This window comes from Tetrao urogallus, assembly GCF_951394365.1.
Source record: "Tetrao urogallus genome assembly, chromosome: 1".
Taxonomy (NCBI): domain Eukaryota; kingdom Metazoa; phylum Chordata; class Aves; order Galliformes; family Phasianidae; genus Tetrao; species Tetrao urogallus.
In genome coordinates, this window is record NC_136813.1 from 137,034,509 (window position 1) to 137,151,863 (window position 117,355).

The following is a 117,355-nucleotide window of genomic DNA, read 5'->3' on the forward strand; positions in this document are numbered from 1 at the left end:
CAAGAGTACTTAAAAATTATTTAAAGAATGAGACAGGTGAAGATTATAGAAGCATATTATTCAGCAGTTAAAATCAGTGTTGCCAGACTGGTTCAGATGAATTAGTTCAGCAGGGTCTGACCCTGAATATGACCAATTTAAAATGTTTCAGATGAAAACATGATTATCTCCTGTTAAGATTTGAATTGATAGGTCCAAATTAAGCAAGTAAGAAGGCAAAGCATCAATAGGGTTTACTGAAGGAGGTCTCAGAAAAGGAGTTTACTTGGGTACTGCAAAATTGTCTCTTCCAAGTACTGGGAAAAAATTCAATTTTTACTTCAATACAATGAAGTCAGCAGTATCTGCAATGAGAGGTGATCCATTTAGCTGGCAGTGGGCACAAGCTCAGGCAGCTTGGCCTTCTGTTTATGCACAGTGCAAACTGCAACCCAATTAAAAGCAACTCTGTGCTTGACAGTTTGATGCCCCTTTTGCAGAAGCCTCGAGTATTCAGTTTCACTCAGAAGTGGCAAACCGTGGGTGCTCTGAAACCAAAATACCACTTACAGAACATTCTAAGCTATGACCTTGCCCACTTATGTGGGTCTGCTATTTCATAGCGAAACGGTCATCCCAGCTTTCTCCTGACACTCCTGTGAGGGTGCTGAGACGCTGGCACAGGTTGCCCAGTGATGACGTGAATGCCCCCTCCGACCTCTGAGACAACATAGCTGTCCTGCTTAGATTAATGCTATTTCAAGGAGCACCATTTAAAATAATGTAGGCTAATGGAGGCATTCAAGGCCAGGCTGGATGAGGCTCTGAGCAACCTGGTCTAGAGGGAGGTGTCCCTGCCTATAGCAGGGAGGTGGAACTACATGATCTTAAAGGTCCTTTCCAACCCAAACCATTCCATGATTCTGTGACTCTTTGCTGACCTCATGTGGCTGAAATACACAGCCATCTCCCTTGTGATGTTGTCAGCGACACCAATTAGTAGTGTTTGCTATTTAGGTGAAGCCTTGCTTCAAAAAAACATCCAAAAGCCATTGTGGGATACTGGAATGATGTAGAGGACTTAACAGGATCGTTGTGAAGGGAAAGAAGCTCTAAAGGTTCACTGATCCATGCCGAGAAGGGAATTCTTGCAAAATGGTCTAAAACGGCATTCTTCTCTCATTTCTACCAAAGGTAAATTAGTAAAAAGGCACTTGCATAGATGAATAGGACATAAAGCAAAAAGTACATCCGTACGCCAACACTCACTATCAGCTTGTAGAGTCAGGCATACATTTCACTCTCGCTATGGTGAAATACCTTCTTAAAATGGCCCAGGGGGGGAAAGAGGGAGGGCAAACCAAAGCCCACTGTTGTCCACCAAATTCTTTCCATTTCTTTCTTTGAGCTTTGAGTTAGGCCTAAGAGCAGATAGCAAATAGGACACTAAAGAAAGAAAGTCTGAAGAGAATGAAGAACAAGAAAGGAGCAGGTGTGGCAGCTGCTACAATAAAATACAAATCCAATATTTTACAAAATAGAATACTTGCAGGAAATAACTACTGTACATAGTAAAAAATTACTTGTAAGGCTAAGTTAGTTAGTTTTTCCCTTATTTATCACAAGGGGAAAAAAAATAGAGCTACAAAATTGTTTTGTTGTTTCTTTTTTTAAATCGACTTATGTTAAACTGTAAAATAGCTATGCTAGTCTGCTGAACTAAGATTTTTCACATTAAATTCATCCTCAATGAAGTCTGAGTGCCATTCTGTAGCAATAAGAGCAATCCCAAATCATGCTCAAATCATGAGCTAGAATTGGCTGTGCCAATCCAAGGACAAATTCCAAGAAGCACAACTCAGGCAAAGGCGTGAGAAAGGCAATAGAAGGACAAGTCTTAGGCGACAGAAGAAGGAAACACGGCAAAGTAAAAAGTGGACTGGACTAGGATCAGATTTGAATGTGGTTCTTTAGTTCATCCACTACACTTTGGGGCAGTCACTTCACCTCCCTGTGTGCCTGCCTCATTCCTTTTTTGCCTTGTCTGCTGCCTACATACCAACTCCTCAGGTCAGGGACTGCCTTGCTGTATGTTAGTACAGCATCTAACCGCCTCCAGGCCTGAATTGTATGCATTCTATTTGGCTAAACAGTTGATCTAAGATCTCATCTCTGGAAAAGAACACATGAAGAAGAGGAGGCCTATGACTATTTTAAGGCAATTCAAGCTTAGAGGGAAGGAATGGGATGCTCCGTGATATTTGTATGTCCAATTTCAGAGCTTGCCAAGATGACTTGCAGGGTTAGGGGAGGTTAATCCAATATAAGTCCTTGAACAAAATCTTGCAAAGCTAATAAATACTATTTACAACAGTAACAGGAAAATGGAAAAAAAAAAAAAAAAAAAAAAAAGGAGAACACAACAAGACTTGGTCTACACAAGAAATTCCATCAATGCAACTAGAAGCCAATAAATAAAATCCATACGGTCCTCTCAGGAGGCACTTCTGGTTTAAGACTTAACATTGATTTAGTTTATTGGGAAGGAATTGATCTGAACTAAACAGATTAGCCTTCAGCAGACTAAGGAACATCCACCCAAAACACTGCCTGAAGTTAACAAAACCTGCTTTCTAAACAGAATCAGTTAAATTACTCCATTTGTCCCAGACATTGTGACAAGACAGTGATGGATCTTCACTTGAATTCCATAAGGGTAGAAGAAGTAGGGATGCCTACCATGTTTGCTTCCAGTGCAAACAGAAACCTGTTACACTAAATGACATAGGGGCTGGTGAGGAGAAGAGACAAAGATGTAGGGGAGGATGATTCAGCACCGTCACTGTCCATACCTCTCCTGCCTGTGCTGTTAACAAAATAGTATTGGGGCCCATTCTTGTGCTTTCAAAGGCAGATGAAACATATGCTTCTCACTCCTCCCAAAAAGGATCAAGTTCTACAGACCAGTGAGCATAGAACCGTGACTAAAGTTGAGCAGCATCACACTGCCTCTCCTATTTCTCTTAATTACCTTCTCCCAAGAAACCCATCAACCACTTGCTCCCATCAGTTTTGCATATTCCACTCTTCTACCCAATGACGTTATGCACAGATGATGATGTATACATGCAAGCACTGGCACACATACACAGATCGATCATCAGCACACTGCTGGTATCATCTGCAATCATAATTCAACCCTGCCCTTGTATTACCAGACAGGAAAGAAATAAAAGCAAATATAGGGATTGTGTGAAGTAAGGAAGGGAGTCACAAGACAAGAGATTCCATCTACAGTCACAGTCTCACCAGTCAATGCAGAATTTGGTCAACTCCCTCTTTTGTGCTTTGGTTCACTAAGGATGACAAGTCAGGGGGACTTTGGTTGAAAATATCTGGGAAAGAGGGAAGTCAAGAAAAAAGGCCTTTTTATTTTTAAGAGGTGGCATTGACTCTTCTATCTATTTCAATTATCTTCAGTGTTTCATTTCCTTCAATTTCAGAGTTGACTCTGTAGGGAAAAAAAAAAGCAACAACAAAGGTTAACACTAACAGTCATATTTAAAAGTGCACATCCTGCTCAAATTGGCTAATGCAAAAAAAGGCACTCAGCATTTTAACAGGCACTTGTCAGTTGGATATGATAACACACTGAATTAGTCATCTCTTTGGCCCTGGTATAACTCTGATACAAGTGTTCAGAAGGCATTCTTAGGATGACATCACTCAACTTAGACCTCTGAAAAGCACTCCTCTAAACACAATCCAACTGTTTGGTGTGTTTGCTATTGCTTGTTAGCAGAGACCAAGACCTGAGGACAAGTAAAGGTACAGTGGAAGAAAAACCATACTCATATATTTAACCAGTGAATCTTTCTTTGCAGAGGACCCAAATATAAATTCATGATAAAAAAAAAATTATGAAAGAATTTCATGTTAAGTAGTTCAGATAACCTGACAAGTTTTTTTTTTTCCTAAGTCAAATCCTGCTAACTTTCCACAGCATGCATTAGTAAGATTGCTGCTGTGGGAAGTTTAAGCTCTTCACACCCTAACTTCTTACAAAGCCCCATGAGTCACAGCCTCACACTTCCACCCGAATGGCAAAAGCTTACTCCTTTAGGGGACGTGCACGTAAGTGCTTAAAGAAGTGGAGGAGGCAAAACTAACAGGCTTATAGGGGCTACCACTGAGTTCAGTAGCTTTGTTACTAGAGTATTATACATACACATTTTCACTTCTCCAAAAGAGGGTGACAGTATCTTTGCCTATAAGCTCCTCAGACAGAGGCCAAACTGTTACTTCAAGTTGCACTGTGCCCAGAACAGCACCTCGCCTCCATGACAGAGACTTCAAACACCTGTCTCACTCACAAGCAGTCCACCACGCACTCACCTGTGCTGCTGTAAGCCCAGCAGCACTGATTTCTCTAGCCGTGTCTCGTTGGCTATTGTGAACTCCATGATATCATCCCGCTGCATCACTGGCACAGCTTCCAGAGCTAGCGCCGCATACTTGCTGCTGTCTGCATGCCTGTCGTTTCGATCTGCAGATGAGATCGGGCTTGACGACTCCTCCAGTTGGTGAGGCTCTTCATAAATTAGCAGACTCCGTGACCTCACTGGATGCAAATACAGAAGGCAAAACCGAGATGAGCAACAGGTTGGGCAAAGAGTGCAGCCCTGATCATCTCAGGAAATCATCAGAGCAGAACTAGAGCTGCAAAGGTCTTTTCATCACGATTAATTGGTGGTTTGATAGCTGTGGGAAGACACTGCAGCAATGGTTTGGTAGGGATCAAAGAAGTTCTGAACTCTTCAAAGAACAAGAGCAAAATGAAGTAATCACTTTAATAATATAGGTTTAATGCTACCACTTCTTAACTGCTATGTACTACTAAGCTTCCCATTCAGTCCTTAGACACTCAGATAACACTGGCAGAAGAAATAACAGCTGATAGTTGCACTTACTGACAGTAGCAAGGATGTAGCAAGGAGCAGAAATCAAGCTCTCCTGCTACCTTTTACCTTTAAAGACTAGTTCTTTAGTTCCCCAAACAGAAACAGAAAGGCTTCAAACTGAAGTACAAAGCAAACTGGGGGGGGAAGGCTTTTCTGATCTTTATTAAGTTCACTGCCATCAGCATAACTTGCCAAGATATCATCTGAAAACCACAAGTATATCAGGGTACAGCCACCTAAGTAGCAGAAGAGCAAGAGGTGCTTGGGAATGGGCTTTGGGGATGTGGGTGAAAATCAAGTGCTGAAGAGCAACTAAACAAGAAACAAGACATTGGTGGTGTTCACTTACCAATGGAGTCTGTGTAGGACTCTGGTGAGGAATGCTGCCTGGGCAACACCATCTTTGTAGCCGAAGGATATGGTCCATAGCTTTGAGAAAAGCTGCCAAAAACAACTGCAAAGCACAGCACCACCATCTGGCACAAGGAAAAAGAGAAAGACGTTAGGTAATCATGGAGGTTGGAAAAGACCACTAGGATCATCTTGTCCAACCATCAGCCGATCCCCACCATGCCTGCTAAACCAGGTCCCTCAGTGCCACATCTGCATCAAAACAAAAAAGTGACACAAAGCAGATCTGATACGTTATCAAAACAAGTGACTTGAGGCTATTTTTGTCACTACCTACCACACCTCTTAGCAAAGGCACAGATACAAGAACAAATTCTGTGCTTTAATGCTGGAGTTTGTTTTCAGTGTCTGACATCATTTTGGCCTCTTGCCTTATTTCTTCCCAAAGCTGAAAAGCAGACACAACTGGCATGTGTGTTTTACAGATACTGTTGGGAATTTCCAAGGTTACTTCTGCTGCTGGCCCCAGTCTTGCTTGAAAGTGACAGAGAGGCTGGCAGCCGATGAGAACAGCAAAGGCCCTGAATATAATTTCCATCAATTTATAGCACTAGCATAAAGGGAACTTGTTGGCTGGGTGTAAGGAAAGAAGAGCTTCATTCTAACCCTCTTCTTATCCTGATAGACATTACTGAAATAGAGCAGACTTAAATTTACAGCCTTAGTCATATTTTTATTCAGATTTAAAAGTTTATTTTTACTGGTATCTAAAATCTGAAAATCAAACGGCACCCTCATTTTCATTTTACAGCACTAGACACCATTTCTAACATTAAAAAAAAATGTAGGAAATAATAAAACAGGTCACCCAGATGAGCAGAACTGCTTCCTTTAGCACTGCAGCAGCCCAGCAAAAACACGGGCACGGTCTCCAACAGAATTTAATGCCTTCCCTTCACCAGTCAGAAGTCCCACCTCCCTCAGAATGAACTGTTAAACTATCAAGAGAAATTCCCCAACCTGAGAATTTGTAAGTGAGGGGCTTAGCAGAACAGGAGCTGTGCTTTTGAACAGTGGAAAGAGAACCTCACTCCTCTACAATCCCCAGCTTTAGAGAGTACTCACCATAAGACAGGTCCCTGTCTGTGTGCTAGCTGCCTTACACGAACGGGACACCTTCCCAGCAACCATGGCCTGGAGTCTCTGCAGCTGCTGCAGAAGTGTTCTGGAAAGAAAAGACAACAGATGTGAGCATCAGATGTCCTGATCTACTTGTTTTTGCTTCAAATTCTACACCCGGCAATAATACTTTTAGCAGTTACAATAAGATACAGATGACTAAAGTCCTCCCCTTGAAATTAGAAGTAAGGAATGAGTTTAATTTTTACAAAATTCTTGCATGGATTAGCAATGGATCTTTCAAAAAGATCTTTTGCTTTTCCCTCAGCTGACATCCCCGAACAATGACTTCTTTACCTTATTCAGAAAGTTCTTACAAATAAAAAAACTATTTTCAGACTTTCTCTAGGAAATTCTAGTACATGTGTGAGCAACAGGGATTGCTCTACGTGCAAGTGAGTGACTGCTTATACAGCCTCATTCTGTATCATGAATTGAGCAGGAGTTTCACAGTTACTTGAAATGGTGCAAAAGCAATTTCTAATTGCTGTTACTGGTGGTAGAAGTATACTGCTACACCCTTTTTCTGAAAACTCGCTGTACAGTGAATTGGACCTTTTTTAAAGAAAGGGATTTAAAGCACAGACTTGATTTCCCATAAATGCATTTGCTAAATAAAGTACTTCACTGCTATTTGCTAAATCCTCCAGGAGTTTACAAAACCACAGTGGCTTGAAGCAGCTACTCTGACCGTGCCTTTTAGAGGTAACAACCACACTAGTAATTCTCTTCTGGTTTGAGTCAACTGTTATGGACCAGTTGGAGGGTATTCTTCTGCCTCAATTGCTGATTTTCTTTTGCTATAGCATCATCAATGGCTACAGTCAGGATATTATCATTTAATTGGGAAATGATCTCAAAGAATAATCGGCATTGGGTTTTCACAAGTTTCCGTTTTACTTTCGTTTGAACTTTCTATAACAGAGAAGGAATAACCCAAACACCTGTCCTCGATACAGTCAAATATCATGCACTGTTACATCAAGACGTTGACTTTGCTGTTTCCATTTCTACTTTTTGCTTCTTATGTAAGCCTCACTATTTCTGAGGGTAACCCCCATAAAACTCCAGGCAACAATTTTGGAGACCATGACGTCAAATACTAGAACAAGAGGCAAGGTTAGGATGTCAGAGAAAATAGAAGGAATATTTTAAGATCAAACTTGCTAAAAGCTAATTGTAGGACAGACCCAGAGGTGCCTTTATGGCTCAATATACACTTGTCTTCCTATTATTATAGACCTTTTTTAATCATCAATGATCATTGCTAATTAGAGTTTAATGTATTCAAGGACTTCAGGATTGCATTTTGAAATGAGCACAAGGCATGCTCACAGCACAGATTTATCTGGGCCAGCAGATCCTTTCCAGCTTATTAAGGAAGGATGTATTGCATGCTCTTGAGAACCCAGTTTATTCTGCAGATCAGTATTAAAAAAAAAGAAATTGATGTGTCTAATTAAGTCCTTCATTCACTGCTATAGACCACAGACAAATTAAGAGATGAAAACAACATCCATCATGTCAATGAGACCATTCTAACACCCTTCTCTTTGCTAACATCTCTTGGAAGTCTCTCCCTCCTACCCACTTCACTGCTCAGAGATCACACAGATTTACATACAGAGGATATCTCATTTTATGGCACAGTACACACTGCATACAGTATTCCCACCATATGCCACGTTATATAGCAATGCTAGCTATGTATTGTCATTTCCGTGCTGTTATGGAAGACTAAATCCCCCCCAAACCATTACAGGCTTGATCAGTGCTGAGCCAGCAGTGTGCCCAGGAGGCCAAGAAGGCCAATGGCATCCTGGTTTCCATCAGAAATGGTGTTGCCAGCAGAACAGGGCAGTGATTGTCCCCCTGTACTCAGCTCTGGTGAGGCCACACTTTGAGTACTGTGCCCAGTTTTGGGCCCCTCACTGCAAGAAAGACATTGAGGCCCTCGAGCAGGTTCAAAGAAGGGCAGCAAGGCTGGTGAGGGGTCTGGAGCACAGGACTTATGAGGAGCAGCTGAAGGAGCTGGTAATGTTCAGCCTGGAGAAGAGGAGGCTCAGGGGAGACCTCATTGCTCTCTGTAACTACCTGAAGGGAGGTTGCAGTGAGCTGGGGCTCATTGTCTTCTCTCATGTAACCAGGGATAGAACTAGAGGGAATGGCTTCAAGCTGCACCAGGGGAGATTCAGGCTGGACATTAGGAAATACTGCTTCTCTGAAAGAGTGGTCAGGCACTGGAATGAGCTGCCCAGGGAGGTGGTGGAGTTACCGACCCTGGAAGTGTTCAAGGAACGTTGGGATGTTGTATTGAGGGACATGGTTTAGTGAGAACTATTGTGATAGGTGGATGGTTGGACTGGATGACCTTGTAGGTCTTTTCCAACGTTGGTGTTTCTGTGATTCTGTGATCATTGGGTTTGACAGAGAAGAGCTGTGTGGCATGAGAAGGAAGGAGCTCCCTCCTCGGCTTGGGGGCTGCAAACTTGAAAAGTTGATCACTCTTGCCACTTTTTGTGGAGTCATAAGGAAGAAAACAGCTAATGGATGGTGAGAATATCAATAGAGAGAACATGTAATTTTGCTCATCTCTGCTATTTTGAGTCCCATTAAAAAGTCCTGTTGGGAAGAGTGGACCCAGAGCACTGATTCCAAAAGGTTCATTTTGAAAAACATAATTTTGCAGGTATTCATAGAAGATACATCTCTCACCTTTCTGACCAACTACATTCACATAAAATGTTTTTCTCTGCCAAGTTGCTTGAACAGAGCTTCTGTGATCTTTTCAGCAGACACAGGCTCAGTGGTTGGAGATGACAGGCTACAGGGGCATTTTTCAAACTAGTAGCAAAAGCTGATGTGAGAGCAAGAAGCAAGTTTATTTGCTCAGATATTTATTATATTTTTTTACACTGCCATCATCAAAATGAGAGCATTCTTTTTCTATATGAAGAGGAAATTCTGGAAGATTGGATTCCAAGGTGAAGAGTTCTTTCCCACACACAAGCTGCTCTCATTGCTACTGGATGACTGCAGGAATGATCTGGACTAAGAAGAGAAGGATAAGGAACAGTTCTCTGGAGTAGTTCTCTGCTCTGAAGAACAGTGTCAGTAGAAAGACCAAGATGCTCTTATTGAAACACACTGCCAGTGGCTAAATCCTAGCAAGAGAAAATGCAATCCCAAAGCAGCATGCATAAGGGGCTTTGTACCTACAGGGATTATTTTCACTATGTCTGACACATTTCCCAGTGATATTCAATTAGAGGGTCACTTCCCCAGGAGGTGTGAACGTTCTTTCACGCTTTTCCCTGCCAAGAGAAGCACCTCATAGGAAAGCTGTAAAATAACTGAAGACTCCTGCTTTCTTTTCCAGCACTCCCGGCAAATCCACTCTGCCCATGATGTCTTATTTTCATGTGTGCATTCACAAAATCCTCTCTAAAAGGACACTTTTCACTACCAGAATAAGGAACAAGTCAATGCTTCCCCTTTGCTTCCAGTGATGTTTTCAGTCAGCAGAGAAAATTTGTCACCACAGAACCTAGTCACCTGGAAGGCCTCCTCAATACAGTATTCCTCAAAGCAGTATTTTGAGGAAAAAAACTTAACTTTGATTTTAAAAGGAGAAAAAATGTTCTCTTTCAGCTTTACACATAATTACTCCTCTGCCTGTCCTATAAAGGTAAGGTTCTCATCACAAAATCACAGTACTCCAAAGCAAAACAAATAAATCCACTAATTTTCTCACTTGCATTATAAACATGAAAACCCACTATTTTTTTCATCAGACACTTCAGCATAAAAATATTGTCCTGATGCTTGAAAAACAAGAAGTTGCTCCAGAGCTGCCAACCTTGGTCAGCTGTTATGAAGGTGGTATGAAGTGCAAGATGTCTCATCGTAACTTAAATCCAGATCCTTCTCTTCTTGAAGAAGATTTGTCAAATAGGCTTATCAGCTTCATATGAAGGAACAGCCATGTGAACCAGTGAAGTCTGGCAGTTTTGGTGCTGATAAACCCTTGTGGATCAGACTGATACAATATTCAGTTTGACTGGGAGTTACAACAATGGCTTAAGCAGGAGCAGAAACGCTGCAAAAACATGCCAATTGTATTTATAAAGCCACTGCCTTTGAGATACTTGTCAGAGTGGATATCTGCACAACTTACTAGTCATTACTTCACCAGAGCAACTCTAGCAGCTACCTGCATGCATTATTCATGCGTTTCAACAATATTTACACTCTCAATCACATGCTAATTCCTATTTTTACCTATTTCTTCCTACCAAAAGAAAAGTGGCCATCGATATATTTATAAATACAGATTTAATAGAAGTGAAAAACAAAGGTACTTCTCATACATCACACACACAATACCTGGTGTTTCAATACTGTCTTTAGCCCAAATAGTCATTGCTCCCAGCTGGACAACACTGGTGTCATAGAGCAGAATCAAAACCTAGACTAATGGCAGTTTCTATGAAGTCCCAGTGTCACCAGATGAATGGATCAAGCCTTCTTGGCAAGGGAGACAAGTCAGTTCAAGTCTTGATGCCAGCTTTTTTTCACACCCTTCTAAGACAGCAGTGCCCCAAAGCCAATGAGATCCTGACTCACTTGTGGCTACAAGACATAACAAACACACATGTAATAATGTGTTCCTGTAGTTTTGAGAAAACTCCTTAGGAAGGAACTTGGATGGGTTTCTTGTAAGAGACTGAGTCACTTAAATTAGGAGAAGAAACATATGCTAGTGTTCTAATCCTGAAGAAGCCAAAAATGTTGCAGACACCCACTCACATTAATGAGAATTAAAAACTCCCCTGCATCTTGATCCCCAGACTCCTGCCTTCCTTTTAAGATATATGAAAGGCAAAGAAGATACTTTTGGATGCAATTTTTTTGGACCACATTTGCACCTTTTACATCAAATCTTTTCAGATCCAGAATTTCAGGCTAAGGCAGTCTCTCAGGGAAGGTTCTTCTAAAATTTTTCATGTTACTCTTTTAGCAGAAGAAATTGCAGTGCTCCCATGGTTTGGAGCCAGACTTCAAAATGTAAGTAGGGTTTCCCTGAAGTCCTAGGTATGTATCTGTGCAAAGTTTGTTCTATATATAGAATAACAACATGCTCTGAAATACTGGTTACAGATACAGAAGGAAAACTCTGGTGTTTAATAGTTGCATATTTAGGGCATTGCCTGTCAGTTCCTCTCAGCTCCAGCCAGACTATAAGAACACAACACTGACTGTACATACATGTGCATAAACTTTTAAGTGAGCAGCTACAGCCCAATTTTCCAACAACATTAAAAAAAAAACAAACAACAGTACAACAACTTTGGCTTCATACACTGGATGTATGAGCATTTCCATATGTAATCAGTGTTATTTTCCTGTTATCTTTCTCAAGTCTTCCAATTTTCTGCAAATAAAAAGCAGCTATAATGCTTGTAGATCTACTTTTAAATGAAGCCTTAAAAGAACTCTTCATTTTTTTTACTGCTCAAAGCTGCAGCTGAAGTCAACTGGGTCCATGCTTTGGGCATATTAAATAAGTTATATGTGTGCATGACTGTGTGCTAGGAACTTAGAAAAACAAGGTCCTAAGTGTTTAAATTTGAGCATCCAAGAATAAACTGACACAGCACAATGTGACCTTCACTTCTTCACGAGCTTTGATCCCTGCCTAAGTACGAGATGGAAGCACCAGTCACAGGATGCTGAAACATTTGCATAGCTTCTGAATGACACATCAATGCTCTGTACCAATGAGGAAACCAGTCATTTTGAATTCACTGTAGAAAGCAACTGACGCACATCAAAAAAGGGTCTGGAACCACTCTCTGAACAAGTTAACACAGCCACAAACTAAACCAGAGAAAGTGGCTCTTTGGGGTGAGATCTCCAAAGCAAAACAAACCAATCCAAACGAAAACAAAACAAAACACCACAATTTGGTGTTACATAATTCAGGTTTGATGAAAGCAGGAACTTCAACAAGTTTTTCAGTACTCAAATTTGCAGCCTTAGCAGTTTTTAGGTACAGTTTGTATCTAAATACCCAAACCAGCATCACCATGAGATACAAGAATTTTTGTGCACAGAGTCAGGAACAACTGCTTCTCTGCAGGACACTGCAGATTACTATCGGTGCTCTTGCATAGGAAAGTAAACGATATAACTCATTGCATACGTTCTGAGTATGAGGGATAATATCACACAGACAGCTAAATAATTTTAAAGCAGTTAGCATTAGGCTATGAAGATAATAAAATAACAAAGAAGATGCTAAAGGCCCTGCCTAAAAATCTGAGAAATATTAACAGAGCAGTTCTCATGACTGTATCTTCACCTGCTCAAGAGATGTAAAAAGTTGACCAAATTTAGCCAAACTGAGGAGAAAATTTAAGGCTTGAGAACAGGTTTTCCCTGAGTGGTCATTCACAGCTGCACTCTTCCTTATAGCAGTTGTTTTCAGTACCTCCTGGAACAGATTCTGAGAGAGACAACTCTACTCAACACCTACAGAACAACTAGCTCTTTTACATAAAACCCTGCAGGAAGATACAGGAGGGACAGAAATGGATTGGCTCCCTTCAAACAAGCAGCAGATGTCTGTATGCATGAGCAGTGTGTGGGAGACACTCTCTAGCAAATTACAGTGCTAGAGGGTCTTGCTCCATGAAATTAGAGATTGGATCCAGAGATTAGAAACAACACATGCCACTCAATTAGCAATACATTGGTTGCCAGATAACCTTTAGGGCCATTTTTCATGACTGTTGGTCTTACCTATAAAATCCAGCTTTCTCCCACACTTCACTGCTACCATCATGTTCAGTAGCTGTATGCGACCATCATTCCAAATGCCTTTAAGCAAAAGGTATTAACAGTGGGCTCATCTAGTACCTACTCATTGGAATTTGCGTTCATTAGAGAACACACTGAGCACAAGCCATGACTAACACTCCACTCTTGGCTAATATCCAATTCAAAGCTCAGCTATAGATAATTTTCTGCTATACATCTTTTGAAAAAGTTACCACTGAGACACCTCTTTCTTCAGAAATGAAGAAATGAGAAACTGATTATCCTTACAAAGGAAGTTGTATTTCCTAAAGTGAAAGATATTAATGGTGTGTCAGATGATCAGAACAGCGTTCAACAATTGCAGTAATATCTAACAGTCCAGAATAAACTAACACTGACTCAGAGCAACTAAGCAACTAAGGTCTCAAAGTGTCATGTTCCAGGTCAAGGCCTTCTGTCAAAGCAGACTTTCACTGACAAAGGACAATTTGGAGAGTTGCACTTTTTTGTTTGTTATCAGTAACCATGTTTCCTTGTATAAAAGAAGAACACAAAGAAGGGTAATAAAAGGGAAACACACCACAGGCTAGGAAGACAGTTTAAGAGCTGACATCAAAGCCCCTATGTCTTACATCTCACTGCACACTCACAATAACCATTCTCCATCATCTTTCTTTGATATTAACCAGATCAGATACAGCTATTCTTCACATTTCAACTGATGTCTTAATTTCTGGATTTAACTTTTTTACTGTCATGCTCATCTAATTTTTATTTTTTTTCTATTCCCTTCATACTGTACCTGTTAGTACTTTCCAGGACTTCAACCTTCTTACGTAGCTCGCTGTTTTCATTTGAACAGTTCTCAACTCTGGAGACAACACAAGGAAAGATTAATAAATGTCTGTTTTTTACATTCAAAAACTTGTAAAACAACCCAAATCTACTTTCACAGTGAGCTCTATGATTTTTCCTACACCTAATGAAAAAGCTACGCCAACTAAATTCAGTCATAATATTCAATCCTGCTTCATGGTGTTGCAGGCACTGCAATAGATACTACTAGCTATAGAACATCTGTCTATGCTGGTCAACTATACCCCACTAGGTCCAGTTTATTCAGGATGGTCTGTAACGACTTTTTACTCCTTGAAATAGCAATAAGGAAGACCCTGCTATGACTTTCTCTGTGCATCAGACCACAAGACAGATACTTTAAACGTTACTGAATATGCTCTGATTATGTTGTTAGCAATTACTTTGTGCAAGAGTGTTCTATGTGTGCATTTCACTGTTAGGTACCACACTAAGTAATTCAACAAATGCCATGCTTCTGAAATCACATCCTTGACTTTCATGCTTACAGAGGCTAATAAGCCAGAAGATTTATTTCCAAGAGAACACTCGTTTCTTCGCTGTTCCAGGAAACCCACCTAAACTAAAGGATATTATCATATGACCTGACACAAGAAGTTAAAATAAAAATATGGAACTCCTATAAGACACGTATGACCACCTTGAGTAGCTATGTAAGGAAAAAGGGAAAGGGAAATGCTTTCCAATCTGCACAGACATGCTAGAATTTCACACGAGTCTGACTCTGAGAAACCAAGGCTCATCCATAAAGACTTTTGAACAAAAGGAAATTACCTTGAGGGTATCACAAAAAATCATGCAGGGCTTTAGCAGATCCATCTGGTGAAGTGCATAAGAAAAATACCAAACACTTCTTTCTTACAAGAAAGATTAAACTGGGATATAAATCACTAACCTCAGTTAGTGATTTATAGTGATTTAAGGATTGGCCTTTTCCTGCTAAAGGAAGGCAATTGGTCACATGTTCTTTCTCCGAGCCCTGCTTATTCTCCCAGGAAGTCTTGGCTCACTTACTTCCTATTTCTGTCTACATCTGTACCAGAAGATAGACTATATTCACCCTAACCCTACTTTTCCATGGGCAATGCCTATCCACTAGACTAGCACATTTGCCCGAGTGGAAGGCTAATAGTAGATAGGTCTTGTCTTCCTTGAGGTTTAAGGTCTTTGCCAGCACATTAGCCTTGCGTTGGTGGCAGGCATAGCCATCAACATGCACCACTTTGTACGCAGCATCTCAGCAAAAGTACAAGCAGACTAAAGAAGGGCCTTTTCTCAGTCACAACCACGAGATGGCAGCTGGAACTTTTGCACAAAACAGTCCCAGCATCAACAGTCCCAGCATGGATCCCGTCCCATTTCAGCAAACAGTGCTATTGGCCCATTTGAAACAGGAAGGGGGCTGGCTTACTTTTTTTCCAGGCTGTCCATGTATTCTTTCTTTTTTCTTCTACTTTCCTGGGCAGAGATCTAAGGAAAAGGGAAGCAAAACACCAAATATTTGAAAAGGAAAAAAAAAAAAAAAAAAAAAGCAGCAAAGATGAATTAATAAACTAGTAAAAAGGCCTGACATTATTAGATTCAAGCTTCAGTGCTGTTCTCATTCCTATTCTTGGCAAGCAAGGCACTGTCTTGGTCCATTTCCACATCCTGAAGCAAGACAGATCCTCTCAGTAGTACAAAAAGATCACTCGCTGCTCTTAGAAAATTAACCTTAAAAAGCAAATCAGATTCATCTGCAGAGAATATCCTAGCACAAATAATACTAAAAGACGATGCCAGGAGAAAGTCTTGCTTCTGGTCAAAGAAAAACCCATACATACGTTGGAAAGCAGTTTTGCAGAAAAAGACTCAGGGATTCTGATAGACAATAGTGAAACATGTCAGCAATACGCCCCCATAAAAAAGAACGTCAACCAGAGCTGAGCTATGTTACAAGAGTGTAGCCAGCAGATTATGAGAAGTATCTCTTCCCATCTACTCCGCACCTGCAAGACCACAGTTGAGAACTACATGAAGTTTGGGACCTTGAAATAAATACTTCAGACATACTGGAGCAAGTCCAGAGGATAGCCTCTGCTACAATAACTATGCTGGAGCACATGGTGTATCAACAGAGGCAAAGAAATCTGGGTTTGTTCAGATTTAAAAAGACAAAGGTAAGGAGGGAATCCTATTGCTGTAGCAAAGATTAAGTCAACCTTCTCAGAGGTATACAGCAAAATGACAAGAACATTAAATACAAGTTGCAACAAAGGAAATTCCAATTAAACATTAGGATTGTATTTTATTTTTTATCCAGAAAAGCAGCCTCATATGGATCAGGTTGCCTAGAGAAGCTGGGGACCCATCACTCGAACAACAAAACATGACTGGACAAGCCATTTAGTAACTCGATCTAAGCTTACTCTGCATTCAGAGCAGGGAGTTCAACCAAAAGGCCTCTAGCAATTTCCCCCAGTACGAATGTCTCTAATAACGTCCGTGACAAAATGTGCAAGGAAACTTTACAATTTTTTGGGGGGGGAAAAAAAAAAAAAAATTAGACCACATTTCAATTCAGTGTGGGCAACTTTACATCTCTGTCAGCAAAACCAGTAACAGAATGCATCAGCCTTCAAAGCTGTGCTAATATTCTCCAGAATGAGCGAGTTGGCTAAGTCTGAAAAAATGCTTCCCTCCACTAACTCTTTGCCATTTGGGGAGAAAGAGAAGGCTTGCAGGGCTTTTCACAGCCTTGTTGTCAACTATTCATTTAAAAGTCAAGGTCTGATTCTGTGATCAGAAGACTAGGGCAAGGAAATACAAAGTCAGACTTTAAAACATGAAACTATGGAAAAGAACACCTTCAACACTATGGAAAGAACACGCAAGTCTTTGCCTATCCATAAGGGAAAGGATCAAACAGTTTTTAAAATGGAGGCAGGCAACAGCAACTTGATACCCTGTTTGCTAAATACCCCATTGTTTAAGTGTTCAGGTAAATACCTAGACAGAGGCACTGTCACAGTGTGATGGATGTGTTTAGGAACAGAGAAAAATACTTAGTTAAAAGACATCTTACAGCATTCAGCAGTACTAGGGGTCATTGCTACTGAAACACTGCAACATTTTTAAATGAAGGCTGAGTAGGAATTACCCAGCAAAGATGCTTAGTGAACATTATTTACCTTGTTTTTTATTTTTCTGCGGATTTTCTTCAGCACCTTCTCCTCTGCTTTTGTCAGGGGCAGTTTGGTAGGGATTGGGTACCCCTCTGCTATCAGTGTCCTCTTCTCCTCCTCTGTCAGGATGAGTGGGCCAGTCCCCTGCAATTTCTGCAAGTCACAGAATGAAGAAATGTAACACAGTGCACACAGCCCCAGAGAAAAGGTGTTAGGGAACAGAGTCTCTGCACACTAACTCAGCAGTCTCTTGCAACTGGAAGGAATGGAGGGTAAAGACCGTTTACATATCTTCCATTTAGAGACTGAGATGCTTTCAGCCCAGCTCTGAACATACTGAGGCCACCAGTAAAGCTTCTCGTCTCAAGCAGGGAAAGAGACAAATGAGAAGCAGTGCTGAAAACCCCTCCCTAAAAATCACCACTTGATTTCCAAGACATAGCAACAAGAGGACAGATGTAGATGTATTAGGGACAAATTAACCCAGTAGGGCTGGGTCCTAATGTAAAACACAATCCAGACTGGAAGAAACCTCATAAATGTGCTCAACCCTGCCTCAGTTAGGCACACGTCATTCCCTGTGGGAACAGGATAGACAAATGAACAAGAATTACTGGATATGCAGTTTTGATCAGAGCTGGGTTCATTCAAAGAACAACTGAAATTAGCAAATGTATGGCAAAAACAGTAATTTAAAAGCAAAAAAAAGCAAAACAAACAAAAACACACACACAAAAAAACCAGAAAAAAACAACTGACATGTTAAAAAAAAATACAGCTCAACTTACATGTGGTGCAGTCAGGAGAGGGGAATTGGAGAGTGCTGAAGCTGTGCGTGATGCCACTTTAGCTGCGGCGTGCAGCTGAATTGGGCTTGAAGGAGGGAGAGATCTAGCTGGGCTCTGCCCTCCCTCAGAGTCACTGCCGTGACTGCTGGGAGGGGTTGGAGGCAAATGCAGGGGATCAACTGCTGCATGGCAAGAGAGAAATACAACAACGTAAGGGTTGGAGTGCTAACATAAGCCTTCACCAGAGCCATTGATTCAGTCACCACCCAGTTTCCAGGACTTGGACCCTTTGCTAAATGATGGATCAAGCAAATGTGGCAATTTGGAAGACCTTCAGAGCATGCAGGCCTCTAAAGGAGGAATGAAACACAGCAGCTATCTTTAGGTCCAACTGACAAAACAAGGCTATGCTCATCTGCTCCAGTCATTTCTGCCTACACTTCCACACCTCCAAAAGCCTTGAGATTTAAGTATTAGCCTCCAGCATCAATACCCTGCTTCGGAAACCACATTAACAGAAAGGGCTCTGAGCTGGCATGCCTTCTCTCCAAAAACAACAGTCTTTCCCAGCCTTGCTATGGATTTAACACATTGCCAGTACTTTTCAAGAGAAGATAATGTTCATATAACATGTTAAGGAAAGAGAAATTCTATCCCCTAAGGGTCTGCTCTGACACAACTGGTTGGTAATGACAACCTCCTGACAGTGAAGGCTTTATTGGACCAGGAGCAGCAAAAGAAGCAACCCCAGGAATCTCTCTCAACATTTTGCTATCCACAGCCATCAGCAAACTTGCACTGCTCTGGCAGTCAAGAGAACCTGTGCTACAACTGGCAAGCTGACCAAATGGGACAGGATCAAGAGAAAGAGCACAATGTCTCAGCTACTCAGATTACATGAGCAACTAACTATGGCTGTTTTGGACCGTTTTTTGTGGGGCGTTTTGTTTTGTTTTGTTTTAAGTAAATTTATAGCAATTACAGTTGGAAGATAGAGGACTGGATTCTTCTAGGTTTTACAAATTTGAGTTGAAAAAATCAACTGGTGGAGGATGAAGGGAGAAAAAGTAACAGAAGTCATTATACACGAGCTCTTGTGTGATAGCATCTTAACTCTAGCAGTTGCTTTCTCCTGTAAGACAGTAAGTTCCTTAAGCTCACAAATCAAGCAATTTCATCTGCATTTTAGGTTAAGATATAAACTCCCTTTGTCCTAACTGCTAAGCCAGTTGCATCCCTTCCTAGAGCAGTTCTATTTATCTACATAAATGAATTCACTAACAGAATATCAAGCGTTCCTAACTGAGATGCAGTTATCTTCTTAAATTTCAGTATTTGGCTCTTTCAAACTTTTCTTAGGTCAATAGATTATGTGCCATAAAGCTGTGTTTTACACTAAGTGAAGGGATCATCACTCTTCCTACTGCTTAATTTATATAGTACAAAGGGACCCTGGTGATTCTCAGACCTGAACTGAAACGAATGTTCAAATGTTCAAATGCTTCTAACTTAATTTAATATAAACTCACATGCTTTCTTTTGCAGCTCAAGGCAAAGAGATTTAAATTAGTGAAGTTTTCTCTTGTACTTCTTTTCTATGCCTTGTTAAGTCCCATCTTAGGCTAGAAGAGAAATCTTCTTTTCTAAGATCTCTTCTAACCTAAATAATCTTGTTACGTTAAGGATTCAAGCTCCTTCCAGCAACTGCATAATTGTTAATACGTCACAGACAAAATAGGGATAATTTTTTTTGTGATGAGCAAAACAAAAACCAATTTAAAAAAAATCCACATAAATAGGTCAGAAAGATTGGCTTTTTAGCAGTCTGATTCAAATCCCTGGAAGGCATCAGCTTCAGCATAAGGATTAACATGGCAAACAAGGAAGCCAAATATTTAATCAGGGTAAAGTATACTCATCGTGCATTCTGGTCATTTCCCTTGCATACTAGATAGACAATTAACAGACCTTCCTTAGAAGAGAGATTCAGAAACTGATCCACTTCATGAGGCTCCAATTTAATCTCTGGAAGAGCTTTCTGGCTCAGTGGTTTCATCTAGAAAAGAGAAATTAAGAGCATGAAAACCCAAAGCACACATCTTCAGATCTTAATTGAAGGATACAAGGATGAATACTCCATAAATGGAGATATTTCCCTCTCCTACTCTGCTGCAGGCAAAGCTTTAACTGCTTCACACAGTTCTGCTTAGCCAGGCTACCGAAAACGCTGCCCAGCCAGGCTACAGAAAATGTTGCCCTGACTATTCCTGCTGTGGTGTTTTTTATTACTGTATTTAGTTAAATAAAAGATTATGCCTCAGAGATGACATCTCAGACTGAAAGCTAGCAAGCAACCCACTCAAATTACTTCTCATAGCAACAGAGCTGCCACTAGGATCTGTTGGACTACACAGCCAGTTTGAGCAGTCAGCAATGCTCCTGGCAGCAGGCAGAACCCATTTGAAACTACTGTCATCTAGGAGTGAGATGCTGAGCACTGTGTTATTGACCCCAAGTTCATTTCACCATACAGAGGAACTGTAATAGAGATGGCTGTGGCTGAATTATATTTAGAGGACATCTGACTTGCTTGTTGACAAGGCTGGCTCACCAGGCTGCCAAACTGCTGTCCAGTCTGCCTGAATTCTACAATCCTAGGTTTAAGGAAGTCAGTCTGGCACCTCAACATGCTCAATGTGGCCAAAATCTCTCCCAGAAAAACAATGTAATTAATTTGTGCAATAGTAGTGAGCCACCAGTTAGTTCCTCCACTGAAGGGGAACCATCAGCTGCTGCCATTCAAACTCCTGAATTCAATCACAATCAAACTAAGCCCTCATGAATGCCCCCTGGCTGCTCCAGGTATGGGAGAAGGGCATCATAAATTGTCCTTACTCGGCAAGTTGGTATGGAAGCAGCAGCACCTCAAAGTGTCAGAGCTTGACAGACCTGGCAAAAAGTGATTTAGCAGGCAAAAAGGAAAACTCTTCACTCACGGGGTCTCATTCTGATTAGGGGAAGACACAGCAGTGCTAAGGCAAGTCATTATGGAACTCCTAGCTTGTTACAGACTCCACAGTACAAATGAGTCACCTCAGCTGTGCCCAGTTCACTTGAGACTGTTTAAATAATTTTTAAAAGCATCAGCTCCAGGCGTTTGCGTTGTCTGTCATAAAAGAAAACTGCATCCAGCCAGTAAGACATAAAGATGCATATATGAGTTTTGAAACACAAACTCTACAGCAGTAGTGGGATACCAGCAAGCATTAGAAAATGTTAAAGCAGAGACCTTGATGAGAAACCTGAATGACGCCTTTGGCACAGAGGAGGCAGTGTTCTAGGAGAATCTATATCTAATTGCACAAAGAGAAGAAGAGAAAGTCTGCAAGTACCAGGACATCAGTATGCAGCTCAGCTTGTTCGCCATCCAGCGACATGGCAGTGACAGTGAGACTGACAGAGGGAGCAAGGCCTGACGTCTCGCACAACGCTGGCTCAGTCTTTATTGCTGCTGGAGTCAGTTCTGAACCCAGACACCAGTCCTCATTTTCCAGGTCACCTGCCAGGGAAGGAAATTGGATACCACATGTTTAGGTCAGGGACAGAGAGACTACAAATGAAAATAATGTCATCCCTCCTCCAGAGAAGGGAAACAAACACAGAAGACATTTCAGTCCATCAACACCACTCTGCCCTTCCTATTCACCTCTCAGTCAATGCAGACAACTGTGCTGTTTTGGGGCTGTAACCTAATCCTAGCCCCAGGATACACAGAGGAGCAGTGCAGAAAGACACAGAGCACTAATCACTGCATACTGCCAAAAGCTGCTAGCACCTAGCAAAACAAGATTAAACAAGTGTTGGGTAGAGCAGCCAGGGAGCCATGTCCTACACACCTAACTTAAGTTGACTCCATTTTATTCATTCTTGTAGAAGTACTGCTTAGCCAGCCTTCTGCTCCTTCTGCTGCCCGCAGTCATCACATACCTGGAGAGGTGATATTACACTTCTAAGAACAAAGGATTTTTCACTCTTTCAAATTCAAGACTTTTTCCCTAAGGATTCATTTAGTAAGTATAAAAGGGGACAATGGCTTTGATGATTTCACAGGAGAACAGTACCATGGTGATCACGCTAATTTCCTCCCCAGAGCGTTTTGGAGACACAGCACAGAATGCAGATTTAGACTGGCAGCAATGAAATGTGCATCACATGTTGGCAGAACTGGCTGCAGAGACCAACTTCTTAAAAAGAAAGCTTACTACCATCTTTCACTGAACAAAGCCAAAGGGTTTGCCTTGAATTGTCAAGAACTGGAAGGAGGTTGGTATGGTAAGTTGCTTGCTTCCCACCTGTATTCCTGGAAGCCACTTTGAAGAGAGATGTAGATATATTTTTGGCAAAATTGCAATTCTACCTTCAAAAAATCCCATTCCTAGAGCTAAAGTTCCGTACAAGGTCTTCTTTCCTCTTGGAGAAGACTACTCCTCACTGCTGCACCATAGTACAGTCTGCTGCCATAACTTGCCAGCAGCTGCAAGGGTCATAATCCATAAATCAAGCAGTTGGATTGCAAGGACAAACATACATAAAGGAAAAGGGTGTTGATCTCTCTTTCAAAGCCCTCCCTGCTTTTATATTCAGCATTTGTTGCATATATGGAATTAAAGCAGCAAGCAAGCACGTACACATAGAGAAGTACAGTTAGGACATGGCAACACAGTTTTGAACTATCTGGACACAGCATCAACTGCTAGGAGTTTTTCAGGGCACTGTGGCTATGCCACCAACAGTCTGTGAGGCTGATATAAGGCCTCTACACATTGAGCTGGTGGGATGTCACCAGCTGCAGGCAGGTAACAAAAATAAGAGCAGTCTGAGAGCCTCTGTGTTTGTCTCAGCTACTATTAAGACCACACAGGCATCTGGCACACAGGCGCTTGGTGGGGGCTGAGCGACTGCAAGAAGGGAGAAGAATGCACGTGGCCAGTGCTAGTCATTACTTTGTGGTGGACCTCACCTCCACCATTGGCAAGGAAAGAGGTAATTTGAGAAAAGACACACCAAGGAATTAAAACTGAAAATATGTATCCTGTAATCAGATGCTCTAGAGCAGCAAGCCAAACTCTGCCAAGAAAGTGAATGGTAAGGCAAGGGCTAAACACTGTACTTAAATTGCTTGAAGTGCTTAGTCCCAAAGCTTTCCAGGAAACACAGAACAATGAAAATGGAAGTATTTATGAAAAGAAAAACAAACTAACAAAACAACAACAACAAACAAAAAAACAGGTAGCATTAGCGTTGTCTAAATATTAACTTGGGAGAGGGGACACTGCTCTTTTTGCACTCTGTCTGCATGTCTCATAAACACAAGAATGTCATTCCATAGAATCACAGAATCAGAAGAGTTGCAAAAGACCTCTAAGATCACCTAGTCCAACCATCCACCTACCTCCAGTATTTCCAGACTAAACCATGTCTCTTAGTACAACATCTAAACGTTTCTTGAACACCTCCAGGGATAGTGACTTCACCACCTCTCTCCAATTCTGGAAAAAAAATTGTTCCTAATATCCAACCCGAACTTCCTCAAGAACAGCTGTTCCCCCTTGTCCTATCACTAGTTACATGGGAGAAGATGTTGACCCCCACCTTGCCACAACCTCCTTTTAGGTTGTAGGGAGTGATGAGGTCTTCACTGAGCCTCCTCTTTTTCAGACTGAACAAACTCAGTTAACCCAGCTGCTTAGTACAAAAGTTGTGCTCCAGACCCCTCACAGCTTTATTGCTCTTCTCTGGACACCTTGTAGCGAGGGGCCCAAAACTGAACACAGTACTCCAGGTGCATCCTGAACAGAGCTGAGTACAAAGGGATGATCATTTTGCTGCTCTTGCTGGCAACACTATTTCTGATACAAGCCAGGATACCATCAGCCCTCTTGGCCACCTGGGCACAGTGCTGGCCCACATTCAGCTAAGCATCAACCAACACCCCCAGGTACATTTCTTCCAGCCACTCTGCCCCAAGCCTATACCATTGCCTGAGGTAGTGTCCAAAGTGTGGGACCTGGCAATTGGTCACATTAACTTCATCCCATTGTCCTCAGCCCAGCTATCCAGCCTGTGCAGATCCCTCTGTAGGGCCTTCCTACCCTCAGGCAGATCCACATTTGCACCCAACTTGATGTCATCTGCAAAATTACTGAGGGTGCACTCAATCCCCTTGTCCAGGTCATCAACAAAGATACTAAATAGGACAGGCCCCAGTACCAACCCCTGGGGAACACCACTCCCGATGGATTGCCAGCTGTATTTAAATGTTTAAATGTTTTCACCTCCACCCTGCGCCCAGCCTTTCTGCCAGTTCTTTATCTAGCAAAGAGTGTACCTGTTCAAGCCACAGGCTGTCAGCTTTTCTAGGAGAACACCGTGGGAGATGGTGTCAAAGCCTTTGCTGAAGTCTAGGTAGACTGTGTTGACAGCCTTTCCCTAATCCATCCAGAGGGTCACTTGATCATAGAAGATCAGGCTGTTTAAACAGGACCTGCCTTTCATGAACCCATGCTGGCTGGGCCTGATCCCTGTTTGTCCTACACATGCCATGTGATCTCACTCAAGATGATCTGTTCCATAACCTCCTCTGGCACCAAGATCAAGCCAATGGGCCTGTAGTTCCCCAGATCCTCCTTACACACTTTTTTGTAGATGGAAGTCATACTGGAAAACCTCCAGTCCTCTGGAGGACCAGGAACACTGATAGAAAGCAGAAAAGCGGCTTGGCTGTCTCCTCTGCCAGCTCTCTGAGCACCCTCACAGGTGGAGTAGTAGGTCTCTAACTATTTCCATCTGAATTGTAGGGGGTTTGTTCTGCTCCCCATACCAAACTTCCTGGTCAGGGGGTAGACTACCCCAAGGATAACTGATCTGACTTTTAAAGTCAGATGTAAAGAAGCCACTGAGAACCTCAGCCTTTCCCTTATCCTTAGTGCCATTCTGTTGACAGCAATCACTGGTCAGTGGGTGAGTGGACCCCACCCTATTTGCTCTGTGTGGACCATTCAGATAGAACACCAGAGTGGTAGCTTTGCCTGGAAATCCATTATCCCTTGGTAAATGCAACTTTCAAACGTTTCTTTGGATAACTTCTTCCAAAGCCTCCCAATTGGGTGCTATGCACTTGCTGTCTCTCTCACCTCTGGTTCAAGCTGCACTGTGGCAGTGCTAGCAGTTGCAAGTTACTTTAGACTCCCTGTGGGAGAGAACGTTATGTATAAATGAGAGTTATCAGTGAACCATCTAATTAGCCCTGCACTTTGAGATTTGTGTTACCATACAAGTGGAAGAGTAGCCTGGCCATGGGTGCCCAGGGAAACAGGGCACAGCCTCTAAGACTTTGCTTTGTGATCTTTATCATTTCTAATCCCTGGATTCATCACAAGGATGCTGGCCATCAGCCCATCACTCTCCTCCGCTGGGACCTAAGCATGCTGCCTGACCTGACACCCCGCCATCACCGCTTAGCTCCGCACCAACTGCTCCAAGTTATTCCAGGCACTAAAGCTATTCTGACCAACTCACAGGTTTTCAGAGATAGCAACATGGTGCATTTAACACTGAGATAACTTTGAAGAACTGCATTTATCTGGTCTTTGACATTGCCTTTTAAGCATGGTGACAGCTGTCATTCCAGATGATCAGCTCTCTGAAAAGAAGGGATGGAGCAATGCACTGGTCAAATTCCACCCTCACATCCCCCTCTTCCTGATTTTCCCAAGCCCTTATTACACATTCATTATCACAGTTGGCATTGTGTAACGAGGCACTTTCTTTTGATGCATTCTTAATCCACCGCTAATCTCTCCTCAGATCTTCAAGGACATTTTCCTCTCTCCTTTCTCCACTTCCTGAGCACATTTGGTTGACATTACCTGAAAATCATTATTAGTTTATTCCTATAACAACTCCTAAAAGCTTCATCTGCTCTGCCAAGCCCTGATCTAGCAGAACAAGGGAGAAGTCCTTGCCAAAACTCTTTGAGAAAACTGCAAAAAACAAGATAAATTTAGGCACAAGGGAAAAACTGAACAGACTACGAAACACTGGTAATAAAGGCAAGGTACACCTTTTGAGACATCATTATTTCTGGTGGAGGTGCCTGAAGAACCATGGCAAAGGTTTCATGGAAGGACGAGAACAAGCACAGAGTTGCACGTGAAATCTCCAAATGAAAGGGCAATGGAGGATGGCTCAAGAGATGTACCAGCGGAGAAAGGAGGTCTTCTCAAAACCTGGTGAGTCATGCTGTGGAAACAGTAGGTGACTGGGGTCTAGAAATTGAAGGTAAATACTCATCGTTATATCCAACATGATCCAGGAGGCACAAGTGAACTAGTAAGACAGAGACCAAAACAATAGACTGAGAAAATGCCCTTCTAGATGGATATCAATAAAGCAACAGTGTACTACCAAGTTGAGACAAAATATGTTGCATGTCATTCAGCGATAAGAAAAGAAAGCCTGAGCAAGAGATCTAGCTAGTTGAATGGCTAGGAAAAGCTACATCCTAAAGATTGTCGCTTTGGTCGTTAAAGATCTCTTCCCATCCTGAAAATCCTGACAAAAAAGTTCACTGCTGAGCAAATGATGCTGGCTGCTAGGATCTGCCTGCCAGCCAATACTTCCTACGAATCTCAGAGCTCTGTCATGCAATGACTCTAGATGAGAACCATTTCAGCAAGTCCATGGATACCAAGCATTTGGCACATTAAATCTGTCACTTAAGCAGTCCATAGTTTACGAAATCCCAGATCCTATGTGCAGTGCTCAAGCACTGCTTAATTGCATGCACAGTCTGTAAACTGAACATCGCAGTTTGCAAAGCACCCTGGTATTAAGAAACATCTATGAAGGTTTATTTCAGTGTATCATTGTAATGACATAAATCTAAAAATAGCAATGTCATGATGTGATCCAAAGCTCTCTCTTTAGAACCTGTGTCTTACCCAACACACAGAATGCACAGCACTCCCTCAACTGAGAAGCTCTACCATGTTTTGTTATTCTCATTGCTTCCTGATGCACAGTATCATCTCTCCTTTACCAAACGCAATTCAAATTCAGTTCCCACAGAGCTGTTTAATTCCCTCCTAGGGCACAATCAAAATACTTCACCAACCTGAATTAATTTCCACGGTGGTCCTGAAAATTCAAGTGAGCCACGCAGAGATTAAGGCCACAAAGTACCTAGTAATTTAAAATGACCAACTGGAGACACTGGCAATTGGATTTTTCAGGTGATTTAGCATTGCTATTATATTTCACTTAATCAAAACATAGTATGCACTGAGTTCAGGTACAGCTATGAGCATCTAGTACTTCTGCAACTTAATCTTCAGTTTCAAACCAAACATCCAAAAAATCCAACTCATCACAGCAAACAAGTGTTTGTGGCACTTGAAACTATGATCTCCCATGTCCAAGAAGAAAAATTATATTTCTTTAGAAAGCTTTTAAGTGCTGCTTTTGTCATTAGCCTGTCTCACTTTTCCTGTAGACTCATTTAGCATTTTCCACATACTTTTAAAGCAAACAAAATCCAAAATCAAAACAAGGTAGGAAGCTTACAACATGCCAAAGCAAGTTCAATCAGTGACACAAAAAACTTTAAGCATGACCCTTGCTTTCCCAGCTGTACTCATCATGTATCTTGCTTGGTTCCAGGTACAAGACTGGCAACACGTAAGACAATGTGTATGCAATAAAGCAGGAAAGGATGCTCAAAATAAGATGTATTTCTCTGTGCTGTAAGTACAAGCACTGCACGTGGTGTATATTTACACAGACTGCCCATGTAGCAAACAAATCTCTTCTCTCCTTCAGCTTTATCTCAAAACCCCTAACACTGTCCCTGGTTCAAACATCTGCTGTTAAAATGGACAGTGACAGTCAGATCCACCACACATACTACAAGCAGACTCCCTTTTACCTTTCCTTTCTCCACATCACTACACCACAAAGCGAAAAGGCCGTTCAACGAAAACTTAAGGCCTTGAAAATTCATTATGAACAGTGAGTCACAGAAGTGCTTGGGTTTTGATGTACAATACACCCAAGTTTTTAATTTCTCTATGTGCTGCCTACCACGTATTATGATGTTAGTCTGAAATAAAAATGGAGATCAGAGCTCCTCTAAGCATCACAGCTGATGCAATAGTCGGTACATACTATTTAGGCATAGATGAAAAACACATACAACCAAAAAAGGCTGTGTTTGTGCAGCAACCAAAACACCACCTCTACAGATTCCTAACTTTGTACTTTCAGCTGCCAATGTTTTCTATGAAGGATCCTGTAACTGGAGGGGGAAGGAAAACAAAATAAAGCAACCCACATACTTTGCTATGCTTATGGGTTCCATTTCTATAAAAATCAATCAAAACTCTCCCACAGAGCTCTCAGGTAGCCGCCCATTGCTGAAGGAAGAAGCCAGGTTTCTCCCTTCTCTTAAAACAGCTACTTGGATGCTGTGGTAACTTAGAGGACAGAACTACTTTTGCCCTCAGGTTTGTCTAAAAGGCTATTAAGAACTTGTCAAAATATGGCAAGATTAATATGTATTACTTATACGCACATTAAAAAATACATATATATTGTTAATATATTTTATATATATGTGTGTGTGTGTGTGCAATATATACATATGCAAATATATATATTTTTAGTCCTAGTCTCCTAACAACACCATGTGCCACTTTCTGGGATAATTCATATTTCTCTGTTGAGCTGCAATGTCTTACTTCTTCCTTTTACCACAGAATACTATTAGAAAGCAGGGTAGTAAAAAGGAAGAATAAGGTCAGAAGTATTTACTTCATTTGTACAGTTTACTTCACAGAGAAAGAGTTTCTAGCTGGTTTTGCTTTCCCCCAATTTTTTTTTTCTTTTTTTACTTTATTTACTTCTATCCAACATTATACTTCACTTTATAAAGATGAATTTTTCAACTTCACCCAATATACCAACTCCTCTCCTGAGAAAAAGTAAATCAACTCCAGTATTGACTAAATTTCACCTTCTGTGATGGATGTGTGGAGAAAGAGAGCTAATGAAATAACTAAGAAGATCTCCCTTGCTTCCTACTTTCAATTCAGCACTGTTCATTGAAGAGTTTAACAGAGCCACGTTTTGCAAGCACAGCCAAGTTGAATCAGTGATTTGCTCTGTATTTTTTGGTAAATGAAATTAGAGATGCGCTACACATTCCAACCCGCCCTCACCCAAGTGACAAGAATGCAAGTGCTCAGCAAAAAAAAAAGTGATTTTGACCTCTTTTTCCTGCGGTATAAAGGAAGGTGGCATCACTAGGCAGTCACATGAAGTACATACCATCAAACCTTATCTTCAACATGCACATACAAAAAAAGCATGCCACCGTAACTACCATGCCACATTGTAATCATGCAGAAAACAGATGGATATGCTGAATGTCATTTGAAACAAGCCTGCAGATAAGACAAGTGGAAGTACTTGAGGGTTATCCTTACACATATAAGCAGGATGAAGAGGCTGTCTATGTGTCCTCCAAGTTCACTGTCCAAGCAATAGATAAAATAGCTAGAATGTATTAATGAATAATGAGCATGGCCTAAGCCACTCCGAACAAGGGTTGGAGCCATGCTTGCAGCACAGGTCTGTGTGTGCCTTTTGGTCAACGTCCGGCTCTTGTCTAGACCCACCTCAGAGAAGGCTGACTGCTCCCTTGTCCTTCTCACTTCTTGGCTCACATAGCCCCTCAGTAGACACAATACCCCTTCATAGCACATGAAACACTTGGGCCCCACAGTGAGGAAAGAGACCACTGCCACCCCCACCTCTAGTAATGATAATGACACCAGATCCCTTGAAGCAGCCTCCACAGACACAACACTGTTTGACCAGCAAACACTGGGATCCTTTTTAAAGCACCAGGAAGGCAAAAAATAAATAAAAGGGGAAAGATGAGGAGCAGTGATACGCATCCATCCCAACACATGGCAGAAGCAGCAAAAGAAGCAATAGCTAAACCGTTTCCTCCCTGCTCTTATTTATTATTCTTATGGGGAGAACAATGTTATTCTTATAGCATCACCCTTAACAAATGTGGGAATGAGATGCTGAAAGAGGGACGGCAAGCACTCCAATGCCAGTCACGAAATTGCTGTTTTACAAAAAAGCTTTCACTGCTCTGCAGATATGCTTGTGCCTTATAAGAAACTATTCTGGGAATCAAATCCCACCATAAAAGAAGAGGAATTTAGGCCTCCAATGCTATCTAAGCTCTCCTCTCTCTTTTCCAAGCAAAGAACCCTTTGCTTTAAGATCAGCTTTTACCACATCAGTCTGTGCCTCTTGCCACTATGTCAGTTGATCATCCATCCCCCTGTACTCAGCACTGATGAGGCCACACATAGAGAGGCCTCCAGTTTTGGGCCTCTTGCTACAGAAAAGACATCAAGGTGCTGGAGCATGTCAAGAGAAGGGCAACAAAGCTGTCTGAAGCACAAGTCTTATGGAGGGAGGCTGAGAGAATTGGAGTTGTTCAGTCTGGAGAAGAGGAGGCTCAGGGGAGACCTTATTGCTCTCTACAGTGACCTGAAAGGAGGTTGTGGTGAGGTGGGGGTCAGCCTCTTCTTCCACATAACAGTGACAGGGTGAGAGGGAACGGCCTCAGTATGCACCAGAGGAGGTTCAGGTTGGATATTAGGAAACATTTCTGCTCAGCAAGAGCGGTGCTGCAGTGGCACAGGCTGCCCAGGGAGGTGGTGCAGTCACCGTCCTGGAGGTGTTCCAGAACTTTGTGGATGTGGCACTGAGGGATGTGATCAGTGGGCATGGTGGGGATGGGATGGTGGTGGTTGGACTGGGTGATCTAGTGATCTTTCCAACCTTTTTTTTTTCCTTCTCCTTTAGAAGATTCTGCTGTCTTTTTTGAAAAATTATTCATAAAAGTACTATGTTCAGTTAACAGTAATATCTCAGCTTTCCAAATTTTTATCCCCACGTGGATGCTCTGAAGGCATATCCATCCACATGAAGGCAGCAATCAGGCTTTGAGGCACATGAAAAGGACTTAATGGTCCCAGAAAAACCACTAAGCGAACATGAACTCCCAGTGCAACTGTATAGCTACAAGAGAATGAGATCACTGGTTCCAGAAACAGCAGGACTGGAAGTGGGAGGAGTATTCCCCTAATATTCGTAATTTGTGAAACTGGCTCCTGTGGTTACTTTGTGGAGAGTTTTAAAAAGGAATTGCACACATTCCTTTGTTTAGAAAGGAAATGCAAGAATAGTTCAATGTCCAGAAGATAACCGAATAGGACAGCACAGAAGTGCTGTTCATTTAAACTCTATCCAAGCAGAACTCAAGAGAGAACTTAATCACAGCCCACAAACACCTGGGGAAAGAGGTTTCTGAGAACAGATGGTTCTCTGCTCCAGCAGGGAAAAGGCCATAAAGAGACCTGACGTGTGGAACTGGAAGCTAAAGAAGGTCTGACTGCAAGCACAGTTGTATGTTAAAACAGTAAGTGTAAGTGATCACCAAAATGCCCACCTCTAAATCAGAACTGACATTTTTCAGATGCACTGATGCAGAAGTTTTAGGCTTGACTCAGAGAGAGCTATAGAGATTTTGGACCTCAGACACATTAAAGGTCAGAAACCTTTTCATACTTCAAAACTGCAGGTGCTGATAAAGACTGACTGCTACCCCTCCTCGTAAAAATGCTCAAATTCAAGTTACCACTGCCAAATGGCTTCCTCCCCATAAATAAACAAAAATTAAAAAATAAAAAACACAAAAAATTGCATTTGTATGTACTTGCAAGCATTATCAGCATGGCATTCACAGCACCTTTTCAAAACACAAGATTTTTTTTTTTTCAACATAGTCAGAGCAGAGAAGTTCAATGAGATGCAAACAATGGAAACTGATTTGGTAGTGGAAGAAAAATAGACAGAAATAGGACAGTACATGTGAATATCACCTGTAATTATGTATTATATTCTATAAATAAAACCTATGATACATATAATAAATACGACGAGTTATACATATATACACATACATATTTTACATGTGTATGCATATAAAATGTATGAAGACAAACTTGAGCCTTGAGCCCACAGGTGCCTCTATGCAAAATGATAGCATGTGACTTGGATTACTGCATGCAGACTCTGTACATAAAGAAGCATTTCCCTGTACAAAGCACTGTGTAGGATAAGGACTGGATTTGTCATTGTGGAGCTATCTGCACTGGAGAAGTGGAAACAATTTTGTGGGTTCCCTCCCCTTTCCTAAAACATGCAGGGAAATGGAGATGAAGCTTAAAAGGAAACTTAGGCTTCAAAAGTGCATTGAAGGGAAATATAACCTCAGCAATAATAATTTAAAAAGCCCAGTAACAATACACGTTATATTCTGGGGCGAGCCTGAGTTTTGGTGCAAGCAAACATAAAAGAGAAACATTCCATTTCTGCAGCAATCACTGTCAAACTTTTAGCCAAGGCAAGCTGCTTCAAATCCAAGAGCAACTTCAAAGCATTCCTGGGAAGGAAAGCATGAACAGGAGGGCAGGTGAAGACCAAGACAAGCCTCAGAAACAGAGCCCTCAGGGGACTGGGAAAGGAGGGCACCCAGCCATCTGACCACAATTTCAAGAGAAAAACCATCCAAATGAGTAGTTGGCTGCCCAACCTCTCACCCGTGAGGCTCACCAAGTGAAAAACAAACATAAAACCCAAACACGTGCCAACCTTGAGACACTGTCCACTTGCTGCAGTTGATCCCAAAGGATGAAAAGCCCCATGCAGCTGCTGCAGCCCCTGCTTGTAGGTTTTTACCTACAGACCTCACACATCCAAAACAAGGGGCAGCTGCTGTTTCAAGAAGTTTGTGCCTACAGCACACAAGGCAAGGGCTGAGAGAGAGGGGATGAACCCCACACTTGTACCACAAGTCACGCAGGAGGCTAACCAGTGTTTCTGCTGAAACTCCTGGCTTCCCTTGCTGCTTGCTGACTTCAGCCTTCCCTTCCAAAGGGATGCAGAGACAGGAAGAGTGGAGGAACATGTACCAACTGTAATAGAAAGCAAAGATTTTCTTTCCTAACCATTTATGGCTGTCAAGCAAACCTGCGTCCTAAAATCCCTAACAGGACCAAGAAGTCTCCCTTATCAGCCAGCCTTATCTTCTTCCTCCCCTCCCAGCTTCCTGATATCTTCCCAAGAAGTTTTTTCCACTTCACAACAACCCGCCATACTTCTTTGCAGCTACACTGCAGTTGTCTCTTAAAATCCATAGTTTACAAACAGAAAGCAGAAACCTTCTCTGACAGGAGTGGCAGAACCAGTACAGCTCCTCAGTACCTGCGATGCAGCCTCCTTTCTCATGGCAAGACATGGATCCCTTCCCAGGCCAGGATCCTTATTCTCCAGCTCCAGCAAACACAAGTGTACAGGTAGCCAGCTGCAAGCAAGCAGCCCAAACCTATAAACCTCTCTGAAATATCTCTAGTCTTAAAATTTTATGCAAAATTGAATATAATAGATTCTTGGGAAGGAAAAAAATATATATACCAGATATCTTGCACACATCTGCTTTAAAGTGGTTACACTTGTCAGTGCATTCATAAACAGAAGATGTAGGGACTGATGCTTTCAGAGAGTGCACATTACTAACAACCTGCAAGTGTTCAGAAAAGGTCTTCCACATAAATCTACAGAAATAATAAATTGGAATAAATAACTTAGGAAAAACTGGCGTTGGGATCCTGATCTTATGGATATTCACATTCACTTTCACATTTACTTTGTAGTCAACAGGACTTCTCAAAAGAGTTGAACCCAGATCTGACACACTTGCTTGGCTTTACACTTCCAGCACTGTTGTTGTTGCTGCTTTTAAACTCTTCAGGCAAGATTTCCCATCAGGACGCTGCTCCAGCTACCCCAAAGTGCTGCTCCCTTGGCTGGGCTGTGAATGTACCACTGCTATCTGCAGTGCACCCATTGCCATGGAAACAAACTTCGTATTTTTAAAGACAGGCAGGCAAGGACACCAGATCCATGCGGAACAAAGCCAATCCAACCACCCATCACCCTCTGTGGGGACATCTTACTTCTATCCTACCTGAAGGCTGGACCAGTATGGGGCTCCACAGTTACTTGCAGCTCTCAGGTGGCACCCAAGGGCTGAGCAACAGATTGGCCTCACATAATTAAAATGCACTGAGTTGGAACAGACACACTGTAAGCCAGCTGGCATCTAAATATACGCAAGCACACTGCACTTAAGAAGTTACCTTTGTGGAAAGGAGCTAGCAGCTCCAGGTCATGTTAACAGAACGCCTACTGGAATGAATCCCAGTAAGGACCATAACTGATTCCTTTTTCAAGTACGTATTATCTAGTCAGACAGGCTAAGTAGCCTAGCTCTAGAACACCTCCTCCTTCCTCTTGCCATTCTCTTCTCTCCTCTTTGTCTGTCCATAAACTCCACTGACAAGAAGGGTTAGCACTGTTGCATGCTTTGGGGAACAGGACACCAATGCTCACTGCTAGGACAATCACAAAAGGTCTAAAAAGAGACTTGTAAGAAGAAATATCACATTGTTGACTTCAACTGCAGCAAGAGTTCAGCAGCCTGCCCAGTAGGGTAGTTATTTGGAAAAGGTAACTTTTTTGTCTATTCTTTGCACTAGCCCCTTTGCCAAGGGAACTGGATTTCACCAGTGCTGCCAAGAGCACTATGTACCTCCACCATGGAATAGTGCAGATGGTCTCAATCTTCAGCACCAAGTCCTGCAGTACTGCCACCTGCAAAATCTCCCTCTCCCTTTTTCACAGAGTCAGGAGAGGTCGTGAGAGTGATTCCAGGGTAAAGATTAAATAAAACCCCAAACATCAGGAACAACTCCTCCACCTCCTCCTCCTCTCTTATGAAACACTGCAGAATGAGCAGAAGATGAAATGCTTTCCATTCATTTTCTATTCTTAAACTCACTTGTTAACGTTTCTTGACTTTTTAAAATATCATTTGACCAGAGCTCTACTAATTACCCAGTAGTCTCAGCAGCATGAATTTCTTAAGGATTTTTCCCCAAAGGAAACTCCCCTCACATTTAGCCTAGTTTGGAGCTTCTTTCTATTAACTTCTAGGGAAGTTTGCTTTATGAAGTTTCTTGTGCTTCTTCTCCTGTCACAGTAAAAAGTATCTGTCATTTCCTTTGAGCATTCATTTAAAGATACTCATATAAACCAGTTTGGATATATAGAAAGGCAAGGCTTTATGTAGACAATGTTTCCAAATGATTTTTAAAAACCTCATCTCACTTCAAAAAGCCTTCTTGCAGGTTTTATGTATCGTCCTCAGTGAAATGCAGCCAAATTTGTGAAATCTCTTAACAGGCCACACCTTGTTTTAAGAGAGCGTTTTGGACTACAGAACTGTCAGCGTATGAAAACTGATGTCTTAGTGGATCTTCTTAAACAACTTTGCTTGTTAATGCTTAGACATAAGCACTAATCTCTCTCTTCTATTACAAAGTGGTTTAGTACTCTACTTCATTTCACTGTGAAGATAATGCTGAACACACAAACATTATTAGGAGTGAAAGTCAGTCTAAGAGTTGCCAGTTATTCATGGCCTTGCTTCTCCACCAGCACTAGCTTTTGAACTCCCTTTTTGCTAGTAGGCATTTACACACCAGAACAAGCAGGTTGGATCCTGTCCTCCCACCGTTCCTGCATTTCCCTTTTTCCCCTCCAGATGTTTATAACTGCTGAATTAAACACAGCTGCTAAAAAATGCTGGTGGTGCTCCTTGTATCCTGTGTAACGCTATTTCCCACTTCTTTTCTCAGAAGTAAAAAAAAAGAAGAAATAAAAAAGAAACAGGACTTCACAAGACAGGTTTAAAGACCAAGACACATGAAGTTTCATTCCTATACACATACATTTAAAAAACACAAATAAAAGGAGCTGATTTTCATTTTGGGATACTAGAAAGTTCCATTACTGAACATAACTATAGTTTAAAGAGATTTTTTTGTTTGCTCTTTTTTTAATAAACCTGAAGTGACGTCAGTTAGAAGGGACCTCTAGAGATCAGCCCCTTGCTCAAAGCGCAGGCAGCTCAGGTAAGGTTGCTCAGGGCTTTTTCTTCCTCAACTTTGAATACCTCCATAGATGATGACATCATCTATGTTCAAGTGTTTGACATGCTCATAGTGAAAAAGGTTTTCTTAACATCCGAGTGGAATTTCCCTTCTTGCAAACTGTATCATTACTTCTCGTGCTATCGCTGTGCATCTCTGAGAGGAGTCCAGATCTGCCTCCTCTGCATCCATGCATCAGAGAGCTGCAGACCACAATAAGACTTCCCCTCTGCCTCTTCTCCCGAAGATTGAAACTTCATCGCACCCTTTCCTTACACATTACGTTGTACAGCACCCAAACGTCAAGGTGGTCTTCATTTGACTCATTTGATTTATTGGTCTCCATTTATCTTAAACAACCAAAGATTCAGATACATAGAAACAAGTCTATTTCTGGATCTTCTCCCATTTCTTTTGGATGAACCCTTAGTTTTAATGCAATACAGTGCAAAGTTAGTAATTTCTGCTGAGCACAATTTCCCTCTCTATGGACCAATTGCTTGATTCACAATGCCTGCAGACTGAAATCAAACCAATCCCATCTGTAACTTCATTGTAGATATTTCAATTAGCACAGAAGATTCATATGCACCTTTAGCGCACCACTACCCCACCAGGAACATTCCATTACTCCATCACCACGGCAAGCAAACAATGACAAGTAGATCAACACTGATTTTGCACACAGCAGTATTACCTTCATTAAAGTTGTCATCAGTCGAGATGTGGGTCAGCGGTGACTGGGGCCGGGAATCCCCACACAAGGAGTAGCTGTGCTCTGCCTGGATGAGTGGTGCTGGGGATGCTGGAGAGAGTTCCACCTCCATCACTTCATTCTTCTCAGACAAGAAGGGATCGTTCAAGAGCTGGCCTAGGACATCTGGTGAGAACTCATCCAGGAACTCTGTGAAGTGCTGTGGAGATAAAAAGGGGAAAAGTTGTCTCCTTGCCTGTCATGCCAACAACAGAACAATCCTGGTATCTGCAGCAGGCACCCGTGCCAGTCAGTAGAAGGAACAACCAGCCCTGCTCCAGTGAAAACAGAAGAGTTTATGATTGATTAACTCACAATGAAAACAGAAAACAGAAGCACAGCAGCCATGTCCTGAGGCAGCCTCCTTTCTTTCCCTAGAGGTACTCCCTACGCACCCTGCAGGATTTATTGTTAGGATGTGCCATGTGTGGAGTAGAACACTTGGGTGGTCACTGAAGCACAGAGAAGAGAAAGGAAGCAACTCAGGCTCATATTGTCTGCCACCACATATGACAATTCTAGTTGCACAGACATACACCACAATCCAGCAGAAAGAGTCCGCATGTCCCCAGGCAATTCGTTTTCTATACAGTGGAATTCCTGGGTAATTTATACATCTATTCCAGACACGGCATTCCAGCAAAATTCAGCTTCTGGGCCCTACAACTGGAGCTCCTGGCAGCCACTGCTAATTACTACTTTACCTATTACAATAGCAATGCATTCTATGACTGCATGTACTAGGATAACTTTGTGCTTGTTTCTTATTCAAAACAAGCAGAAACCAAATCTCCCAATCTAATTCCTAGAGAACCCAGTGCAGTTCCCAGCAATATCTAAAGAGACTGCAGCTCTCCTTGTTTTCATTTCAAGTATCAGAAGACTACAGAAGAAACTGTACTGCAAGAAACCATTCCTCCTTGTTTTAGACACAGATAAATCTATTTTGGTACAAAAATATTTGTGCAATGAATCATAATGAGCCTTTCTAAACAATCAGGCATTATCTACCATCTCATATAGGAGTCTTTGTCAACTGGGGCCTGGTCCTATGAAACTCTAAGTCTGCTTGATTTGCTCTGTTTTTGCAGGCAGCACTGATCTTGCCCTTCATCTTGCTCTCTCCTGCAGAAACAAACACAGAAACTCAAGATCTGGCTTCCTGTAGGGAAGAATCAAGAACTAGTCCATACTGTATGATTCCACAAGAGAAGCAGTGTGCTTACACTCCTCGCATGCCCTGTACACCACAGCAACACTTGTGGCCTCAAAGCCTGGTGCTAGAATATGCGAGCTCGGGTGGGTCTCACAGAGCCCACCAAGCACCTAAAGAGACACAGCCCCTCCTCCAAATGTTCATCGGTACTAACCAGGACTTCTTTCAAAATTCATAAGCCTTCAGTCAATTGTGACAGGCACTAAAGAAAATATTTACTAAACATAAGACTATACACAGAGGAACACAGTTAACTATGCTCAAACAGCGCTAGCTAAAATAAAGTGTTTACAAATGGCAAAATGGATTTTGTAGTTTCATATTAACTTGCTGTGAATGATAAAACAACTGAACAAACTCTGGAATGACTCAGCAAGGGGGTCATGACCACCTTTGAAAACCTTGTTTTAGTTTCAATACCCAAGAACTCAGTAGCTCTCACAACTAGAGCTGCTTCCCAGCTGCTAAATGTATAAACCACGCTTCCCTATTAGCACAAGATACAACATGACTGCTTCAGTATTTGTACGCTGGTTTCAAGACACAGCTGAAAAACAAAATGATCATGGGCTACATGGCTATCTTTAGCAAATTCACACAAAGATTCCTGCATAATACTGTTTCAATACGGAAGAAATTTGTATCAACTGCTGTGTAAATAACTTTCAGCAAATGGAAGAATTAAAGTTAGATTACTTTCCTTTTAAATGGGGAATTTTCTTAATACCGCTTCAGGAACAGCAGCAAAGGAAATAAACGTTCAGCTTCTCAAAACCAGACAGAAAGAGGGCTTTGGGGCAGGGAAGGCAGTCCAACACGTTCCTCAACATACGTGCTTTCTGTTTTTCTGCTGCATCTGCAAAACTGACAAGCAGCAATCTGCATGGAAGAAATGGAGTGCATTTACAGCAGAGCCTTCTGACAGCAAATAAATGCTCTATCTATTCTTAAAATGGTTCTCTAATTTTGTTGTTGTGTTTCCATCTTATTTTTAAAGTCTGCGATGTAACTTTGAACACAGAAGTCCTAAAGAGTGTGACAGGCCAGATCACACGGCTGCTGGATTCCACTAAGAGATACAGCTTTAGGGTCTGGACTTCTTAATGATTAGAGAAAATACTGCTTGAGATACAGGAATATTTTGTATGTTACACACATCTCTACCACAGCGAACACATGAAGCCTGCCTTTTTTTTTTTTCCCTTAAGAAAACAGTAGTCTATTGAAAGCAACTCCATTTGATTAAAGGTTTCAAAAAGGCATTTGGGCAACAGCTACAGCTTTTGAGGGAGCAGTGAGACATCAGCCTCCTTACAGTTCCCACCCACACTTAAACTGTTCCTTTCTGCCTTCTCAAGGCACATCCTCCCTCCCTCCCACCATTTCCGCATACACCACAGTGGTCAGCAGCAACTTCCAGAGTAGAACATCCACAGAACAGCCCTCCATGCTGATATTGCAGCAATCACCTCTGCGGTGATCACACTCCAGAGGAGGAAAGGGCAAATTAGAGAGGAAGCTGAGAAGACTGCCAGAAATTCAACATCTATTTGGTTGAAAAAGAAAGGAATTCTTTGTCTGTGGCTTTCAGTTTGGCATCTTTCCCCAGCAGAGTTTATCTTTAAAAAAAGAAAAAAGAGTACTTGCTTCAGAAATGTGGGTTTTGTTGTTTTGTTGTTGTTGTTGTTGTTGGCAATGGCTTTCTTTTTTAATAAAATACAGCTCTGTTGCAGCTCCTGGCCACCCCGCTATTGGTGCTGCAGTGGCACAGGCTGCCCAGGGAGGTGGTGGAGTCATCATCCCTGGAGATGTTCATGAAATGAGTGGATGTGGCAGTTTAGGACATGATCTAGACCAGTCATAGCCATGGGCTGACGGTTGGACTAGATGATCTTATTGGTCTTTCCAACCTTAATGATGATTCTATGATTCCATACCCTCACACCCCACTGCCAGCGACAGTACTAGTTACAGACATTTGTATAAGGAGCGTATTTGAATTAATGAATAGTTCTCTCTATATAGCAAAAATATGTGTTTAGTTGGGATTTGAATCTCTGTAAAAAGGCATTAGGACAGATACAGCCTTATCTTCCCCTTCTCCCAGAATACTTTACAAACAAGCAAAACACCAGGGCTCATGTTTGCAGGGAGAGGGTTGCAGCTCCATGGAGTTTCTCTGCCAATCTGCAGGGACGTTTACTCCCGCTTATAAGCCAGGTGCTTTAGGGGAACACAAAACACCTACAGACATCTTCCCCACGGTAAGCAAACAGAGGAGGGTTCCTGCATCCGGGCGCATGGTGGATTTTGGATGGCTTTTAGCAAGTCATATTTGGCCTCAGCCCAAGTGAGCCGCAGGCTGCAGCTCTCACAGCATTACTGTTCCTGCCAGACAAAGCTCCTTTTCTCCATTTCTGCCTACGGGAAAAGTTTTTTTCTTCTCTGCTCAAATGGACAGCTCTGAAGTGAAACAGAGACTCAGGTTTGGGTCCTTCCATAGGAGTGCTGACTTCTCCAGCCTGAAGTCAGACCAGAGAGTGCCGGTTATCTCAAGCTGTCATGTTATCAGGACTAAGACTGAAACAGAAAACTGGCTTTCAAAGGACTCAATAAAAAAAGCAATGAAGTCGATAGCCCTAAATGATACTCCTTAATTACATTATTAAACAAGTAGCATGCTTTGGTGAGCCTATAAAACACACTACACCCCCTAGGAGGCCTACGCACTTCCTTTGGGTACCTTTGTACCTTTGGGTACAACCAAAGCCCACCCTTCAGGAATCTCAGAGCATGCCGGCCTACACACACTGTGCCAGGGTGCACCTCAGGCATGAATTTGTCCTCATCTCTGGTTTCCTCTCTCATTGTGAGTTAACAGGGAAAACAGGGAATCGTTTCTTCACTTGCTCTCTTGTAGTTTGTCTAAATCAAAGGTACACAGGAGATAAAATACAGAAAGAACCATTTCTAGCTAGTAGCATCAAATATCAGGAAGAGAGGCTACATGGAGATACCATCTCCTTTTCAAGCAACCAAACACACATTTCACAGGCTTCTGCTTATATGGTATCCAAGGAGGTCTGAATAGGATCCACAGCTGCTAACACAAGGATTCAAACTCTAGGGCACCCAGGCAAAGTGCCAGTCGTTAAAGATGGCACATACATGCTTTTCACTCTCAGCAGGCTCAGCTCTAAACTTGGTTATAATGCAAGAGCCATAAAATGCATCATACACAGTTCTGCTTAAGCGTGCAAGTGCAGCATCTACTCATTAGGAGGAAAGTCTTTAGTCAGAGACTGGTGAGGCAGTGGTGCTCAAGACAGGTTGGATGGGGTCTTGGGCAGCCTGAGCTGGTGAGTGGCAGCCCTGCCCGTGGCAGGGGGTTAGAACTGTTGGGCTTTAAGGTCCTTTCCAACCCAAGCCATTCTGGGATTTTATGATAAGGACCTGAAGCAGAAATCTGCTCTTTGCAGCTGAAGAACCATGCCTAGATACTGCTCATGTACTATGGAGGGAGGACTGCACATGTAGTCCTGTTAATGATGATGATGCAGGAGAGAAGTCCATGAATTCCTGCACACCCAAACCCAAGGACACATACTGAAAAGCTCCCTCAGCTTCCAAAGGACCAAGAGAACTGTTCTCAGTACTCACTGGCACTTGTGCAGCAGTTCACTGTCACACAGATTCAGGCAAAAACTCTGCAAGTTTCCAGGCACATCACATCCCTCAAATTCTTCCTCTTCTGGCATTTTTTACATATGCAGCAGGGAAGCCAGCCAACGCTCATTCTTCTCCAAACTCAGCCACAGATTGAATCACATGGTACACAGCCCTGTCAGCTTTGAGAAGGGCTAATGATGGAGCTCCCAGGAGCCTCACCTCCACAATTCATTCCCACGTGCCCTTCAGGGAACAGAAGATCTCACCTACTGGCATAGGATGCGTTGATACATCACTGGTTTGAGGCACAGATCCAAGCTACTGCTCCAATGCTCTTACAAGGATGAGAAACAAAGGACAAACTGGCAGCAGCACAGTATTTTTCCTGAATACTGATTCCAAAGATAGGGGCTGAAAGAGAGACAAGATCAACCTTCCCCGGCATCCCCACAGGGAAACTGAGTGGAAAAGCAGGTATCTGCACCCTATACAACTTGATACCAGGGTGCTTACCTTTTGTATGTGTTAATTTGAGGGAGATGATAGAGGAAAAAGAGAAAGCAACTACATTTGGCAGCACATATTTGAGAAAAAATCATCCAACAACACACAAACTGTACAAAATCTCAGCTGCCAGAAGACCTCTGGAACAGGCCATAGTCAATATTAATGAGCATGCAACTGCAGGCACATCTAACTGCTTATTCTTAAATGAGACACAGAGATCCTCCCTCCTAGCCTGTCTGAGGAGCAGAACAGCTGGAAGATCTTTCTGATGGCAGGAAAAACGTGTTACATACAGCAAACAGAAGAGACCAGGGAGACTGAGGAATGTAAACAGTCCCCCAGGTCACACCTAAAACACACTGATAAAAGTGGAGATTGGCACTACCCTGGCTTATACACCTGGTGTGGACAAACAGGGGGGACCTCACATCTCTAGTTGTGCATCTTCTACAGCGTAAAAAAAAATCAAAACCAAGGCACAGAGGAATAATTTGTCAATTACTTTACTACAGTTTTTTAACTGTCTGGTTATTAATTACACTAAAATTGCCTCATTTGCAGGAGAATATGAACAGTAATATGAAATTGGTATTTGAAAACAGCACAGAGATCCACCATAACAGCAGATATGACCATTTGGAGTCTCACACCAGCAATTACTCACTTTAATCACCCCCAAAAATTGGATGGATTAAAAAAATCCACTAAGTGAATAACATTCAGGTTGTGTCATCAACAAAACAAATGCCAGGAAATTCAGAGCTAATGGATTTGCATGGTAATTAAACCTGTACATCTTCCCAACTTGCTCAGGTTACACAGCTGGAAATGCTGAAGTTCATGCTGAGCAAATCTTATAATCCAGCCCATTATGCACACATGCATGCATACACTCCCATTGCAAACACTCAAGTATTTCCAACCCACAACCAGCAAAGAAGCAGCACATTTATTTCAACTAATGGGGGATTTTTCAAGAAGCATATAAATTCCTTTGCATTCCCGTGCTTCAAAATATTCTTTAGCTTTCTTTAACCTTCCCTTCTCCAAAGAATGTGGGATTTGAAGAGGAAATGAAAAACAAAATTAAACTCTATAGTAACTATGAGTAAACAGAAGTTGGAAAAAAAAGGCAAGGGTGAGCAGTGCTGGAGTTCAGTGTCTCCTAAGCCCAACGTCCGCAGGCAGAGAAAAGGATGCTATTGCTCATTTCTAGCATAGGCCTCTTGGGAGTCATTTAAAATAGGAAAATCCTTCTCACACTCCCCTGCCCTTCCCCCAGTGCACAATTCTTGGATCCAGACTCGCTTTCCAACAGGCCGGGTGCATGTTTTGCTATTTCCTTTCCCCATAGGAACTCAAGTCTGAGAGGAGTGAGTCACTAGGATCAGCACAGCAGGGCGGTAGTCAGTCAGCTGGGAGCCCTTCAGGGCAGCTCCCTGGTTGGGTCCCCGATTGAGACCTCAAAAACATTCCCAATTCCATGTTGCGAGCAAGTGGCTGGATTATGGCCTCAGGTCAGCTGTTTTCATTCTTCTGTTTCAGCCAATAGGATTGGCTCTTCTTTTTTCATTTTTAGGTTGCTGGCTTTTCACTTGTTGATGTTGCTTCTTTGTTTGCTTTGTTGCTTCCATCTGTGAGCAGCATGGTCACCAACTCTTTATCATGAGTGACTTTGGAGGCTGTGAGACAAGCCTGACCACCAGGCGTGCCTTTCTTGAGCCCCTAAAATGTCAGGAACAGCAGCAAAGAACTCCCCTCAGCATCTCCAAGTAGTGTGACTCACCTAGACAGAGTTCAGCTGCCAAACTTTAGTCATTGGGATCTCTGATGGTTTTGGCATCCAGGCAAGATAATTAAAGATAACTGTTAGTTTTTTTAAAACCATCTAGCAAAGAAAGGAACAGACTTAGTTGTTGGTTTTTCTCTTTCTTCTCCCCAGTTACATTCCATGTATACAATGCCAAGTCAAAAATGCTTGCTGTGAGCTAATGCAAATCTGCTGGGTTATGCCCCAAGGCTGGGACACCTACTGGCTCTTTGGAAGAAACTGGCATTTACTGCAAGTTTTACATCTAAATAGTGTCTACTGGGCAACGATCCAGTATTTAGCCAGAAAGCAGAAAAAGCAGTGAAAGAAAGCCTTCAGACAAGTTGAAACCTTTGTTTACAAATTTTACTGTTCACCAGTGGGCACTTAAGGTCTCATTAGCTGCCTAAGAGCTAGGCAGTCGGGATAATGTGTGTTGTCATTGCACAGCTGGCTTAATTTATTGCTACTTTTGAAAGAAAACAGTTATTCTGCTTCCTTCTTGAATGTATGCAGAGAGACCTTAACATTATAACAGTATTTCACAATGTTTGGGCACTTGGTTTCATTTATGACCTTCCTTCACCAGAGGAATGGGAGGGGAATAAAACAAAGCAAACTTGTCCAAGTCCTCAGGTGAAAGCAACACTTCTTGAAGGGCACAAATAAGCCCTTTGTAAAGGGCTCAAGTTGCTCAGAGAAGCTGTGGGTGCCCCGTGGCTGGAGGTTGGATGGGGCCCTGGGCAGCCTGAGCTGGAGATAGGCAACCCGGTCAATAGCACTGGGAATGGAGCTCTATGATCTTTCAGGTCCATTCCAACTAAAGCCATTCTATGATTCCACAGAAACTGCCCTAAAGGCATTTTATTGTCTGCTCACCCTAAAAGGTCTCTTTACCATTCCCATTTATTGAGCAACACCTGAAGTTGCCAGCCTTGGGCCATGGGCCCAGCCTCACAGAAACAACTGCCCTAGCAGGCACACTGCACCAAGGCACTGTTAGAGCAGGGCCACATCAGAACTCCTTGACTAGGTTCGCCCCACTGCAGAAGGCCTCCTGCAGAACACAGATGCTCTCCAGCTCCCTTTTTTTTTCAAGTGGAAAATGTTCGCAACAGCCTCCTCCCTAAGGACCAAAGCAGTATCTTTCAAAGGAGGATCTTAAATTAGTCTGAAAAGTGTAGGTAGGAAAGAACAACTTCTGCTCCATCAGCAGAACTCACTGCATGCTCTGTCTTGCCACTCGTGACTGATAGGACACTTAACATTTAAAATAAAAATCGCTATTTTCATCTTCAAGAACTTTCTTCAGTGGCTGCAAAGTTTAATGGCAGCATTTCAGCTCACTGGGATTATCATTCCTTCATTTTCCTAGCACCGGCTGATGACCTACATGCCATCCATCAGAATCCAGCTCTTAAATTAGAAGCTGCCTGGTTATTATGAAACAAGTACAGCTTTACTGCTGGTACTGGGCAGCTTAAGGGGAGATTGAGTGTTTTATTTCAGGTCCAGAGGAGGGCCATGAAGATGATCAGAGGCTTGGAACACTTCTCCTACAAAAGACAGACTGAGGAAGTTGGGCTTGTTTAGCTTGGAGAAGAGATGGCTCTGAGGAGACTTCATTATGGCCTTCCAGTACTAAAAAGAAGCTAGCAAACAGGTGGGAAATCAACTGTCCACATGGGTAGAAAATGATAGGATATAGGGGGATGGTTTTAAACTAAAAGAGAAGAGGTTTAGATTAGATGTTGGGGGGAAATTTTCTCTGAGAGGGTGATGAGGTGCTGGAATAGATCCACAGCCAGAGAGGCTGTGGATGCCCCATCCTTAGAGGTGTTCAAGGCTACACTGGATGGAGCCCTGAGTAACCTGATTCAGTGCCTGATTTAGTGGTTTGCAACCCTGCCTGTGACAGCGGATGATTTTCCAGGTCCCTTCCAACTCAAGCTATTCTGTGATTCTATGATTTCACTATAGAGTTCCTAGGTTCTGTTTTATAAGTCTTTTACATCAGGAGTGTGGGGTGTGGTTGTTTTGGTTTTTTTTTTGCTTGGAAAAGAAAGGACACAAAATGAAGCTCCTAAATACTTAAGTACTCTCAATTTTGGAAGAGTCAGACTCTTTTCTCAAACCTCCACATGCAGACCCCTCCAGAGTTGATTATGAAAAACATGACTTAGTTTTTATAAAATGCTAGCTAATGTTCATAGACCATAATGGTTAACATTACAGGTGCGTGTAATGCTTTAAAAATAAAAAGAACACCACACACGTATAACCCTTCCATGAACTCAAAAGGCAGATGCCTGATCACTGGATAAGGAAAAACAACAACAGTGTGGCTTTGCAACATGAAGAAATCCACAGGCCACATCACCTTACCGGGGAGATGAAGTCCTCTGCCTGATTCAGAGCTCAAGGATCAGCAGCCTTGGGCTAGCAGTGACCTCAGTTACCATGGGGCTTAGACCCGGCCCCACAGAAAATGCTGCCCCTCTATCAGACAGATATCTACTATCAGGCAGAAACAATGCTGGCAGGACTTTGTGTTCTTTGTTGCTATCACGGAGCACTACGTGTTAAGTACATGCACTACAACAGTCAGTTTGATGTCATATTTCACTCCCACATGTGATCTAGCCAGATAATGGAACAAACCACCAGATTAAAGAACCCCTTACCAGTAAGCAAGTCCTATGCTTGCCTTTCAGTTGAAACATCTTGGGTTTTGATCTGATGTACCTCTCACACTACCACAAACTTGACCCAAGACCAAACACTGGGGCAACATATCAGCTCTGCATGGATCCAACAACAGGAATAGTCAAAGCTTTCCCTTTCAAAATCATCAAAACTCTTTCAGCTTGCTGCCGCACCCTGTGCCCAAACAGTTACTGCTCCAAAGGCTAAGAAGGCAGAACAACGGTACCTGTGAAGACAATGGCTTGGAGGATCATCCCCATCTTGTGCTGAAGTCATGAATCTGGAGCTGAACTGAAGCAGCCAGCTCTGCCCAAACCCATCCCACAGCAAAATGCCTGATGCTCTGAAGATGACTCTGGTGACATTCTATGTATGGAATACATAGAATCATAGAATTATAAAATCATAGAATGGCTTAGGTTGGAAGAGACCTTAAAGTTCACCCATTTCCAATCCGTGCCATGGATTCAACTGCCTAGAACCTCATCCAACCTGGCCTTGAATGCCTCCAGGGATGGTGCATCCACAGCCTCTCTGGTCAGATTTTGTCTGTGCCTCACCACTCTCTGAGTAAAGAATTTCTTCCTATCATCTAACCCAAATTTCTCCTCTTTTAGTTTAAAGCCACTACTCCTTGTCCTGTCACTATCAGACAGTGTAAAAAGTCACTCCCCTTCCTGCTTATAAGCTCTCTCCAAGTACTGGAAGGCCACAACGACATCTCCCTGGAGCCTCCTTTTTACCATGAGATAGAGGTACAAGACACTCCTGCTGCACAGGCACAGCCATACTTCTGCAGAAAACCACAAAGGAATTCACAAAAACAGTTTCGGCACCTCATTTTGTGTGGACCAGTGCCTTTACCAATGCTGGTACTGCAGCACCCTTCCTATGAGAAAAAATGCATTTCGTATTATGTCACCACAAGAGCAGTGGGGGTCGCCTGCTGTTGCTTGTGCCAAAGGCAGACTAGTTTGTTTTGAAACTTGAAAGCTGTAGAGAGAAAGGAAACAGGATGTGAATGAGATAAAATAAATATACGCTGAAAAGCATGCATAGCATTCGTCTAGACAAATTATTTTAAGGCATTCCACACTTTAGAGCCAGTATTCCAATTTCCTACGACAATTCTTTTGTCAGAGAGCCAGAAAACATTACTTCAGTCAACTTCATTAAAAACAAAACAAACGAGTGCTACTGAATCAAGGTTCAGGCCTCAAAATAGCGGTAGATGGAAACATCTGCATCCTAACATAAGGTCTTAAAAACAGAACAGAACAGTTTAAGTTTAGCTCTCTATGCTTTCCAGAGATATAGGGACTGGTGGAACAGTTTGTTTAATAGCTTCTCCTCCCAGAGAAGCACTAAGGCAGAGCCCTCAGAGGATATATTTCCATCTCTGCTCTTGAGGATATCGTAACAGCTATAGGGAATACTCACAGTACCCACAGGCATCCAGCTACCTCCTTGCTCTCCCATAGAGAGCAGGGGCACTTGTCCTTAAACAAGAAAGCATCAAGATGGGACCAGATGATCTATGAGGTCCCTTCCAACCTGAGCATTTCTATAATTCTGCATGGACTGCAAATATTTTATCACCACCTCAGTTTACAACAAGAACAAATCCTGTCAGCTCAGCACAGCAGGTAAATAGAAAGCCATGCTAGGCAAACAATCCCACCTAACATGGAAATTAAAGCACCTGTCAAATGTGTTAGACATTTATTATACTGGAAGAAAGTAAAAATTAATGAGTTAACATAAATCTGGAAACCAAGAAAGAGTTAACAGAAAATATAATTCAGAGGGGAACAAGATCACTTCAGAGTTTATTAGGACCTAGAAGAATGTTAATTATATACCAGGCAAGTTCTTGTCTCAAGCTGTGTGGGGGGAAGGAAAGGGACCAAAATGTTTAATTGAACACCCCTGGGAGGGGGCGGTTCTGAATTACTGCTCTTTATATGAGAAATAACAGATGATACAGCCATCCCACAGGATGGTAATGAACTGATTTCCAACCCAACAACAACTAAGGAGAATATAAAAACAACAGCTACTCAAAGCCAGTCATTTTAATTAGCAGGCTTAGAAAATCTCCATCTGAAAAGTCTCAACAGAGCTGCTAAGGAGCTCTTGAAACTATTTTCAGTAAGAAACAATACTGTTGGACTGGAAAAAATACAAAAATATTTAAGTGTAAACAAGGCAGTCAAAGTAACAGCAAGTTAACCTACTCGCTGTTCATTCCTTACTAAGGGAAGAGATGGAGAAGGGAAGGGAGTAGTTAGAATTTGAGACCAAAAGGGAGAGAAATCTAATTTATGCTTATAATTCCACACTGAAAATTCAGCTTTTCAAATGTTATCTCTGTTTCTAATAATCTCATGAGCTTGATACACCTTGTCTTTTGTAAGGGTTGGTACTATAGAAAACAAAGCCAGAAAATGCAGTCAACAAGATGCATTCAGTCAGATGAAGAAATAAGAAATCTTTAGATGTGAAACATAAACTAGCAGATTGCACCATGTTTTCAGTGGATCAGCCGATCGCACAGGGATCAGCCCTTGGCCCCAGACTCTGCTATTTTATCAGTGACCTGAGAGGAGAAGTCACCTCCACTGGTTTGCAGATAATGTAGCATCAGGAGGAGCAGTGCGTAATAAGAAGATCAGGTCACAAAACCAAAACAACAGATTACTTGTTAAGCAGCCATCAACAAGCAACATGTTTTAAATCAAGCCAAAGGTAAAAATCTGTTGCCAGCAAAAAGCCCTAAGTCCTGCTGTTGTGATAGGTCGGGCAATTAGAAGGAGAGATCTCGAAAAAGACCTGAGAGTGGGAGAGAAGTGGCAGAAGGAGCCTCATAACGCACTGCGTTAAGTCTGTGTCCAGCACGCAACCCAGAGCACATGGACTTAAGGGACTTCAGAGGACAGAGGGCTATGAAGGAGGAATGCATTTTCTCTAGGCTCACTGCAAATGCAGCTGCTACACTCAAATCCTCTACTTCCAAAAAGGGAAGGGGGAAAAAAAAAAAAAGAGAGATGGTGCTCAGCCAGGGAAAGTTCAGGGAATCACCAGAATCACTGCAGAGCTGCAAATCCTGCAACAGCAGGAAATACAACAGCAAATAACAGAAGAAACCGCTATATTTAGCTTGTCGAAAAGGAAATGAATGCAGAACATGAACTTTAAGCACTGAAACTGGGAATAAGCCTTAGAATACAGCTCTAGCAGCTTGCAATTAAGTTTATAAGCTGAAGCCAGATCCATTAAAGTGGTTATAAAGAGACATATTAAAAAAAGGGGAAGATGATCAGTCACCATAAAGTTTATAAGTTGAAGCCAGATCCATTCACAGTGGTTATAAAAGGACACAATATTAAAAAGAGGGAGGATTATCAGTCAACATAAAGGAACAGTGTCAATTCTTTGACCCAAGCTATCCATAACACAAGACAGGAGGTCTCCCTGCCAACATATGCAGAAATGCAAACAGGAAACAATCTGGGCAAGTTTTATTGCCCATGATTTACATAAGACTAAGCTAATTAATCATAACAGTTTCCTTTGGCCTTCTTGCAACAAAACAACACTGTTTACAAGAAGAGCAGCACATTCTGGAGAAGCCTATAAACACCTAAGGCTGAGAAACCTGCTGATGCTGCTTTGCATTCCTGCACTCCAGATAACTCGATAGTCTTATCTGGAAGGCAGCCGGGAAACATAGTTCAAGAACCAAGGTTTAAGACCAAAGGTTGTTCACATTACACACAACCTACCCACTCACAAGCAAGCTCCAAACAATGCTCTCAATAAATTCAGCCCTTCAACCTACAAAGGCAAGCAGCAGGCATATCCTGCAGCACCACCCATGGTTTATTTTTAAGGCTGGGTTCCCAAGGAAGTGTTGTAGGAAGTGATTGAAAGCTGCTCACCATAACCAAGCTGGTTTGGTGAGGGCTGGGGACAGCCCAGGGAAGGAGACATAGGCAACGGTTGCAAGCGGGAGCAGCCACATTGCTGATGGCTGGAGCACTGGGAGCCACAGAAACCCCAAAGAGTGCTGAGAGGGTCACAGGTGACAAATTCTGTAGGCTTGCACTGGACTTTAAATTAAAAAAAAAAACAAAAACACCCACACAGGTTGCCCAAGTAGGTTGTGGATGCCCCATCCCTGAAGGCATTCAAGACCAGGCTGGATGTGGCTCTGGGCAGCCTGGTCTGGTGTTTGGTGACCCTGCACATTGCAGGGGGATTGAAACTAGATAATCATTCTGGTCCTTTTCAACCCAGGCTATTCTATGATATGATTCTTTCTTTTTGATACTGACGTTTCCCTAAGGGGCAGCTGCAGTTGTACTAAAGCACAAGTAAATGCTTCAAAAAATCTGCAAAAGGCAAATGACAATTCACAAGCAAATGGCGACACAATCATTTTCAGATCTCACACTGAATTCCCAAATAATCCAGGCATAATAGACATCTGCTTTCAGTGGGAATGGGAAGTTCCCAGTGAGCCGGATGAGGGGAATGCCAGGGGCATGTGGAGGAACAAAAGGAAGCCTCTACATGGAGGGAGCAATTTCAAAGAAACTAATTTAGCAGCTGCTCTTTCCAAGTCTCCTTTTCACATCTCAGTTAGTAAAGCTGCACGTGTCTGGGTATTTCCTTTATGGCCTACCCTCCTTCCAAACGCTGAGTTTGAAGCATCAGAGGTCAACCCATAACAGGGACTATCAGAGACAAGTTACTTTATTTTCACTTTCAACCTGAGAAAGAATACAAACATAAGCATCCAAATACACTGAGAACAAGATAGCTTAGTCTAGTTTGTCAGAATAAAGATTCCTTAATGTTTTTCTCCATCAAAATAGAAACTAATAATAAAAAAAGGAAACAAGTGACAGAGAGGGAGCAGAGGGAGCATTTAAGGAAAGAAGGAGTTTCATCCTGTTTCAAAGATTAATTACAGGATTAACTCCACCAGGCAATGCGAGTTTCTGGCACTTAAAGCAGAACTGCTCTCCAGCCAACGCCTCCAGCAAGCACACATACACGCACCCCTTCCCAATCCGCATCTCTCCAACGCTAATGTACAAACAAAGCCACTTTCACTTGCAGTGCTGTGATCTAATTAATTGGATATATTGAGCGAGCACACTGCGTGGTGCAGAAGACAACTCTTCAAAGACAGCCAGAAAAGTTTGCCAGAGTCCTGGGGATAGAGACAAGCGGAGGGAAATTTCAGACATTGCATAATCACCGGCACATGTAATCACTCACTGGTCTTATCCCAGCTAACACAAATCCAGACCTATGTGAACTGCAGCCAAAATCTACTCAAGCCATCCAGAGGCAACTGAGTGCCTAATAAGCAGGCAGAAAAGGGATGGAGAGATACAGCCCATGTGGAGAAGGGAAGGATGAACATGCAGCCCTCTCACTGATGGCCGCCCTAGCATCCAGAAAGCACTGGTTCCAAATTCCCAGAGGCTGACCAGTCAGCCCATGCTTTCCACACTGATTATCACAGAGATTAAAAGACAGAAAACAGTGGTTTTGTGCAGGCTGTGTGAAAATTTCTGAGGAAAGAAATACAGCCTGGTGGCACTGCACAACGTGGGCTGCTCCATCCACAACGGCAAGCACCATGTTGAGCACACTGGTTCCTCTGCTTGGCACCAGCAAGCCACCGAGGGCCCAGGGTCACAGTGTCAGGCATGGGCTCCATCCCTCAAGGCAAAAGCCTGCAGATGGCCTTTGCCCCTTGCTTGCACATCTCCAGGAGTGGTAACAAAGTGATAGTTTCCTGACAGGAGGGGTTTCAAGGACAGTGGTATGGAAGATAGCACCATGGTCAACACTAAGGTAGAAGGGATCGTAAACATAGAATCACAGAATCATTTAAGTAGGAAAAGACCTCTAAGATCATCGTGTCCAACCATGGACTAGCATTGCCAAGTTTACCGGTATATCATACCCCGAAGTACCACATCCACAGATCTTTGAAATACCTCCAGGGATGGTGACTCAACTGCTTCCTAGGGCAGGCTGTTCCAACGCATCACAACCCTTTCAGCAAAGAAATTCTCCTAGTATCCAACATAAATCTCCCTTGGCACAACCTCAGGTCATTTCCTTTTGTCCTACTGCTTGTTGAGCGACAGAGAAGAGACAAACCCTCCAGCTCACTACAGATTTCCACCTCGCTACAAACTCCTTTGAGGTAGTTCAGGACACTATAAGGTCTTCCCCAAGCCTCCATTTCTCTCCTGTGGCACAGCACAGATGCACGAAAGCAGAAATTGAAGGAGGCTTCCACACTGGGCTTGCAAGGCTACACAGAGGTAAAGAGCACACTCACCATGGGGCTTACCCCATGCATCCTCAAACAAGCTCACCTGGACATGCATAAGAGATCGTGGATCACCCTGAAGCAACAGATCCCTCTCCTTTCCTGCCCAAAGCAGCAGCAACTCAAAAGCAATTCTAATTCAAATCTAAGATGTTACAGTTTTTCCACACATTCTGCAAGCCAGCTGCAATGCACAGCCATGTGAAACCCTGTTTATCACCCTGCCAGCTCAGTCCCCATCATTATGCTTTTTGCTCTGGCACACAGAAAACACCTTCTTGGAACCAAAAGAGTCTGTCTGGTTCTAGGAAAAGAAAGGTATATAGACAGAAAAATAACGGGGGGAACGTTGCACTACTTATCAGCAATGCATAACTCCAAAGCCAGTTAAGGATACATACACATACGTGTGCGTGCATGTGTCTGTGTATTAAATATAGCTCAGTTTTTCATACGGCGCTGTTGGCTGCAGAACCGTTGCAGCGAGCATCTGCTAAAGACCATCTGGACCGGGAGGGAACGAGAGCGAAACGTTACAGGACTCCTGAGGAATTTGAAACTTGCAGTGGATTTTACAGAGTCATTGCGTAAGGTACACTGACAAATGTGTGATATCAGGGAGGTTCTGTTAATGGGAGAAAAAAAAAAAAAGAGAAGTGATCCTAAAACTGCTACTTCCTGCTGGGGTTGGAGTTGGCTACAGACAATGATCTCACGCCACTAAAATTCAGCATCATTAAAAGAAACAAAAGTTCTCAGGACGTGCAGTATGAGAGATTTACAGTTAAAATGGACTGCCCCAATGAACTGAAAATGGCATTTAAACCTAAATGGGTTACAATAGAGTATCTAAAGCTTCCATATAAAAAAGAAGTTCACAAAAACCACAGTGGTCTTATTCATTAAATTAAATTAACCAGTACATTATTTAGCTGTAGTCTTCTCCAAAAGCTACAGCTAAATTCAGTAAACTTGCAAGACTTTATAAATCCATGTTCATGCTAACCATGCTTTGCCTATGCGGAGCCAATACAAAAGCTCTTGGACATGTCAGAACTAACATCCTCACATTTTCAGAACTGCTGAACACTCCTCTCCCCCATGTTTTATTTTTTTGTTTTTGTTGCAAGATCTACAAAAGACAAAAAAAGGAAACTAAATGACATCGAATAAGTTCAAGTTTACAGTATTTGCAAACTTCCCTAGAAAACTGATCAACGTGCAGAAAAGAAAAAGGGTTTGAAAAGCACTGTGCTGATTCTACTGAGACGTTGCAGTTCCCAGATGGCTCAGGAAGATCAGGTCCTTGGCAAGAGTCAAAATGAGTACGGTTGGCACTAATGCCAACATTCCTATGATTTCCATAAGCTCAGCCGTACTTGTTCTTAATGGTCTCAAGATGCTCATATACAGACACTGAGAGTTCAAGGATAGGACAGTATAGAGGAATAAGAACTCCACTTTGGAAAGAGTTATTGTCCATATTTTTCTACTACCAGTCCCATTTATTTTCCCAAGATCACAATGAACAGTAACACTTCATAATGTTCAACAGGATCACATTTTGTAAAGGGAGTTCACAAGACCATTTTACAAAAAGACCTTATAGCTTTGTTCCACAAGATGATTGCGTTACATAAGCATCCAGTTAGAGCTTTATGGGGACAGTCAGCCATGCTTCCAAAGCCTGCAAACAGAATTTAAATGGACCATCCAGCTTTCAGCATAGTGACCATATGTGGTATTTTACAAGCTGGCGGTTACTGGGAGGGAGGGAAGGAACAGATCATTGGTGTTGCTCCAATCTCCAGTATACGTAGTGGCAATCAAAACTATATTCTTGAACAGATTTGCTAAGCCAGTCAGGAAAGGTCAGGATAGAACATGGAAATATATCTAGACTAAATGGCCATGCTAACAGTAATTCAAACTGCATATTCCCCACCAAAAAATCCAATCAAATAAAAACAGTGACATTCTGATGTGTTTTTAAAGGTTTACCACTATAGCCATTTTTAATTAATCAGATTTGTCTGATCTTGATGCAAGCCAGTGTTCAAAAACTCTGGAAATAAACAGAGATACATCTTGAGAAGCAGCCATTTTTTATGTGTTGTAATCTGTATTCATTTTTTTGTTGCTCTTGGTAAGATAGCCATATACAGAGATAAAACTGCAGGAATAAAAGCTTGAAGAGACTTTCCATACCACGTCATTCACTGTAAATAAAGCTTCCTATTATTATGCAGCACTGCTGAGCAATAATAAGCAAATTGGCTACAGACCTAGCCAAACCCTGTGAAATCTCTCACTTCTATGGGATGCCCATCAGACAGACAGTTCACACATTCAAATGCTTTCCTGGAACACTTTGAAGCTGGTGTTTTGATATAAAGCAGTTAAGAAGGAATACGCAGAAGTTGCCTGCCAGTACTTATGAGAACTATGGCACTGATTTGGCTAAGGCCGTTGGTGATGAAATGGGCAAAAAAGATGCCACAAAGGTACAACAAGGGAGCAGGTGAGGGGTGTGCAAAGCTCCTTATCTTGCTTTTCAGTGTGTAAATTTCCATGACAATGACTTTTCTTATCCCAAACACCACTTGCACAACCAGTACAGGAACAGACACAGGCGAGCTTTCTCTGCTGAGATACCCAAGCTTCATCCTGGGCAAGATAACCTGGAGGTCATGCACTCATTCACCTCCTTCAGCCTAAAGGCACATGAAATGAGCCCTGGAGATACTGGGAACAGGGATGAAATTTTGTGAGAGGCCACCTCTTAGGTGCCTTTTGCTTATGGTATCTGTCCATACCTGGGTACCTACATCCTTCCATCACTGTCCAAGAACTCTGACACACAAGTTCAGGAAAAAATCTAGAAATACAGCCCCAGTTCAAGATGACTTTGCCCTCCTGTTCCCTGTGCTGCTGCTGTCTGCAAGACTGTCATTCTCTCACACTGGGAGGAACACATCTTCACCCCTGTCATTTCTGTCCACAGGATAAGTCAAGGTGTCTGTCCTTCCCAAGCAGAGCCCAAGGCCCACTTGGCCCACTCTTCACGCTTTGTGTTGAACTGACAACGCCTGACATGCTACACACCCTGGATTTACATCATCTGGAGCTACACACAAACACGAGTCTCAGCAGCCCCAGGCTCTGAAAAGCCTGATTGTTGGCACCAACGTCCCGCTCCTTCCCCACCAACCCAAAAGGAAACACAGGAGTGTTTGTTGTGGCAGCCAGCACACAGAGCAGGGGCTGTGCATGGGCGGCATGCGGCCCCAGGGCTTTGCCTCAGGCGCAACCACCCCCAGTGCAGGGAGAAGTGCTCACTTTCCCCTTCAAGCAGGTTTCTGAGGCTCTTTCATTAAGGCAGCCTGTTTGAGGTCTGAAAACTAAATACAAAGTGAGAAAATCCTGTGCCAAGCAAATGAGCGCATGCCAGAAAGCATCCCAATAGCAACTCCAGGACAGGAGAATGCTCACACTCAGCTCATGCAGACAAGGAGTTGGGGTCAGCACCAAAAGCCAGGGGTGAGCAGCAGCAGCAGAAATTTGGAAACTCCATCTCACTGCCCCACAGAGCAACAACACCGGGAGCTCCAGAGCTCCTGCCAACTCCTGAGGGCTGCCCAGCTACAGCAGGGCCCAGACATGCGCCATCCCAGCCGACAGCCCAGCCACCCCAGCACCGCCCCACAAGCCTGCAGCTGCAGGAATGTCTGTGACAGAGCACGCAGGCTTTTTTAATTGCAGGCTGCCTGACTCTGTCGGTCCTGACTGGGTGTTTTTTCAAGGTTTCTTTTTTTGTGCTTCGCTTTTAAGTGGAGAGTGCATGAGGGTGGGTGGAGCAGTTATAAAGCAGGCCGTGGCAGTGGCATGCTCCCCAGCCTATTCATAGGCCCTGTCTTGCAGGCTCTGATGGGACACCTTCCATGAAGATGGCAACAGTCTTCCCTAGCCCTCCTTTCTGTGTAACATTCTTCTTTTATAACTCTGAGAAATCAGTTCTCTCTGCCTATGGCAGTGGCTCACAGCTATACTAACCAGCACAAATAAAACCAAAGGAACAGGCAGAAAAACCTTACTGGAAAATCTAGCATGTGTCAAAGAGTGTTTTAACAATACCAAGCTATGCAACGTAGTTTGGCAACGTCTTCTGGCAGCTCATGAGGCCCAGACGCAGTGCGTGAGAGCACATCTTGAAAACCAAGCAAGTCCAGGCAATCACATGCAAACTACTCAGATATTCCAGCTCTATTATCAAAACTCAAACTGAACACAAGAAGACTGTCCAAAGCCCAGTACTGAAGCCATCAAATCAGATTTCAGATGCCGACAGAGTTAAGAAATATGCAGTTTTTTTACATCTTGACCTGAATATCAGTTTCACCAATAGGTGATGTCCAACTTTCTCAGGTTATCAGCATCTTGCAGCACTGGTACTCCATGAAGTACCAAAAAAATCCCTGCGTTGCTACATCACTAATCTAAAATAAAATTATTTAGTGAGCATAATCTGCAAGGATGTGTCCCTTTGCCAGAAACTGAGTTGGATTAAGTCACCATCCTTCCCAGAGGTCACTGTACCCTAGGAGACAACAGTTTAACCACACATCCACTGCTCTGATCCAATTTTGTTGAGCTGGGTTTGATGTTCTCTACTGAAGCACTCAAGCTAATGCAGATCATCTTTGCAGAGCAGCACGAGGGAGCTCCTCCAGGTTCAGTTACACCAGCAGATTTAAGAATGGGTCTGGCATTCCAAGAAGAGCACACCTGACTAGAGCCACAGTCACATTGTCACTTGCTTTCTCTCCTAAGAATGATTCTTACCTTCAAGACCTGTGTGGTTAATCAGGAAAAATCTAATTTAAGAAGCCAACTAGGTAACCAACACAGTTCCATGATTTTCTCACAGCTGCTCACTAGCAGCCTAAACATTGAGTGCTGCATAATTCAAGTTTTTCCAAGAAAAAAAGGCATTTTTTTTCCATCCATTTCTCAAAATTGCACTGCTTACAGTGGCAGCTTGCCTCACGGGGGATTTCTACTCAGACTATGCTGCACCTGGGATTTGCCTTTTAGCTGTAGCACTCCCCAGACTTTGATCCTTCCAGCAATCTTTTCATTATGAGGTCATCAAGTCCAGAAGAAACATAGCTCATGGAAAGTATTACAAACAGACAAACTTATTAACTGACAAGAGGGTAAAAACCTAGTCAAACTTGGAGGGCTTGTTCTCCTTGGAAGCAGATGCTCATCTACATCTGCTGAATCCACAACCTGCAGAAGCACTGTCTGTGCAATGGTTTGGTGCCAGAAGAAAGCAGCTCCTGCACACACAGTTGCTCAATCTTTGGCTCCCACCAAATTGCCAAGCAAGGCAAACTGCTTAGCAGACCCTCTTAAAGGGCGTATAATTTGATCATAAGGCACTTTCCTCTAAGAGAAGTCAAACCAGGGGATTGGAAGAATCTTAAGGGAGATACCCTTATAACTACTAGGAACTTGGTGCTGTTTCCTATAAATAGCATTGCTTTGCACAAAGCACAGCTCCCTTTACAGGTGTGAAGGATGATGTAATTCGTGATGTAATTGCAACAACTAGCTCACTCTGGCTGATGTCCACAGAACTTAATGGCAGTGTCCACTGCCTTTTTCACAGTAAAGGAAAGCAAAAATAAGACCTATAATTCTTGCAGCAGGATGGGGCTTTGAGCAACCTAGTCTAGAGGGAGATATCCCTGCCTATAGCAGAGAGTTTGGAAATTGATGATCTGAAGGGTCCCTTCCAACCCCCATCATCCTACGATTCTATGATATTTCTCAATAATATGGGCAACCCTTCTTTTTCTGTATTCACACAATAAAACAAACTACTGAGAAACTAAACTCTAGTGTTTATTTTCCAGATATGGGGATGCAAGTGACTTCTTGTAACCAGAACAGCATTTGACATTGGAAATTAAACATGAACTTGAGTACCCCTGTACCAGGATATGTAAACCTACCTCCTGGTATGTATGAGGCTGGTACCCACGTGTCCCCTCTTCAGTTCCAGAAAGAACCAAAATTTGTATGATGTTAACGTATTTAAAGATTTCATGCAATGAATAAATTCTGACATTCAATGGGATGAGTGACTTGATGGCTGTTAAAAACTTCCCAAAATTTCTGTGTGTGAAAATGCACTTTAAAGACCAATTTCACTGCACTGTCATCTTATGATGATTTGAGGGAAAAAAACATATTTTCCAAGTTTTAGTTGTGTAATCATAACGCATCTCTAGAATAAATGACTCTTCCTTACAGACCACTGTGTGGTCCCCTCTCCCTATGAGCTCACAGATCAGTTAGAAGCTTCTCAGGCTGTGATGCGTCCTGATCAGAACATGCTGTCTCTTAATATGTTGCAACAACGAAATTTAACTGCCTGTTATGACTTTGCAGGCTACTTACCACAACTCTGAAACCCTGATGGGTTGAGCAGTCAGAACTGCTTTAAATCAGCAGAATCAGTCCTACAAGCTGTACTCTCAAGGCTGCCACCACAAGTCTTGGGAGAACACCAGCTATACTGCTTCCTGCAAAGTGTGCACATGCGTGTGTCATCCTTCCCTACTGAGGGTAATATCTGCTTCCAATGATGTTCCTAAATTCCATTGGAAAAGACTTGACTAGGTGGCAAATATGTTTTGATCACCAAGGACAGCCTCAAGCTGAGCTATCTGCTGCTCTCCAAACCATTTGCCATCCATCAAAAACAAAATACCTGACTTGTTTCTTACTTCAGAAACAAGCCAGACATGCTGAAGCAATTAGAAAAGAAAATTCAGCTGAGATTCTTTTGGTAAGCAGCCTGACCACTGCAGTGTTTTTACTGGTCTTCCATATATAGTTGTGACAACTGCAGCAAAATATTCACTCGGCTGCCCTCCCATAGCCCGCCGAGTCTGTAACCACCCTCCCACACCACAGATGTACCCGAGAACTAACAAATCCCTCCCTCACTATTTACACAGCATGACAAGCTAGGATGTCACTGTTTCAGAAGCATTAGTGCTCCTGCCCTCCCACCAGATACCAAATATGTGTCTTCTGAGCAAGGACATAATCCACACACAGTGCACGAGGAACACAGACGAGCAACTTGGATAGTGCCTTATATTCAACAGCAGGATACTTCCCTTGTCATTCCAGCTCATTACAGGATCAGGGTCAGCTAGCAACAACTACAAACTTGTAACAGGAATTAGTTTAATAAATAATTATTAGATCACATTTCTTCTTTAGAAAGACTTCCATACTATGCAACATTCTGATATGCTCTGTCTCGGACTGCATGCTTCCATAATTTCCCTAAATTACAGAAGCATTCTCCAAAATACCACACATCTTCAACAAAAACAATACACTAGTGGACAGCTGAATGTTTCTTGCCAAGGCTGAGTGCACCCCTTGAAGCCTCTGGAGAAGGGGGAATCACACTTGGACCTTCTAGGATTTGCACCACTTTCTGGTAAAACATCCTTTATCAACTTGTTTTTTTTTCTTCATTTTTCCTTCTTTTTATCCTCCTTACATACCCAGCCAGCATTTCAACCAAAATATGTGGCTGAGCCGGCCTGCACTAAAACTTATGTTATAGGTTAACCTTTGACCAAAGAAAGCAATGCTGACCTCCTGACAGCGCCTTCATGAGGTCTGAGCTGAAGGCCCAGCTTTCCAGAATGGCATCTATATACACCACTGGAAGAAAGGTAAAGGTAATCTTTAGATTAAGATTCTGCTGAACACACAATGCATATCCTAGAGATATGAAGAAGAATCCAGCTCCACCCATAAGTGAGAGTACAACCAGTTTCCACTTTCTTATCCTTCCTCCTGGTTGGCCTAAGAAGTCTTTATTGCCATTCTGGAGTGAGTCCTCCATTCTATTTTGCTCCCACCTTCAGTCAAACTGCCTGGTGTGCAGTTCTTGTCCTCACTCAGTCCCTCCAGTCCGGACCCTCTGAAGAGCCCTCCAAACTGTACTTTGCAAATAAAGGAAGTTTCCTTATCTAAAGTAATCCAGCAGCAGCTGCTGAGCCTGGGTAAGATACATTAAATCAAACAAAGTAACCTTCACAAGACAACCAGCAACACTGGAGCAGAAGCGACATCTTTGCCATGCAATCCCAAACACACCCCTGTACTACCCAACTTCTTGGGCAGGGCTTGGTTAAAGCAGCAAACATTTCTCAGTCTCTTTCACTTCCCTCTGCTGCTCCTTGGTCTTCCTCACTACATCCTGCAGCTAAATCATTTCCCAGTAAGGTACTGGAAGCTCTTTTTACTCGCTACAGTTGTCACACTTCGGCCTTTCCATGCAAGCTTGTTCACAAGTTAAAAACACTGTGTATTAGGTAATAGATAGGACAAGGGGAAATGGTTTCAAACTAAAAGGGAGATTTAGACTGGGTACAAGGGAGAAGCTTTTTACAGTAAGGGTGGTGAGGCACTGGCACAGGCTGCCCAGAGAGGTGGCAGGTACCCCATCCCTGGTGATACTCAAGGTCAGGCTGGACGGGGCTCTGAGCACCTGATGTAGCTATGGGTGTCCCTGTTCATGGCAGGGAGTTCAACCAGATGGCCTTTAAAGGTTCTTCCGACTGAAATGATTCTATGACTCTATAGTGGAGAAAAGATCTAAATGGGGCAGAGCTACTTCAATTTAAACAATAGAGGGAGGAAGAAAAAAAGAATTTCCTTCCCTTCTCACCTTCTCCCTTCCTCCCCCTCCTCCTTCAAACAAACTCCTGGGATATACCTCTGGGGATAGAAAAATTATTTACTAAGAGGAAAACAAGGACTCTGGGAAGTTAACACTGGTCTGGAGCATTTAAATACACTGCCTGTCTGTGGACTGCTCATAAGGCACAGAGGCACTGCTGTTCAGTCCATCAGCAGGGAACGTCCCTGTTTGGCTTGGCTCCGCTTCCCCGCTCTGCGTCATTGCCTGGAAGCAGGCGGGCTGTGTGGAGCTTCCAAGAAGAGGCTCAGGGGTGTGATGCAAGCAGGCACCCTCCCCTCCAAACAAACGGGGGACGCTCAAAGAATTGCTCAAGGTGGCACAGGGACATGTTCTGGACAGTACAGCATCCACTTGCAACAGAGGTTTCTGAAGAGCTGTTTCTCAGCCGTTTCTCTTGGGTATGTTTTGCAGATCATCGGAGTTACAGCCTGGTCTGTGCACCACACTTTGTTGCCCTGTTTGCCACAAGGTCTCTCCGCACCCCTGCCTGGTTTAGAATTTCTCTGGAATCTGTTGCACTCGGTGCAATCATCTCCCCGGACCTTTGACTCACATTCCTTCCCTGCTGCTAGACTAAACTGGCGCAGCTCCATCTGCCTGGCTCCAACACCAGACCTCCAGTCAGACATCTCTGCAGCAAGCACCAAGCCAGATTTTCAGGACACCTGCCTGGATGTGCCTTAAAAGGGCTCATTTTAGGCTTATCATTGAAAATGGTCACCTCTGAGGCATTCTACAAGTACTCTGAGAAGTCAGAGCTGTTTAACCCCCCCCCCCCCACTCATCCCTTTCTATGAAGAAGAAAAGAAAAATACAGAGAACAAGCTTTACATCCCACTTCTGCTTTTATTTCCATCTTTTCTGCACCGTTTCCCTGGCTGCAGCCCAAGTAGCATCCAGCTCCCACGTGGGTGCTTCAGCGGTGAAGGCAACGGCCCTCCACATGGTTTCAATATGGGCACATCTGGTCCAAAATGAGATCTGTTCCTCATCTGCCAGTTGCGCACTGCTGCTTCTACTGCTGCAAAGTGCTCAGCTGCACCACATATGAGAAGCAAAAATGAGATAAGGCAGCTTTCCAAAGATAAAGCAACCAAGTGTCAATCGCAAGAGAGGGCTAAGCACACATTCAGGCTACAGGCATCCAGGTGGCTTGAGTTGTTGCACCCATCCTGGACCATCACCCTGCTGCTGCAGGTCATCTCCCCACAGCAGAATGGCAAGAGCAATCACAGGGGCACACCTCTGCCCAACAAATAAGCTATTGCTGAACGACCAGGGTTGCTCATCTGTTCTGTACTCCAATGGGTGGAAGCAGTGGCTTCCATCAGCATACATAGCTTCAGCCTCCTCTTCTTGACCCAGCAGAGCCTGGCCAGTTTAACAAGATCAAGTTGAGGAGCTGCATTCCTGGCCAAACCTGTTGTATGCATTTCTCCAGCAGGCCACCAGATGCCGAGCAGCAGGCCAGAAGAGCCCACTTCAGCTTAGCTCCCCACACCAGCACACCACAGGTGCACCAGGCATTCTGTGCCAAAAAGAGAAGCGGCACTGCTTGAAAGAAGCTGGGCATGCCTCTGGTGACTGCTGCTGCTTCCAAGACAGCTTTCATACAGGTTTTCAGACCACACCTGCTTTCCACGCTGAAAAAAGCCTTTTTCTTTCCAGTACATCTCAAAGAAGCAAATTAAACAGGGGAGGCAAGGAACAAGCAGGGAACAAGAAGCAGGGGAATGGCATAATCTTAGGGGAGATTATACTATGCTACAAGGGCAGTTCAAGACAGCAGCTTCTGTATGTCATGTGGCTAAATACAGAGAATATCAAGGAAGAAACATTTCTCACCCTTCCCAAACATTCTAGGCACCTTCCTTCAGTCTCAACCTGCATGCCAAAACTGATATGGAGTATCCCATAAACTACTGGAGACTGACTACAAACCAATTAGCAAACTACCAGGCTCATGAAAACAATGCCAAGGTTCTACAGCAATAAGGTAAGGTCTGCCACAGACAATGATTTTAAGCTCCCTCCAGGTGGGAAGAAAGCACTGACTTGTAGTATCACAGCAAAACAGGCAGAGGGACAATGAAAATCCTCCGCTGTTATAAAAGAAGGCACAGGTTGGTCCCATCGATACAGCTGTGATCATATTAGCAGCCACCTTCCACTAGGTCTACTTTTAAAATGAAGGCCAGAGACCTTTCTTCTTTTGTCTGGGTATTTACCTGTACCTCCTCATAGACTGGCTTTTCCTCCCTCGTCTCATCTGCATTGCTTTTTTCATTTTCTCTGCCTTTAGAACAGGCTCCTTTTTACTTGTCAAAGCTAAAGATTCTGGACAAAGTGGCATTATAGAGATCAAGTGCATTTTTAGAAAGTCTCTGAGACAGGTAGAAGAAATGCCAGGCAGTCTTTGGTACTTGACTTCAACAAGGAAGCATATGTAAAAGGTGACCTTGTATTTTCAGACAAATGCCTTCCTCTACCAGAAAGTTTTGTCCTTTCCCATGTTTCATGTGCTGTTCCCTTTCTTTACGTGCCAAGAGATGTCACGATAAATAGAAGTGCTTCAAAACAGCTCAAAGCAATCAAAGCATTTATTTGAATTTTACTGAAATCAATGCTGCTTAGAACAGCCAAATGCTGTGATGCATTTGGACAGATACAAGGAGTCACTACGTGTGCTGCTGTATGGTCTGCCTCACAGCACCCAGAGTCAACGGGTACAGCAATAAAGTTTTATAGCATTTAAAGCCAGAAAGGACTATGAAACCTTCCCAGTCTGACCCTCCAACATGTCCAGTCCACTAAGTTTACCTGAGGCACTCTCTTACATAGTCTGATATTTTGCCCTTCATTGAAATACAACCTCCAGAGAAGCACATGGGTGTGCTGCAACGATTGAGAAATCACTATTTGATCAATTATCCTTGCAGTTTATTACAGCAGTTATTTTCTCTCCTAAAACACTAGCCTAATTTCTTGTTTGGGTCTTGAAGTCCAGCTAGTGATTCTCATTCTGCATTTTTTCACAAGATTAAGGCCTCCAGCCTGCTATCTTTTTGCATAATCCAGCAAATTTATCCTCTAGCGTCTATTCACTCAGTCCCTTTATTGCTTATGTATTTTGTAGTATACTTTCAAACAGAGCAAGATAAATCACCAATTACTTCCAAAGAGATTTCATTTACTTTCAAATCTTTCATCTCAAAGAATGAAAGCTATAGTTCATCTAACTGTATTTGCTTTTCATAAATGATTTAACTCCACTGAGTTGAATATCTCTATCCTACTCTACCGACATGGTCCTGTATCAGCCCTTCTGCATTTTTAATACATTTGGCACCAGGTTCCCCAGTGTATAGTTCATACTTTCTCCCCCTTACTCTTTCCCTTAATCAATTCATGTTTTCAATTTTTCCATCATGATGTCATGACCCAAAGAAAATCAGTGTCAAAAAGCTAGACTTGTCTGGGATCTTTTAGGCTGATTGAATTTCCACATTCATTGGTTTCAGGGAGTTTTGTAGCATTTAGGCTTGCCACCACTGCCTTTTCCCTTTGGATTTTCTTAGCTGAGCATTATTCGATCCTCTGCTCTTTACTAAATCTACTTCAAATGGATGCTCCATTTTTCTCTACCCTGTGAGTATTACATGGGGCAAAAAGAGGTCTTTTGAAACAACATCAACAGTTTGGAAAAACAAACAAACAAACAAACAAAGAACAGCATAACAACAGCTTTAGATTCATACATCCCTTTGTGACAATGATGATTTTATTCCAAGCACAGAGCTATAAAGGGATCAGCTGGGAGTGCAGAGATTCTCATCACCTGCGTGCAACAAGAACCACAGCTGAAAGCAAAGCTGTTGCAGATTCTCTATTCTGGTACTGATAATGAAAACTGCATTACATACTTCACCTTCCAAGATGAAACCAAGAAAGAAACCTCTATAATGTTAGTGCAAACATAACATAAACAGTTCTGATCATATCACTTCCCCATCCTCCTCCAAGCACCTGTCAAAGCAAGACAGAGTTCATGCTTTTCATCTTTCCTCACTAACCAGCTACTTCAGACACTTATTTTTACTGTTCTTCTTTGAGTTCCCCACAATTAGTCTCTTTCAGATATCCAGGTGTCAAGAACTAAAAAACCCACAGTTGGACTGTAAGCTGGCCCAGGTTTCCATGCATGCCCCCAAACAGTATTTTTCAGCATCTTCATCACTGCTGTGGCAGTAGCAAAGCCTTCCACAGCTATAGCCCTTTGAAATACGGACTGTACAGCTTTCTGCACTGCGTAACGTCTCAGTTGTCTCTTCATCTTCAGAGATGCAAGTTCCTACAGATTCCCTTTTCTTGCCTGCTTTTCCAATCTCCTTTTCTCCTCTTCAAATATCTGCCAATTTGAAGCACCAAATCAAATGAGCTCAGAGATTCCCTATAGCCCTACTCCAGCTACCAAGATTCCAGAGATTCTTACCCAGCTGCCATATCACATAATGCCCTCATGAACACTGAAGCTGCATCTTAAAACTAAGTAAAGCTTTTCATCCCCAATTAATCTTGCCAGAAAGCTGTTCCAAACAAGCTACTGTGAAGAGAGTTGTCCATATGTCTTTCTCCCACATCTTTTTCACAAAAGCTAAAAAAAAAAAAAAAAAAAAAAAAAAAAAAGTTCTGAGCATGAAATGATTCTAATTTTATTTTTTATTTTTATTTCTTTTTTAAAGACATTCACTACACAGTTCTCAATATTATAGTGCCACTTTTCTTTTGATTTTGGTCATGCAAATGTGTTTCTATCTGAAAAAAATACAGCAACATAAATTCAGTCCCTCTCTCCCCTGTGATTCTGCAAAATACTTGCAGCAACTCAACAATCAAGTTACAGCAACAGGAAACCGTTTTTCCAATTCCCCAAGCAGACTCCCTGCAGAACTTTTTCAGTGGACACAGTAGGCTGGAATTCAGCTGGAACTTTGTGCAAAATCAGGGCAGCTGAATGAGCAGCCATAAGTCACCCTGGGCAAGGACAGAAGCAATATTTTTTATAGAATCACAGAACGGTTTGGGTTGAAAGGGCCCTTAAAGCCACCCAGCCCCAACCCCCTGCCATGTGCAGGGCTGCCACCCAGCAGCTCAGGCTGCCCAGGGTCCCATCCAACCTGGCCTTGAGTGCCTCCAGGGATGGGGCACCACAGCTTCTCTGGGCAGCCTATGCCAGAGACCCACCACCCCCTCAGTTAAAATATTTCTCCCTGACACGTTATCTAAATCTCCTTTTCTTTCTCTTTTGGTCATCCTTGTCCGTAAATTAACCTATTCTACAACTGAATGAAATCATCCACTGAAATCTATGAGGAGCAGAACAACCAACTGGGAATGGAATTGCAAAGCACCAAAGCACGAGGAGAAGACAAGTTCTGCATCCAGAAAATTCACCCTTCACAGCATTGCCATAGCAAACTTGCACAGCGTTTGCTTCTTTGGGGAGCCATGTCCAAGTATGGCCTTCCAGCTGCTGTCCAGACAGGGGTGCAGCATAGTGCTGCAGCACACAAAACCACACATCTGGAGGCCTTGCACAGGTGCCAGCTTGCTCCCTCCCTTGATCACTCCAGACTTTTGTCATTTGATATCTGCGGGCACTGGCCCTTCATACTGCTCACACTCAGCTTCGCTTCCTTCTGGAGGTGGAGGAGGGAAATAGAAGGGTGCCAGGGGAGAAGGGGACAGAAGGAGATGCAGGCATGGATCTCCAAAGCCCGGAGAGGAAACACATCCATGAGTCACGTCCCTAAGGCTGGTCAGAAGGCACAGGGCCAACCACTACTGATGTCCCTCACAGTATGATCAGCCCCCACAGCAGTGCACAGGGAGCTAAGGCTTAGGCTCCAGCAGAGCGTAACGTGGGCAAGTTTGGCTTGGTTTTCTTTCACACCTATGCCTGTTCTTGGAAGAAATGTAGCCTGTCAGCCTCCCCCACACACCGCAGCAGCCCTGACCTCAGATCCCTTGTGCTGCTGCCTAAGGAGAATCGGCAGAGATGAGAAGAGAGGGCAAAGGAAGGGAACTCAATCAAACTCATGGCCAGTGCTGATGAGGAGGCCAGTTACACCCAGTTACACCAGGAGATGGCAAAGACAGATGTTCTGTAGTCAACCACTGCCTCATGTAATAAGGTATGAAAGCAAGCATTCTGATGTCATATTTTCCCATGTCTCCAACTTCCACTAGCAAGAACAGATTCAAGAAAACCAGCTATCAAGAAATAACATCCTGCCCTACCCTTGATTCCCTGTGAAGGTCTCATCTTGGCCATACTATCATACAATGGCTTAGGTTGGAAGAGACCTCAAAGATCATGGAGCTGTATATCACAAGCCTTCCTCCACAGGCACCAGCCACACTGCTGCTTCTGCTGTGAAAAAGGCAGGAGCAGCATCTGCGTTTTGCTCTTTAGTTTTGGTTCCACAAATACTCAGGCAAACCATTTCTTCAGGTGCTAGAAGAAATGAAAATATTTGTTTTCAGTTAACCCACACAAAATTAGAGACAGGCGAGCTGATCACTGAAGGTCACAGTAGAACCTGCTGGGGAGTGAGAGAAAAAATAAAAAGCAGTCTTTTTCCCTTTGCACATAACATTCGCTACTGGACTGTGAGGAAGAAGGAACAGAGACATGCTCAGTACTCAAGCCTTGGGATTTGAGGGCTTTTTTGATTGGCTGGTCTGGGGGGTCTACAAAAAGCTCTGTGAGCTAATCACATGGGGTGGTCTCTGCCCACACCTACGGCTCTGGGGTTAGCCACAAAAAGCAAATAACACAGGCAGGAGACAATCCTAACAGGTAGTAGGTTGGACAAACATTCTTGAAGCAAACGGTGCAGGCTCCAGCATAACCATATCATGCTACAGAACAGCATGTAAGATGTTCTGAATTTTATCCGGAAAACTCGGGCATCAGACTCCTGCCTCGCAATGCAGTCCCTAAATAAAGCAGTCCCTTGATTCATGGCTGTGATCAGAGCTCAGCATCATTCAGGCCAGAAGCTCTCAGCACCAGGGCCTGCCCAGAGCACCTCAAAAGCCGCACGGTCTCCCTTTCCCACCCCATACAACTAACAGATTGTGTATAAGGACAGGGCCAGCCTCGGCATGGCAGAAGAGGAATGCTTTTTCTTGGCAGAGAAGAAAGAGATGAAGTGGGTGTCACATTTTTCCAATAGATTTTTGCTTGTCACCACAGTGGAGCCAGATCGCATACAGAAGATTGAAAGCTGGTTAGTGGCAGATGGCAATAAAAAAAGGAAAGAAAACTGAGTAGCTTCCAAGGCACAGCTGAGGCGCCAAAAGGTCAGCAGCACGAGTAAGCTATACATTTGGATGGGTGGCAGCTACAAAACAGCTCTAGTAATTCAGGTCTATCCCATTTCACCTTTCTTTATTCTGTCCAATTACTTTGGTTCCCAGTTTGCCATCCTGAGAGGAAGCACTCCTTATTCGCCTGAGCACTTGCTTCCTTCCTGCACTCATTTAGCATCAAGGTTGTAACTTGGTTCAGCTTTGTTTGTGAAGACACAAACTACTTTTGAAAGCTCCCGGACACAGGTAGCTGCTGTCCCTGCCATGGAGAGCTCAGAAACATACCACAGAAAGGGGACATACACAGCAGGAAGGGTTCTGTCCACTACTCTACATCAAGCTCTTCTCAAACAGCCTCTCCCTATGAATGATCCTTGAGCAGATGTCTCCTCCAAGTAACCCCCTTTGTTCCCAAAGTGCAGCCCACTGCTATCAAATAATATATGCAACTTCCCTGCATTACATCTCCCACACTCACCAGTATTACATTCAGGCACACACTCCTGAAGCTGGACAGATTACTTCCACTGTGCATTCCTTCAGCCCAAAATGCAATTCCATCAGTCTCTTCCCCAGGCAAGCATTCCCACCTGCCCTCTCATGTCAGCACCAGTACCTGAGCTGCGACAAAGCAAGCTGCATCAGGAAACCTACTGCTGAAAACTATTTTCTGTCATGCAAGAAAGTCATTTTTCAAGAGGATGAGCTCTCAGGCAGCTGCTGCAACAGCCTGCGGTTACATCCAGGTGCAGAACCGCACTGTCAGGTCTTGTCACCCAGAAAAAAACGCAGCCAAAGGGTATCCAGACAGCCCTGATCATCTCACCCACATGATTCAGGGAGCAACAGCAGCACGGAATGTGCCATCCCCAGAAAACCAGGTGCAGAATTCTTCTGCAAGAGTACCCAAGAGGGATACTCCCCAAATTCATATCCTATGGGGAATGAAAAGTTGCACCAAGGAACGGGAGAACTTAGAGGAAGGATGCTTTAAGCTCATGGGAGGCAGATAGTACAGACTGTGGAGCATGTCACTGAGCTAAGCTAATCCATCTGCAAAAGGTGGCTACCCCTAACTGCTAAGTCTCACCTAGTGATGTTCTCCTGCAGCAGTTCTTTCCATCCCACATCAGTCAAGCAGAGAGATGGCAGTGCTTGCAGCAGGCAGGGGATGTTGCAGGTGACAGCCAGGCAACAAGAAGCAAAGACAAAGACAGACAGCCAGAGCTGATGGCATGCTGGCCTCAGACCTATGTGATTTATGTTTATACTTATTTTATCTTTATTTTATTTGCTGCTGCCTGCACAAGGGTCACAAGGGTGACTGTACACAACTGTAGCTGGGGTCAGCACCTGGGAAAGGCAGCAGGACACAGCATCCTCAGACCATGCTGTGTGACCCAGCTGGACTCACAGCTAATCTGCCTTCTTCACAGACACGCATGCTCCTAAAAAGAAGTGTTTTCATACATTAAATATTGGCACACTCTCATCTACTAAGCTTTAAAGTCAGTCCCAGGACAGACTAACAGTTTTTCCAGCTGCTGTCCTCACTGCAGATCTAGCTCTTCTCTATACAGTTACAGACAATCCAAATGCAACGAGCCAGCAACTCGATACCACTATTTTTCTAATTTAACTATCAGAAAATATGAGGGTAGGAGAAAAGTTCCAAAGCATCACATGTGTGTTTATCTCAGCTTTGAGAGAAACTGTAGATTGTTTAAATCCATTACGAGCAGCTGGCACGTCTCTTGGCAAACAGGAATGATATTTGTATTTAAATTTTGGAAGAAAATACGAAAAGGAAAAAATGATTTTTGGTGCAGAACACCAAGTACGAGTTGTTCTGCTGCTAATCAGTTGTGACCCTGATGCGTTTCATATGGGGAGTTATTTTCAAAATTTAACACTTTGCACAAATTCTGTATACAAACTACTTAAAAATAAAATCTCACTTTCACGTTTTTCTCCTCTGCTGGAAGAGTTTGGCAATAATCTTTGGACGTACTGATTTTACACATTTTCCACCTCAAGTTAGCCATCTGGTCCTCCATATGCAGGTGTACAGGGATGGAAAAATGAGAGATTTCAGTTTCCTTGTTAGCAAGCAGCAGGCTAAACTCCACTTTCAACTAAATGAATTACCTCTTCCCCACCAAAATAAAACAAAACAATAAATAGGATTAGCCTGTACAGATGCCGGGTTTTACAGAGCTACCTTATGCACAGGCGACCACCACAGATTAAAATGCAGCCAGCCCCACAGCCACACGTGCTGTGTGCTAACCACAACTTCTAACTAAATACACACTGTAAAATCAAAGCACTGTGTTCCATTGCAATTAAACGTCACCAGTGCCGTGGCTCTGAAGACTGTAGGCAATCCACAGCTCACTCAGATGCCCCATTTCTGCAGAAATCATCAGCATGCGGAGCAACAGCCAGTGGTGTTTTTGTGGCAGAGGAAATGAGTCACCGTCGGCTCCTGGGGAGCTCAGAGGCTTGCAATGGGCAATTTTTATCTGAAGGAGGAAGGCTGGCTCCAAGATTCCCAACCCATCTCAGATGACAACCGCCACCACTGAGCTCTCAGGGCCAATGGGGAGGTGATGATGCAGCCACCAACCCAAATGTTCATGTTGCATGTGCAGTCCGAGGGTGAGGTGCCTGGAGTGGCAACATTGATGCAGCAGCTTCATTGAGCTCTAATGCCGCCCAGAAAATGGCACTGGTGACGTGCTGGTTGGGGCATTCCAACACTCTGACATCAGGCCTGCTCAAGGGTATGCAACCTGGGTGACTTTCAATTGGAAGCAGCCAGTAGCTAAGGTGTTAAAAACAGACAGAAAATGCTGGGAAAGGACAAAAAATCTGCTGCAGATCAGCCCAGAACACAGCCCCAGCCCACCTGCTTGGGGCCTACCGAGGGTTCACTGGCAGCAGAGAAGGGAGTGAGGAGCCTGCAGCCTGTCATGCTTCTGCTCCCTCCAGGCTGCAGCAGGCTGTGTGCTCCCTTACTGCTTGACTGCCAGGAAAAAGAAAAAAACTTCCAATAATAATGCCTTGCAAAATGCTAGGGTACAGCATTACCCACACACAAGCCTAGCAAGCTGCAGGCGAGTTGAAGATTACAGGCAGACAACATCATACGTGAACAAACCCTTGGGAAGCTTTTCAGACTTTTCTTAGAACATTTTTCATAGAATCATTAAGGTTGGAAAAGACCTCTTAGACCATCTAGTTCAATCACCCACCTACCACTAATACTTCCCTACTAAAGCATGCCCCTAAGTACTACATCTACCCTTTCCTTCAACATCTCAAGGGATGGTGACTCCACCACCTCCCTGCACAGTCTGCTCCAATGTGCTGCCACTCCTTTGGAGAATAAATTTTTCCCAATATCCAACTTGAAAACCTTTCCTGGTGCAACTTGAGGCCATTCCCTCTTGTCCAATCCTGTTCTTTCTTCCACAAGAAACACAACCACTCTGGAAAAACACCTGCTACCAAGCTATCTAGCATGCAAGTACACCTGCAAAGCACACAGACTTGAATGAGACCCTTCCATCCCAGGCTGAGTCCCCCGAGGTCCTCATTTCTCCCAGTGTAGCTGATTACTGTCTGGCACCTCCTCACATCTGTGCTGCTGAATCACCAGCTGAAAGGAAAAGGCTGGAATTCAGCCCTGGTAATTAGGCTGGAACAGCTTAAAGTAGCATTTGAGTTTTTAAGTATATGCATACTTCCACATTTGCCTGATAGGCTTCAAATCCACCATACCATGTGCAGCCTTTGTGGTTGTTAAAAGGTTAAAATTTAACTTAAAATACACAAAAGACAGCTAGCTACACAACTGCCCTCCTCCCCCCCCCAAATCTATGTGCACACACAGGTCTGCCTGCAGAAGGAAGTGAATTCCTGTTCTTGCAGCCATGCATGCCAACCAGCTGTTCTGCCTTTGCCTCCCCTGCTTGCACTGCTGGACCTCACGGCTCTTCCCAAGCACATCCAGAAGGGTTGGCACAACCAGGCGTGTGGCAGAGACAGACCCACATCTAACACCAGGACACCAGTTTCACACTGCTGAAGGACTGAGATCCATAGGCATCAATACTGGTCCATCCTGCATGGTAACTGCATCTCTGAGCAAAGCAACAGCTGCACTGCTGCACCCACAGCTACAAGGCACCTTAGAATCATGCAAGGGCCAGAAGATGCCACAGACAGCACATAGGAGGCTCAGCTCTTCACCTTTCATCCTTTTCTTTTCAGTAACACCAGCAAACAAGCTTACAACCAAAGCAGAACCAGCTGGGTCAAACAAGTCCTCCCACATTGAAAGCAGAAGGCAGGAGAATAACAGATGTTTCATCTAGAGGGCTTTTTTTGGGTGGTGGTTTTTACTGATTTTGTTGTTGCTTTCATTTCAATGATCCTATGAAGCTTTAGCCAGACATAAATGGAGAGCTTGTGTTTCATGATGTCAAGCACACTGTTTTGCTTCGTGCAGAACAACACACGTTTTGCAGAAGAAATAAAGTTCAATGTGTGGAAATCTGTGCTTTTTCCCCAAAGTGATCATTTCAGAAAGCTTTCTTTTTGCCCCCTTGAAGCTCCCAGCACCCCACTACATCCACCTTATCCACGGCGCTTTGCTGCACTGATATTTCTTTACGGATGGCTTCTCTTGGAATTCTTCCAAAAACAACAAAAGCTAAATTGATTACATGCTTTTTATTACACTTCAAGATGGCCCCTAAAGAAGTTTTTTCTTTATAAGCACCTAAGGAGAAAATCAGCCAAAATCCATACAGACAAACATAAACGGTAGAAAGTGGCTCCCAACAAAGAGGCTCACAGCCCATGTCAGTGCAGACTTTGTGACACTCTTCCCCTCGACAACACAGCTCAAGGTAGCACTTGGTGCTTCCAACTCCCAACAGCAGTAGGACAGCCACCCTGTTTGCAACTATGGGGCATTCTGTCTGCCAAGCAACACTTGAAACCAAGTCACAGCTCCCCAAAGCAAGACAGTGACACATTTGTGTACAACCACAGCCACAAGCACCAGATCTGTTTCAGGGCACTAATTAAAGGAGTAGGAGATTGTGAACTAGGAGAAAAGTGGGCTCATAGTTCTTCTCCCGGGAATCCCAACCACATGGCATGGCTGGAGCACCCAGAGGGCCTCTCATCTCACCACAACACCCCTCCTTGCCTTGTCGAGGAAGGAAAGAAAGGACCACCGCAACACAGCTGTTGAAGGAAGGGCCTTCCACAGCCAAGAGCTCCTGGTGGGTCTTTAAAAGTCACCGCCCGACATCCAATTGCGCTCGGTGGATCTAACAGGAGCAGCACGTCGTGCAAGAAAGCGCAAGAGCTCCCGAAGCCACTATTCCCGAAGTCAGTGTTACGGAACCCCTGCAACAAGCGCAGGGCCCACCAGCCCGGCCTGAAGCCGCCACCCCGGGCCGCCCCTGCCCTCCTCACCGTGTGGCCCAGCAGGGTGTCGGGGTCGGCGGGTTCGCACAGCTCGCTCAGCTTGCGATCCCAATGCAGCAGCGGCGGCTGCTCGCCGCTCTCGCACACCTCCATAGCGGCCCCGGCTGCCCCGCGCCCGAGCTCACGCCGCGCCGCCCACTCCCATGGGCCGCCCGCCGCCGCTACCGGCGCCGCTCCGAGGCCGCGTTCCCCGCCGGAGCCAGGAGTGCCGGGTCGGGCGGGGCGCCCCCGCCAGCTGCGAGCCGCGCCCCCGCTAGGCCCCGCCCCCGCCGCCCACGTGGCCAATGGGGGTTAAGGAGCGCGGCGGGGCGGCGGACCGCGCCCCAATCGGCGCTCTGCGCCCCCAGGGCCCCACAGATCCAGCTGGGGAATGTGGGCGGGGCTCCGTAGGAGAGACGGGCAGGGCAGCCAATGAGACAGCGACAAGACTGCGGCCAGAGTGAGGCGGCCCTCCTACTTCGTGTGGGCGGAGGAATGGCCGCGGCCCCTAAGGAACCTACGGCCCCGGTTAGCGCCGTGTACGGAGTCGAATGCAGTCCAGCTTCGGGTGCGGAAAGTCCGCCAGGCCCTTCACCTCTTTATCTAATTGAAAAGAGAGCATTAAGGGCAAAATACATAGTTTGGTATTGCTGAGTACAGCTCACGTGTCTGTTAGAGATCTTTCAGGACATCCCATGCCATAAGAATGCTTTTAGATTAACTGTGCCTTCAATCTCTGTGCAGCCAGTCCATTTGCAGCAGCACAGACCCTGCTCACAGCCCAGCACTGCTTTCCCCCGTGCCAATCAGACAGCAGCAAGGAGAACCCCAATCAATAGAGAATTCTGATACTTTAACCTTGGTTCCATGCCAGACTGGGACAACGTTGACATTTCATCATCCTTTGAAAACAAAGGATGCCACACGGTTCCCATACGACAGGCTGGGGATTCTTCAGCCCAAGTTCCAGGTCCTGGCACACGCTCAAAGCCTTTCTCTGTGGGTCAGCCCAACACTTGGCACTCCATCCCACATTGTGCTCGAGCTGTAACCAGAGCCCCGCCGTCCCCCTGGGCTCCATCTGCTGACACGCCATTGCGCTGTCAGCTCCCCACCCTCCCCACAGGGCCTGGGTGAGCCCTCTGCAGCCTGCCATCACCCATGGGGCACAGCAGCAAAGAGAAGAGGGAGGAATAATGGTGACTTTGTCAGGGTTTGCCCTTTGAGATGTATTAATCTCTTTGGTTTTGACTTGAGCGAAAGAAGAAAGTTCATTTTTAATTTAACAAAGGCAGCATTATTTGGTCAAGAACACACGAAGGGAAGATCCCCAGCTGCCACAAATAAAGCTCTCCTGCAAAGAGGGAGTTAGTTCAAGTTACTGTGAAACAAGTCAACCCAGGGTATGCCCCCAGCAGCACTGAGAACCCAAAGCCAAATACGTAACACTGAAATGGGTACCTACTGCTTTGGCAAGGCCAGCCCGAGGTACACACTTCGTGTATCCTGGCACTGTCATGCTCTTTTGTCAAAGCAATTACATCGTGTCATTCCTGAGGCATAGATTATGAAATTGGTAAAGGTCAGTTCCATGCTTTCATTGGATTTTTCTTGCTTTTAAAGTTTATGCAGCCTTATGATAACTAGCCAAACAAAAGGCTCTTCCTCATTCCGTTGACTGGCATTAAACACTTGTGAAAATACTGCTGTGACTAGACAATCATCCTTGCCTGGTCAACCAAATACAAGCCACCTTAAAAAAGGAAGAAGGTGGAGACTGGGTGACTGCATCTTTATCTGCTCCAAACGCAGAGGATAAGGGTCTCATAAAGGCCAATCTGAAATTTCTCATCCTAACAAATTTCTCAGGAAGAAATACAAGCTGTACAGTAAGTACTTCTGTCATTTTCCCTTGGGTAATAAAGAAATGACAGGAAATTAGGCACACTGGGCAAACAACATGCTGTTTTCCCCCAGTGTTTTCCACACTTCCTTTGTCACAAAAAATCATGTCCCTCTACCCTCTGCACTTCTCTATGGTCTTTCTTGTAACACCAGTACTGAGGCAAAGCTGCTGTTGCAGTACATACTACTGCCAAATATGCCATCAAAGACAGGAATACTGCAATACATAGAGATGACCCATTTCCGGGGCTATTCACTGACAGACATAACTAGTAACTAGTAGCCAGACATTGGTAACTAGTAGCCAGACATTGGTAACTAGTAGCCAGACATTGGTAACTAGTAGCCTGACATTAGGCAATGTCTGGCTAAAAAAGGTAACTAGACATCCCTTGCCAGCCTTATTACCTCAGCGTTGAAGGCTGTGTTTCATTTCTTGAGCTTCAGTGTTTCTAAAAGAATTCCCTGAGACTTCATGAGGAACTACAGCCAATTGGCCTGCATGGGGGCAACTAATGGCACGTAGACCACCCTGAAGTGTTGCGCTGCAGAACCAGTTATTCTTGGGCTTGCTAAAAAAAAAAAACAAAAAAAAAACTGGTAGCATATAGAAGGCATCAAAAAAGGAGATGAAAGTGACAGAAATTTAACTCTTCCCAGAAAGTATTAATCAGCATCTGCGATGGCACTCACGCATTGTATATTACTGCTCACAAGCTGACAATGCACCAGGAAACATAGGCTCTGAAAACACACAGCACCACAAAAACATCCAGAATGTTATGCAAGTACACCTATCCTCCTAACTTTTTCCCTGTACTCCTTGGGGGATTTAAAACTGTAGATTTCAATAGTTACTAGCATACTGAAAATCAAAGCTGTTTAACTTTCCTCTTTGTGATAATTTAGTAGCAGTTTTAAGTTCCAATGCAGCTAATTCTGTGAGCATTTCTGTCACCATAGACTTCTCAACTGTGTTCAAACTCACTCTCCCACACAGGCGGACAATGCAAAAAACTGAGTGTCAAGATGCATAAAGATGAAAAGGTGGGGTTTTATGGTCTGCAGAGATGCAGCTGAGGGGAAGTGGGGAGAGCTTGGTTTTCTTTTACTCAGTATTTTGTCTCCTTTATGCAAGGAGCAGAAAACCCCAAGTGAAAAACCACACAGAAAACCAAACTAGCTAAGGAGGAGGAAGCTGTTAATGTAGGGCTCCAAACAATGAGCCCTACATTACTTACAAACTTACTTTAAATATCAAAGAAAAAAGTGAGTTACAATGCAAGCGAATAAGTTAAATCACAGAAAGCCTGGCAAAGGAAAGGTGCTCTGTTTTACTCACAGATCCGGGTTACAGAAGCCCAGCTCCTATTACTGTGTCCTTACCCAGTACTTGATCAGGTCAGTCGCACAAAGGCTCATTAAATATTTACAAGTGACATTTTCCTGACTTGTGACAACCAGGATCAAGATAACCATCCATTTTCTAAAGCCATTTTGTTCAAATAAGTTTTAAAAGTCAACCAACAAGAAAAGAACAAATAGCAACAGTGCCTACAAGATAACTTTTTTTTTTTTTTTTAGGATAGCTACAAATGAAAAAATCTTACCCTTTAAAAGCCACCATAGAAAATGACCATATGTTGAGAAGGTGACTTCCTTTGACAAAAATTAGCTTCTTAAAGAGCAAAAGGCACAAACTTCAGGCATAGGAACAACAAAAAAAGAATGTCCAGGCTGTCAATTTCTAATCACAGCAGTTGCTGGAGATTGTTCTGAAATTGCTAAGTATGGTACTGAGCTGATTTTTATCTGGGAAATAAAGCAACAAGAGAAGAAAAATCTTACGCTAACACGCATTTCCCACAAGTGGATATCTCTGTAGAAACCCTATGAAGCTGTTTTCTTTGCATAATTGTTACATGTAAACACATTACTTGCACTAGCCAGCAACTGATGCAGCACTAACAAAGCAAATTTGTTGTGTAAATGACATCTCTGCTGTGTGAAGCAGCTTACCACCACCACCGGAAAACAGGACAGGCCCTGGTTTGAACAGCTCTGTACAGACTCAACTATTTTGCAAAAAATGCTCCCACCACAGAAATTTCAGTTAAAAATAGAAGGTGCGATTGAAAACAGTGCAGTTTTCTTCTCAAAATCCTGGCATTATAATCATTTTCTGACATGAATACTTGTGAAAGATGTGGGATTACCAGTACTGGAGGCAGCCTACTACCGAAACCACATAATCAGTACACTGACAGAAATACAAGAACCCTTTACCAGAACATTCCTCCCTCCTGCACCTCAGGACTTCTCAAAGCACTAATTCAGCTTTCCTGCCTTTGACAATTCAGGGCCTCCCTGCATGAGATTTCACCAAGCTTCCACAGGCAGCCCTAATCTTCACAGCCAAGCAGGGACAGGGCTCAGACACCTACCCTTGATACTGTGCAGTCAGCAGGGTGCAACCCGGTGGCCGTATCAGTAGCCAAACCAGGTACCAGCTGCTAAAAAGCTCATGCAGTTCTGTACTAGTCCGAGCTCTCAGCCATGCTTGATTCATGCTGTTATTCTGTCCTCAGAAACTGAGCCCTGAAACAAATGAAATAAGTTGGTTCAGCCAGAGACATCAAAAGTCCTGTTTCAATGAGTTGTAGTATATCTGTACCTTTGTTCTCAGACCTGCTCAGCCTTAATTAAATGTGAAAACGTTTCTCGCTGTGTCGTATTTTGAAAGCTCTTAACTGGCACAGTGCCCACAGTGTTCTCAAACCAGAGCACTACAGCCACTGAAACAAGCTCAGAAGAGGGTTTCCTCCACCTTATACCAGACTGGAAGAAACAACTGAATGATGCCAAGATGCCTCACTGACCAAAGTAGCTCTGTCCCAGGTCTGTTAAGAAATGCTCCAAATACTTCAAAGAAATCTTTTTTTTTTTTTTTTTAATCTCTTCCAATCTATCTTCATAAAAACATAAAGTAAATTCCTTTTGAAGGTCAAACATGTATAAAAGCCCCAGCTGATGCAAGCAATCATGGTTTACCTAATCCAGTTTACACAAGAGGTTAGCAGGAACAATCAAAAAATGAATGCCATTCACCAAGGAATAAAATGGAAAAGTATTCTTTGCCTAGCTATAAACAAGGTATAAACAAGGCACAAACAAGGTATTTAAATCAGTAGATACCATCGCATTCTAACATTCCCTTGCAGAGAAAATAACAAGCAATAAAAGATAAACAAAATGCTTTATGAAGGTTGATTTCACACTATTTCTCATTACCAAAACTATTGTTATGCATTAACTTTGCCCCATGGTTGCAAAGCAGACAGAATGTAAACATACAGCAAAAAATAACTGATGGCATGTTTGAGAGTATGTTTTAACTATTGTCTCTTGCTAATGCAGTGTCACTAGTAAAACCTGCCCTAACACCAAACGGTGATGAACATTCAAGATCTTGCATGGCTTTCCAAACACTATGTTCTCACGATAGATACGTATAATCTCTGCAGCACGTACAACAAAGCAATCTTTAAAAATTTATTAGTGACTTTAAGCAGAACTGGAAAAGCAAGTAAAGTGGAAGCCCTTGAGCAAATATTTTCTGTGTTGGCACTTAGATCAACACTATCCTCATCCTAAGCCATAGGCAGAGACTAGAATGAGCCCTGCAGCACTGAGAAGAGCACTGGCCAGGACCTGCATGTGCAGCAGCAAAGGCAATCATTGCTGCCATCTCAGCTGTGCTCTGATTTCAAAGTAGAAAGCCTGACTTTAAGGTTGGAGAGCAATATGGGGTCACACTGAAATAACAAACAGTATGTGTCACATTGAACTGACTTGCTATAGAGATAGAAGAGCCAATAAAGAGCAGGAATTGCCAGGTAAGAGTTCAACCTTGGGACAGCTATGCTTTAACGCACACTGCAGAAATAACCACAAAAGTGTTTGCTCTTTTCAGCCTCTGAAATGCATGGCATGCTTCTCATACAGATAACTGCACTAGGAAAAGCAGCAGCACTTTTTCTAGCAGTACTGATCTGAACCTCCCAACAGGCTCAAATCTAACAAAGAGCAGTTACTGGAATTAAGACTAAACTTTCTATTTTAGAAGGTACCACAATCTCACATAGATAACGCATTTCACTAACTAAGCATTTCCTTAAGCATCTAACACCTCAGTATGCCTATGATAGGGACTAGGATACTAGCCAATGCATTAGCTTCATCCAGAAGTAAATGCCATAGTGAAAGGACTTAGGTTTTTGGTAGTACTACCTATGATCATATAGAGGAACATAAGAACATCCTACAGGAGAAAGAGCTACAAGCACTACAAATAAGCATGCTTTGCAGTGGAAGGAGAGATACAAAATGCCATCAGCTTTGAAGTCAGGAAGTTGCCACTTCCAGTGTTCTAATTTCCCTGTTTGTATCATGCTGTATTACAGCAGGAATTTTACAGCTCCTCATGTACTAGAATGAAGCACCTTTTAATTCATAATTCTTCACTAATAATACTAATAATCTTCAGTCTCCCTGGCCATTACAACAAAGTCAAGGCGTAACTCCCTCAGTAACAGAATCCTGGATCAGAAATGTTTTCCACACTGTACTGCAGGCCTCTCAAAAGGAACAAGTCGTTCTTCTGGCTCCTCCCGGTGGCAAATGGTAGGCATAGCACCATAACAAAGTACTGCAATGAGAATACTGATGCCATCTTAGGGTCACGAAATGTCCAAAGCTGTAATACTGAAAACATAAGCACATGACCAGAGCAGGGTATAGTGAAAGACAACAGCTAACCTGATCAAATGCTATAGCCAGCAGAGGGCCAGAGTCAAACATACTGATGGCCTTCTCTGGATCTGTGATTCTGTGATAGAAACTCAAAGCTGAGCACCACTTGAGGTCAATGACTGTTTTAAACTTACTGTCTGATTTACCTAGCTGAGAACAATAGAGAATGACACTTACAAAGCAGAGAAGGGATGCTAATGGTGGGAGGTAAGTTGCTCAGTCCCACGGGACAGAAGAGAGGTTATTAGGGCAGTCAACGATACAAGGTTTGAAAACAACTGAAGATTCAAAGAGACGACATCCACTTTTATATGCATTCACTCCAGAATATCGTTTCCTAGGGTTGCTCTTCTCCTTAAGAAGGAAAAGTCTACACAGCAATGAAGAAAAAAGCACACAGGAAAACTGAAAAACAAAACATACACAACCACCCCATGTGGGTATCAAACATTTTATTTGTTTTTTAAAGAAACTACAGCAATATACATGATTACAGAATTATGGAGCTCAGTGAAGCGCAAGGAATGAAATGGCCTCGGTGCAAGCGCTAATGATCTCATACCTTTTCTTTGATATTATCACTCAGAAAAATTACGTTATCTGAAAAGAAATAAAGAGAATTTAATCTTCAGGATTGTTTTGCAGTGTTGCATGCCTGCACAATCACAAAGATAATCTATTTGTGTTAAAATAAGCTGCAAAGACACGTATTTCAGAACAGAACATTACACAGAGTAAAACTGTCTGATATGAGGCTCCGGCTTTATCTCCCCAAAAAGATGACAATTCAAGATGACTAAATATGCTATGAAACAAATGGGTTAACTTGATGAAAATCTGCTGTATGAAGATAAAAGCATTTTAAAATAACATTTTTATTCTTTGACTGATCTCTATCAGCTACAGCATATTTCCATTTTTCCTTATTTTCAGTAAGCACTACCATGCCATTGGCTCATGGGGTTATAAGAAACTAGTATTTCATCAAGGCTCAGTAGCTTCTGAAACCTCTTGAGGCTGAGGATAGTGAACATTACCAAGAAACCAGTAGGATACACACTAATTAGAATAACAACAAAAATGATTTGCTTCTCCCCTTAAGCCATTTATAAGCACCAACCTGTAGCTGGAACTGCTCATGTAAAAATTTGATTGCTATTGTTTTAAGGAGGCTGCACTATAGAAACATGCATTATTTCTCATCAACTTGGTTATTTCAGCCCTCCTTCAAAAGCCACAAGACAGTAGTTCCACCCATAGAAAAGATGCAGTACCCAAATATCCTTGGCTACCCTCAGGCTATTTTAAGGCTCAAGAAGAGGTTCAGTTCCCCAATTCTCCACTGCTTCTATCCAAGGGACAACTGTAGTTCCTACCCATCAAATACCTTTCACAGAGATCCTTAAAGTTGGTGAAGCCTCCAAACTTAAAATAAATAATTCCTTGCCAAACCTGAGAGAGAGGTACTAAAACTCTACTTTGGCTAGAAAAAGAATCTAGCTGACTTGCAGTACTTCATGCCAATATCCTTAAAACACCTAAATCTGCCTGCACCACTAACTGGATTGTGTAAGAAAACTATGCAATAGCCTGCAACTATTGCTCTCATTTTCTGTCCCTCCACGTGCAGTGCCAGGGGACATCTAGTGGTACAGTCCAAAAACTGCAAAAAGCCTCTTCATTCTCTCAGAATCCTCAACCACGGATTCTGAGGACAAAGACAAGCCAAGCTCAATTTCTAAGGTTCTCCACCCCCTTTCCACTTAAAGAGGCAAAGCGGAACAGCGTGTTGTTCCCTACCTGCAATAATTGTTGTCGCCTGCCGCCTTACGTTGTTTTTATCTGTATATTCACCGTAGTCCAGTTTCCCTTCAACATAGAGCCGAGAACTGAAAAGTCAAGAATTTGGTTCCGGTCAGAGAACTGCATCCATTTCCTCCTTTTTATTTGATTCTGAATCCACAGGCTTTTTCCTCACTTGTATGTAGCACGTTTACAAAGTTACTTAAGGCACTTCTTAGTACAGCTCCCAGTCACCAAAAGTGGTCAAAAAAGGTAAACAGAATCCTGACTTGCATCAGAAACAGCGTGGTCAGTGGGACAAGGGAAGTGACTGCCCTTCTGAACTCAGCACTGGTAAGACTGCACCTTGAGTATGTGCTCAGTTTGGGATCCCTCACTACAAGAAAGATATTGAGTTGCTCGAGTGGGTGCAGAGAAGAGCAGTATTGCTGGTAGTAGTGCTGGTAAATGAGTTAGAAAACAAGAATTATGAGGAACAGCTGAATAAATCATGGCTGAGAATAGGAGACTAAGGGGAGACTTCATCACTCTAAAGCTACCTAAAAGGAGGCTGTAGAAAACTGTGTTTCAGCCTCTTTTGTCAGATGACAAGTGACACAAGATAAGGAAATGGCCTCAAGTTGCACTTGGAAGATTTAGATAAGACACTGGTACAAATTTGTTCATAGAAACATGGCTTAGGCATTGGATAGCCTGCCCAAGGTGGTGGTAGAGTCTCTACCCCTGGACTTATTTAAGAGACTTGTGGATATGGCACTTAAAAATATGGTTTAGTGGTGGACTTGGTAGTGTAACATGGTGGATGGACTTGATAATCTTATTGATCATTTCCAACCTAAATGTTACCATGATTCTATGAATTCTTACATCAATTGATTACTAAAGCATTAAGTCCTCAACTACATTCACTTACCCCTTCTTCACATATTGATACGTAACATCCCTGAGGCCTGGTCTGAAGACAGAGATCCTGTGCCATGTTGTCTTCTGACTGATATCACCTACATAAAAATAACAAAGCTGGATGCCACATCCTCTTACTGAAGTAAGATTCAGAAACGAGCTTTAACACATTGGTGTTCTCAAATTAAGATTTAAGAAATGGAAGTATGCTATGTAGCATTCAGTGTTCTACCCATGTGTCCAAGCATTAGTATTGTACAAGAGCACAGTTCAAACCAAGATATTGGTTTTCTTGGAAAAAAAAATGCTTATGAGATTTCCCTCCCTTTCCTCTCCTTACAGACTCCAGATTGTACAAAAACTAGAGAAAAGGAGACAACTGTAAATAAAGACTGATAGAAGAATCAAAGAAGATGTACTCATTCTTTTTTCCCCTCATGGGATGCAAGTAAGAGTATGGAACTGCTATACTTCTGGCAACCCCAACAAGAAAAAAACTGCTAAGTCAGCACTCTTTCCACTTTTCCAGTGGAGAGTCACAAAACAAATCCCTATTTAGTACATGCTGTTGAGTATTTAGGCAGGGATGCACAAACTACCTCAAAGGATCTTCCCTGCACCTGAGAGACACACGGAGCAGCCTGAAGACAAAGCACAGTGCTACTGAACGTGCAAACTTCAGAGCACAGCAGCAGCAACCTGCTCAACCTTTGTTGCAGACTCACCTGTCTGTGTTACTTCATTTTCCCCTGTCCGCCACATCTCATTGGTTGCAAGAGAAAATATGGTAACAGGATTTTTTCCATCCACTTGCCTCATGATAGGGTCCTGTCCAACCCGACCAAGTAACTGAACACGATTCATGGCTGAAACACAAGGCAGTAAACGCAAGGTGAGATGCGCTAAGCAGTGTGGGACAAACCAATACAGAATCAGTAATTTTATCCACTTCAGTGGTAGGAGGAGAATAAGGAATCCAAAGATGTTTGTACAGCTGAATTATGATCCTTCTGATCGCAAGTCTTAAATCAATCAGCAGCTTTTATCAAGGGCCAGAAAAGTTATTTCCCACACCTTCTGACCATTCTCCAGTTTTTATAACTGGGCTAATCAGGCCCCACAGCAGTTACTGCTCTATTACAGTTATCACTGCTAAGTAACTTCATTTAGAAAGCTGAAGGTTCTTTATTTTCTCCTGGTCTTTTGTCACCTTTTTCCACAGAACAGCTTAGTTTGAAGGGACCTCAAAGCCCACTCAGATACATCTCCCTGCTGCGGGCAGGGCTACTCACCCCCCTCCTCCCCCCCCCCCACCAGCTCAGGTTGCCCAGGGCCCCATCCAATCTGGCCTTGAATGCCTCCAGGAATGGAGTACTCTGTGCAGCTGTGCCATTGCCTCACCACTCTGAGTAAAGAATTTCTTCCTAACATCTAACCTAAATTTCCTCTCTTAGTTTACAGCCATTCCCCCTTACCTTATCACTATCTGACCGTGTGAAAAGCCAGTCCTCCTCCTTATAAGCTTCCTTCAAAGTATTGAAAGGAAACATCTATATGTCATATGAGACTATTTAGCATTTATTTAAAAACACTTTGACTTTTAAACTATAATAGTTCATTGTCCTATTTTATAATTAAAACAATGCCTTCAAAACAACGTTCCATTATTACATCACATCCTCTGATTTGAGGTCACTAATTTTAACAGACATATCAGCAACAAACAGACAATTAATTCTTGACAAAGGAAAGCTGGAAGAGGTGGAAGAGAACTATTACACTAGGAACACGTGAAATGAATGGTGGAGTCAAACATACACCTAGTGCTGTAATAGCAGCACCCAAACATACATCCCAAGTACATGGAAGTCTGAGCAACAGGAGCACAGAGGCAGCTAAGAAAAGACATAAGAGGATGCTTGATTCACTGCCACTAATAAAGCAAGACCACCTTCCTGCTTCAGGCTGTACACCTTGTCAGGGCTTCCTGGCTTTCCCCTTTAAGGGCTGCTTGATGTGACACAGACCAAGACACGAAGCTCCTGAAGAGTTTGTTTGAAACAACATTATTAGTTTCTGCAGTCAGCAGCTATCATTCATATCTGTTCCTTCCCTGGCACACTTCAGCCATTCTAAAACCAGGATGAGAACACAAAGAGTAACAGCTAAGCATCACCTCGGGCACACACAGGAGCTACTTACATCGTTCCAGTACCAACGAGCCACCTGTATCACCAGACTCATGCCTCACCAACTGGCGGAACACCTGAAGAACAGACAGAAGTTAGTTTCCAGGACGCAAAGCATGAGCACCACTCACACCATGTGCTTTTAATGCTCGTTTTCTGAGTGCCAACTGAGATTTTGCAGCAACGTTCCTTTCCAGCAACTTGCAAGAGCACCGTGTGAGTTCAATTCCACTCAACGTGAGACACAGGCTGTGGTGCCTCATCCCTAGAGGGGCTCAAGGCCAGGTTGGATGGGGCCACGGGCAGCCTGAGCTGCTGGGTGACAGCCCTGCACACGGCAGGGGGATGGGGCTGGGTGGGCTTTGAGGTCCCCTCCAGCCTAAGCCATCCTGCGAACCTACGATAAACGTAGCCAAGCGGATTACTCATAGACTACTAGGTTAAACAGCTACCAAGGAGAAAGGTTTATCTACAGCAATCATTTCGGGAGGACACGCCGTAACCACCGCACTTCTGCAGCGCGCACTTGGGAACCCCGCCTCCTCCCAGCAGGACCCGGGAGCGAGCGAGAGCCCCGGGAGCCGCCACCCCACTCCGCCCCGTCCCGCCCGCCCTACCCGCCAGGCCGGCCGCCGCCACATGCCGCCGCCGAGCAGGGAGAAGCCCCGGCTGAGCCGCTCCAGCCCAGCGGCCACACGAGCTCGCCCGGAAGCGGAAAGGAGAGGCTGCGTTTCGTACAGCGGGTCCGGCGGAAACACGACTCTGCCCGGGTAGGTGACGGCGGGGATGGTCAGGGAAGGCGTGTCAGGGAAGGCAGGGGCTGTATCAGCGCTCCTGGGGGAATGGGGGGCGAAAGAAAGGGAAGGAAGGCACAGAAAACAAAGTGCAGTAAAAGCAAGTGTTAAAATCTTTATTGGCACCTTTTGCTTTTAAAGGGATAAGATTTAATAATTTAAAAACAGTACTCTCAAACACTTGAGCACAAACTCTACTCGAGTAAAACTCAGTGACCAAGGCAAGAAGCATTATGCTCTCCGTCGTAGCAGTACACCATGTGTATCTGGCTTTCTGCTAGACACACACAACCAACGAGTATCCAGAACATGACATTCAGCAGAGGGATGAGATTGTCTTAAAAAAAAAATATTCACTTTAAATAGACAACTCTGGAAAAAAAAGAAACCTACCAAAGCTTAAATGTTTTCTAGCTTCCCTCACCATTGCTTAAAAGCTGATTTTTCAGGCAGGTGGAGCTGCTCCATGAGCAAGATCCCAGAAGTTTCCATTTCCCATAGGCATGCAGAGCCACCTACCTGCATACTGGAGGCACAACCCCCACTTGATGCCAAGTCCTTTCCTATCTGCACAAGCCAGGCTTCAGGGTCTGGTCTGCAAAAGCTCAGCCACTTCAGCTGTGATTGACTCATTGCTCAAAGATAAGGGGGGGGGGACGACTTCAGCTCAATCAGTGGGGCCCCCTTAACTAAAAGCCATCTACTCTTTGCTCCCTCAATAAATACCACTCCAAATGCATTCCAAGTCCACCAGGATTGCTGTGTAACAGGTCTGCCTCCAAACATAGTTAACATAATACCATTGTTTCAACTGCCTCACTGCTAAGGACCAGCAGGACATGCTGTCTTCCTTCTAAAGACATACAGGAGGTCAGCAGTAAAAACAAAGATCAGTGTCCATCTAAGCAAAGGGAAGTAGAGGAAATTAGAGGAAATGCCATCCTTTTCCTTCTGTGGATGAACTATCCTTAGTCTAGAACAAGACCAGTTACACAAAAAAAACATCAATACTGAGGAAAATATTCTTAAATCGCATCTTATGCTTGAGAGCTAATCATTCTTCCCTTTCCTCAGCCAGTATCTCACCATAGTTAGTGAGGGAACAAATAAAATTTACAAGCAGAGCTAGCATAGGGCATTGGTCTGTGCAGAGCCTGTGCTCTCAGTGTCATTCAGCAGCAAGAGCCTTTCAAATAACAGAAGTTCAGTAACCCACAGTAAAGCTAAATGAGCGACAACTCTTTCCTCCCACAAGGCGCTTGTTGTTCTTCTTTGGAGAGGTCTCAGACTTCTGTAAGTTGGCATTTCCTAAGGGCTGGTCCTTCATGAGGGTCTGGGCAAGGCGAGCTGCTTTTAGTTCCCTGCAAGGGAAGAGATGGAAGAGAAGGGAAGTAAGCTATACCATGCATGAATGCCTGTCAACTGTCAGAGGCTGTGAACAGCCTTGCATCGGAGAGTTAACACTTCGCCAGCATTGATTTGGAAAATTAGAAGTTCTTTATGACTACCCCTGCAGACTGGATCAACTGATCACTTATGCAGTCAGCACGTGAGGTCAGCAAAAAGCACCCAGACCAGCACTGTTGTGAAGTGCCGCTAGGTAGGTCTTCTCCTCCACATTGCTTCAGGTATTGTTATTGGTGGGACTGAGTTGAAGTCAGTGCCACTCCATGCAGTAGATGCCTAATAAAGGTATGTTTCTTCTCCATTGCCTTCCTACCCTGATTCTCGCTGCTCTCCCAGAGCATGTGTTCTTCTTCCTACTCTGTAAACCCATTCCTAGCTGAATACCGCAACAAGAGGGAAGGTGCAACTATCCTAGTATCTCAAAACATCACTGCCAGCAGCAGTGAGAGAGCATGGGAAGAGGGTGCCTGCAACCACCTGGTAGTTCTCTTTCCCTTCCATGCTGAACCACTATCTCAGCTCAGTATCAGTTAATCTGCCTGCATATTGTACCAGCATGGGCCATCATCCATGACTCAATAGATGTGCAAGTTCACTGCTCTAATTTAGCCAGAATCCACAAGCCGGAGATGAACTGCAGCTGCATTGGCACTACGAATGTCTACCTACAGCCCTGCCACCCTGTAGATCCAGGCAGTGTCACTGGGTATTTCTGCTGGTGGACCTCCCTGCATTCAAGCCTGGTCATCAACACTTGCTCAACTAATCAAATCTGCCTTTTTCCCCCAGTGGCTTCACAAAAGCCCTACCTTTCCAGCATGGCAGTCTTACACTTCTCCACATTTAGCTGCTTCTGGAGCTGCACAGCTTTTCCAAGTGAAGGACGGAGGATTGGGTGCTTAGTAAGAGCTGTGGCAGAGGGTCTTTCCATTGGGTCAGGATGGATCATGAGCTAGAAGGCAAAAGTCAGGGTTTACAACTCTTCCTGTCACATGCCACCTGGAAAAACCCCCTTCCTGTTAAGGCTACTGCCTCACCTTCAGGAGTTCAATAAAGCCATTGGGAAGCTTCTGAGGGATCAATGGGATATTGCCCTTGCGGATGTGGTGCCACATGGCCCCATTGTGAGGCAATGGTCCTGCACCTGCTGCCAGAGCTACTGTGAGCGCCAGGGCAAAGATGTCTGCCTTTGGCAAATGGAAGTATTGCTGCAGAGATAAGAGGAACATTTATACAGAGAACGTTATATTGAACAGAGGTGTGTTGGGATACCAGCTCAAAAAGCAGCAACTGAACAAATACACGATACAGCCTTCACCACCCCTAAGTTATGTTTGTCCTCCTGTGTCTTGAATACTTGAGCTGATCAACATATCTAAGCTGGTTATTACAAACGGATTTCCTTTTTGTTCACAGGCCACAATGGCAGAACTAATGCATCTTTCAGAAGAGGGCATAATCCCCCCAGCAGTGCTTTCCACCTCTCCACACTGCCTGATCAGTGTTTGGTATGCAAAGCATTTCTGCAGGTGCAAGCATTCATCAGTAGTTACACCCAGCAGATTCATATCAACTGGATATGTAACATGAAATGGACTGTAAAACTTTGTCCAACTTACCCCTAGAAGCTAAAAATAGTTGCAGTAATCTCAACTTGCTTCTAAAACATGTTAGAGCAATATAAATTATGTTAGGACAACATTATTTTTCTCCAATTAAGTCAACTACCAATTTCACAGCCAGACCTGATGCAGGAAAAAAGGAGATAAGTCATTATTCTGGCATGTTCCTTGCCTTAATTACTGTTGATCTCTCTCTACTTGCTCACTACCCTTGTTCACCAAACCACCCCATCAGCAACTGTTACCTCCTGCAAAATTTCATTGGCTAAAAACCGTCTGTCTCCCTCCTCCACTTGAGGGTTTGCTATTGATGTCACATGGCCAAGATCACCTAAAAAGCAAGCAAGCAAAAAAGAACGACTAAGAACAAACTGAAGTAGATCAATAAAATTCTACTTTCCAGAAGGTACCAGCAGAACTACCAGAAGCAGCAAAAGAAGGGAAGCCTGCTTTTAAACAGAAATGCGGGCATGGAAAACAAGCTTGTCGCTTTAGAGGAATTAATTCTGGTGAGTACAAGAGTTTTTTAGGATGATTTTAAATGATGCTGAATGATGTCAGTACTGTATAGAAACCCCTTCAGCAACCAGGACAGAGCACCATCAAGCAGAAGTGCAACCTTAGAAGTAAGGTAGTTGCAATGTGAGCTAAAACCTACCAATCTTATACATCACACCAGAAGAGAACTCATCATCACTGTCACTCTCTTCCTGCCCAGCTTGGCCCTCAACTGCCAGCTTGTGACAGATAAAGATATTACCTGCAAGACAAGTGAAGTTTAGCAGCTATCAGTAGAACAGCCAGACAATCCTGTGGTAAACCCACCTGTAAAGCTACACATGCTTTGCAGACCAAGTTACGAATATGCTTCCTGCCCAATCAGAAACAGGAAACTGTTACATCTTACATATAAAATTACCCATTGTAATCACCTTCTCTGCCCCTCGCTCTGCTCCCCCTGCTAGGAACGTTTCAGCAGGACAGAGCATCCACTATGAGGATCTAACCACATGACTGCAGAGGGAACCCTGCCATGAATATGCCCATGCTCAGCTGCACAAAGTAGATAGTTTTTTGTTTTGTTTTTTACTACTTTTGCAGAAATATAATCCCTCGGGGTAGGTACAGAACAAATATTCACTTCTCACTCCAGTTTCTCACAAAGATCAAGCATTGTACAACAAAACAATAGCAAATAAGGAAGTCTTCCTCCTTTAGCAGCCCTACTAGCTCCTCCAGTAGTGGAAACTATTCCCGTAAATAAGATCACAAGACAAGTCAAATGATACCAACTGCTGCAGAAGGTTCAGATTTACAGCAGCAGTAGTGGAAAGTTTCAGAATCCACACTGCACATTCACTTTCTAGGATAAAATCCTCTTCCCTTTAAAGCACTGTAAGAAGTCTACCAGGAGAGTCAGAGTGTGGAAAGGGCAGTTCTCAGAGGATAGAGGAAGAATGCTGCACTTACTAGGTTTGATATCCAAGTGCACAAGGCCAGAGTTGTGGATGTATTTTAGTCCCATGGAGACTTGTAACAAAATTTCTTTCAGCTTTGTTTCAGGGAAATACTGACCATGCTTTGCATTTTCCAGAAGCACATCTTGGAGACTCCCACCTAGAAGAAAACAGTCAGTCTGAGATTCGAAGAAGACCTCATGGAACACTGTGTTCAGAGCAAGGAAATTAAGCTCCCAGCAGCAGATGTGATTAAAGAATGCAACATTTGACAACAAGGCAGATAAGTTGTGGCTCTCAGTATTGATTGGCCTTTTTGCAGGACTAGAAAAATATAATTGCCTCTCTCCCATCATCTTTATTTTCACCACTTCTCCTTTAGTCTCAGCTTTTCAGCCACTAGAAAACATCTGCACCCATGTTTAACTGGTACCTGCACCAGATTTGCAATTACTACTCTACACAGCCATCACCACTTATCATAGCTCCCAGCTTGAGGTAGCATTTGAGCAAGGAGAACAACACACCAGCATTCACAGCTCCTCTGATAGCCAGAAGCATATTCCCCAGCATTTCCTAACCAAATGTGTCCAGAGCAAATCCAGGTGAGTGTTCTACCCTGCCTGCAGCATGAGTAAACAGTTCAAAACCCATTACTTAATTCCATTCCCCTAAGGCTGTTGAGCCCTTTCTCCTACCCAAGATGTTAACATAAGATACATTCATCTCAGCTGCACCCACCCAATGTCTCAGCCTTTAAAACACTCCAGCCCTTACCATTACAGTGTTCATTTTGTATAATCATGTGATCATCTTCTGCCCATGCTGAGTAGTAGCGCACAACATGGGGGTGGTGTCCAAGGACCGCATGAGCATAAACCTCACGCAATGCCAGCTGCCTAGAGAAGCATGCACAGAAAAAGCATTGGTGACAGGATGTCAGGGTACTGTGTGGGACCATACAATGAGTTTGATTTGCAGCCTGACTCGGGAAAGGGAAAGCAGGGATGTTTTGGACTCAGATTTTGGCAGATGGACTGACTCACAGCTGCTGAAGCAAAGCCTTAAAAATGGATATTCAGGAATACCTCAAGCTTGTCAAGCAGCTGCCAATGCAGGCACCACTGAACAAGTCTTCTATTAAAGTGGAAAAGGTACTTTCAAAGACATTGCTTCGACACATCAGCATGCAGAATAACACTAGGTGGTCAATACGGATGCAAATAGGTTGTGTGGAAGGCCAATACCACAAGTAAATAGTTTAATAGTTGTTTTAAAGACAGACTGGCTGCATGGGGTATGAGGATTCTGGGTAAGCTGCCATATCACTTTATAGTGCATGTGGCTTCTCCTCTCTTAGACATTTGTATTTATTTGCCCTAAAATGGTATCTTTCTTCACCCTCCCACCTCTTATTTAAACAGCAGCCAGTTTTTGCTCCCACCACTCTTCAGATACCTTTATATTCACACTCCCTCCTTCCCGATCACACCTCCCAAGAACACGTCCATCATTTCAGCTAGCACACTCACTCATCTGAGGATCCTGCCAGAGGCCTCTTGGAGCGTTTGATGGCATAAACACATCCGTCAAGGCGCTTGATGCATTTGTAGACAGAACCAAATTCCCCTACACCAATCCTTTCCAGTTCCAGGAATTCCTTCTGGTAGCGGGAAACCATATTGCTGTCTTTCAGAGGACACCTCTAGAAGGTCATAAGTACAGCAGAGACAGCAGTATGAGTTGAAAGACTCAGATACACATCACGTTTTTAGAGCTGTGAATCATTCATCCAAACACAAGACCCATTTTACTCCCTTTCCCATCCTGAACTCTCTCCACATGCATGCAGACTTTCAACTGGTATCTTCCACTTCAAGATTTTTGTAATTTTCTGGGCGCCTAACAAAGGCTGCCTTCATCCAGCTCAGTCAAGATTTATTTATTCTAATCATAGGGTTAGAAAATGCAGCTAAGGACTAAAGAAACAGTTTAGTTGGCTGTATGTGGCTTGCATTACTACCATCATATCCCTTCTCTTGGCAGCTCAGTCCGGTTCCTGCACCCACAACAAATGAAGTAAAACAAGGAAGAACTGCAGAAAGAGTATTTGCCTTCTGCTCAGCTACTGCAGACTTGAGAAGACTTGTTACCAGACTTGATACATGGAAGTCCAGCACTTCTGTATCCATCACTCACATTCTCAGCTTGAGTTTAAATGAGAGCTATTGACTATTTGGAGCTAAGGAGAAATTGATGCTACCCCAGCTACATAAAACCTGCTTTATGCTGGCAGTCAAAGTCACCTACAGCAAGCACACTGTGCACCAGCTGAGGATCTCATTGGTTCTGAAGCAACAGCTGTTGACTAACTGTACTTCAGCAGGTCTAAGTGTTTGTATTCCCGGCTATTTCCTCACCAAGAGCCACATCTGTACCAAGGGATAAAAGCCTGCAGAGCAGCTGGAACATTATTGTTACAGTGACAGTCATCAGAGAAATAGAAGGTGCTGGTACTGCTTGTAGAGTGATGTCTACCAGCAGGAGAGAGAAGGAAAAAAGTAGTGGCGCATGAAGGGAACAAGAGACTGGACTATGTGATTTCCCTTTATCCCTCTACATCCCTTACAGGGACAAGGATTCCTGTTGCACATGAATTCCCACAAAAACCACTGCTGTGATTCCTGCTAGACTGCAATATGACCTTAAAGGAAGGATTTGGTCCCCCAGTCAGAAAGATGTGGCCCACATGAAACAGCAGCTCTTCACAACAAGCCAAATTTTGTAAGACAGCTAAATACTAGCTCAGGAAATAAAAACAGCTTCTAGTAACAATTTTGTTTCAGTTATGGTTGAAATGAATGCAGGAATAATGTTTCAGTAAGACAAAAATTGAGACTTTCTTCCAAAGAACCAGTCCCAAATGCCACATGCTTGAGAAGCTACAGCTGTGTATTATTACACCTGCTACAGGTTTTCTGCAATACCAGTTTTCTCGACTAGAGGGTATCATTATTCTTGAAGTGAGCCTAGGTATTTCAGTTACAGTGAACAAAACATACAAGAAATACCTGGTTAAAAGTGCTGCTCAAGAAAACTGAGATTTTTACCTCACCTGAATACAGATCTGATTTGCACTTGACTTCCTTTCCAGAAGCCAGCAAGGATGAGAAGTGGAGAAGTAAGGATAGCAGGACCCAGCTCTGCCAGCTGGCCAAGGGCACACTCAATCTTGCTCCTTGCCCCATTTGGCAAGCCAGCACACACTGCCACAGAGGTTTTCCAGCAAATTTTGGTTTCATGCTTAAAGACTGTGCCTGCTGGACCATGGATGCAGGAAATGTATAGTGAAGCCTTCAAAATACACAGACAGCCCACTTGAATAAGAAAGCCCTTGGTGGGGTGGGCAAGAAGTCCAAATACTTTTTCACATCTCTCCTGACCAGCCGCAGAAGGAGAGCAAAGGACATCAGCCAGGAGATGCTCAACTAGGGTATGCCAAGCTCATCTTCCAGCATCACCACAGCTTCAGTGGAGAGCCAAAATAACACTTAATCACAGCTGGCCTCATTACAGCTAAATTCATGCACTGGTCAGAGTGGAATTTTCAGTTGATCAAAACTTGCTATGTCAAGTCTGAAAAACCAAGGTATACAAGGCCATGAATCTAGGTAGCTCTGCATTTACTGATATTATCACTTAAGTCACAGTGGGAGCCAGGCTCTCCTCAGATCTGCTGGTCTCACAGCAGAGCCCCTTCTCTGTACCTCAGCTTTCTTACAAAAGAAACTTACTTTCTTACTTCTTACTGAGGTGCAAGGTGGCCAAGTTTGATAACTAGCATGAAACACTGCTTGGGACATTCTAAAGTCAGAGAAGTCAAGAGGATACTTCTAACAAGACCTACAGCAAAAAGACATTCACCTACTGAGAGACATTCAAGAATTTACTGCCTCATTTCAGGATTTTGCCATTGCAACTACTGCAGCTGAAGTTCAGCCTTCAGTACTCATCCACATCAGAATCATTCAGATCTTTTTCTGTGGTACAGGTCTATACATTATTTGCAATGTAGAAAATATATTATATTCCCATCCAATGATGTTCAGTACACTGATTCATAGCTACAGCAATACACGTGCTCCTTCAAACCACATAGGTACAGTCTCTATTTAGAGTAATTCAATAATACACAAATACAGTAATTACTCCCTGCCCCCCAAGGAGCCCAAACCATGACATGACCTATTGACCAAAACAGATGAGTTTTAGAGTTACCTGTATAAGTTTCAGATCTGCTTTGGTACAAGCTTCCTTGAGGAATCATTGCCAAGTTTGCTATTTCAAATCTTAACAGCAGACATTCAGCTCAGAATGATTCTATTACAAGTACCATCCTCTGTCACACAGTAGTTTAAACCCCAATGGTTGAGTAAGTTTCACCAAGCACTAAGACTTGGTAAGCATCTTATGATCATATTGAGGGGGGAATTATGCAGAGGCACTCACCTGGGTGGGTAGCTCCTGTTTTACCTGGCCTCTTAGATCAGGATTCCTTCTGTAACAGAAGTTCAGGAAAGTCTACATGTATCACTGAATATATATTACTGAAGTGGGTAATTCATTGTTAGCAAATAAGCCCGGGTACTAAAAATGTATCCTTCATTACTAGTCTTGCTGAAATTAACTCCTCCCCACCTGTTATTTAAGAGCAGTTCACTTACATCTCTCTGGCTTTCCGCTTGCCATTGGGAAGAAAGAGCATTTGTCGGTATGACTCTGGTGTAAAGGGATTAATGTTGACAAGAGAAGCTTGAGTAGAGTCATCCAAGTCAGCACCAGGAGTAAATCTCAGATGTCTGAAGCCTTTGGGTGGGACCTTTGCCCCAGGTGAAGGAAAAGCTGTCTTTGATAACAGGCTCTATATTGAGGGAAGAAAGAGCAGTAGATGAGCCAGCAAGATACCTTTGTTGCCACGAAGTCAGAATAAAATCAGTGCTGTCCTGCAAATCAAAGGAAACTGATCCCTTTCTCAGAGTAGTTGAATCACTAAAGCCCTAAACACCAAGGCCTAAATTTTCTTCTCCTTTCATAAAGTGTTGAGTTCTTCACTAAACCTTTTCAGACTGTTTGCTGCTCTCTAGGCTGCAGAGCCATTTCTGCAAGCTCAAAAGGAACCAACTGTTCACCTTCCCCTCCTACAGAGCCACAGAAATTGCACCATAGTTGTGTTCTGTCAAGCCTGGACTGTTGCATCAGTTTGGTCAGGACAGGTTTGTCAGGAAAGTGAGATGGGGCACCACCCAAGTTCCCTTCCAGTTCCCCAGTGGTAAGCAGCATCACTATGGGGAAGTTACTAGAAATATTTAGGTATGGCTGCTGGCAAGGTGGCCAGAAAACTGTTTTCCTTGGAAAGATAAACTCCGGTTTCAGAACTTCTGGATTTTAATTTACCTTTCTGCAAAAGACAGGCAACTAAGGTTTCAGTCTCCCTGCCTAAAACCTTAGCTTAAAGAAGCATCCAGCCTTGATCCAGGAATGGAAAGGTCTACTTGATTTTCACAATGATGTGACCCCTTTATAACCACCAGCTTTTTTGACATAAGTCTCATGATTCAATTTGGTTTTAACTTGTTTCTAAAGGTGCTCTTATTACATCTCTTCCTTCTAGATAAAATGCTCTTAAAAGTAGTCTTTTAACCAAGAACGCTCCACCATGAAGATCAAGATACATGTTTTGGTCCTACAGAATGGCTTCATGAGCAAAGATATGGCTCCAGATCATAACTGGAACTCCTTCCCCCCTTTCCCTGGTGTTTGACTGGAAAAAAAAAAAAAAGATCTTTACACAGTAGAGTGCATTCATCTACTAGTGTGGTACTCAGGGATATGGTTACTTTTGGGACATGCCTCTATTTCAACACCATATTGACAATTTGTAGCCACTGAGTTACTGTAGCCCTGAAGTTCCTCTCAATCACTTTCTCAAGGTCCAACCTATACACCCATGCTCTTGTTGGAAAAGCTCTGCATATGGATGCATTAAAAGCAGTACTACAGTACACAGCCAAGTACTACTTACCCAGCAATCTGAATCTCTGTAGGCTTGTGGCTATGTTCTAGTTTAGACACAAATTGAGAAGGGAATATAAAATACCATTGCAGCCTGCTGTTGCATGCATGCAGTTACCAACTGCTCTACTAGGGCTCAATTTCAGTATCAGATAGACACGTCTCCAGTAGCATCATCTGAGAGTAGCTGCTAACACTCACTGTAAAACAAGGCAGCTACCATAATTAGCTGTAGCAGTTCTGAGGACTAAGTTCATAAAATGTAATCATCTGCCTACTCTGCCATGCAGTCTACCTAGGGCATCAGTGCTGCTCTGTGTGCAGATGTGGCTCTGCTCTTACTCTTTTTCTTTCAAACATTCCATGATCAACACTGCCAGCTGCCTCTGCATGCAGACTTAGGCCCTTTAGAGCCTGTCTTTTGCAGTATACCGAGAAACAAAGGTATCTCTCCCAGAACACAAACAAACGAATCCTGCTGATTTGGTGCAATTGCTGTTAAGATGCTACAAGCATGTCTTAAAGCCAACAGTGGTGCTGAATGCAGGAGCACACACTGAAAGCACTCAGCATTACCAGCAGTGCATCTGGTCTGGAAGGCAAATGCTAGGCCTCTCACCTATTTTAATGTGAGATTCAGGAAGATTTCTTAAAGGACTATTGCAGGAAATTGTTGAAGCAAGGCCCTTTAGAGTCACTTCTCCCTTAGAAGAGGCAGAGCAGTTCTCTGAGTCTATATGGCCACATAGTCACATGTGGTCTTAGGGCCAGCCTCTACCCACATAATCAGGTGCCTGGAGGGAGACAACCCAAAATCCTTAGGTGGCTAGGAGTCAAACTGTAGCTCAGAAGTACTAAAGGAATTGATCACATGTGCTACTTCAGCAAATAGCAATCTATCAGCAGAGTAGGAGCACTGTAAGGCCTGTAAGAGCTACACGGCATTACAAATCTTGAATGCTAGAAGCCAGTGCATGCAACAGAAACACAGGAACATCTAAGAACACAGAAAGTGGCTTTGATTTGACAATCATTCTTACAGAAGATTGCATCAGTTGTATTCTATTTCATACAAGAAGTTTCAAAGAAAATAGGGGGCTGGGAACATTCTCTAAAGAGGCCAGACCTGTAGTTAAATTACACATGAGGAGAGTGGTACAGAGGAAGACAGGTAGATCCTCCTTCACAAGCACACGCTGATTTGTTGCCCTGTGAACAAAGCTCTGCCTTCCCAGATCCCCTGAACAGCTCAGTTCCATGCACATAGAAGCAGCATCAATGATCAACAAGCTGATGGGAAAGGTTCCAGGTCCACCAGACAGATTACACCCCAGCAACAGCATCATTTCCAACTTCCTCATCAAGAGAAAACCCACTTGTATCCAAAAATGGGCTGAACAGAACAGACAGTGAGGGCAGCTGCTTGCCTCCAAGTTGCCCCTATGTAACTAGCACCTCAAATATATATTTATCCTTCTGGGAGCACTGTGCACACTGCCTACAGAAATGCTGCATGTGTCTGGCCCATTACACAGAGCAGGAGGGAGAGAACAGCCAAGGCAAATGGCTATTTTTTTTTCTTCATGTTTTTTTTTTTTAACACAGGCTGAATCATTACCAATTAATTAATTTCAACAACAATTTGGAACGTGTCAAGGAACCTGCTCCCACACACAGGTTTCTATTCACATTTACAAAATAATCAGCTAAGGAGCCTGTGGGCCCAGTTTCTAATGGAAGAGTAGAAGGCCAACGAGGATTTATACAAAAAAAACCTACTTCCCACAGAACTAGCAGCAGTTTTCCCATATTACACATACAGCAGTGCCCCTGTGATACCACAGCCCCTGCCAGCCCAGGCACAGAAATGCACACCGGTACCTTGGGAGTGTGTGGGGTGTCACAGAGCTGCAGCTTCTTCCAAGTGATGTGCAGCGGTGTCTCTGCATTGCCACGAGTCCTGCTCACACCTGGGGAGGATTTCAGGGTAGGGCTCATCCAGGATTTAGTCCTGCTCAGGAAAATCTCACTGAGCTTCCTGTGAGGAGTTGCAGGGAGAGGACTGTTCCACTTCTGGAAGTCACAGCTCTTGACTGGGCTGGAACTCAGTGTATCCTCCTCGTTAATGCTTCTGTCTTCACCCTCTTCTCCACAGTTAGAAAAATCCAGCCTCTGAATGAAGTCATTGTTGTTCTCCCAGTCATCCATGTCACCATATGAAATAGAGCTGATAGAGTGGAGCCTAGCCTGCCTGGTAGAGGAAGAAAAGCAGGAGAGAAAGACAGCGTTACTTACATAGGCAGTGTAGCTGCCCCTTTCCTCACCTAGACCAACTTAACATGCTTGCTCCCTGTGCCAATTTCCCTTGCCCTTTATGCACAGAGGCACGGAGCACACAAAGCTGTCATTCAATTGCACTGATAAAGGAATATCCCCAAATCCCCACATATAACCCTATCCAGCTACCTGTCACATAACTACAACAGATAGGGCTTTCACTTTGTTGGTGTAAGTCAGATACAGCTCAGAAGTAACTGCCTTTCCCAGTAAGCCTCAAGGGGAACCTCACCCACTGCTCCATCACAAAGACTAAATCACCAGGTCCCCCAGAACAAGGCACTGCAGCACTCCCTTCACCTTTCTCACTCTTAATCTGTTCAACCACAAAACGTCCCTCCCTCTACATACATCTGTAAAAGCAGAGAGAACCCCAAGAAGCCACCAGCCACCCTACAACTAGCCCATCTCCCACCCCAGCACATTTATAACCACCCCACACCTCAGGATCATCACTAATGGGAAGCAGCTGGAGCTCAGCAGCACCTGTGCATGGCTGCCTTTGCTGCTGGTTGGGGTTTTGCTATGGACCTGAATGCTGTGCCTGCAGCCAGCTCTGCTCTGAGTCATCCCTTTGCTTCTGCACTCTCTTCTCTCCTTCAGCTTTGTGGGGAGGTGATGTTTGCTGACAGCCAGGCTGCTTTGTGTTAATCCCACCGGAGATGGAGCCTCTGTGGGCTTTGCTTACATAAATGCTGGATCTGCTGGGGATGGGTCCAGCGCTTCCTCTTTTTTAGGTCTGAATTTAACATCTTGCATTTAGATGTGTGTTAGGTTGGGAAGTATTACAGCCAGCACGGGGAGGTTAGCAGCCTAATTTTTAACCTGCTGGACTTTGTGAGGGGGAATACACAGGCTTGCATGTGGGTTCCATGTATGTGCCCTGGGAGAGGAGGGGATGGCTGTGCCAATGCCAATGGCATGTGCAGGTCATCCAATACTGCTCAGTGGGTAAAGGACAAAGCCTCTGTGTAAAGCTCATCACTTGCCACCTCTGTGAGCCTGCGCTTTGAAGAAGAACCAGAATGAGCTTTAATGAACTGGGAATGAGGTCACAGAAGCCTTTTGGCATCAGGGAGAGCTGCTGAAAGGCCACGCAGAAGTTGGAAGTGATCACAGCCCAGAAGAGATGGGGATTTGTTAGCATAGGCACGTGCTTCCCAGTGCACAGGTTGAGGAGGGTTCCCACCAGAAAACAAAGGGACAAATCAAGCCGAGGTCAGCCTGCCCTTGTACCTGGCCTGTTAGTCAGAATTGAGGGCATTCAGATCTTTGAAGCTGCCCGCTAAGGCTGTGGCAGGCCGTTCACTTGCTGTGAGGAAGACATGCCAGGTGCTCGGTGTTGTACCCACTGCCCTTTACAAACCTTTTATTTTATTTTTTGCATTTTTGCATTTTGTTATTGCCAGGGGCTATGGGAAGCAATTGCCCCAAGAAGGAATATCAACATGAGTGTGAGGAAGGCTTATTTCACATCTAACTAAAATCCACTGTTTTTACTTCTTATTTATCCTGGAGGACTGCTCAAAGATACAGAGACCATGTTCCTGGTTCATGTTCTATGGCATCACGGTCAAAGTGGGGAGATTTAGGTTGGATATAAAGAAAAAGTCTTTTATAGTGAGGGTGGTGAGACACTGGAAAGGGTTGCTTAGTGATGTTAATGCTCTGTCCCTGGAGACCTTCAGGGCAAGGCTGAATAAGGCCCTGGGCAACCTGATGTAGCTGTGGTGTCCCTGTTCATTGCAGGGGAGTTGGACCAGATGGCCTTTAAAGGTTCTTTCCAACTCTAAGGATTCTATGATTCTATGTTTCTTAGAGCTTCATCAGAAGAAGTCTTTTTCCTCCTCATGTGGCCACATTCCTAGAGATGGAGATCTGTTAATTTTGGTGAAGTACAAAAGCAGTGGGCCTTTGCTTTTAAACTCTGCACAGAGATGGAAACGAGCTGTCATCAGCAACATGCAGACAAACATGCCTCAAAGCACAGCTTGGTGCTGCCCATGTGGTGAGAGCAACGTGTGCAGGTATAAGCAGAATTTGGCTTTTCTTTAAAACCCTTCATACACCACCAAAGCACTGTACAGAACTCTTGGTTTTTTTTCTTTGTCCATCATCTGTTGCAGATACCTCTGTCTGCCAACCACCACCCACAGCCGCTCACAGCTCTGCTAGGTGACTTTGCTGTGCTTGTGCTGGTACTGAGAACGGACACGGATGTCACAGAAAAAGAAATGCTGGTGGCACTGCATCGTGAGTTTCTTAATGGAGTACTGAGCGCTCGGAGCTGCTCAGCAGGCAAAAAGTTGGGCAGTTAAAGCCTTTATGGCAATGCTTTCCCTTTAATTGTGGCCTGCTTAATTGGGTAATCCAATTAATCAGAAACTCCCAGGGAAATGGGCTAAGCTTAATGGTGGTAGCATAACGAGGGTGGTAATTACACTGAGACTGGCTGCTGCCGGTGCCTTGGGTGTGTTGGTGTCCCTGTGTTTCTGTCTTGAGCTGAACTCAGAGAACCACAGATTGGCTTGAGTTGGAGGGGACCTTAAAGCCCACCCAGCGGATCAGGCTGCCAGTGGCCTGGCTTTGAACATCTCCAGGGATGGGGCGTGCACAGCTGCTTCTGCCTGTTCCTCTACAACACGTTTCATAGCACATATATACACATACACGTATACATCTCAGTGTCGCCAGCCCCCAGCGGTCCTACGCTCCCCAGGGATCGGGACCTTCGTGAGGAGAGCCCGTCCGGCCGCACGGAGCACCGCCCCCCCCCGCCGATAAGCCCCTCCCGTCCCCTGGGGGCGCGTCCCGCAGCGCCCCGCCCCGTAGCCGCCTCCCGCCGGCGGCCGGCGCTGCTCGGCTGGGCTCTGCGCGGCCATGGTGGAGCGGGCGGACGAGGCGCCGCTGCTCTTCTGGGCCGAGGGCCCGGCTGTATCCGCGCCGCCGCCCGCGGCCGAGGCGGGCGGCGTCGGCGGGCGGCGGCTCGGTGGCGGCTGGAGCGCCGCGCCGTGGGTCTGCGAGGAGGAAGAGGAGGAGGCGGAGGCGGCGGGGCCGCCGCGGGCGGAGGCGGAGGAGGACCAGATCGTGGCCGTCTTCGTGGTCACCTTCGACCCCCGCACGGGTGAGCGCGGCCGGGCGCGGCGGGTCGGTGGCGGCCCGGAGCATCTCCGGTGGCCGTGGCGCTGCCGGGGGCTCTGCCGGCGGAGCCGCGCCGCTCTCGCGCGTCCGTAAGTACGGGCGGCTGCGTGGGGATGCGCGGCCGGTGGCCGTGCCCGACGGCGGTCCTGGGGTGTTGGCAGGAGTGCGGCACGGCCCGGGGCCAGTAGGAAGTTTGGGAGCAGCGTGGGAAGCACAGCAACGCACCCACAGCCCGGCATGGAAACACGGTCCTCTTTTTTTTTTTTTTTTTTTTTTTTTTTTTCTTTCCCTGTCGACGGACGCTTAAGAAATTCCTAGCAAAATAATTCTGATGTAAAGCATGTTGGTTTGTTTTGGTTTTGTGTTGTTTTGTTGATGGAGGGGCTGAGATCAGAAGAGGCCCTGAAAGTGAATGCTGACCCTGCCCGGAGTTGCAGCCCACAGAAGCAATGTGGAGAATGGAGCCCCAGGATGCTGTCGGACCACACGCTGCCAACCTGTGACTGCTGTGCCCTGGGACACTCGAGGGTTCTCAAAACATCACCCATTTTGTGCTGCCACAGGGAGAATCTAGAGGTCACAAGCTTGGGATTCAGCAAAACCCTGAACGAGGTTGGCTGTTGCCTTTCATACTGGAGATGGGGAGGGAGGTGTTTCCCATAAGTACCCAAAACACAGCAGAGTGCGGATGGTGGCAGCAGCTTTCTCTCAATCTGACAGCATATGCCTTCTATGAATTGGGGAGGTTTCCTGGTTGGCAGAAAGCTTGACTTTCTCAGGAGTTTGTCTGGGCCAGCTGTTGCTTTAAATGGAGTCCAGGGAGAGTTGGGCAACAGCTCTTCTCACATCTGATGTGCAGTTTGTGCGGTGTCATCTGCCCAGGAGCAGGCTGCTGTGTCCACTGAGGGTCAGTGTGCTGCTGCCACATAGTGCTGGTGCTGAACACAAGGAGTAACAGGTGAGGATCGTATTGAGATGTCAGCTTCACAGGCTAACTGCTCCACGGAGGATGGAAACCCAGAACAAAACAAAACTGCAGTGAGAGGAGCTTGCTGGCATTGGAAAGACAAATTTCTGGTCAACCATGTCAGGTTGTGCAACCATGTCACTGTAATGGGCATAAGGGTGCCTGGTCCCTGCATGTGACTTGAAGGAGATCATCCATACTGTGTCTGAAACCAGGTTGATGCTGATTAGGAAAAGCACAGCAGCCCTCCTGTGGAAGCCTGCTCAGGCACATGAAAGGCAGAACTCTTGGCAACGTCTGCTCAAATACTGGCAAGCAGTAGCATGAGGGATCTTTTCCTGTAGAAGGAACATGTGGTGACTGCACTAACAAAGGCTCTAGCAGTTTCCCTCCTAAATTTGAAAGTGCTCAAGGACCACAAGCTTGGTATTTCTGGCAATTGCATGTCCTGGGTTCACAGGGGTAGGTTATGGGGTTGCCAATTCACAAATATGGTTCCAATGTCCCTGGGACTTTTTGTGTGCTGAACCCAGAAGTCAGAGGCAGCCTCTAACCCAGCAGTGCTCTCCCTATTTCCAGCACGGTGAACCTGTGGGACCTGACAGAGACCTCCTCATGGCTATTAAAAGGAGAGCAGAATGGTGGCAGGCCAGGAGCCAACCGTGCTGCCTTCTCTTTGCTCCCTGCCCTGTAGCAGCCCTCTCCTTAAGGGAGTAAAGAGTTGAGAATATTCTGACACTTGAAAAAGTGTGAGCACCTGGTCTGTGACAACACATCCCTGCAAAGACTGCAGTCAAAAGGTGCTTCCGTGAGGCTGCTGAACTTCCCAGTGCTTTTGTTCCCTGGGACAGACAAGATTACCTTGGGCAGCTGCTGAGACATATCCGGTAGGTGTGACCTACTTGGCATTAGGCTCCACATGCACTCCTACACTCATACCTGCCTTGGGTAGGTACAAAAAAAGAAACAGGACAATAAATTTTGCTTTAAAAAAATAAAAAAAAGGTGAAGTGAATCCAATGCTACTTTCACTTTTCTGGAATACTGGAAAAGAAGCTGAATCTTCTTAGCCCTCTTTCTGTGATGGAGATAATAGTCAACTTTGTGGAGTTCCTGCACAGCCTGTTGGCTTAGTGGGTGATAGGAGTAATGGGAAACATAAGGGAGAAGTGAGAGAAGGAATCAGTTGCCCACCAGAAAGCATGTAAATATTCTGATTTTCTGTTCCACTTTTCTTCCACATGGGAAACTGAGCCATAACACAGTGAGATCTCACCTGGTGCAGCTCCTGTCCCAGTACAACACAGAAGCAGTGCAAAGACCAGCACCCTGAAGACTTTGGGAAACATCTACTGGCGAGGACGGCCAGGTGGTGACTTTACTGCAGCCATCAGGTGCTGGTGTCATTGGTGAGAGGGAAGAAAAGAAGAGCAGAATTGGAAGAACATCCTTAACTTTGCATGCCAGCAACTGACAGTGCTGTTTCTGACCGACCTGGTGCTGGGAGAGCTCCCACAAGATCTCCAGATTTGTCTCCTGCCAAAGCCTCTCTCAAGTTCAGATCTCACTTGGAAAGTTTCCTGCACGCACGAGAGCTGCCGTATGCAGAGGAAGGCAAATGCTTCCTGTTTCTCTACAGCATGGCTGTCCTCCCTCCTCCTGTTTCTCATGCAGGCAGGCAGTTGCCGCCGCGTCCTTTGTTTGCTCTGTTTCACCAGACTGACTTTGAGTCTTTTTATCTCCGCCTTGGCTCTCCGGCTGCCACGTCGCCTGTACGTTCATAGGGCACGGCGGTGTGAGGAACTGCCAGGAGTGCAGGTGTGGGCTGTTGATGTCAGCCTGTAGCTACAAAGCCCAGGGTAAATAGCTATGTGACATGCAGTAGGTCTTGTGGGTACGCAGCAGATAAGAATCTGCTCAAGATGCCTTTTCCTTTCTTAGCGTTGCAGCACACAGGTTGTCTGAGCCGTGTCCACACCAACATCTCCGTACCTGGCAGACAGCAGAGCTCCTGATAAACAAAACAAAGTTACTTTCCTTTGCTCCGTGGTGCTCTCTTGCTTGTTGATACATGAATATAGAGCTGATGACCGACGCGTGATTCTCTGTGGTGCAATCCTTAAAAGAGGATCTAGCTGTAACCACAGCCTTGTGGTTAGGAGGCAATAGTCATTCCCTTACTCTGTCAAGGAAGGGTCCTGTGCCTTTAAAAAACAAAACCCCCACAGAACAAAAGCCAACATCTATATATAATATGCAAAACCTACAGGGGACCGTGCAATGGCATGATGTCACCGCTTCCCTCTGCCAGCCTTTCACTCTTGTTAAAGGCAAAGGCGCGTTGTGGTGGAGCACGGGATGGCACAAGCTGCATGGCTCAGCCAGCCCATTGGGGAGCTGTGTGCCTGTGGGCAGGCAGAGCCAGGGTACCACATCTCTCCTGGTGCCACGCTGTTGTTTTTTGAAGTCCCAGGCAGGGCTGGGGGAGGTCTGCTAAATACAATATCCATGGGGAGAAAAAATAGCCTATTTAAATGTCAACAGCTCAACTGAATGTGAATTTGCATGCGTGTACTTAAGCAGTATGAGTAATAACACAGCAGACAGGTCTCAGAGATATTTAAATCACAGGCCTCTATTTCTAACAGCCTTGGCTAAGTGTAGAGCCCTGCCAAATGTATGCAGTGTCTACGTGGGGGGATGCTTGTCCCCACGAGTGCCTGTGCCATTGCTTTAAGCAAGTATCCTTTGTTTTTTAAAACTAAATTGCATTATTTCAAATTCACATTTCAACTACTGGCAGAAGCTAGAGCGTATGTTGTTGCAGTAAGAGTGTCCAGGTGAACAAGGTAGGCTCTGAAGGGCTGTAATGGGAAAGCCTAAGAAGGGCCCATTTTTACTCATGGGCAATAACATGGCAAGGCAGGTCTTGGTCTGCTCCAGGGACCTGTTACAAATTCTCTGATACCATCTGTTCTAGGACTGGGCTCTTCAGGTGGCCCTTTCCACTGAACAACTGCATGCCATCTGGCTGGGTTGCCGGGTGACATCAGTGTGATAATCTTTATCTAACGTGTAACCTGTGTGCTTTTTTTTTGTTTGGTTACTGTTGCATGTACAAACATGCAGTGCCTGGATCTCCTCCTACCCTTAAAATAAATAAATAAATAAATTCTAGGGAGTAGTGATGATCAGGATGCTGGCTTAGGTAGGGGCTCCTCTTTCAGCAGTCCTATCCTGCATAGCCACAAGAAGATACTGCTGTTATGATCTATCACATAAACTCATCCTATGGAGCAGCAGTCTACACATAGGGTTCTTTCTGTATCCATATTACAGCTTATTCACTATCAGAGTACCTGGTGAGGCAGAGTGGTAGCTGCTCTGTGACAAAGCATGTGAAGGATAAATACTCAAAATAGCACTAAGTTCCAAAACAGTTCTCTAGTACCTGGGTGTTGTGCTGCAAGAAGTGAAGTTTGCAAGAGATACAGTAGAGTATCGCAGCCTCTGTCCAGGACAGAGGGAGTTCTGGAGCAGTGTTATTTCAGAATTACCAGCATAGATCTGATGTAAAAGCAGCAGCTGGCTATTGCTGGTGTTGACCTTTCACTAATGAGCACCACATCTGCATTTACCCAAATAAATGTGCTTATTTTCAGGCAACATGGTAGAGTGGTGTTTACCTCAAGATATTGATTTGGAAGGTGTGGAATTCAAATCCATGGCAAGTGGGTCCCACAAAATCCAGTCAGACTTCATGTGAGTATTCCTGAGCTGGGTTACTTCTTCCTTCTCTTGGCTCTACATCTACATCACCATCCTTAACTCACAACGTGCAAGGAAAACACCACCTATGAAGTTAAATTCCTGCACTGCACTGCTGCTGACCTGTGCTGCACTAAGCCAGATACTGTTCAGATACACTCAATACTGTATCCAGTACCAGCTGGCTGTATGGGATCTGCTGTGTGACAGCTGTGGCTGTGGAGGTCAGCCAGCTTCTCATGGGTGTGCAGTGTTAATGCTTATTGGGCAAATCATGCTGCACTGCAAGTGTATGTCAGCAGAGACCTATGGTGAAGGAGAGGAAATGGCAGAAGTAAAATAGGAAGAAGTTTGCAGGATCAGAACTTAGAGATTCTATGGTTCTTAATTCTGTCAGCACTTTAGGATCCTTTAACTGTGATAAACAGTCCTCAGTCACTTTCTTCACCCCTGGTTCCTTCCTACAGTGGAAAGACTGATGGCTAGTTCTGCATTCTCACGCTTTTACTAGCCTACTGTTGCAATGCAGCAATGTTTTGCAATGAATTGCAAAGTTACTGTTCCTTGTGGTCAGAAGTAACTGTTACTTTCTCAAAGGCATGTAGATTTGCACTCAACTGGAGTAATGCTTCCACATGCTGGCACCCAAAATATGACTAAGTACCTAGACTCTGCTCACAGCCTCATGCATTCCAGGCTCTTCCTAAGAACAGTACTGTGCCGATTGGGTCCTGCATCCCCTATTGGTCTTTCAAGTTCTTTCCCTCCTTGCTGTCATGTTGTGATGTGGTTGGTAAGGTGCTGGTAGTAGCAGCACTAGAAACTCTACCCTTCCATGGTCCAGTCCTGTTGAGGGCCAGCTCTCAATCCTTCAGATAGCAGAGTGAGATCTCAGAGGTTTTCTTAAAGAAGTAACTGTGTTCCAAAAATCAGTATTTTTGCTGGTAGGATATTTTTCTTTCATTCCCTTCCCTTCTTTTAACATTAACTCTTCTGTGAAATGTTTGTCCCCAGTTATTTCCGGAAAGGGCTCTGTTTTGGCCTGGCCTGCTTTGCCAACATGCCTGTGGAGAGTGAGTTAGAGCGTGGTGCTCGTATGAAGTCTGTGGGGATTCTGTCTCCTTCTTACACCCTGCTTTATAGGTACATGCACTTCCTGGAGAACCAGGTCAGGTAAGTTTCCTTGGGGATGGAACTGGCTGCTCCCCACCTGGGAAAGGTAACATTGCCTCGGTGGAGAGCGGTCTTAGATGTGTGAGAACTAGAGTGGAATGCTGAGTTATAACTTTGCTGAATGTCTGGTTCACCAGAGAGGGGGTACAATTCACAATGGAGAAAGGATGAAGGAACTGATTTAGCAGCAGACTCTTCACTGCTAGCAGGCTATCAAATGCTATCCAAACCCTACTTCTTCTGAAGCACTGTGGGGATGTAACTGTTACAGGAAAGGACAAGAAGTTAGTGTCCTCTTGTTGAGAGGACGAGTTTCTCTCTTGTCCTTCTGAAAACTATTTTACTGAGAGCTCACAAGAGGCTTCTAAGCCTGTCACTGTGATTCTGGCTCTGTGCTTGCCTCAGCTGTGTTCAGTGAGCTGGTCAGTGGGTCAGGCAAATGGGTTTGGTAGAAAAGAAAGCTGATTCTACCTGAGCACATTTTGAAAGAGGATCAGTCCTATACATAAATCAGTCCTATACTATAAATACATAAAGTTCACTGTCTGCTTCAATCCTGCTTGTTCATTGCACAGAAAGCTGGTGTTATTCCTCATGCACAGACTGCCCTTCTAGATTGTCTGTGCAACTGAGGCACCCGGGGCTACTCTGCTACTTCCAAAAGCAGATACCGGCTTGGGGCAAGGCATTGAATAAATAGAGTTTGGAGGCACTACAGGTCTCTCGTTTCTCTTCCAGACACCAGCTGGAGATGCCAGGGCACTACTCCCATCTAGAGGCATTCTATGATGACAAGAAAGGTGTTCTCCCTGACAGCAAGGGCACCACCACCTCCCAGCAGCCGGTCCACTGGCTGCCATCCATCCACAGATACATGTATCCTGAGATGAAGGTGAGGCAGGTGCTCTGAGGCTTGTGGGAACATGCACTGTGCTGCTGCTCCTTACTGGTGTCTTGTACTTCTTTATGTAAGAAGTCACTCCAGCACTTCGCAGGCTGCTTTAGATGAGACTGACTTGGGCTATTACAAGCTGCAGTTCTCTGTCATTGCCACGTGCTGGTCTTGCTCCCACATTTAGACTTAGCATCTGTGCATGTGTCCCAGTGTCACCTCTAAGCTGTTCTCTTCTCTTTCCCTCCACCTGCAGATCACACACCCTGCTGGCTGTATGTCTCAGTTCATCAAATTCTTTGGTGAGCAGATTCTTGTCCTCTGGAAGTTTGCCCTGCTGCGCAAGCGCATATTGATATTTTCACCACCCCCAGTTGGAGTTGTTTGCTATAGAGGTATGTTTCCAGGGACACCACAGAGCTATACAGTAGGCTAAAGAGCTGCCAAATTGCCTGTGGGTACTGAGAGGAGAGACGTCACGCAGGTCTTAAAAATCCATCACAGCCATTCTTTGTGGGGGATAAAGTTTGCCTTGAACGTATCTATTTTTTTTTTTTTACAAAACACTTTTCTTCAAGTCTTTGGGCTAAGGGCATACCTGGCATTTTCAAACACTGGAAAATAAGACTGCCGAATGAATTTCTGGAATCTGGAACATGGGATTCTGGTGGGAGAACTGATTATTTCCTATCCAAAATAGCATGTTCCCACTTGAGATTTTCTGGTGTCCAGGGGCGTTTCAAAGCTCTAACCACTGTTTACATAAGAGCATGTGGGAGAACTGAGTAAGCAGGGCTCATAATGCCCTTGCAGGGAGTACATCTCAGCACTTACTTCTCTCATCTGCAGTGTACTGCTGCTGTTGCCTTGCCAACGTTTCTCTACCTGGTCTTGGAGGAACTGTCCCAGAATCCAAACCATTCTTCTATGTGAATGTGGCAGACATAGAAATGCTGGAGACAGAAGTATCATATGTGGCCTGTAAGTATGATGGATTTGGCAGACCTTATCTTAATTTCAAGCTGCAAAATATCCAGAGGTTCCAAGCTGTGGATTAAAACTGTTGAGAGATAAGACATGCTAGGATTAACTATCTACAAAAGCGGAGAGAGCAGTTGGTCTGCAGGGAAAGCAATATGCTGTTTTGAAAAATCCCATCTGATTTTGGCAGGTACAACAGAAAAGATCTTTGAGGAGAAACGGGATCTCTATGATGTCTATGTAGACAACCAGAATGTGAAAACACATCACGAGCATCTGCAGCCACTCCTGAAAATTAACAGTGCTGACAAGGAGAAATACCGACGGCTTAATGACCAGAGGTAATAACAGAGATCTGAGCGGTCCTGGTTCTGACAGGAATGTGATGTTAGGATGTCTTTCTGTTATTCAAATTTTCTACTGCTTCAGCTCACCTGAGACTCTGGTTCCACTGTAGCTGATTAGTATGAGAGTCCCTGGGTACTCTGCACATGTATAATCACTCCACCAGTGAACTGGTGAAACAGACAGAAGGCAGGAGGAGAAGCAGAGGTTGCGATGTATTACTGATCAGTATCAGAAGTGAAAATATTACCCTTATGCCATGACTTTTAGCCCAATGCCTTATAAAGACTACCTTGTTGCCTCAGGGCAGTGGTGCTAACTGGACTGTCTCCAAGAAACAGACGTGAAGTCTTCAGCGTTAACTGTTTGCTTGTAATGCTTTTGGGTTCACTGGAGGTATGTGCATTTAATCTGTCTCCCTTCTCTCAGGCAGATGTTAATGTATTCTCAAGAGGTGGGTGAGGACTGTAGCTCCTGTGAAGAGGATCTTTTCATCTTGTGAGTGGCTACTCTTAATGCTTAGTTGGTTGCTGTTGGGATTAAGAAACACATTTCACTGATTTCATGTTGTGCTTGCTTAGCATATTATGAAACACCATGGTCAGTGTAATTCCGTGTTCCCTGGGGAATCCAAGAGCCAAACTGGTTCTTATTCTTCAGATCATCTTCCTTGCAATTTGAGAAACCAAAAGCAGCCATGTTTGTCTCCACTGGGGTCTCTTAGATGCTAGAAGGGGAAAGGAAATTTTTGAAATGTACTCAGAAGTGCAAGAATCCCCTTCCAGTTCTGAAAGCATAAGCACCACACAACTTCTCATGCCAGAAACACGTGACTTGGGAAAGCACCAACATCTGTGAGGGAGGTACAGAGCAGAGGTAAGATCTGAGCATGGAGAATCAGCCCACTGGCGCAGCAGGCTCTGTAAATGGGAAACGGAGGAACCAGAACAGGGTGTAGAGTATGAGCTAGAGAATTAGATGGAAACCACACCTGTAACACCTCTGAAGCTTTTCACTGCCTATTGCTACTGTGTCACACTGTGTAGCTGCTGGGAAATTATAGGATGAAAATGTGTTAGACCACCAGGGCAGAACTTAGTGTGGTGCTGCACAGATGTAGTCAGAACTCTTCTTGCAAAGCCTCCTGTATTCCTAGGAAAGCCGTAGATAAGAAGTAGCCCTTACTGCGCCTGTGTTCTCCTCCAATAATGGCGAATTATTTACTCAGTGGCATGCTAGATGGATAAAAACATTGTTTCCTCCTTTGCTCTCTGGGAGACATAGGTCTGATGTACCCACTTAGTTACCACAAAGTACATGTTAGCTTACAATGTTGCTTTCTTCTGAAGAGGCAAATGGCTACTGCAAATCAGCCGGATAGAAGCATCACTGTAAATTAAAAGTTGGATGGACGGAAATCTACTACAGCATCACCAAGTTAGTAGGATGTAGGATTACAATGGCCTAAATTGGTGCTCTGTTGCCTGTTTGGTAAATATGCTGTCTTTTGGGGGTTCACTGCCATCATCTCAGCTGACTTTATCTTTTAGGTTTTTTATGGAGCAGAACAACCGCATATTTCAGACACTGATGGAGGTGTCAGCCAGCCAGGACAAGACCCTGACAGCTGACCACGCACGAGGCATGGGCCTGGATCCCCAGGGGGATCGAAGTTTCCTTATGGACCTACTGGAAGTGTATGGCATTGATGTTATGCTAGTCATTGACAACCCCTGCTGCACTTAAACCAAGAGGAAGAGAAACGGGGAGCAAAGATCGCTTTTCAAAGATTACCAGACATTGCTTAGCAGCATCACTGGAACTCACCGCGGCCACTGGATGGAACTCATTTTATTTAATAACTTTATATGGAAAGTATTTATAATTTAAAAGAAAATGTGATTGTATTTTTACCCCCTTGATTTCCCCAAGGTGTACTCACTCCCGGTTTTTTGTTTGTTTTCATCTCCTATTCTTTTTCACTTGTGTTTTTTGTTTTGTTTAGATAGGACCAGTGGCATCTCTGCACCAACCCTCACTGGTGCCAGTGAGCTAGGTTTTGCCTCCTCTGGATGCGTGAGGGCTGAAGACTTCAGGAAAGCACTTTGTCTGATGGGGACCAATGTGAAATGCTGCCGCTGAGCTCTCAAGACTTGGCTGGAAAACTCTACTGTCATTCCCTCTTCCACTTGACTGAAGAGAGCTTCAGCACAGGCTGTTAGTGTTCCAGTATCATAAAACATCTCCTGTTCCACCGTGTTTACGGGTGAGGACAGTTAAACAAATGATGAAGACCGGGACTCCTTTAAACACTTCTCACTCAACTTTTAGCAGCTGAAGTGGAAGAAAGCCACCCTTCCTCATCAATGGCTGAAACAAATTTGGGGTAAAGGGGTGCTATAGGATCTTATGACTTTGCTTACCAGAGTGGTACTGTTTCATTTCCAGCACTTAAGGTGCAAACAGTCTATAAGACTATACCTGCCTATCTCACAGCTGGAGAAGAGCACTATCTCTACTTCATCCCTCCTTCCGTTACCTCTGGTTTTCAGTTGTATTGAACCTGCTGATTTGGGTTAATATCTTCAAACCAGCAAGACATCCTCACATTGAAGAGGGTTCAACACCACTGAGCGGCCTTGCGTTGCTATGCTCTCCAGTCTCAGTTCAGATGATGCTGGGCAGGATTACTTTGAAGAAGTATGCCCCCAACTAATGTCACTAGATCTTCCTTTGTAGCAGACAGTACTTGCCACTCCTTTGTTTCAACACTGTCTGCCACTCCTCCTTTGTCAAGCAGCCTTCAGAACTGCCTCCTCTGTCCTTGTCTTTGAGTATGAGACAGAGAGCAGTATGTGACCTTCTAGCTGGAATGACTTTAAGGCTTACAGGAAGTTCCCCTGGAGTTTGGTGTTGCTAACTGGCTGGAAGCAATGGCTAACAGCAAGCGTTTTTCTACCTGGACAGACCAGTGTTTTCTCATTCTTTTGCTGGGGAAAGAGCAGGATTCAGTTTATACAGGGCCAGAGGTTTTCTCTAGAAAGTCTATGCCTGTGAAGGGTAATCCTTTTGCCACACAAAGTCCAAGAATGGAACTATGGTTGTGACATAGTATTTTGTCCGAAATCCTTTAGCCAGTAGTAGCATCATCTTTAAGCTAACTGTTCATTTACCATTATAGCTACTTAGTTGCTCCCTCTACCAAGGGACTTCAGCACCTTAGAGCCTTTCTGCAGTTTGTAGAGATGCAAACTGTAGCTGGTGTTATACATTTACCATAGCATTTTATACAATGAGACAGCACCTGAACCTCTGATGTCTTCTTAAAACAATTGAAGCAAGTGTTCCCCAAGTGGACTCCTTATGGATTGTGTCCCTCTGCAAGGAAAGAGGTTGGCATTTTTTTCTTGAAAGCTATCTGCAGCAAAGGAGTAGTTTTGCTTGCTGTGGATTCAGAAGTTTCCATGAGATGTGGGATCAGAGGCCTCACAAGATTTATTGCACAGTTCATTGGTATGAACTTAAGCGGATTATGTTCTCGTGACCTGTGTCCAAACAGTTGCTCCCCAACTTGCTTTTCAGGACTTGGAATGCTTTTCTACAGGGGAAGACACTGTTGCTTATACTGCCAGTTTTGGTGGGTTTTGCTTGTTTGTTTTTCATTCAGGAAAGGTTTTGTTTTTAGATTGGTACCCATGGCATAAAAGTGACTCACCACCTCTATGCCTTCTAGCTTCCACTTCAGTTCTAACACGCTGACTACAGTGAAGACCTCTGGGGATGTTTGGCATACATCATAGTGCTGTGACTTAATTTCCTTCAGATATTAAAAAAAAAGAACTGAAACTACTTTCCAACAATTTTTTTCATTTTCTGTGTAGCTTAGCTGTGATCAGCTGTTGATGACTTTCTGTTCTCTTTGGTATTAGTAATTTTTTTGCTGAACCAAACAGGAACAAACCTTTAACTTGTCATGAAAGTTTCAAAGCCTCAAAGTTTTTCTAACAAACTGAATTACAGCACCTTGTTCACAAGCTGTCAGAACATCAGGGCCATGAGACAGCAAGCAGAACCTCCTGGCTTGATCATTTAACTTTTATTTAACCTCTGCTTTTCAAAAACTAAGTCTTCAGTTGTCAGCTAGAGTGTGGGTGCAGTAGCAGCAAAGCAAGCATTTTACTGTAAAATTAACATTCATGTTGCATCCCAGCTCGATAGCTTCAGCCCATGTTGCTCTTGTAATTTTGTTTCTCTACCGCCTTTCTTGGAAGGAACTCAGAAGTATCCAAATAGAAAACGGAACAAAAAGACTTATCTATCCTTCCTCATTTCTTTGCAAATGAACTCTTCGTCCACAGTGTCTTTTATAATACAATAGATACTGCTTTTACTTGATGTTGCACACAGAAAATCCTAGATAGAGCAGTATGAAATACAAAAGAATGGCTATAGCCTGTGCCACTAAGACCTGTTTAACAGGCTGGTTTTGTTTCCTAGCCTTTGAACCAATTTCAATTTTCAATTGAATTTTATCTGTTCAGGAGCTAACTAACTGTTTTACTTTGAATTAAGTACAGATGTTTTAATAGCTGCTTTTTTGAATACTGGCAGCTGGAGGGGAGTCAGTTATTTGGTATGTTTTAAACTAAAAGAGAAAGAAAAGTATGCCATAATGTAGGATATTGACAAGCACTGTAAGATCTTCTTTTCCAGTTGAAGTACTTTGCCTTTACAGTGGTGCCTTTAATCTCTGATGTCTCTAGTTGGTTGTAAGTAATCAGAGGCCACGTTAAATAGTGATTCTAGAAACCATGTCTACCCGGTGCCCCAGTAAACAGGCTGGTGTATTTCTTTCCCCCATTGCCTTCCTGGTACAGCAATTATAGGAAAGAGCAAGAACTTCACAGTTGCATCTGTAGTTGTACTGGACACGTGTAATTAAGTAATGAATTATTATTATTTTTACTATCTGGAGTAGAGGGTAAAGCTCAGAGGAAAAATAAATGCTAGGTTTTTTAAATCTCAGTAGGTGATACACAACATTAGACATTTAAATCATGAGAAAATCTCACTGCAAGTGTAGGACAAGCAGCACTGAGCCAAATACAGCTAAGAACAACAGTGGATGCTAAGAGAGAGGCACTGTTCAGAATTAGATTTCAGATTCATCTTAGACACATGCCAACACACTTTTCTAGCTTAAAGGTTCTATCACCTTTTCAACAAAGTAGCTTTACTGTACATGCTCACCAAGTAAAGCAGCGTTGTTATGACACTTCTCACTTCTTCCATTTTAAGTGCCAAAGTTCATGGGCAAGAAGTTAGGAGTAACAGTGGCTCTCAGGTGGCAAAGGACAGGCATGCTTTGGGAGGGAGAAAGGGAGTGGTTTCTGAAACAGCAGGGCAAAAGTACTCTGTCCTCTTGTGTTTACATAGCATGCTAACTACCCTAAATTCTCTCACCACAGCTGTAACTTCTAATTTAGCTGATGTTGATTTTGGGGTTTTTTTTTGCTCCTTCTCACCCCCAAGCTAATGGTCTGGTGAGGGTGGGAGATAACAACACACTGGTGGGTTTGTTTTTTTTTTTTTTTAGAGGGACTGGAATGTTTTGACATCACAGAATGGCCTAATGGCAGCGAACTGGGATTTCGGATCCTGATTAATGCAGCATGCCATTCAAATGGAAATGAGTAATTGTGGTTAAAATAAACAGGTGCCTTGGGCTGGTTCATTATTAGGTTGTTATCTTCATTTTTATTTATGTTACACCATTT

At 43.9% G+C, this 117,355-nt stretch overlaps 4 protein-coding genes across 4 annotated transcripts; 1 reads left to right on the top strand and 3 right to left on the bottom strand.

Annotated features, from left to right (window-relative positions):
- Positions 1-3,414: 3,414 nt before the first annotated feature.
- On the bottom strand, positions 3,415-75,124 carry CREB3L2 (cAMP responsive element binding protein 3 like 2; the record flags this gene model as incomplete). The annotated part of the gene is made up of 12 exons (XM_079536790.1): positions 3,415-3,490; positions 4,375-4,600; positions 5,290-5,416; positions 6,417-6,516; positions 14,095-14,163; positions 15,580-15,638; positions 17,339-17,485; positions 18,121-18,302; positions 20,089-20,176; positions 21,513-21,679; positions 37,018-37,234; positions 75,020-75,124. The coding sequence occupies 12 exons, from the start codon at positions 75,122-75,124 to the stop codon at positions 3,415-3,417; spliced, it is 1,563 nt and encodes a 520-aa protein (XP_079392916.1).
- A 7,060-nt stretch (positions 75,125-82,184) lies between these two features.
- Positions 82,185-87,317, bottom strand: SSBP1 (single stranded DNA binding protein 1). Its single transcript, XM_079549656.1, has 6 exons — positions 87,240-87,317; positions 86,636-86,699; positions 85,159-85,299; positions 84,444-84,531; positions 83,528-83,616; positions 82,185-82,327 (listed from the first exon to the last, which is right to left on the bottom strand). The coding sequence occupies exons 1-6, from the start codon at positions 87,261-87,263 to the stop codon at positions 82,284-82,286; spliced, it is 450 nt and encodes a 149-aa protein (XP_079405782.1). The 5' UTR covers positions 87,264-87,317; the 3' UTR covers positions 82,185-82,283.
- A 1,303-nt stretch (positions 87,318-88,620) lies between these two features.
- On the bottom strand, positions 88,621-100,182 carry WEE2 (WEE2 oocyte meiosis inhibiting kinase; the record flags this gene model as incomplete). Its single annotated transcript, XM_079538932.1, has 11 exons — positions 88,621-88,777; positions 89,633-89,775; positions 89,861-90,031; positions 90,691-90,776; positions 91,104-91,205; positions 91,916-92,062; positions 92,680-92,801; positions 93,435-93,607; positions 96,412-96,460; positions 96,627-96,823; positions 99,856-100,182. The coding sequence occupies 11 exons, from the start codon at positions 100,180-100,182 to the stop codon at positions 88,621-88,623; spliced, it is 1,674 nt and encodes a 557-aa protein (XP_079395058.1).
- A 3,009-nt stretch (positions 100,183-103,191) lies between these two features.
- DENND11 (DENN domain containing 11) lies at positions 103,192-113,324 on the top strand (the record flags this gene model as incomplete). Its single annotated transcript, XM_079549654.1, has 9 exons — positions 103,192-103,435; positions 108,082-108,181; positions 109,202-109,360; positions 110,099-110,252; positions 110,509-110,647; positions 111,102-111,233; positions 111,424-111,574; positions 112,008-112,076; positions 113,129-113,324. The coding sequence occupies 9 exons, from the start codon at positions 103,192-103,194 to the stop codon at positions 113,322-113,324; spliced, it is 1,344 nt and encodes a 447-aa protein (XP_079405780.1).
- Positions 113,325-117,355: the final 4,031 nt, after the last annotated feature.

Bases quoted from the DNA above. Each gene is read 5' to 3' on its own strand.
- SSBP1 (XM_079549656.1), bottom strand. From the start codon at position 87,263: ATGTGGCGGCGGCCGGCCTGGCGG. The intron at 85,300-86,635 runs GTAAGTAGCTCC...CTTGTGTTTCAG, and splicing joins CTCGTTGGTACTGGAACGAT to CCATGAATCGTGTTCAGTTA. The intron at 84,532-85,158 runs GTGAGTCTGCAA...ATTTTTATGTAG, and splicing joins AAATGAAGTAACACAGACAG to GTGATATCAGTCAGAAGACA.